The following is a 121896-nucleotide window of genomic DNA, read 5'->3' on the forward strand; positions in this document are numbered from 1 at the left end:
AGAAAAGTTAATCTCCCAAAAATCAAAATTTGACCTAAATTAGTAGAAAAGTTAATTCCTCCCCTGCTCCTCCCCCTATCCTTTTTGCACCCCCCCTTCTTTACCATCACCATCCCTCTCAACAATAATTTCATGTCCTTCCATGTACCATGGGAAAGCAAGCTATATATGGGAAGGCCATTCTGCATGGAGTATTCGTGAGCAGTTGGGCATTTACTCATATTGAAATTTCCACATGAAGCACCATTTATGTGGCCTACATACTACGACTCCTTATTAAGAGTATACCAAATGGTTTATTTATTATCAAACACACACACACACAAAGAAAAGGGTGCACCTAGTAGTGGAAACATCTTTGGCTAGGTCATCCTCGAGCATGGGCAACCATTCAGGAGGACATTGCCTAAGTAACTATTGCTTTGAACCAACATATTGATGACTCTTGTGAGCATATCAACATATTAATGTTAAAATATATGCTACACCTCAAATTGTAAAAAATGATTTAGCGAGTTGTGACAAGGATGACAAGTGGGGAAGTATGTTTTCAAACATCGTACCCATCATTATAACAAAGTGATATTTTGGACAGTGGTAGGTTAGTGCTTCTAGACTCATTTCACAATGACAACAAGTTTCACAATTGACATTGGATTCATATGGGCCCCCATAGAACTTTTGGTGGAAAATCCTATAAATTAGCCCTATCATTAAAGTTAATTTTTCTATTAACATATGGTACAGTTTTCCCCCTTGAAATATCAATCGTATTGACCTAAGTTAAAAGGGCCCCCTTAAAAATGAAAATGAAATCAAGTCAGTACAAAATTAATCCCCGCCTAGAAGTTAATTCCTTCCCTACTGCTCCCCCGCCCTCTTGGCACCTCCCCCTTAATCTCCATCACCCCCTTCTCGGCGTCTTCCCCTTACCATCACCCCACTATCTCTTTCGCCCCCCCCCCCTCTCAATGCCTCTTCTTTCCCCCTTGTTGTCTCCTTGCCCCTCCCAACCCCCCCCTCTTGCCATCAACTGTCCCCTCAGCCTTGTTCATTGCCATCACCTCTGCACTTCCCCCTCCCTCCCATTCAACGGCCTCCTCTCTCCTATGCACCTCTGCTGTCCAAGCCTTTCCCTTCCCCCTCGCGACCTCCCCCTTTCCCTCCCCCTCACTTCCCCTCCCCTTTTCCTTTCCCTCAACTGCCTCTCCCACCATCCCTCTTAGTCCCTTCGTCTTCCCTTTGCCCTACAGACCTCTCCCCTCCTCCTTCTCTCACCTACCTTCCCCCTTCTCCCTCCCTCTCCCTTTTCCTCCCCCTCACGTGCCCCTTCTCCCTGCCGTTTTGCTTCTCCCTTCTCTCTTCTCCTCCTTCTCTCACCTGCCTTCCCCCTTTTCCCTTTTCCTCCCCCTTGCCCTTCTGGTCTTCCCCTATAGCTCTCCCTCCCCATCGTGACATCCTCGCCCTAGCCCATGCCCCCTCTCCCTTCTTACACCCCCCCTCTCATATTCCCCCCCTCTACTAGCGTGCACCTCATCGTGTGTAATGCTCTCCTAACCCAAACTAAGCTAGGTTAGTTTAGGTTAGGTGATTGAGTTATCTTGAGTTAGATAAGTTTGGGTTAGCTAGGTTAGGTTGTATATTAGTTTCAATTAGCCTAGACAAGTTGGGTTGGTTTAGGTTAAATCTTATATGGGTTTCTCAATTCAGCTAAAAGTTTTGTGTATGCTTGATTAGTAGTATTGAAGGTCTAACTAATGTGAGTTTTTAAGTTATGAATTGAATAGGTTTTTTGTCATGGAGTTTTTGCATAGGCTTTGGTGTGATGCTCATTAATGTTTTGGATTGAGAGTTATAGATTTTACAAGAAAATATACCCAATATGTGATCCAACCACAGTATGACCATGATACTAAAGCCAAGGTTTTTCTATTTTTGCATTAGAAAATCCCATGCCAAAAAGCAAATTTGCATTATATTTTGAAAAATCACATTAATTAAGTGTAGCACCCCTTCCTTAAGACATAATTCACCTAGCTAGCCTAACTTAGCCTGATCTCAACTTACTCAAAACCAACCCACCCAAACTAACTAACCCATAATCTAGTTAAACATACCAAGATATAATCAACTTCAAAATGGTATGCAAAAACGTGGAGACTACAATACAACTACAAAATACCATGAGTGTGTCATGGGGTGTCATGGATCAGACTTCATCGTATGAATGTTTCAAAGTTCAGTGAAATTTTGTGCTTACTACGTGATTGATGGATAATTCTATCATGACATCCATCGTGAATGATTTCCTTTTTTTAATTCCACAAAAAATTTCATGTGGATCACATACAAACTACAACTGTAATGAACTTACATCTAGAAAACATATTCCTTTTCCATAATACTAAAACACATTATGTTGTTCGGATATGGGTTTGATATTATCTCATCATTGGATGTTTTTATCAAAGCTATGCTTATATATTAATATTAAATCTTGGCAAAAGTTTATCGAGTCTAGTCTTTTAGTTTCACAATATTAATAGGATACAGTACACTTTCATATATTTTCTTTTGAATTTTGAAGTAAATAATGTAAATCTTGGCAAAACTTTAAATTTTTTTGCATAATGTTTATTTTTATCAGGGCATACAAACTTTCGACACCCATATAAAAGTTTAGCTTCTTAACGAAACTAAGTTAAAAAAATCATCCATGTATCTCGTTTCTTTTTTTTGAAGTCCTTTCTTCTGAAATTTGGTTTATTCTCTATTCTAATTTGTCCAATTCTTTAGCGTCTTTTTATCTAGCCATATGTGCTACATGGTATATATAGCTAACTATCAAGGTTACATGGTTGAGTGTGATTCTTAAAAAGTTGATAACGCTTCAAGGTTGATGAATTGTGTCCTTCCTTTCACTGGGGGATAGTCTTGCATTGGACGATTAATTATTATTTAGTTTTCTTTGGGTTTTTTTCCTATGAGTCCTTGGTTTGGTCTTGTGGATTTTGGTTTTCTAGGATTTTTTCTTTTTTTCAGTCCTTTACTTGTACTATTTATATATAGTTTTATATGTATATCTATCTATCGATCTATAGACTCTCTCTCTCTCTCTCTCTCTCTCTCTCTCTCTCTATATATATATATATATATATATATAGTCTATGTCTCTGTCTATCTATCTCTCTCTCTCTCTTTCTATACATACATACATACATACATACATATATATATGTATGTATGTATGTATGTATATAGAAAGAGAGAGAGAGAGAGAGAGAGAGAGAGAGAGAGAGAGAGAGAGAGAGAGAGAGACATAGACATAGACATAGACATAGAAGACATAGGCATAGATGTTGAGAGAGAAGAAGAAGAGACGATAGACACACCAAATAAACTCCCAAAGACTAATTCATATTGATCACAAGTTACACATATATAGGTGAGACCTAGTTCAAGTTGGAGCAAGCTATATATAGCTCTAACACCCCTACTCAAACAAAGGTCTCCAGCTATAGATGAAAAAACCCTCGGGGAGCACAAGGGAAAAACCAGAGCTCCTATATACAAGTTAATCATAGAGTTAAAATGATGCATTTGTACAGTTATTTACAAGTATGTAATGTTGATCATAAATTGCCAGCAATGCAGATGTGCATCTATATACAAATGTTAAAAGTCACCCATAGGTGTGTTAATCTTTGAAGAGAGAAGCTGCAAGAACTCCAAGTTCTGATCGTAGCACTGTGAAGCATGCCTCACTAAGTCCTTTAGTGAGAATGTCCGCAAGCATCTGAGAAGTGGGACAATGTTCAATAATTATCATCCCTTTTTTCACTTCATGTCTGACATAGATAACGAACAACAATATGCTTGGATTTGTTATGCTGAACATAGTCTTTAGCTAGACTAATGGCACTTTGATTATCACATCTGAGGAGAGTACTGGATGAGGGAAGATGTCCAATATTTGTAAGCAATTGGTGCCGCCAAACCAATTCTCCAGTTGCTAGAGAGGGTTGATGTGAAACCACAACATCATGAGTCGATCGAGTATTTTTGATAGAGCTCACAAGACAAGGAGTGGTCGCAGAGTGAGCATTCATCAAGCTAAACTTTTGAACTGCATCTTGAATGAATTTTGTTTGTCGAAGTAGTAGAATTCCCTTGTGACGATATCGCTAAACTTGAATACCAAGACATGAATGAATGTCACCAAGATCAAGCATATCAAATGCTGAGGATAAAATTTTCTTGACATGTTGCAAGAAACCGATATTGTTGGAAACAAGTATGGTGTCATCAACATAAAGAGAAAGGATGACAAAAACATCACCATCATGTTTGACATATAAATTGGGGTCAGAGAAACAAGAGTTGAAACTTTGAGATGTGAGAAATTGGTCAATTTTTATGTACCAAGAACTAGAAGCTTATTTTAGACCATAAAGAGCATGATGAAGGCAACAAACAAGATGGTCTTGACCAGGAAGTATGAACCCTTTTGGCTGCTCCATATAAATTAATTTCCTCTTTAATATCTACATTGAGAAAAGCAGTTTTCACATCCGTTTGATGAATCTCCAAATCAAATTGAGTAGCAAAAGCCAAGAGTATCTGAATGCTTGTACTATGAGCAATGGGTGAAAATGTATCGTGATAATCAATTCCTATAATTTTTGAGTATCCTTTTGCAACCAGACGAGCTTTAAACTTGTCAAAAGAACCATCGGCTTTGGTTTTGGTTTTATAAACCCACTTACATTTGATGGGAGTATGACTGAGAGGCAGTTCAGTAAGAACCCATGTACCTTTAGAGATTAAAGAATCATATTCAGCTTCCATGGCCTCTTGCCACTGATCCTTTTGTGCTGAAGAGATAGCCTCTGTATAAGTAGTAGGGTCTTCATGAGCAACCATTGCATGATCAATGATGTCAAAGTCATCAACACAATCATGAGGAGAACCATGTTCAAAACTAATAGGCAGATCAACATAAATATGCTGCATGTGAAGCAGTGTGGCTAAGAAGGATCTTATGGCACATGGGAGTGCAAGAGGATGAGGCAACTGTGCTAAGGTGCGACAATCAAAGTTGCATGGCCATTGCTAAAAATCCAGTGTTTCATGCGCGCACAAAACATATAGAGATTTAGTATCAGTATGTGCATGATTTGATCGAGGACGGGATAGTGGAATTGGTCTAGTGTCCAACAGAGCAAAATGGAGCAGATATCTTCACCAAGGCACTTGAGAAGGATCAGCTTCAGGGTCATCTTCAAAGACTCGGCATTGGGCCGAGAAGGTAGTTCACCTACGGGTGGACGTTGAGGGGGGGTGTTAGATATGCTAAATGCCCCACCCTCCTAGTAACCACCAGTGGTCCAAGGTGCTCCACTTGTAAGGTCCCCATATGAGGAGAAGCCATGTGTGAGCCGGGGACACTGGATGGATCCTGACTGAGAGTGCTCTCAACGGAAGAAAGAACGGAAGAAGGAGAGAGAGAGAGAGAGGGAGACAGAGAGCCACACAAGTTTTGGTGGGTGCAGAACCACCCTAATCTTTTTTTTCATTCATTTATATATGTGTTTGAGTATTGTACATAACCGGGGTTAAGGCACAGTGACCTTTAACCCCCACAACCTCCCACTTAAAGGACAATGTGCCTTTAAGAGAGAACAACCAGTGAGCATACTATCCAATGCCCATCAATACACGACAATACTCAAACCGCTGACTAGGCAAACTCTTCGTCAGCATATCTGCAGGGTTATCATCTGTATGAACCTTGACAAGCTCTATGCGCTTGTCCTCAAGTACCTCCCTGATGAAATGGTACCTGACCTCAATGTGTTTGGTCTTTGCATGAAAGACCGGATTCCATGCTAGCTGAATAGCACTCATGGAATCACTATGCAATGTCGGTACACCTGTATGAATCCCCAAATCTCCCACTAGCCGATCAAGCCATATAGCCTCCTTGCAACCCTCTGTGGCTGCAACATACTCAGCCTCTATGGTAGACAAAGCAACGCACTTCTGTGCGCGAGACATCCACGACACTGCACCACCTGCAAAGGTGAACACATAACTAGAAGTGGATCTCCTACTATCCACATGCCCTGCATAGTCTGAATCTGTGTACCCAAGTACACGCATGTCTCCTTTACCAAAGCAAATGCACATCTCCTTGGTACCCTTCATGTACCTCATGATGCACTTAACTGCCTCCCAATGCCTCTTTCCTGGATTAGCCATATACCGGCTAACAACTCCCACTGCAAATGCAATGTCTGGTCTAGTAGCTATCATAGCATACATAAGACTCCCAACTGCTGATGCATAAGGAACCTTGGCCATCATGGCCCTCTCCTCATCTGATTTGGGACTATCTGTATGACTCAGTTTCACATATGGAGGTAATGGAGTACTCACTGCCTTCCCCCCCTCCATATTGAAACGCTGTAATACTTTTGTAACATACTCTTTTTGTGAAAGCCAAAGGAGTTTCCTACTCCGATCACGCGTGATGCGCATACCAAGAATATGACCTGCAAATCCCAAATCCTTCATATCAAAGGCCTCATGCAACTTGGCCTTTAATGCATCTAGCTCATAAGTATTTTTGCTAGCCAATAGCATATCATCCACATATAGTGCCAGGATTATCAGGCTACTATACTTAGCCCTTTTAGTGTAGAGGCAGTGATCAATTTCACTCCTTCTAAAACCCTGGGACCGAATGAAAGCATCAAACTTCTGATACCATTCTCTAGGTGCTTGCTTAAGACCATAGAGACTCTTTTTCAGCTTGCAAACTAAATGCTCTTTGCCCTTTTCTTCAAAGCCTTCCGGCTGCACCATGTAAATGTCCTCATGCAAATCCCCATGCAAGAAAGCTGTCTTGACATCCATTTGCATAAGCTCCATATCCTCTACTGCCACTAGTCCAAGCATGCATCTAAGTGTGGTCATCTTCACAACCGGAGAGAATATCTCATCAAAGTCCACACCCTTCTCTTGCTTGAACCCTTTAGCAACCAAACGGGCCTTGTATCTAGGCACATCATCACCTGTGACCTTCATTTTGTAGACCCATTTACATGGCAATGCTTTCTTTCCATGTGGCAAAGAAACCAAGTCCCAAGTCTTATTCTTCATAAGTGAACTCATCTCTGATTGCATAGCATACTCCCACTTGCGTTGATCCTCATGCATCATAGCCTCTTTGTAGCAAGAAGGCTCCCCGCAATCAGTAAGCATCACATAGTCTACCCCTGGAACAAACCTATCAGGCGGTCTAGACACTCTAGATGATCTTCTCAATGGCATTTCAGCTTGCTGTCCCACTTGCATATCAGCCACATTTGGCTCATCATTTCCACCAATAGATGATCCATCATCTACCCTTGATTGTATACCTGTGGGAGTACTTGGTTGTACCATTTCTTGCACATTTGTTGGTGCATGGACAGCTTGCTGTCTATCAACATATGCAGGTGGATTCACATCCTGGAAAGTGATTCTCCTCATTTCCACATCCCTCATGGGTGCCTTATGCATCTTCTTCTCATTGAAGACCACATCATGGCTGCGTATGATCTTCTTTGCTTCTGGATCCCAGAGACGATAGCCCATCTCTCCACTTTCACCATAACCTAGAAAGATGCATTTCCTAGACTTAGGATCTAGCTTCTTTCGAAGCTCTTTTGGCACATGTGCATATGCCTCACACCCAAATATACGCAAATGAGAGTAAGAGGGCTTCTTGCCACTCCATGCCTCTTCAGGAATACCACCATCCAAACTCTTACTAGGTGATCTATTGATCACATGCACTGCAGTCTTCATTGCCTCAGCCCAAAAACCACTAGAAAGACTTGCATTGCAACCTTTCTTGAATGGTACGATTCATCTTTTCTGCAACTGGATTTTGCTCTAGAGTACGAGGGGATGTGAGCTCCCTCTTAATCCCACGTGTATCACAGAAATGCTGAAAGTCATGAGAGAGATACTCTCCACCATTGTCAGTCCGTAGGCATTTAAGCATTCTACCTGACTGATTCTCAACCAAGGCCAGCCATTTCTGAAATACCTGGAACACATCACTCTTCCGAGCTATAGCATAAGCCCACACTTTCCTAGTTGCATCATCAATGAATGTCACATAGTATTCAGCCCCGCCTAATGACCGTGTAGGCATGGGACCACATACGTCTGAATGCACCAAATCAAGCATTTCAAACTCTTTCTTTCCCCTTCTTTTATGGGCTGATTTAGTTTGCTTCCCATAGAGACAATGCTCACAAAATTCAAAATCAGAGAAACTCAAATGCGGTACATAATCCAAACGGCATAAGAGTTTCATTCCATTTGGCTCATGTGCCCCAACCTGCAATGCCACAAAGAAGTGCTTGGCTGCTCGGTTATTGCAACAACATGATCAAATACCCCTGATACATGTAAGGGATACAAAGTCCCACACTTGGCACCCCTAGCCAAAAGCATAGAGCCCTTCTGAATTTTCCAAATCTGAAAGCCAAAAGTGGTGTGAAAACCAGCATCATCAAGCTGACCCACTGAAATAAGATTCTTGGTCAGCTTAGGCACATGTCTCACATGTTTCAAAACAAATGCAGACCCATTTGCAAAAGAAAACTTTATGTCACCTGCTCCCACTATGTCACATGCATAGTCATTTCCAAGATGCACACAACCTGTCTTTCCACTATCATAAGTGGAGAACCATTCCCTATGGGGAGTAACATGGAATGAAGCACCAGAATCCAAAATCCAATCCTGGGAATATGCATCATCTGAAGTGGTAAGCAACTCTGCAGATAAACTAGACATGAAGAGAACATCATTGTCACTATCACGTGTGACTGCATTGATCTCCTCGATCTTCACTTTTCCTTTGTCCTCCCTTGGACTCTCTTCCTTTTGATTTGCACCCCAATTTGCATTCTTTTTCTTATCCTTTTGCTCTCTTTTCAGCTTGTAGCAATCCTTTTTCATATGGCCCTTCTTGCCACAATGGTAACACTCAATGTTCCGTGCCCTGGATTTGCTGCGAGACTTCCCTCTTTCTTGGGACTTCCTCCTGAACTGTGATCTGCCCCTTTGCACATTTAAGGCTGCATCCTGCTTGTTGCCATCCATAGACTTCCGTCTAATCTCCTCGGCCAACAAGCTACCCACAACATCATCAAATTTCAGTACTCCACCAGGTGCAGAGTTACTGACAGCTGTACGGAAGGTATCCCATGAGGATGGCAATGAACATAAGAGAAATATTGCCTTAGTCTCCGCATCAAAATTCATTTTCTGAGCCTGAAGCTGGCTGAAAATAATATTGAATTCATTCAAGTGAGAAGCAATGGAGACCCCTTCCTTCATCTACAGCTCAAACAACCTCTTCATGAGGTAAACTTTATTAGAGGCAGTTTCCTTCTCATAAGTGGCACATAGTTTCTTCCACAAATCTTCCGTAGTCTGCTCATTTACTACTGTGAAATAAACTGACTCTGCAAGATGAAGTCTAATAGTAGACTTTGCTAATGCATCCAACTCATTCCAATCATCCTCACACATATTTGCAGGCTTAGCTTCAATACCTGCCAAGGGTTTAATCTGCTTCTTTTGAATAAGCACATCTCTTATTTGTTCTTTCCACAAAGAAAAGTTTGTCCCATCAAACTTTTTAATGCTGAAAAAGTCCTTTTCAGACATGGAAGAGGATGCCATAATGCAAATAAAGCAAAATCCCAAATGCTAGTACCTGCAAGAGAGAATCACACCAAATACCAAGCGCACCCAAATGTGTATGCCACAATAGAGTGAAATATCACAAAACTCAAAGCTCAAAGCATCAAAAGATGCATCTGACTCATGTGCATATACTATGCATCCATATGAGCAAATCTGGCCCAAAAGAAAATGCCAATAAGTGCCAAATGACTCAAGCATAAACACTGTCCACTAGCATATGCATCAATTATATCTCATCCAAGAGAGCATAGCACTATCAGTGCATCACCAACAATGTGTCAAAGCTGTCCCTCAGCATAAAATAGCATCCATGTGCAAAGCGTCCATAAAAAATAGCATCCCACAAGGCAATTTGGGCCTATCAGCGCATCCAATAAGGACCGCAATGCATCCAAATGGCCTATAAATCATCCACTGCAACCCAATGCACACCACGAATGAGCGCACACTGCTCAAACTGCAACCAGAGTGATCTGCATAAGGTATGCTCAAGAAATTATAGTCCCACAGTAATGAGCGCTACTGAAAATAGAACCTGAGATGCCTCAAAACATGGGCGCCATTGCATAATCGGACTCAGCAAGAAAATCTGCAAATATCTCTCTTCTGCCAGAACTCCAAAATCCCAACCGATGAATGAGAAATGGGAGTCAACACTTATCCACTGCCATGTGGCATAAATCTAAGGTTTCAAAACCTTAGCATGAAAAATGCATAACAGAGAGACGAAATCGAATACACAGAGATCTATAACTCTGAGAATCCTCCACCGAATCGTGCAAGGACTGATAGGTAGGGGTTTTTGGGCGTCCGGAACGCAATGGGACAGATGGTTTTGGAAACCGTGGTCTCAATCACTGGGTCCAACACACGGACTGAAAAACGTTTTTGGAAGCAGAGCTATCTGTAAACTCCACCAGAGTGCGAATGATGAGCAACATAGAAGTTTTAGGACCTCCTGAGTCCACCGGAACTGACAGATCTGCAAATGGTTGCTCCAAACTTGAGTTCCAACACCCGGGCAAAAAACGCAGGAACTGATACAGTGAGTCAGAAATCCAATGAAATGATCCCAGATTCAAGAATGAAGGTGTTTCCAAGCTCCTGAAGTAATGTGGACACCAAAAGCAAGCAATAGTTGCCTCTACAAGTCAATACGGAGTCTCTGTCATCGAACGGAACAGGGAAAAGCTCAAAAAACGACTTTTTTTTTGAAAGCTCTTAACAGGCTCTCAAAACCACTTCGCAAAGCCAAAGTGACTTTTCCAAAGGTTTCTCCAAGGTCTCTGCACACTCGGATGCAAGTAAAGTCACCCACAAAGCTTCCCACAAAGCTTCTCCTTCCTCCCACAGAGCTGCTGAGCTTCAAAGCATTCAGGCACACTCAGCTAGATCACCCGGGCTCTGATACCAGTTGAGAGTGCTCTCAACGGAAGCAAGAACGGAAGAAGGAGAGAGAGAGAGAGAGGGAGACAGAGAGCCACACAAGTTTTGGTGGGTGCAGAACCACCCTAATCTTTTTTTTCATTCATTTATATATGTGTTTGAGTATTGTACATAACCGGGGTTAAGGCATAGTGACCTTTAACCCCCACACCTGACTTGCATGTCAGATGAGGTCTATCAATGAGATTGTTGATGGTAGAAAGGTGATTGTGTGGGAGCCCCTTATTCTTGCTGGGGGTTCGGGGGCAGGAGCCCCTGAGGCGACAGTATAGGGAATATTCCATGGACGACTAGTCAGTTCCACCGACTACGTTCATCCGACTACTGCCCTCATAGCTATAAAGAGGCGACCTCCCCAATCCATTGTATCATATCAGTTTAGATCAGATCAGATCTTCCACCTAGTAGCTCTTCACCTAGTATTTGTCTAGATTGCCATCTAAGCTCCACTGTGGGAGCGCACGGGTGGACGGAGCCATCATCTGTACTACATCAGTATTGAAGGAAAAGTTTGTTCCTCTCCAGTTTGCTGTGTACTCTCTATTCTTTGTTTAGTTTATGTTCTGCTGCGCCATGTAATTTAACAGTGCACCTATTCCACGAAATCAATTGGTGACCTATCTTCTCAACATAGTCTAGGATCCACTATATGATAATATTGTTACCATCCTTTCTAACAAAAATGAGATTGATTTTGATCAAACATGTATTTCTTTGATTGAGTATGCCCAATGACGCGAGTGTCATAAAGACCCTCATGAAACTATCATGGTAACAATGGATGATGTAGATTCAAAGATAGCTTGTGTTGCTCGCAAATGTCCTTTCTCCAAATATGGACGTGGTGGTCATCCGTATAGAGGTGGTGATTCTTCTCGTCTCAAATATCTTGAGAAACATTGTTCTTATTGTGATAAGCATGGTCATCTTATCTCTTATTGTTGGGCTTGGCAATATGATGAGGAACATGGTGTTACCACTAAGCAACCCTGCTTATCCAAAAATTCTTCTTGTGAATATTGTGGTGGAAATCATCCATCCTTTCGGTGTTACAAGAGGCGTTATGATCGCGAACATAATCAAGCATATCTGCTCAGCAACAGGATGCCCATACACATCAAGAGGCAAATCATATTTGTTCTGATGTCTCTCTAGAGAGGATACTTCATGTTCGAGATGGTTCCACTTTTATTGTTGATTTTGGTGCTACTGGTAATATGACATATCAATCGCCATGGTAACATAATTATCATGTAGGCTTCCTCACATGAAATTGGTTTATCTTGCTGATGACACTACTTGTCAAGCCATGGGTGTTGGTGATTTATTTCTTGGCACTCTTTCTTCAACAAGAGTCTTGCGAGGCATTCTCCATGTTCCAGATCTTCAGAGAAATATTATTCCTATTGCACAACTTGTTGATCTTGGTCTCTTTATTGGCTTTGACCAACAAACGGTGTCGGATTGAAAAATATGGACATACCATAGCAGTTGCTCCTCGGCATGGTAACCTCTTTCATCTTTCCTTAAATGATGATATTGCCAATGTGGTTACAGCCCCTAGTGATATGGACTACAAGTTATGGCATCATCATTTTGTTCATTCAGATTTTGCCAAACTACTTGCTATCAATCGTCATGATCTTGTGGATTATATGAATCTCCCAGCTCGTTCTCACATCGGCCTCCTTGAATATTGTGCTTTTGGCAAGCATCATGAAAACCCTTTCATGTATCTACTTCAACTCGTTCATATGTTCTATTGGATCTTATTCACACTGATATATGTGGACATTTTCCTCCATCTAAGTCTCTCTATAGGTATTATATCACTTTCATTGACGAATTTTCAAGATAAACAACTGTATTTCTCTTGCGACATAAGTCAGAGGCCTTATTAGTATTCAAGCAATATAAAACTGTTGCAACCCCCCTCTTTATACTGGTTTTCGTATCAAGACCCTTCACAGTCACAATGGTGGAGAATATATTTGTAATCTTTTTCATGATTATTGCATTGAGTGTGGTATTCATCATTAATATACCGTTCCATACTCTCCTCAACAAAATGGTGCTACAGAGCATAAGAATCGCTCTTCTCTAATGCTATGCAATGTATGCTCCTTCATTCTAGATTATGTAGAAGATTTTGGGCAAAAGCAATTTTGACAGTCATCTTTGTGCAAAATCATCTTCCTACAACTACACCTTCTGATAAGATACCAATCACACTTGGATAGGGTAGACTCCTTTTGTCTCACATTTTTGAACTTTTGGCTGCATTGCTTATATTCATGTACCAAAAGAGACACGGAAGAAGCTAGATCCTCTTGGCTTGAAGGTCATATTCATTGGATATTCTCCTAATTCTAAAGGTTATAAATTTTATGATCCCTCTTCTAAGAAGGTGATAATCAGTCATGATGCCATATTCAATGGAACAGTTAATGGGAGGAACATGGTCTACCGAGGATACTGAGTCCTTGCTTACTGCCTTTCCTTTTCTATTTGATAATGATTCTACTTCTGATTTCATTACTACTCCTTCATCTGATGGCATCACTACTACTCCATCTGTAGAGCAATGTGTTGACAATATTGATTTGCCTTGTACTCAGCCTCGGTAGAAGACAATGCCACTGTTGGTTGTTTCTTTTTGATCCAAGAGAAGATACATGAACCTAAAGAGAAACAATATCCAAAAACTGATTTCCTGGAATCAACATCTCCAGCCCAATCTGAGTCACAATGACCAGCCAAGGAAGTGCTCGTACCATAGGTGATGCCATAATCAAGAGTGCCCTTCACATACTTGAGCACCCGCATCCCTGTATTCCAATAATTCTCCCGGGGCTTATTGGAGAACCTGCTCAAAACGCCAACAGCAAAACTGATGTTCGGTCTGGTGTTGTACAGATAGATGAGACTGTCGACCAACTTCCTATACCTCCCGATGTCTGCTGGTGGTGAGGCATCCTCCATAGACAACCTCGCATTTACCTCCATAGGTGTAGCTATCTCCTTGCACTCGGACATACCAAATGCCTTCAAGATCTCCCTTGCATATTTTTGCTGAGAGATGAAGATCTTGCCTGGCTCTTGCCAAACTTCAATCCCCAAATAGTAGTGCATCAAGCCTAAGTCTGTCATCTCAAACTCCGTGCTCAACGCCTTTCTAGTCAGTTGAATCATGTCTTCATAGTCACCTATAATAAGGAGATCATCCACATATAGAACAATAATAGCAGTTTTTTTTCACCTTTCCTGTACACATACAAGTTAGCATCTGAGGCACATCTTTTGAAGTTTAATCTATGAAAGAATTTGTCTATCCATTGGTACCATGCTCTTGGGGCCTGTTTCAGCCCATACAGAGCCTTCTTTAGCTTACATACCTTGTTCTCAGAATGGGGGGCCTCATACCCAGGTGGCTAAGCCACGTACACCTTCTCCTTGAGGTCACCATTCAAGAATGCTGATTTAACATCCATTTGATAAACTGGCCACTTTTTATGAGCAGCCACTGATAGTACTGTGCGAATAGTGGTCATTCTGGCAGTTGGAGCAAAAGAACATCCATTTGATAAACTGGCCACTTTTTATGAGCAGCCACTGATAGTACTGTGCGAATAATTCTGGCAGTCGGAGCGAAAGATTCCTGAAAATCAAACCCTTCAACCTGCGAAAATCCTTGTGCAACCAATCTGGCTTTGTACTTTTCCAGAGTCCCATCGGCCTTGTACTTTACCTTCCAAACCCACTTGGTGCCAATAACCTTTCTGTTAGGTGGTCGATCTACCAGCTCCCAAGTTTCATTCTTCATGATGCTATCGTATTCTACTTGCATAGCATTTTTCCGATCTCAGTCTACAAGTGCTTCCTCCAAAGTCACAAGCTCCTTTACTTCTGCAATAATCTTAGCCATCAAGGCCATATTGACTATGTGAGCAGAAGCCCTCCTTTGCTCCTCGATTCTTTGAGACCACCTTGGTCCATCTGCATGCTACTCAACAGACATAGGCATCTGGTTATCATGGTCATAGAGCTGCCTTACCCATCGCGGCAATGGCTTTTCTAGTGGTGTAACAACAGGTTGGTGACTTATACCTTCATCATCTGATATTTCCTCCTCCTTTATAGCGCTTGGGACAGGTCTATAGTGAATTACCTCTTCGGTTGATGATAAAAGCTCTTCTTTGCCTCCACTGCATGTGGCTACTCCCTGAACACCACATCGCGGCTCGCTATGATCTTCTTTGCCTCTTGGTCATACAACTTATAGGCTTTCTTCTCATCACAATAGCCTAAGAAGATACATTTGGTATGTTTCTCTCTTTGTTTGGTACATGCGCATAGCATTCACACCCAAATATTCTGAAGTGGGAGACAGATGGCTTCTTACCGTTGTAAGCCTCATGTGGTGTTTTACCTTTGAGTACCTTTGTATAGTTGTGATTAAGGATGTAAACCGCAATATTGACAGCCTCAGCCCAAAAGTGGTTTGGCAGTCCAGCACCTTTCAACATACACCTCCCCATCTCCACTGTGGTCCGCATTCGGCGTTCAACAATCGAATTTTGTTGAGGTGTATGTGGTGTTGTCATTTGTCGCTTCATCCCTTTGCTCTTGCAAAAATCTCCAAACTCTACAGAAATAAACTCACCACCACCATCCGATCTGATTTTCTTCACTTTTCTCCCTGTTTCATTTTCAACAAGCTGTAGCCATTCTTTAAATTGACTAAAAGCTTGAGCCTTTTCACGAATAAAGTACACCCACATCTTCCTACTATAGTCGTCGACAATCAATAAAAAATAGGAAGATGCCCCCAAGGCCTATGTAGGCATCTTACTGCACAAGTCAACAGGCACCAACTCTAGAGGAGCGTTTACTAAAAGCTTGAGCCTTTTCACAAATAAAGTACACCCACATCTTCCTACTATAGTCGTCGACAATCAATAAAAAATAGGAAGATGCCCCCAAGGCCTATGTAGGCATCTTACTGCACAAGTCAACAGGCACCAACTCTAGAGGAGCGTTTGCTCTATTCTTGCTTTCTTGTGGGAATGCCTTTCTCTATTGCTTGCCCATCATGCAAGCTTCACATGGTTCTTTGATTTCTATGGTTGCAGGTAAGTGAGCAACCATACCTTGCTTCTGCATCTCCTTCAGCACTGCAAATCCGATGTGGCCAAATCTTTCATGCCAAAGTCTGCTTGTGCCCACTCCAGCGGTGGCTGTAAGAGCACTTAGCTCATACAGGTTGTTCCTCCTTACTCTTGTGCCAACAAGATTGACTATCTAGAATTTTTGCTCGTCTTATTGAACCTCATCTCATGGTCAAGGTCAGCTATGGAAGCAACTGATAGCAAATTTCTCTTGATTTGTGGAACATACAGCACATTAGATAGTTTCTTAACATCTCCATTCACAGAAACAAATGAAACCGTACCTGTACCCTCAACAGGGCATTTTGCATTATTACCAACCGTCACGGTGATGGGTTTTTGTAGAGGCTACATGGAACAATATAGACCCTTCTTGCAGGTCATGTGATGGGAGGCACCACTATCCAACACCCATGAATCAGTGGTTGAAGCTTCTTGAACTGAGGAACACTCTTCCTCAATGGCCAGAAATAGAGCGAACTCTACTTCCGCTGTGTTAGTTGTCTCTTTCCCCTTATCTGTCTTCTTCAGGATACCATTCTTTTCATTTGGTTTCTTGACCCAACAATCTGCAATCATATGGGCCTTCTTTTTGCAGTAGAAGCATTCTCCCTTAAACTTCTTCTTGCCACCCTTCTTCTTTTTGTCACCACTAGTAGAGGACTCACCTTTGGTGGAGGAACCACCTTTTCCTTTCGCAGTGGCAGAGAAAGCAGCATCCCCATTGCCGCCTCCATCTCGAGCTTTAAGCCTCAATTCCTCCTCCATAAGTAAAGCACAGAACTCCTCAAATGACAATGGTTAGGGTCTCACCTGAGTGTTAAGTGCTATTACCAATCCATCAAACCTTGGTGGACATATTCGGAGACACTACCGAGCTAGCTCTTCGCTAGTCTTTTGAATCCCAGCACCAGCCATTTGGTCACATAGATTTTTGATTCGGGTTATGAACACCTCCGCTATCTCTCCTTCATTAAACTTCTCTGCTACGAGCTGATTCTCCAAGTTCTTGATCCTTGTCTGATTCTGCATCTCATACTGACTCTTCAATATGTTCCAGGCCACAGTTGCCTTAGATGTATGCTGAATCAAGGTCAAAACACTATCAGTAGTACTTGTAACCAGGGCACACAGAGCATCTATGTTCTTGCGTTTCCAAGCTCATAGAAGGTCGGCATTAGGAGGTATCATACTGCCCGGATTTATGGGTCGGGGGTTCCTTGTGGTTCTGGGTCAGTCCCTGATACTGTCTCTAGAGGCTCATATGAATCCAAAATAGCAGTAATTTTAAACTTCCACAAAGTGTAGTTCGTACCATCTAGCTTGCCTTCAGTGAAGGCTGGTGGGCGAATCCTCAATGCCTGGATTGTTGGTTCATTAGTAGCTGTTGATGCTTCCTGTGGAGCCGCTTCTTGTGGAGCCACTTCCTGTTGCCATCACTTCGTATGCTATTGAAGCCCTTGCCTCTCTTCTATTCTTCAATCCTTAGAGTCGCTGATACCATGTTAAATTACACGGTGCAATGGAACAAAAACTGAACAAAGAATAGAGAGTACACAGCAAATTGGAGAGGAACAAACTTTTCCTTCAATACTGATGTAGTACAGATGATGGCTCCATCCACCCGTGCGCTCCCACAGTGGAGCTTAGATGGCATTCTAGACAGATACTAGGTGAAGAGCTACTAGCTGGAAGATCTGATCTGATCTGAACTGATTTGATGCAATGGATTGGGGAGGTCGCCTCTTTATAGCTTGAGGGCGATAGTCGGATCAACATAGTCGGTGGAGTCAACCAGTCGACCTAGTTGGTGGAGCCGACCAGTCAACCTAGTCGGTGGAACCGACTAGTCATCCATGGAATATTCCCTATACCATTGCCTCAGGGGCGGGAGGCCCCCAAGCCCCAGCAAGAATAAGGGGCTCCCACACAATCACCTTTCTACCATCAACAATCTCATTCATAGACCTCATCTGACATGCAAATTTAGGATCCATCCAGTTTCCCAGGATCACACATGGCTTCTCCTCATATGGGGGCCTTACAACTTGAGCACCTTGGACCATTGGTGGTTACCAGGAGGGTGGGGCATTGAGCATATCTAACATGCACTAGTAGCAGTAAGTTGATTGATGATATTCTTGAACGACTCAATATGAGTTGTCATAGGAGCTCCAAATTTATACGGAGTGCTCAAAAGATTTCAAAGATAAAGAATCTTTGTGACAAATTTCTTCTCAAAAGTAGCAACAAGATATCTCCATATTGCATGAGAGGAAGGAAGGGCAAATACATCCAACATAAGAGAATCATGTAGAGCAGATAAAATATACTGAGACGAGCTGCTTTATCATGAGAACTTCAATCGACAGAGTCAGATTTACATTGCTCAAAGAGAGGGCCCTCGGTCACGAGAGCATGATTTGCATTTGCATCAACAGGTTGGGATGGACAAGCAAGATCACCAAGAACAATATCTGAAAGATTGTCACCTTCGAGTATCAATAACATCTTCACTTTCTAGCCAAAAAAGCCTTGTCCTTGAAACAAAGGAACAAATCGTTGGCCAGAAGGAAAGCCATTGACGATTATAGATGTTGCCATCATGCGTCAAAAAATATGTGTGTGTCAGATCTTGTCACAATGAAGGAGAACACAATTGTCACTCTGACAATATAGAACTCAAGATATGTCAAAAAAACATTAGGGGAGAATTGGGGTCTCCAAAGGGCCCCCAATTAGTGTTTCCTAATTTCAAGGGATTAGTGAGGTATTTGAGGTGTACCAATGGGAGTGCTCCTTTTTGTGGGGCAATGCCATGTTGAGGTGGAGGGTGGGCAGACCTGCAAATAGCCCCTATTGGTGGCTACTCCTCTTACACCGGGGACCACTCAAACCATCCCCCCCCCCCTCAACCCATGCTTGAGCCTTCTCCCATATGCACCTCCCCCAAACAAACCTATAAGTCATTCAAGAGGTGGTGGGCCCTTCTGGGTGAATTTCCCCCCCCTCTCCACTTGTTATAGGCCTGCCCCCTCCTCTTCTCTGGTCCAACTCCATTCTCCCTCCATTTTTCAAACGTGGGAACTCATTTGGCATCTTCTCTGCCCCCTCCTGCTCTGGTCCACTGTGTTTCTCCCTCTCCAGCACCTCCTATAGTAGCTGCTCATTCTCTCTCCATTCCTAGCTACAACACCTCCTACAACAGCAACTGCTCATCCCCCTCTGCACTTTCTTCCTCCATTCCTAGCTACAGTACCTCCTGTAGTGGCTGCTCATGCCCCTCTACTCTTTCTCCCTCCATTCCTAGCTACAACATCTCCTGGAGCAGCTGCTCATCCCCCTCTACTCTTTCTCCCTCCATTCCTAGCTACAGCACCTCTTGGAGCTTCTCTCAACCTTCAGTTGCACCCTCTATACCTTCTCCCTCTCGCTCCCTCTATTGGAGCTGCTCTCTCCCTCCAAGCTGCACTTTCTAGTCCACTATTGCTGTTGTGACCTCTCTACAAGCATGGTGAGAAGACCATACATGTACTCTGTGTCCCACAGTAGCAAAAATGCACTGGGTGAATGGGTGCCTTGCACCTACAGCTTGAATGATTGGATAGTCATGAGAGGATCTACCAAGGGTCCACATAAGCTTTCGAAGAGCAAAAGAGGTGATCTTTTGCATGAATGGAAGGGCAGCATCATGAAGTTCAAGCTTGGGAAGAAAGGATTGCTTGCAAAGGTGCAACACATCTACATGGGGAAGGACATGCGCCTTCCTCCATCAAGCAATCAATCGACAATACCATCGAATTGTAAGTCTGCATTTTGTGTAAGATTTTGAAGTGTAATGAGTCAGCTTGAAATTGTATTTTGAAATAGAACCAGTGTAATGAGTCAGTTTGAAATTGTATTTTGAAATAGCACTTGTGCATAGCAGATGTATTTCCTTCAGACTTTGAGGAGTGGGAACCAGTCGAGTGCTTCTTAGGTAGGTTTATTGCCATTCATGAGGATTTAGGAAGGCAAATGCATGTTGGAGAGAAGTCCTTTGCTTTGAAACAAAGAAATATCTATTGGTATAATGCCAAGTACATTACTCCAAGGACGGCATCAAGCTATGGCCATCTTCAATGCATTGCAACACCACAACTTGAAGACATGGATTGCAACATGGTGGACACAAGAATAATGCAATCATACAAGGAAAAGATTGCAAAGGATGTGGGCATGGCCATGAAGTTTACATTTGGCTCTAAATGGGTAAGGTTGTCTTGGTTTATGCCTCTGCACATTTTTGCTTCTTGTTTTTCATAATATCCAGATGCACAGAACAAAAACCATGTGGTCATGCAAGTGCCTACATGAGAATGCCCTTGAGGAATTGCTTGGGGTGAATTGGGGAAGCAGGTTAGGTGAACAAAATGGTGCTATTTCAATGCCATGTATGTAAGGACAATGTGGTTGTCAAGTACCACATCTCCCACCAAATGTTATATTTTGCTTTCCAATATAGGAGTTGGAAGAAAACAGGTGGCAATTGGCTCCCCCTTGACTCTAACAATGATGATAATATAGGGGTAAGTTTATGAATTGGTTCTCATTTAGGAGATGTCAAGAATGTGACTGTCACATCACAGTGGACTCTCAAGGACGTGTGGGAACACCTATTGGTCATGGAGGATGGCATGTCCGAGTCCTTTCACTTTACCTTAAATGGTGAAAAGGTAGGAAAGCGTGCAGAGAAGCTCATGCATAGTGCCACTTTTATCCCTCCTACAATTTTGAAGATTGTCTAGAAAATGTGGGGTGGAACAATTGTGGATTTTGACATTTTCCAATTAATAGTGGTGCAATTAATTTTGATGTTTTGATTGGTTTTGTTTCATGTCAATGTCAAGTTTTTCCCAAAAAATTTATAATTCTTTTTATTTTTATATTTAGAACATTTGGGTATATATAGGTTATAAAGTTACTTTAGCTTCAAAGTTTCACTATCATAGCCATAGTTCTCCTAGCTACCAAACTACCATGGATTCTGCTAGGTCTACCTTCCACGATTTCATCTCCTGTACTCCATTAATTGATAGAGAGAGGAGTTATTTCTAGTCTTTGATAAGAGCATAGATGTCCTAGGCACCTACTTGGGAGCCCGAGATGATTTTGAAGATCTCATCAAGTACATGCAAGACTACATCGCGAGTTTTGCATATGAACTTGATGAGTCTACAAAAAGATGGGTCCCACTTGATTATTTGAAGTACTTGTTCAAGCGTTTAGATTGCTTTTGAGCCCAGCTCATGCCCCTAGGGTTTAGAGAGGTGGACACTGATGACCTCCTAGCATGTGGAGTCATCAGAAACACAGGAAATAGGTTCCTATCCTGGGAAATGACCTTTATTTTCCTTCTCTAGGAGAGACAAATGGAAGAGGAGGCCTCGACCTCAAGCCCTAATCTTGCCCCTGCCCTTTTCGATCCTCTTATTTCTGTAGATGAGCCCAACATCTACAATGAAGAGCCCATAGATGAAGAAGCTGAGGAGCGGGAAGCTACATTGGCCCTGGAAGTGCTCCAGCGACCTCCTAAACCCCATTCTACTTCTCAAATTCCATCCACCTTGGGCACCACCTCTGTTGACCCCACAACAATGATATGGTTTCTTGCTCCCCTTCTTGTCGATGGAGAACAATACCTCTTTCTCCATGACATAGAGGTTATGTTTGGTCTTCGGGAGGATGAAGCTCTTGGTATCCTGTGTGGATACAAGGTGGACATGACTATGCAAGAACCTGGGTTTTTGGGAGCAGATGATTCAATAGAAGAGGTTCTTGCTTTAACACTGGCCCAAATCAAAGATGCAGAGACATCAATCTACTCCGACCTACCTGATGTTCTAGAAGAAGCCTCCACATCTCACTCCAGACCAGCAGGAGGCCTTTGGATCCATCCTCATTGACAAAGAGGAAGGGATTGAGCATGATGACTCCATAGTGGTAAGAAACTATGAGCTTTGAATTTCTTCTCTCTTGGTATACTTTTGCTTTAATGGAATTCTAATGTAATGTTGGACTGTTGTAGGAGGCATTTGAGGTCGACCTATTCTCATCTCGGCAATGCCTTGTTTGTAGTAGCTTCGGCCGAGATCACTCACTGGCACATTACCTTGGCCAAGCAAAAGGGTGCTTTGTGGTGATCCACAAAAATTTTTCTCCACATGGCACTGATGACCTCTTGAAGTGCAAGGCCTTGTCAAGAGTGATTGGTCATGCTAACATCAATCGCAATGCTGACAAGGTCATTTTGGTGAACCGCCTGGCTACTCTCAATGCCTTTAGAACCAATTTTCAAGGTATGGCATTATGTCCCTGGCCAGCAACGACAATAGCGTTGACTCTCTATCGACTAGGTTTAGAGCTAGGAGTGTATTTGGGAATTCAAAGCCCGATGTTCTCAGTGTTTTAGAGAAGAGAGAAAGACCCTGAAGTCTTATGGTATAGAAATTTTATTTTATATGAATACAGCTATACTTTTTATGCAGTGCCCCATTTTGTGTTCTTTTACAAAATTGATTTTATACTATCATTGTATTTTGTAACTTTAATTGTTGTTGGCATTAATATTTTCATTCACTATTCTATTCAAAAGCATGCAATCAGATAAATATTTGCGCTACATTTTTGAGCAATCCAGTAAGAATCTCACCACGCGGCAGAAGGAAAATGTGTTCGGCATTGCGCAAGGAGCCCAAAAATGGTAAAACCCGATATGGTGCTTGGTCAAACAGGCCCCATATGCGCCATATCGGGTTTTACCATTTTTGGGCTCCCCGCGCGATGCCGAACACATTTGCCTTCTTGGTCAAACAGGCCCCATACGCACCATATCGGGTTTTACCATTTTTGGGCTCCTCGTACGATGCCAAACACATTTGCCTTCTATTGCACGGTGAAAAAACATCATTTGACCACTCAAATTCACACTGAACTTGCATAAACTGATGGAAAGAATCACGTAACATGTATAATAACATGGGAACAGTAATAGAACATAAAGATATCTTTTATTCATTGGCCTCAAAGGGCAGAGATTTACAAAATGATTTAGGTTACACCAAATGAACCTAAACACATCTAGGGCCTAAGGGAGGGATTGGAGCGGATGCGCTTGGCAAGTGCAAGATCCTTGTCCATCACTGTTACTCTTTTGGCATGGATAGCACATAAGTTCGCATCTTCAAAAAGACCTACTGTCATCTACTCCGTTGCCTCCTGAATTGCTCCCATAGCGCCTGAAGTGAAATGCACATCACTCTTGTAATGCTGTGCTATTTCACGTACAACACACTGGAAGGGTGCACAGGGAATGAGATTGTCCACAGTGGTTTGGAACTTGCGGATCTCCTGAAGTGCCTTCATGCCTGATTTTTTGTGCGCCTTAATCTTTGGGGGACCCTGCATTGGCCTTTGGACATGGCTCCATGGCCGCTTGTCCGCTTTGAACTTCTTTCGCCTCTCCTCCCTTGCAACCACGTCTTCAGACTCCTCTTCCTGTGTCTGGTGGGTCATTTGAGGTGGCTTCTCCTACCTAGGGGTTTGCTTTGTCTTGGGTCTCTTCTCCTTTTCACGAGGCTATGAGATAGCAAGCTGAGGCTCTTGCTTAGCTCGTACTAGAGGCTCCTCATATGTGACAATCTCAAGGCACAAAGGGTTGATGATGCTCTTCCATGCGGTCTGCTTGGTTGGAGGATTGGGGCCAAGGTTCATTATATCTGCAAGCCCGCCAAATACTTCCTCTTGTTGTGGCCCCTGTAATCTCTCCATCTCCTCTCTTTGCCTTTCTTACTCCCCTTGTTCATCAAGATGCTCCACGCCAGGACCCCACGGAGGAGGGAGGGGCAGTTGATCAGGATTGACTCGACTATTTTGCCCCTCTTGGGAGACCTCTCTACTTCCACAGTTAGTTGTGTGGAAGGACTGAGAGGACCCCTAATCATGCTTGGATCCTTCACTGTGCTAGGATTCCTCATGGTGTTGAGATCCTTGGGATCCCCCATGAGAGTGGGATGGTGGGGACTCGCATTGCTTGGACTCTTGATGATGAGAACCGCCTTCAGATCTCTGGTGATCATTGCCCTCTTGGCCATTGGGGCTTGCAGTGTGTTCAGAGGCCATGGCATTTTGAGGAGGACAACGGGTAGCATCTAAACAGCATCCAGTGGGTCTAGCAGTTTTTTTAGCTCATGCTATAGAAATGAGGGATTTTAGGGTTTTGAAGTGCTTTATATAGTCTTTTTTAAAGCACTTTAGGGTTTTTCTTTTAAATTAGGGTTTTTTGAGTGCACCCCCTCCCCCCCCAGTGTTTTGTTGCCAGTTCGATAATACTTAATCTTCACCACCCTCCCTCCCAACCCACTCATCCCTCCACCCTACCATGTCGCACATGCAATTCTACAATTTCCAAACAAATTTGTGAATTTTGGAATCTATAATTGACTCAAAATAGTGTTAATTTTATTCATCAAACATTTTACATTTGGGGCTCTCTTAGGACCCAACGCCTCCCCTGTCTAACTCTACGTTGCAACCAAAGCGCAACCCCTTGGCTCCCTATTGAGGACTTCCAAGCAGCACATCTCCTTGCCTTCTTGACATGTTGAACCACTTTTGCGAGACTTGAGATGTCTACCTTATCGCACTTGAGAGTCCTGGCCTCTAAATATCTATAAAACCAATCGAAAATTTCATGTAGTGCATTGCTTCGCACGATACCACCCCCATGCCTTGTATTCTTGAAGTATGCTACCTTTGCTCTGTAGTGTGATTTCTCCATTCCTTGAGTATTCCAAATGGACAGAGGGCCCCATTGCTCCACAAACCATGGTGCATGTGTGTAAAGAATATGCTGTAAAGAAAAACATTGTATTAGAAACATAAACTGACTCAAGTTTAAAGCACAAAATTTCAACCTAAGGAGGATTACCATGTAATGTGTAATATGTGACTCCCCCCATGCTTCTACCATCAATGATATGAATTTTCCCAATGCTGTCCTGAATGTCTCATAATAAAGCTCATCTGTTTGACCTTGTCTAAGCAACTTTATAAATGCATCAAGCTTTGTCCACAGTTTTGCTCTCAAAGTAGCAATTCACGGATGTGAAGCTTGATTTGTTGTGCACTCACACAAATCTTTCTAGTACTCCCAACCTAGGGTGCTTTGAGCCAATGTATGTTTTTCTTTATCAGCATTGTGGTTGGACAAGAACCTCCTTGCCTTTCCTCCACCCATGGACACTTTAGCAGGAAGATTTTGTGTCTTTCCTAATTGTTTCTTATCTTGCTTAAGCTTCACATTACCTCCGTGAAGTCCCATTAGTGAGAGTAGTTCTTCAGCTTTTGCAATGCATTGTGCAGATACTTGCTGCGGCCTCAAATTCCAAGCATAAACTAGATGGAGATAGAGTAACTTATCAAGTATACGCAGTTCAACATGCAAAGTACACACGTGTACCCACTCCAATGGAATTGGTAGAATGGGGTCCCACTTAGGATCCTTTTTGTGATGATCAGGGGCTGCACTTTGGTTGCAAGAAAGGATGCCATTTTCCCATTGCAGGCTTCCCTTTTGCATCTTCTGAGAGTGGGTGCAATACAAGCATGTCTATTTTGCATCTGCACTTATATCACAACCATACAAGCACTTGAGGGTCTTCAAATCACCAGCTAGATGCCATTCAGCTTGAAACATTCCATGCCCATCCACTATTAATGTTTGCCCTGCCTCTTGTCTTTGAATAATTGATGGGATGCCGGTTTTCTCTAAAACCCACTTCAATGTCTCGTGGCACTCCTTTGGGGTCTCAAAGGCTGCAAGCCACCATATGTCCTTCTCAGATTGGACTGAGAAACTCTGCTCAACTTCCTCATCCCCTTGAGCAAAACACAAGGCATCATTCATAATACAAATGCTCACCCTCTCTAGCTTGTGCTCTTTTACCAATTGAGCTTCATCCATTTTTATAACAAATACTAGCTTGCCATGTGTACAATGAAAGAGAAATTCAGTAAAGATATAGAAATCAGAAGAAATAAAGTTGAATGTGAAGAGGGAATTTCTCTTACCTTCTTCTCTCATCCCATAGAATTTGACCATGGCACTCTGCAAATTCTCTACGTTCACGTAAACATTATTGAAAGCATTCATCTCAAATGTTTGGATGCCAAATTTCTTTTTACTCTTCCAAGTCATTGTGCCACTTACACAATGGTATCCTCCAAGCTTTTTTCTAGCACATTGGTTTGTTTCTTGACGTGCAAGCCTTACAAACCATGGTCTTGGCAATGGCATTGTAGATATCTTATACTTTTCCTCCATAGTAGACTTGAAAATTTTAAAAATAGAGTTGTAAGCTTCACGATTTACACCAGCAGCATCACAAGAAAATAAGCGATGAGATACTAAAAGCGCTATATAGCAAAATCAACAAGTAATACTTCCTGTCTTTCTTTGTTAGAGTGAGCATACAATAGCAAGACCATCGTAGCTCTGATACCATGTTGAGAGAGAAGAAGAAGAGATGATAGACACACCAAATAGACTCCCAAAGACTGATTCATATTGATCACAAGCTATACATATATAAGTGAGACTTAGTTCACGTTGGAGCAAGCTATATATAGCTCTAACAATAGATACATACATACATACATGCATGCATGCATACACACATACGTCCGTACGTACGTACATACATACATACATATATACATGCATGCATACATACATACATATCTATGCATGCATACATACATATATAGGTATACATACGTACATATGAATGTATGTATATGTATGTATGCATGCATGTATATATGTATGTATGTAGGTGAGTGTGTGTTTGGCGGTGGATAGAGTCCTAATGCCTTCTTTTCAAAGTTAGCCTTGTTTCGATGTTTTTTTAAAACTAAGGTTGGCTTTAGCTGTATATATTTAGCTATATATAGATATAAAAATATATACTATTATATATATATATATATATAATTTAGATTTATATTTATATGTGGTTGTGAATATATATAGTTAGGTTTCCTTTTTTATAATTTCTTTAATGTTGTAGAAAGATTTTTCTTTATTTTTTGTTCTTGACTCTTAAACTGTTAGCTTAAAATAAATATATATTTCTCTAGGTTATGATCTTTGGAGAATTAACTCTTGTGACTAATATTGATATAGAATATAAGACTAAGAATATGGCCTAATGTTATGGAATTCTTTTAGAAGTTGTGTGTAAATGTGATTGTAATTCAAAAGAATGTTTGTGACAATTGTGCGTGAATGATTTTATGTATGTAGGTAGGACTAGTGTAATGGGTGGCATACATTTATTTGGTGGCTATGCTTCCTCTTGGTCATGAGCACATCCTGACTAATGTTGTGGAATTTTTTTAGAAGTTGTGTGTAAACGTGATTGTAATTCAGTGTATGAATGACTTTATGTCTGTAGGTAGGACTAGTGTAATGGGTGGCAGAAATTTGTTTGGTGGCTGTGAGTCATTGTGCTTCCTCTTGGTTGCGAGCATGTCCTGACTACTTCTTCACTAGTTTTTGTGATTTTTGGCACTGTCTCTTCTACTGCTTTTTCATGGGAAAGATGCTACATGAAGCCGTGCCATTCATTGTTGTGACCTTTTTTATTCCTTTCTTGTGCTTGTATTTCCCCTGGGGTGTCAACTCCCTTTAGTAAGAAAACCTATCAAAGTCTTGAGTATGAGATGAATTTAACAATATGCCATGAGTAGAAATTATTTACATTAACATGGTTGTGTTCTACATTAAAAGAGCTTCAAATATGTCTTTACACCTTAAAATTTTGGGTAACACATGAAAAAGTTACATTAATTTAAAAGGAGATGGGTTTTCATATTTTAGTATATTTTTTGTTTTACCCCCCCCTCATCCAAAAGACCCCCCCCTTGGGCCTCACATATTATGAAAAATATATACAAACTTTTAAAATCTTGCATATTTTTCAAGGTATATACCTTATATTTTGTGGGAGGGGGCACATGAAATTTTCATATTTTTCCCTTGCATATTTGAAAATTTTAAAGGAAATCCATGCATATAATATATGGGACCTTGTCCCCCCATACCTGGATTTTGGACAAGCGTAGTAACATATTACATATTGAGTTGGCACCCTCGGGTATTTCCTTTTGGGTCGGGTAACTAGCTTGATAAACTTAGCACTGTCATTAGGCTTCTAGAGAGTCTAGATCCTTATTTGTCACTCAACGAAGGTCGTTGCTTGTTGCTCGCATATCCTCCACTAGTATCTCTTCTGACCTACTCAAGTTTCTTCTGTCTCATTTGGTTGCCACCTTTGCTCATTCCCTCTGATTGTCTGTGGCAACAACTAACTATATTGCTAGGTTACTTTCTACAAAAAGGGCGATTCATCATTTGGTCTGCCCATGAAAGACCTACTTTGTGGTGCCATCAAGAAGCATGATTTTCAATAGAGCAGCTTACATGCTCTCTCGAGTTAGTTTAGCTCAAAGGTGATTCATAAAGTTTAGGATTGGAGCTTCACTAACTTCAACGTTTTTGGCATCTTAGTGTTCTCCATTCCCCTTCTACTCGACACTATCCTCTCTGTCTCGTTTGAAGTTTGGTTGTAGTCAGTCATAGGCCCACTAATAAAAGTCACTACATATACTGATCGGTGCTTGTAGCTTGGCTTTTTTTGTGGCTTGGCTTTCTATATGCTAGTGTTGTGTCTTCATCTTCTATTGGGTTTACATCTGGTATGTGACCTTTGGGATTTCGAGTTCTCATGCTAGTGGATTATCTCACGTCTTGGTGCTTGAATGTTTGTGATCCTATCTTGCTGGCGACTGAAGCTATCTTCCTTAGTACTGGATGCTAGGAGATCTCTTATTCTATTTGAGGCTTGAGAATTTGTGGTCTAGTTGCTGCTCTAATATCAAGCCTAATGTCTCTCAAGAGTGGCAAAATGGTGGGATCTCGGTCTTAGAATAGAGCTCTATGGCAACTGGCATGGTCTTCATACTCACCTTTTCTTCCTTTGGTGGAGCTGAGCTTGAGTGCATGTTGATGGCATGTTTCTTCTTGGTTGGATGTGCTGTTGTCAAGCTCCTTAGTTTTTTAGATCATATGCTATGGTAGCTCACTTTGCTCTCGCCTCTAGGTGTGGTTGGGACATTATGTGACGAGGTCTCTCATTAACTTGGCATCTCCAAAATTGATAGGATAGTTTGTAATAGTTCTTCAGTGTACTGCCATGCTAAGCGAGTGATTGTTTAGTTAATAGTTATGGAGAGAGAGAGAGAGAGAGAGAGAGAGAGAGAGAGTGCATGGGTTGATGGTTGGCTCTAGGTGTGTGGCTTTATTAGTGGTCATTAGAAGTAAATGACTATGCTGCGTCTTCTTTTAGTTGTTAGGGTTTGGCTTCAAGGGTATTGAGTATCTTGTTGATGCTTTAGTGTAGGGCTATGGTAAGCTTAGCCAATTACTCGCTCGCTAGTTTTGAGTTTATGTAGTATAGTCTCTGTTTTGTTTATAAATTCATGTATTTGCACAGGTACGTTAATGCGGTATGAGTCATATTTTTTGGATCCTTTTTTTCTTCATTTTTTGTTCTTTACTCTCTTAAGCTGTTAGCTTAAAATAAATAAATATCTCTCTAGGTTACGATCTTTGGGGAATTATAGGATTTGACTCTTGTGACTAAGAGTAGAAGACTAAGAATATGGTCTAATATTGTGGAATTTTTTGAGAAGCTGTGTGTAAACATGATTGTAATTCAAAAGAATGTTTGTGGCAATTGTGCATGAATGACTTTATGTCTATAGGTAGGACTAGTGTTATGGATGGCAGAAATTAATTTGGTGGTTGTGGGTCATTATGCTTCCTCTTGGTCATGAGCATGTCCTGACTGCTTCTTCACTGATTTTTTGCAATTTTTGGCACTGTCTCTTCTGTTGCTTTTTCACGGTAAAGATGCTACAAGAATCCATGGCATTCATTGTTGAGATCATTTTTGTTCCTTTGCTGTGCTCATATTTCCTTTCAGGTCAAGTGACTAACTTCAGAAACTTAGCATTGTCATCAAACTTTTGGATCCTTATCTTTTGCTCAATGGTGTTTGCTACTTGTTGCTTGCATATCCTCTACTAACTATAGCTCTTTTGACCTACACAAGCTTCTCTTTCTCATTTGGTCTGCACCTTTGCTCGTTCATCCCATTGGCTATGGTAGTAGTCGTTCTTTGGTGGGTTACTTTCTATGTAGAGAATGGTTCGTCATTTGGCTTGCCCATGAAAGACCTGCTTTGCAGAGACATCAAGAAGCATGATTTTTCTCTATTTGAACAGAGTGGCTTACATGCTCTCTTGGGTTAGTTCAGCTCCAAGGTGATTTATAAAGTTCAAGATCATAGCTTTATTGAGATCTTGAACTTTATTGACTTCAACATTTCTAGCATCTTAGTGTTGTTCCATTCCCCTTCTACTCGGCACTGTCCTCTCTAGCTCAAAAGACCGGTTTGAAGTTGTAGTCATACTATCCGCAGATAAAAGAGACTACATATACTCATTGGTGTTTAAAGCCACTGATACGTTTATTCAAAGTATGCATGGATTTTTTGTGGTTCATCTTGTCTATGTGCTAGCATTGAGTCTTCATCTTCTGTTGGGCTGGTACATGACCTCTGAGTTTTGAGGGCTCGTGTTAGTGCATTATCTCATGTCTTGGTGCTCAAATGTTCACGATCCTACCCTATTGGTGACCGAAGCTATCTTGCTCAGCGCTGGATGCTTTCATCGGAGATCTCTTGTTTTGTTCAAGGCCTGAGCATTTGTGGCCTAGTTAGTGCTCCAATAGTGAGCCTAATGTCTCTGAGATGTCTCTCAAGAGTGGCAGAATGGTGGGATCTGAGTCTCAGAATAGAGCTCTATGATGACTAGCATGGTCTTCATACTCACCTTTTCTTCCTTTGGCAGAGCTAAGCTCGAGCGCATGCTAATAATGGCATGTTTCTTATTGGTTGGATGTGCTGCTGTTAGGCTCCTTAGTTTTTTGGATCGTATGCTGTTGTAGCTTAATTTGTTCTCACCTCCAAGCATGGTTGGGACATTGTGACTAGGTCTCTCATCATCTTGGCATCTCCAAAATTGGCAGGTGATTTTGTAATAGTTATTTAGTGTATCGTCATGCTAAGCAAGTGATTGTTAAGTTATGGAGAGAGTATGTGTGTGCATGGGTCGATGGTTGGCTCTATGTGTGTGGCTTTATTAGTAGTCATTAGAAATAAATGACTATGTGTCTTTTTTTAGTTGTTAGCATAGGCTTCAAGGATATTGAGTATCTCATTGATGCTATAGCATAGGGCTATGATAGGCTGAGCTAGTTACTCGCTCGCTAGTTTCAAGTTCATGTAGTACTCTGTGTGTATGTGTGTAGATAGATAGATAGATTTGGTCTTTCTTAATTATGTTAGATTTCTTTGCCTTGATTTAATAATATGGTTTACGTGTCTTGTTCATAAAAAAGAAATTGATTGTAGCACATACCCATGATTTAACATGAGCAATTACTGGATTGGAAGTTCAATCAATTACTGAGAAAAAGATATGCTATGATATTGGGAAATATGTCTTAACCAATGACGACAGCTCTACACTCTCCAACAACTTCTACTTCAAATTAAACAACAAAATAGCATTGGACAAGGTACTTTTGATGACACATATAAATGGGCATACCCAATAATATTTCATTGCAATATCAAAAACACATGACATGACAAAAATCAAATAGATGTATACTAGACATAACATCATTAATTGTGAATTTTTGTTTTACTTAGTTGTGACATGGATAAAAACTAGGGGGATGTGCTCTAAACCCTCCTTCCCAGCATAACATGCATTGTTCTAAAAAAAATTTATGTTAGATGGTGGCAGGTAATTATCTCTCCTTCAATTAAGGATGACAAATTTCACAAAGTTCAACGAGTATATTGGGGTATTTATACCAGCAGCATTATTTCGATTGATACTTAGATTTTTGGAAATTTTCGTAAAATACAATATTAGAAAAAGAAATTTACCATTCGATTGAAATATTGCATGACAATGTGAAGCATTGTACTATTATACAAAATAATGCTTAGAATTTGATGTGTATTGAATCAATTTGTTGAATTAAAGTTCAACTGATTAGATAATTGGTTTGCATATGTATTGTAAACATACACACCACACACACACAAAGAACAAAAAGAAGGTAAAACATACACAAAGGAGGAGTCACCAAAGTGATCCCTCTCAATCGGTCCCTCATGCTCAACCTCAACAAGAAATGCTCACAAAAGGGAACTCATGGGAACCATTACATGAAATTTGGGAAAAGATCATTTGAGAAAGTTGCCCAAGCGCACCATGTGGTGGGTAAGCCATCCCTAGTTGGGCCGATGTTGATGCATGATAATACAAAATGTCACATGGTATATTGAAGAGGTCCTCTGCAGTAACTTTATGTAGTTTCTACTAGCTCACTGGTTCAATCGGATACCCTAGTCTGATGCCAAAAACCACAATTTTTCCACAAATTTTTTAAGCAATTTTGAAGTCATTGATTGCTTGGGAATAATGATTCGGTAAATAGATGAAATAAAAAACGTTTTTAATCATTTCAAACTAACTACAATAGAAAGAAATCAATTATGCTTCCTTGATAAGATGAGAAAGGTGACTAGGTAGATTAGAAGTGGGGTTTCAAAACAAGTTTCAAAAAATTCCTTCCATCTGTGTGCTTTTTGGCACTACAAACTTCACCACTTAAAGTGGAACAAGTGTACCATTCTACCTTGCATACAAAAGTTAAGTAGCTATACAATAGTATTTTTGTTGTGCGACTTGGATGAAAGTTATGTAATGAAGAATATGATGCATCTGTTTTTGTCAGGCAAGATAGAATATATACTGAAGGAGGCCTATTGAAAGAATAGTCAAAGGGCCTTCCTTAATGGGATGAATGGAATGGGGTTTACATGCTTTGCCTTTGGAATGAGAAATGCCCTGGTTATAATTAGACAAAGGAATTAATCAGTAGATGGTGCTGCACATATATGATTTGAATATATATATAACTGAAAGTGTAGAAAAAAGGAGATAATGAACAATGTATGTCTTGATTACTACAAGTAGTAGATAGGATAAAACACATACAAGCACTATCATTTAGGGATAGCAAAAATCTTTGTTGCTAATGGAGTGCTTGATGCAATGTTGATTATAGCAATTCTTAGCATGGCATCACGATTTGAGAGGGTTGGCCTATTCAGAGACCCCTTCCAGCCCCGTCCCTTGGGTGCCAAGCAGTTTTAACTATGTTCAACAAATCTGTGCATGACACCATCATTGAGTTGGACTACCAAGAATAAAGGAAAACCTAGATTCCATGAAGGTGTTACTCTTACAACTATCCTTTAACGATTGGTGCCGCATTCTAGTACTTGGTAAAGGAAATGTTGAGAAAACTCTCATTAGTGAAGCAACTGGCAGACAATTTGGAACAACTAATGGAAGAAGATGGCACTGCATTATTGACCTTTGCTGAGAAGACCCTGGACACCATGCAGAACTTGTTTATGTGTTCTAGTTTACCTCCTCTAATAGGTCGATTATCCCTAAAAAGTTTGCGCCTGAAATGTCTCTCTGCTTGAATCTTCATCTAGCATTCAACATCATAATTTTTGTGATATGGAAGGATTGTTGAAGGAGGATAAGGAAACAATTTACTCTGACTAGCTAATGACTACTATAGTCACACCAAATAAGAGTTCCACAAGAACTTATACAAATCCCTTCTTCCCCCTGTGGGTTTTTGAAGCTGAATTAAGTGCATATGACAACAAAACATGGGAGCTCCACGATATGAACTTGTTGGCTCCGTTTGCACCAGATACTTGGCTATTTTTTGCAGATCTAATTAGCACATAAAAGAGTATAAAGGCAGAGGAAAAAAGAGTAGCCTAGAGTTTTTAGATTAGCATTATGTATAACTACCCCCTTGCCTCCTTTCCAATGTCTACCTTCACCACCTCAAGATGTACTTCACCAGTAGGAGTGTTCAGAAGATGTAAGAGCAGAATCTCAAAAATTGATAAGAGGGCATCAAAGTACCTTAATTATATCTTCAATGTGGGGTGCCCATATGTGAAATGTATTCTCCTCTTTCAGGCACCATTATTGGTTGACAATGCATCCATAGATTGCATTTGTCTTTTCCTCTCCTTCAGTCCCAAACGTGTTCCCTTCAACTTTTGTACTCGTTCTATCGACTTGTCTCATTCCTTCTCCACATCACATTGAACTTGGCCATAGATAGACCTTTCCAAATCTTGTTTGCTTTCAGCAAGCTTTTGGATTGATTCTTCCAATTCCTGTCGCTCCAAGTCCAGTGCATGTGCTTTGTCATTGAGTTCTTTGTTTTGCAATTGGAGATCTTGCATACTATTATGCATTGCCACAATAGTAATATTTCCCAAATGTGCAAGTTCTTCTGCTTGGGCTCTCTGCACCTTGCTTGCTTGCATAGCCAATGTCTGAGAATGGTTCGATTGCAATAACCGAGCAATCCAACATGTCCATTGCCAACAAACCAAACAACATCATGCACTGTATGAAAAGGAGGACTCTTTTGGGTGGCAGGGTCTAAAGAATATAGGTTTCCATCCACCCAAAGGTCAAGATGCTTCTTCCCTTACAATTGAAGATTGTGGAGCACACTTTGAGGAGTTCCACTATATCCCAAATGGCGTGTGCTTGCATATTCTGCCTCTAGTTGGAGGTTCACATGCTACTTGTTGGATATGTCCTCAAATGGGTGCCATGAGTACTCAAAGAGAGGTATCAGTCATGCATGCTAAAATGTAGGGGAGAGCTAGCAAAGATGGAGCAATGAGAGGAGAGAGTAGCAAGGAAGAGGGAGGAGGAGAAGCAAATGAGGGCAAGAGGAAGAGGAGGAGGAGAGTAGGGCGACAGGTGTAGAAGGGAGGGAAGGAGCTATTGTAGAAGGGAGAAGGAGGGGAGAGATGCTACAGGAGGGAGGAGGAGGGGAGAGATTCTGCAGGAGGGAGGAGCAGAGGAGAGGAAGCCTAGGTGGCTGGCGAAGGAGGGGAGAGGAAGGAGGGAGGAGGAGCCTGAAGGAGGAGGAGGGGAGAGGGAGGAGGGAGGATCGCCCTACTCTCCTCCTCCTCTTCCTCTTGCCCTCATCTGCTTCTCCTCCTCCATCTTCCTTGCTACTCTCTTCCTCTCACTGCTCCATCTTTGCCAGCTCTCCCCTACATTTTAGCTTGCATCACTGATACCTCTCTTTGAGTACTCATGGCACCATTCGAGGACATATCCAACAAGTACCATGCGAACCTACAACTGGAGGCAGAATATGCAAGCACATGCTCTTTGGGATATAGTGGAACTCCTCAAAGTGTGCTCCACAGTCTTCGATTGCAAGGGAAGAAGCATCTTGACCCTTGGGTGGATGGAAACTTGTACCCTTTAGACCCTGCCACCCAAAAGAGTCCTCCTATTCATACAGTGCATGATGTTGTTCGGTTTGTTGGCAAGGGCATGCTGGGTTGCTCGTAGTGCTTAAGCATTTCCAAAGCACTGACAAAATCAAGCTGCCACAAAGCAGTGCCAAAGCATTTTCATAACAATGATTGTTTACATAGAAAGCATTGCCAAAGCACTACCAAACCACTCACAAAAGTAAGTAGTCACAAAGTAGTGCCAAAGCATACTGAAAGCAATGACTATTTACATGGAAAGCAGTTTTAAAAGAGAAAGCAATGGTAAAGCAGTCAGAAAGCATTGCTAAGCATTGACAAGCACATATACAAAGCACTACTAAAGCAATGAGACCCACAAAGCACATGTAGAGTACTTTGCATATTCCATGTAAATCAGTCTAAAAATGCAAAAGCACTGATCAAGCAGTCAAAAAGAACTGCCAAAGCACTACCAAACCACTCACAAGTAGTGCAAAAGCACTACAAAAGTAGTTACAAAGCAGTGCCAAGGCATAGTGAAAGTAATGACTATTTACATGGAAAGCGGTTTTAAAAGAGAAAGCAGTGGTAAAGTAGTAACAAAGCACTGCTAAGCATTGACAAGCACACATACAAAGCACTGCTAAAGTAGTGAGACCCACAAAGCACATGTTGAGTACTTTGCATATTCCATGTAAATCAATCTAAAAATGCAAAGCAGTGACCAAGCAGTCAGAAAGTAGTGCCAAAGCACTACCAAACCACTCACAAGCAGTGCTAAAGCACTGCAAAAGCACTCACAAAAGAAAGCAGTCACAAAGCAATGCCAAAGCAATCTGAAAGAAATGATTGTTTACAGGAAAGCATTTTTAAAAGAGAAAGGAGTGGTAAAGTAGTCACAAAGCACTACTAAGCAGTGACAAGCACACATACAAAGCACTGCTAAAGTAGTGAGACCCACAAAGCACATGTAGAGTACTTTGCATATTCTATATAAACCAGTCTAAAAATGTAAAACAATGACCAAGCAGTCAAAAAGCAGTGCCAAAGCACTACCAAACCACTCACAAGCACTGCAAATGCACTCACAAAAGAAAGCAGTGACAAAGATGTGCCAAACCAATATGAAAGAAATGATTGTTTACAAGAAAGCATTTTTAAAAGAGAAAGCAATGGTAAAGTAGTCACAAAGCACTACTAAGCATTGACAAGCACACATACAAGGCACTCCTAAAGCAATGAGACCCACAAAGCACATGTAGAGTACTTTGCATATTCCATGTAAAGCAGTCTAAAAGTGGCAAAGCAATGACCAAGCAGCCAAAAAGAAGTGCCAAAGCACTACCTAACCACTCACAAGCAATGCTAAAGCACTATAAAAGCACTCACAAAAGCAAGCAGTCACAAAGTAGTGCCAAAGCAATCTGAAAGCAATGACTGTTTATAAGAAAGCAATGGTAAAGCAGTCACAAAGCACTATTAAGCATTGACAAGCACACATACAAAGCAGTGCTAATGCAGTGAGACCCACAAAGCACATCTAGAGTACTTTGCATATTCCATGTAAAGTAGTTTAAAAATGCAAAGCTGCAATGACCAAAGTAGTCAGAAAGCAGTGCCTAAACACTACCAAACCACTCACAAGCAGTGCTAAAGCACTGCAAAGGCACTCACAAAAGCAAGCAGTCACAAAGTAGTGCCAAAGCAATCTAAAAGCAATGACTGTTTACATGGAAAGCGGTTTTTAAAAAGAAAGCAGTGGTAAAGAAGTCAGAAAGCACTACTAAGCATTGACAAGCACACATACAAAGCACTACTAAAGCAAGTTAACGAGTGTCATGGGACACATGTGCAAAATGCCCAATCATAATTACATGGCTAGTGGATATATGTCACAAGCAAGCACCTCTTGAAAAGTGCTAAAATTGTGCTTTTTTAGCACATGCTTTTAAGCACAAAAAGCATACCGACCAAACATGCTACCACCCATTAATATTAACAGTGATAATAGGGATACTACTGTCGGTAATAATAAACATACAAGTGGTAGTAGTAATACTACCTATAGTAATTTTAGCACTACCGCTAGTACTTTTTCGGTTCCAGGTCAACGCCACTAGACAGCACAAAGGCATCTTTACATCTGTGATTGCATGAAATGCATGATCACGACATTTGATCATAGAGAAATTGATGTGATCACGTAAATATGCAATCCCTACTGAGACACTAATTCAAGACCCTTTTGAGAACAATGACATCAATATTCATCAACTTTTTAGCATATCTCAAGACAGCTAAAGCGAAGGGACTTGGGGACAGTGGATGATTCGACAAGGAGATGTGGGAGGTATGTAGCTAAGGAGGAAAGTATAAAATGCTCAAAGCTAAAATGAATGAATGATTGTAGAGTTTTATTCAACATCTTGTTCAACAACTTAAAGCCATCCACATTACTTTTATTTCATTTTGAAAGATGAAAACCAATCATGTAGTGAAAAACACTATACAAAACAGAAACCCAAAGGCCAACCTTGTTTCCAAGCAATAAAATGGATCCAAAGTAGGCTCATAGTCAAGAATCCACATATAAAGCTTAGGCCAACATAGATCTCGAAATAGACATACAAGTTGACAATTTTGTTCTAGTTCGACCATTAGATGATGAATGTGAGAATGTGATGTCTTGGGTTGCAAAGGTATATGATAAGAAACACATTGTATGAAAAAAGAATGGGTGTCAAACAATGAATCTACATCAAAGCAACGACAAACAATCATAGTGTTTTGGAAAGGAAAGGCTAAGAAAGCCATGAAGCATATGAAGCAATATATGGTCAAAGAGAAAATAATGTGTTGCATACAAATAAGAGTTCTTAAGCCAAAGAGGAAGTAGAAGTAGACAATACACATGAACAATAGCAACTTGTATATAGAACCCTTGCACAATATTACAATAAGGCAAAGATGGACATCATTGTACGTGCTATCCTATCTTCTCATGTACATTGCCCCTCCCATGTTTCTTCCAAGATCTTGTACATGTTGCAAAGATATACACTTATGATTGTAACTGTTAGAAAATAGCCTTCCTATTGTAGATGTAATTTGGTTCAAATGCATTCACATGTGAAGTTGAAACCAAACTATCATTGTATCAAATCAATTGAGAATAATCTTCGCAACTAGCTAGCTGATTGACAAAAAAGAAGTGCCTACTTGTCTATTACCTAATGGTTATTTTGAATAACAACCAACACACTTATGTTAGAGAAATGAGAGATATTTAACAAAACAACTAGCTTGTTTTTGAATGTGAGAATATGAGTAAGAAATAGAAACAAGCTAATTCATTCCAAAGTATTGCCTAAAAATAAAAGACATGATATATAACCAACTTGGCACATATACAAATTTTGAAAGGGGAGAGATCAAGCTAGCTATATCTGAGAAGGGTTGCACTAAAAATTAGAGCCGCTTTTGAAAGTTTTTTTCTAAATTTTAATACTAGGGATCATTGATGAAATAAAGACTCCAAATTCTATTATCATGAAATTAAAAGGAAGTAAAAGATCTGTCACTTTATATATAGAGAGAGTTTCTAACATCAAAAATTCTATTATGATCATGTAATTAAAAGGAAGTAAAAAAACTGTCTTATAGCCACGCCACCGCCTATCTAAGACCCAATTTTGCAGAGCTTTCAACAAAATCATCCGCACTAAACAGATATCACTACAGACTCTATAAGACCAGACTCTAGACCAAAACACCAAAACACTCTGCACTGTCTGGGTCGATATGGAATTAGCACCTTCCATATCGACCCACTCACTTCATTTCTTCTTAGCAGCAGCCTTGCTAACCTTTGCACCACTTGTATATTCCTTCTTCTCCACCGCCTTGATTACTCCAACTGCCACAGTTTGCCTCATGTCACGCACAGCAAAACGACCCAAAGGAGGACATTCAGCAAACGTCTCCACAGTCATCGGCTTTGTAGGAATCATCTTTACCAACCCTGCATCACCGTTCTTCAAAAACTTCGGTTCTTTCTCCAGCTCCTTGCCAGATCGCCTGTCAATCTTGGCTGAGATCTCAGCAAACTTAACTGCAATGTGGGACGTGTGGCAATCCAGCACGGGAGCATACCCATTAGCAATCTGCCCAGGGTGATTCATTATAATGACCTGGGAAGTAAAGCTTACAGCCTCCTTTGCAGGATCGTTCTTGGAGTCAGAAGCCACAAAGCCTCGCTTGAGATCCTTCACAGCAACGTTCTTTACATTAAAACCGACGTTATCACCAGGTAGGGCCTCCAAGCGAGCTTCATGATGCATCTCCACAGATTTGACCTCGGTTGTCAGCCCGGTTGGAGAGAAGGCTACCATCATTCCAGGCTTGAGGATGCCCGTTTCCACACGTCCAACAGGTACTGTTCCAATACCTCCAATTTTGTAAACGTCTTGAAGAGGCAGACGAAGCGGCTTATCAGTGGGTCTCTTTGGTTCCTGGATCATGTCCAGCGCTTCGAGCAGTGTTGGTCCCTTGTACCAATCGAGATGAGCAGACCTTTCGACCATGTTCTCGCCTTCGAAGCCAGATATTGGAACAAACGGGATCTTATCAGGATTGTACCCAATCTTCTTGAGGTAGGTGGACACTTCCTTGGTAATTTCATCGTATCGAGCCTTGCAGTACTTTGGTGTCGTCGCATCCATCTGCTCAAAACCAAACTAAAGGTTACTCTGAAAGCTCCTGAATATCAAACAAACGCGATAGGAAAGTAATTGGCATGCAAACGAATTCTCACTTTATTGCAACAGCAGATCATTTGTTTCACTCCCAGAGTGGAGGCCAGTAAGGCATGCTCACGGGTCTGCCCATCCTTAGAGATACCAGCCTCAAAGCCTCCGGTGGAAGAGTCGATAATTAGAACCGCACAATCAGCCTGTGGATTAAAAAACCACTCAGTCATAAATATCACTCAAGATGAAATCCCTGAGACATATGAGATAGCGCAAGACGTACCTGTGATGTTCCGGTAATCATGTTTTTAATGAAATCACGATGACCCGGGGCGTCGATCACAGTGCAATAATACTTCGAAGTCTCGAACTTGAAAAGAGCGATATCAATGGTAATACCGCGCTCACGTTCGGCCTTGAGTTTGTCCAACACCCAGGCATACTTGAAGGACCTTTTATTTATATCAGCTGCTTCCTTCTCATACCTCTCTATGGTACGCTTGTCGGTACCGCCGAGCATGTAGATGAGATGACCAGTGGTAGTCGACTTTCCGGAGTCGACATGACCAATAACGACGATGTTGATATGAGTTTTTTCCTTACCCATGGCTGCAATAGATCACCAATTAGCATCGAGGATAAAAGCCAGCAGGTATATATTACCAATTAGCTTGTTGGAATAAGTTCAGCAAATTGCCCCCTAATTCAAGCAAAAGCAAAAATACAACAAGATCATGCAAGCAAAGATGCAAGATAGACATGAATTTTGGGACAAACAGAAAGAGTAACTTACGCTAACAACTCAAGCCAGCAACCAATGTGACAACTACAACAAAACAGAGCAACCCAGCAGGCAGCAAAGACTCAAGACAAGCACGACATATTAGATGACCACTTGCAGCAAGAGATCGAGCAAAGACACAACTGGAGAAGACAACAATCGAGTAATAACGAGCGCGATGAAAATCGGCGCATCAATTTCGATTATCTACAAGGATTGATCGTCACATACACTAACGGATAAATTGTCAAACCTTGCAGCAACGATTGGCCAACCTGAACGGGAGCTTGACCCGATTTCAAAAGCTATACTACAACGAGACTCAGACACACCAATGTCTGAACGATCAAATTCTGTAGACTCGAGCAGATTAAGCAGTTCAAGCCTTACTTGCCACTAGTGCATGTCTAGCCTGACCTAGGCCGGAGATTCCAATGATAATCAAAATTCAAAGCGAGAGAAGCATTACCTGGAAGATCAACTGACCAAGAACTTAGCTCGGAACACGGACTAGAAACAACAACAGCAGTGCCGAACGAGAAAACAAGCTCACAGGGAAGGCTTTAAATGCCACGAAAAGCACCTCGAAAAGCGCTTTGCTGTTAGAAGTTGACTTCAGACTCAAGTAAAGCCCGTAACTTCCTATTCAAGTAAAGCTCTTACTGAAGTAAAGCCTGTTTTTTAGATTTTTCAATACTAGTGCCGGAGACTAATTATAATTTCCACGCATCCTTTCCGTCACTCATCCTTTCGGTCGTTGATCAGGTGACTACTAACTCCGAATTGATCTTGAATCCTAGCATTTTATCAAATTTATAAAGGAAACAAGATGAATATTATTCAAATGGCCTGCCCAAAGTTGTTTATTGTTAGAGATTAGGGTCCTCAATTGTAGTGTAAACAATGGAGTGGTCACACGAGTACAATTGTAGTGTAAACAATGGAGTGGTCACACGAGTACACGTTTGCGCCTATCATCTGTATTGTTTTGGATGTTGATGTTCAGATATTATCGAGAGGGGGTCGTGAGTGGAGCCATATGTTGTTGTTGGCATGTGTATTATTTGTTTGAAGTTGTATCTTTTCATGAATTCATTTATTTGTAATGTTGTTGGTGTTGTCAATGTTAAAGTCTTCAACTATCTAAATGTTTGTTTGATCATTTATCTTTTTCAGGAAGTCTTCTATTGTTGCCTTGTAAATGCTGATTATTGTGATTGGGTCCTTTGTGATTTTGTGATGTATTGTTAGTAGTGCCTCGATGCCGCTTTTGTTACAGGTTTGAGATTGTAGCAAGGTTGTGTTTGGCTTATAGTATGTTGCAACACCTAGGCCATTGTTAGTACACACCAAGCTAAACCTCAGTATAGATTTTTTAGGTTGTGCTCATGCCTTTTTTGTAGGTAGAGGAATGTGGCTACTAATACACTTTTTGAATAGAGGATGTCTTTTTTGTGGAGTTGAATGATCTTGTGTTAAGTGATTACAAGCTAATGCATGTGTTGTTATCTTTTGAGAAGTCTACTTGTTCAGTTCTCCATGGCAAATCTATTTGCAGTCGGCTAATTTCTTTGATGACATTATCATCAATCTTTATTTGTTTCTTTCTATTTTGTTGAGCAAGAATAGGTTTTTTGGATCTCGTAATCGAGAAATTGTTGTGTGTTCAGGCTGTGCGCTGTCTTAATATTTGATGGATCAAACGTGACAATGTCCATGGATAACCTTTGTGCCTGATGTATTGTCCTTGCTGTAGCCGGCTCGATCGGGAATTGTGTTCTTGTGATTGTGTTTAGGCTGTTTTTGCCCACTTGGGATTCACATGTTATTGACAATATTGTTGTCCAGTTTCGTGGAGTATTGTCATTGTAAAGACAACTGGTTTGAATGCATGTTGTTTTCCATATGATGTCATTCTGAATCCAATCCAAAGCACATCTATGCTCCCTCTACTTTCGAAGCCTTTTAAAATACCATCAGCTCTGTTCACCAACCCATCTTTGGTGTTGAGGTTTCCAAAGCAAATCTCAATTAGCATCCCTTCCTTAACTTCTATCTCCATGTGTAGCCCTACTATTTGCTTTTGGGTCGTTTGGGATCTTGATTATTTTACTGCATGTCTTGTGCTGATGGTTAGTTGCTTTTAGTGTGTATGGTTTAGTTGTCATGGAAGAGATGAGACGTAGAAAATGAGTTTTCTCTTCTTACCTTTAGCTTTTGTATGAGCTCCTAAGACCGTTTCGCTTTGGCGATAAGGTCCTCAAGAGTATTATTACTTCTAGAAGATGGACGTAGAAAATGAAGTTACCTAGAATAACGAGCTCACACTTGCTCTGCTATCATGGACAACTTTCGATACCGCTGCTCACACTTGGCTAATGTCGCAAATGACTCTCGGGCAAGGTCTACACCATTGCAGATAAAAGAATGCAAGCTCAGTGATTGCGGAGGTGTAGAGAATGCTACAAATCAGGTGGAGAAATGGGCATGGGCATCAAGGGTGGAGTAGATCTCACAGTAGAGCTTAAGCTTGGTGATGGTGGACGGGAGATGAGGAGGCACTTTGAAATAAGGTTAAGCAAAGCAGCAAGTACGGATACATGGACAAGGAAAGTAGAATTCGTGGAGAAGATGGAGCATAGAGATGGAGAATGCTGTAGAGACAAGAGGAGTTGGAGCAGGAGATTGATTCTAATCAAGAGAAGGAGATTTCGTGGTGGAGCTGGAGTGTGGCGATTGCGGAGTTGAGGAGGGTGCCAAAAAGAGAGTAGACAATCAACTCCAAGAAGACGATCAACTTGGACGACAAGAACTACTTGCGGCAGCTTGAGCTTTTGAGCCAGATTCATGCAAGGAATGAAGATGCCAGGTTCTAGAGCAAGGAATGAAGATTCATCTCAGCTCTTCAATTTCTTCAATTTTAATCTCTCTCGAGATTCATCTCAGCTCTTCCTAAGTTTCTAAGTTCCTAATCTTCAAGTTCAATCCTCAAGTAGGACACACTGCTGCAATAGACTTTCAAGCCATGTTGTTGGCCGCTCAGTGGAATAGCCGCCGCAGATGATGGAAGCAAACTAGCAGGAAGCAATGGAACATTGTATTCAAAATTTTTGGACTTTTTCTCTTGTTTTGGACTTTTTTCCCAAACCAATCACCTCCACGTAATATTGACCTAGTAGACTCAAAAAAGGGTGTTTTTACAACACTATATATATCTATCTCTGCAAATTATGATCTGTTGAAACAAAGGTGCAGGTATAGTGAGTGGGAAAGTGAACGTGAGGGGCCACATGTGACACACCCCTTAATATGTGGCCACATAGGGCTTGATACTTACATGTCCACCTAATGCTTGAGCCTTCTATTACTAGCTAATTTTTACTTATTTTTTAAATTTATAATTAATTCTTTAATTATTAATTTCTATTCATTTTTATTATTTTCTTAATTATTGATTAATTTTTATTACTAATCCTTTTCTATTACTAAATATTTTTTTTATTAATTATTAAGTTATTCATTTTTATTACTTTTTGTTAATTCTTTAATTATTAATTACTTTTATTACCAACTAGTTTTTTTATTTATTAATAATTAATATCTTAATTTAAGCTTAATTATTAATAGATAGAATTCAAGAGTTATTCATATCAACATAGAGGTGGTGTAAAGATACACCATTTTGGAAAATGATGTATAAGTTCATCGAGAGGGGGCCGCCACATAGGGATTCCCATTTCATCCCTTGCTATCCGAGCAACATTTGCAACCCAAATTGGTCTCCCTTAGTCATCCAACTCTAATTTTGTATTTGAATCTACTGCACAAATGGTAATAAAAAGTCCCTCTTGGATCTCATCGGATGGTACAAGCTCTGGCAACGTCTTATCACCCTTCCTACCACAAAATTTACGAGGCAAATGGCATTGCTCAGCTTCTTCCATATATTCAACTATAGTGGACTCTCTAGCAAATGCAAAATCTTTTCTTGACTCAATTTGTTGCGACGAAAATAGATCTGAGTATTCTATGCTCAGTAAATTTTCTTGCTCTTTTAGATATTTGAGAAGAGACTCATTTGCTGTGATTATCTCCATATTTTTCTCAGACTGCTCTGGGTATTTTTGCATCATACTCCTAACGTGAGAAATGAATGCTTGCAAGCCTTTCATTTCATCCATGTCCAGTGCTTTGTTTTTTGTGAGAACTAATGTAGTCTCCTCCACGGGGATTATTCGTTCTAGTAATGCATATGGCGCACTCCATAAATGATCTATGTCCACTGAGTAGTACTTCCACTGCATCACTGGAGTGTTGTCATGCATGCTAAACCAGAAGTAGTGTGGATTTGTGTGTCCACATAGTGCATCATCTCCTCGTTTTAAATGAGGCTCTATGAATGCTCTCCACTCTACCATCCTCTCCAGGATAGCCACTTTTGAATCTTCCTTTCAAGAACCTCTGATTTTTTTCCCAATTCGATGTTTCATGTCATCCATTGTCAAAACATCTCCGGACTTCAACTCTCTAGAGATAATGCTAAATATTTGATCTATGTCTTTGTGTGTATGGCCGACAAGAAGAAAACTGACTTCCACTTGTTCAAATATTTTCAAACCAACTAGCATAGAGCACAAACCAAAAATGTATCTATTCTTATTTTCTCTCCAGCAATTATCAGACTGTATATGCAAGATGCGAGGTAAACGTCCATGTGCATCTTTGACCTTACATATTGCTTTCGTGATGGATGTTACTACTTGGTTATTATCACGTTCATGCAAGCAATCAATCCATAGATCACAAAAGAGTCAGAATCTATGTACTAATACTCCACACAAGTGTGTTTTAAGTCCACGTTTACCCTCCAATGGAGGTGGCGGGGTGCGTCTAAATATAGGCAAAGTTGTATTCTAATCCATGCCATCAATGGTGATGCACATAGACTTCCTGATATCTGAAATAGCTTCCTCCCTCCAAGAAGCATACACCATTCTAGCATCTTGCACATGACGTAAATGGATTTCTCTCCATCTTATATATTTTCCTCGACGTTTCTTGCATTTACTGTGTGCTCAATGGCATTTTTCAATTCATCACATGTCATGCATTTTGACATTCTTTGCTTTGATGGAGTCTTCACATTGCAAAATTGCCCACACCAAATTTTATAAAAAGTAGCTCTAGAAATTTCGCTCTCTTGTTTGTCTTGTAATGTCTTATTAATAGACTCTAGCACCACCTTCTTTGTCATTCCTAAAGGAAGATGATGTTGGCACATGATACTTCCATCTGGCATTGTTTGTGGAAGATGAGGTTGTGGCAATGCATGGTCTTCAAGGATTTGCTTTAAAGTTGTAGCTACATTCAAGGTGCTTCTTTGTCCTTTTAACTTGCACACATTTCCATGAACTCTATGAATCACCTTATCTTTGACCTCTGCCCATATGCCCCAGTAGGTACCATGTGATAATCCACTTAACAACTGGTATCCTTGGTTACATATGACTAGTCCATTAACCATCAGCATAAACCAAGATTTGCATAGCATTGTCTTTAAGACGTCTTCAGGTTGTCGAAGGAAGCAAGAAAACTCTTGAAGAAGATGATTATGTCTATTTGGCCCTATCTTGCTCCCAATACCTACATGTATAGCCTCACAATCTTCCTTTGTAACTCTTCTAAGGCAAAGTTTCTTGCAGCAAACTTTCATTATAGTTTCTTATATATTCTGTTAGGATAGCATTACATGCCTCTTGGGTTTTGGAATTGGTGCCATGATTCATTGCCTCTTAATGCTTACATACTTTCTTTTTTAGTCTAGCAACTTTCTTTTCCTATTCGACATGACATCATTGTCCATTTCAGACTACATTTCTCCTGCATCTTCATTTGTGAAGTCAAATGTGGAATGGCCTTGAGAACTATTTGTCGATCTGTAACACCTTGGAAATGGTAATATTTTAGACATTGAGTTCATTGAAGCTAATAGTTTGAATCCAAAAGTACGTTGTTGAATCGGCTCCATTTTAATGTGAACATCATGACCAATGTCTAAATCAATCCGTGTCTCACAAATTGCATCTATGTCTTTCAACCTTGTGAGAACTTCATGGCCAATATCATTATTATCATCGATCCTAGTTATTGCCTCGCTTATCCCACAAATGGCATCGATATCCTCTACTCCTGTAAGTGCTTCCGGACCAGTATCACTAAATTTATCATTGACTCTTGTTACTGCATCGCTTGTCCCACAAACAGCATCAATATCCTCTATTCCAATAAGCATTTCATGACCAGTATCACTAACTTTATCATTGGCCCCTATTATTGCATCGCTTATCCCACAAATATCATCAATATCCTCTATCCCCGTAATCACTTCATGACCAGTGTCATTGCTTTCTATTAGCACATTACTTTCAGTTTGGGTGCCCTTTAAATGTCATCTTCTATTATTTTAGTAGTACATTAGAATTGTGTCATCCATTACATTGAAAGATACCTTTTTAAACACATGGGATTTCACGAATGCTACCCCCCACGTGATAGTATTCTGCACCTATAACTGTGATTCACCATCCTTGACACTTTGAATAATTCCTTCACTTGTCAACTTAATAATCTTGATCATGCAAAGTATATTGGCCATCGCTTATCCCACAAATATCATCAATATCCTCTATCCCTATAATCACTTCATGACCAACATCATTGCTTTCTATAAGCACATTACTTTCAATTTGGGTGCCCTTTAAATGTCATCTTCTATTATTTTGGTAGTACATTAGAACTATGTCATCCATTACATTGAAAGATACCTTTTTAAACACATGGGATTTCAAGAATGCTACCCCCCAAGTGATAGTATTCTGCACCTGTAACTGTGCACAATTCACCATCCTTTACACTTTGAATAATTCCTTCACTTGTCAACTTAATAATCTTGATCATGCAAAGTATATTGTGAGCATAGCCCATAAATGTGCCAACTCTTAGTACTTCTCCTAACCAAGACAAAATATCAACCTAGTACTTCTCCTGACCAAGACAAAATATCAACCTTTTCTCCCTCAAGAAAGGTTTGAAATGTAATATCATCATTATGAAGAAGAGACTTTGGGATGATCTCCTGATCCTAAAGCATTTGTTGTGCTTGTATGTCAATAATTTGACATTCTAGTAAGTCACAAGTGTTTCAAAATCTCCTTCCGGATACTTCAAATCCACTTTGAGCTGAATCACCTTAGTGATTATTATCACACACCTTTCCTCACCACAACGTTGAAAGTGACACAAGCTCTTGGGATCAAGACTCTATATTTGCCCAAAGGCAACCACTTCATTTTTTCTATATAATACCACATCTAAACCCTCTTTAAGAGTGAAATCCTCTGTTGGAAACAAAGATCATTTCATTTAGTAATGAAAATAAAAAATATCATTTAATTTCTTTCAAAATAATTAAAGTGTTTAAGATCTAAACCCTAACCCTAAACTTTAAAGACTAAAATAATATATTTAGTTAATATCTATTTATTTGAAAGTATTTAAATTAGGATTTAGATATAATATTTATTAGAGTTAATTAAAATATATTAATATTTTAATATATTATGATATATTAAGATGCAAAGTATATATTGTAATTTTAAAAAAACTTTCATAGAAATTAAGATTTAAATATATTTATTTAGTATTAAATAGGGATATTTATTTTCAAATATATTATGGTTTCATTATATTAGCATATATTAAGATTTAAAACATCCATTTGGAACTCTGGCACTTTGCAGCAGCTATACATGCTCCCACATGGGGACACAGAGAGAGACACAGAGAGAGAGAGGGGGGGGGGATTATATAATCTATTATGTACTATTACGTATATTATATAGATATATACATATGTATTATATATAAATATATATATATATATATTCTTTATATATATTCATATTTAAAATAATACATATATACATATTATATATATATATATATATATATATTACATATATAAAACTTATATATATATATATATATATATAATATACATATATTTAAAAATTGTGTGTGTGTGTGTGTGTGTGTGTACATCAATGAACCATACATTAATTTCAAAGTAGTATAATAAATAATTTATATCAAAAAAATGAGAAAGACAAAGTTTCACTTATATATTTGATGAAAAAGTAACAATTAGAGTAACATATGGAGTAACATAAGAATAGTCTTGTTGAAATATATGAATAGTCATGATGAAGCCACAGTAATTATGTCCTTGCTGACAATTATTTGAGGCAGAAGGAACTATTCCTGTCAACCAACCAGACAATGATCAAAGTTAGAATTTTCATGATCATTGATCCTTCCACACTTGTTATTGTTGTCACAAATAATAGCAAACACACAAATACCTAGGCTAAATAAATTAATTTAAAGGGAAAAGTTGAAACTTTCAAATCTTTTAGGTGTAAATAAATAAATAACAAAACTACAGAATAGGGGGGATGCATGAGGCAAAATAAGAGTTAAGAAGGATCAAAAATTTTAAATAATTCCAAGCTTTTGTCAAGGAGGCACATAAATAGTTAGCTTGCCAGTTGTATGAGATGCAAAAACAAAGATTAAAAAATAGTTCAATAGCATAGGTTTAATACTTTGATTAAAAGGGAGAATTTAACAATTTTTATAAAAAAGGGGGTTTACCTACAAGCAAGGGGTTAATTCACTGCAAAAAATAGGGGGGGTTAATCTAGCCTGCCATAGAGGAGGCAAAACAAGTAGAGAGAGGATTATTTGACTAGCCTTCCGAGGCAAAAATAAAATTAAAAACTAAAAGTAAAATAAAGATTACGAACAAAAACTGACAAGTGAGGAAAAGATTTAAAGAAGTTAGAGAGAGAGAGAATTAATTGCCTAGCCTTCCATAAAGGAGGCAAAATTAAAGATAAATTAAAGATACAAAATAATTTCTAAGCATCTAAGAGATATGTGCTATCATCAAATATTTCCAAAATGTACCATACCAAAGGTGCTTCTAGATCAAAGCTCATTCATTTGTTTTTTGGCTTTTCTTGCCAAATATGGTCTATGCCTAAGTTTAGCTTCATCTGCACGGTCTTTTAGCATTGACAAAAGCTATATAACTAAACTTGAGATTGACATTAATTCTAGCAATTTTTTTGTCCACAGGGGTTATTATGATCGATTCTTCTTGTAAGACAAGACACTTTTTAGTAAAATATATTAAAGGTATTAGAACCAGGAGATATAAATTGGCAAAAATAGAAAAATGCATTAGACCACCAATGCTAGTTAAAAGGTTAGCACATAATTAAGATTTGCATAGTAAGTGGTAGAAATGTAAAGAGATGTATGCCCTAACAAAGAACCAAACTACTAAAGGGTAGTACTAAGTTCAAAGTCCCATCATTATAAGCTAAATGCTAACCACAGTAACAAAAGCATGCTAGTGTGTCCTAGGAGTCAGCTATCGCGCGCATAACCCAACTCGCGCGCATAACCCAACTGCAGCAAATGCCCCCAGATGAGCTCACTAATGCCTAGTAGCATAGAAATAAATCTGAGGGAAAAAATGGGGGGACTAAGAAAAGAACCAAGAACAAGGACCACTAACACCGAATAGCATATCTTGAAACTGAAGCAATTACTTAGGAGAGTACAACTTAATAAGGAAGAAATTGGAAAATACGTAACTAAAGAAATACCTATGAAAATGTAACCATCCATACACACACACACACACACACACACACACACATATATATATACGGATTACTTATCCGGCTTAAAGGTTTACAGGTCATATATCTAGATATGGCTTATAGGTTAAAGTAAACTAAGAGGCAAGGGCATTGAGTAGAAGATTAGGCAAGGGAAGAAGAGCAACCAAGCATCACACTATCAAGCAAACACATGAAATGAGACCTGCTCTAAGAGAAGGGAGAAGAGAAAAAGCCCATGAAGAGTTACATTGAAGGTATAGTACAAGTACACAGCTATACTGAACCAAATCCTAGTAGAGGTTAACGATCAGCAAATAAAGACCAAGCAAGATGATGCAATAAATGCCAACACACAGCTTAGACCAAAAGCACACCAAACACGTACTTATTGCCAATAAGTAGACTATACTATCTAAAGACCATAATAACAACCTAAAAGGGAACTACGACCTATCAGGCACATCATTAATCAAGCAAACGGGACAAACAAGTAGTCGTTAAGACCCACAATTATCTTCAAGCATATGGGAAAGGTGCAGTAACAGCAAGCGATGATAGGGTGCAAGTGAGCAAGAGGGGATATAGTTGTGTCGTAAGATCAGTTCGGGCATGCAAGGAATAGTACAACAACTGAGCATTGGGAGTAAGTGTAGAGCCAAATAAAGATTAGGTCCGGAAAGAAGCCAACAGGAATACATAGCTAGTTGGAGTGAGATGTTGATAACACAAAGAATAAAGAAAAGGTTACTAAAGACCCGTAAGTGTAGCCACAACAAGGTTCCAGTCTGAGGCAGTAACCATGGTCAAGGAGAGCCAAGCTATGGTGGTACTAGCGCTCAGTAGTAGCGAAACAAAGGAGATAGAGAGCTAGTGAGTGAAATGACATGAAGGAACATCTAACCAATACGAGTACCAGCTTATAGAGGATAAAGATGGTGTTATGAACCAAGTGACTAGAAGAGTTTGAGATAAGTAAATGGTAAGCTACGAAAGCCACAGTACCCACGTACAAAACAACGGAATAAAGGCAAGCATGGGATAAGGACCTAAGTCAATGCCATCATAATAGGTTAGCCGTTCAGTGAGCTTCAAGGGAGAAGGGGTAGTGATAGAGCAAAGACAAGGATGAAGCAAAGGTAGAGCAGAGAGGTGGATGAGGTAGCGGCAGCAGAACAAGAAGGAGGCCGTGCAGGAGTTAAATAGGTAGAAGGTGATAGAGTACACATAGGACCTAGTTAACTAAGTAAGCATAAAATAGTATAGGCACCGAAAATTAGGTGAGTACATCGTTATCCATAAATTTAAATTGCGGAATATCTAAGGATAGCATAATATAAAGTACCCATGTTAATTTTGTATTCTTTCTCTAAATTTTGTATTCTTTCTCTAAATGAGCTAGATGGTCAAAAATAAGAGGAGATGTGGTGTACACCATATGTGAATTAATCATTTTGCTTAATTTTGTATTCTTTCTCTAAATGAGCTACATGTTCAAGAAAAAGAGGAGATATAGCATACGCCATATGTTTCACATTACCTTCATTTTGATTTTGGAGGTTTCTCTAGCCTTCCGGACGTTCGCTCTAGGCGGTGCCCACTAACTCGATAGTGAGCAACACATTTCGGACACTCGCTCTAACCTCAAAGCTTCAGAGGACACAAACTAATGTGGAGCAGAAACTATTATACTTGGTGGTGGAGTGTGGAGCAGCAGCAGGATTCAAACTTGGAAGGGTGCATCGGGAGGCTGACGGATGGAATCTAGAAGCAATGGAATGGCAGGGCAGTGAATGCGGAGTAGGGGGGAGATGATGAGAGCAAATCTCAACGAATGTCCAAGGGGAAAAGTGTTGTGACTTCTCGAGTCTGAAGATCAGAATACTAATTCTCAATGCTCTCGCAATTTTGAGATGCTCGAGACTCGGGAGCAAAGTGAAGAAATTTGGAGTACAGAGAGAGAGAGAGAGAGAGAGAGAGAGAGAGAGAGAGAGAGAGAGAGAGAGAGAGAGAGAAATCAGAGGAGGACATCGAGGAACGGAGGGTCCAGGAAGCTCTGGCGGGAATCGAGAGGGCGTGTAGAGCAGTATGCATGCTCGCGGCGAGTGACAAAAGAGAGGTGAGTCTATTAAAATTATTTAATTTAAATTAATTTAAGTTAATCGATTTAAATTAAATAAGTAAATAATTAACTAATTAATAAATTAAATTAATTAACCAATTTATTTAAAGTAATTTATTTGATCTATTTAATTAATTAAATCAAATAAATTTAATCTATTTAAATAAATTAAATTAGTCTATTTAGTTTAAGTTAATAGATTTAAATTTATTTAAGCTACTCTATTTAATTTAAGTTAATCGATTTAAATTAATTTAATCTATTAATTTAAGTTAATCAATTTAAATTAAGTTAATTTATTAAATTAATTTAAGCTAATTTATTTAAATTAGTTAAATTAATGTGTTTAATTTAAATTCATATATTTAATTTAATTTAATCTAGTTAAATTAGTCAAGTTAATTTATTTAATCTAAGTTAATAAATTTATATTAAGTTAATCTACTTAATTTAAATTAATCAATTGAATCTATGTAAATTAAGATTAGTTAATCACTTAAAATTGATTAATATTTTTAAATTAATTAATTAATCATTGTGTGGTAATTTAGAATATATGGTATGTATTGAATTAAATTTATTTAAGATATATAGGTCAATTAATTTGATTTAACTAGTTATATTAATATTAGATTAGTTAGGATAGATAAAATTATAAGTATCTTTAATTTGAATATTATAATATATTAGGATTGGCTAGCATTAGGTCAGAATTAGTATCTACATTAGGATGAAAATATATCTAAATACATCTACTTAGTATATTTATTTCGGGTTTCTCATATGATTAAAATACTTCTATTCTAGTTTCTCATGTGAAATCTTAATCATCTGTGGTGGTTTAATTATTTTAGACACCTATGATCGAATCATTCTTGCCTTGTTGATCAACGAGACTCATCCCAACTCTTGGGATAGAGAGTGCCTTGTTGATGCTATTTTATCGACAAGGAATCCCAACCCTTGGGTTAAAGACTTTCCCTGTACTTCCAAGTTCCCACCACAATGGGGTAGGGGTCATTGCACTAGGCAATGCCCGTGATGGTTCAAATGTTTTGCAAATTACAATCCAATCTTGTTTCCTTGTTGATGAACACCATCCATGAAAGATACCTTACCATGCTTGGTGTTACAAATATTTTAGAGAACCCCCATAGGAGTAAAAGTGATTACACTATGCAATGTCTTCTTACTTTTATCTTAATTTATAAATCTAAATTTCAGTTTTTAGTAATGGTCTTTTATTGATTTTATTCTTTGGTTAAGGAGGGTGTCTTATGTAAAATGTTTTACATTTTATAGAATTTGCAATGGCCGTGCTTGTTCACGAGAAATTCATCGATCATGCTTGGTTTATGATGGAGAAGCCAAAGAGTTGTCACCTTGTTATCACTTCATCAAAAGTGATAAGTCCAAAATTTTCTAGCCAAGCAATTGGAAGTGTTGGAGCTCTCTTCAAGTTGGATTTGTTTCCACATGGGGACTTCATGATAGCCATATGTGATGATAACATGAAGGACCAGTGTGTACTAAAGTTGAGGACAAAATCTAAGAAGTACTTCTTATGAGAAGTGTCAGATTCCACAAAGTATCCATATATAGGTGATGCCTTGAGTTCTCTTAAGGCTATATGAGATGCATTACCAAATATTTAGGATGGTCAAGATGGTGGTACACTTGGATCTTCTCAGGGTTTTATATAACCTTCACCTTTGGTCCCAACTATAGAAGCACAGGTGCAGACTACGATAAGCAAGAAAAAGAAAAAGACACCATCTAAGTAAGACCCTCGTGTGGAAGCCACAGTTGTACCTCGAAGAGGAGAAAAAAGGCCTTGACTTGAAAGATCTAACCACGGGAGAGGTTGGATGATGATGACAGTGATAACGAGGATGAAGAAGCTCAATAAGCCAAGCTTACAGAATCACTACTTGAAGATACTTTTATAAATGTTGATTTACACTCTGATGATGATGAAATGTATATATGGGGATTCTCACCGTATTCGATGCAGACAACACACAATAATCGAGCTACTTTGTTTACCAAATCAAAGAAAGCTGGATGAGAAGTTTGCAAGAAAGTTATATGAGGATGCAAGGTAGGCCAAAATACAATCTCCCAGTAATATCACGCTACGTCCAATGTCATTCAAGAAACTTGCAAGTGATGATCCTATGTTATATGATGTGTCTTTTTGTATGCGTGCAGACTTCTTTACAACATTTCAAGAATTCATATAGATTGACATTGTACATGAAGTGGCACTTTATGAGAGCAGATACAAGGATGATGATGAAAAGAAGTACAAAAGCAAATTTAGAAGATCTTAAGTCTAGAATTCAAAAGCTTGTCTCTCAAGTTTTTTGCTATCAATTCAAGAAAGATAGGTGCAAAGTTTTAAAAGTAGAAAAATCCGCTTTACATTTTGACTTTAGTTGGCTTAAATCGAAAATTTTTGAAATTGATTCAAAGAAAAGAAATAGTGGAGACTGAAGATGTATATTCTTGGCTATTCTTTCTTCTAGACAGCTTGTTCATAACTGTATGTAACTCTTTATTTCAACAAATAATTGGTATCCCCATGGGTACAAAGTGTGCTATCTTCTCAACAAACCTCTATCTTTTCACTTATGAATTTGAATTCATGCAACATCTTATTTCTTTTGGAACTTGTCCCATTTTCCTTCATAAACTTACCCAAGTAAGACGATTTATAAATGATCTATTTGTGCCCCAGATCTCCCGAACTTTCAAGATTTCATGTACAAAGATGCAAATTCTTTTAGAGAAGGAATTTATCCTCGTGAATTTTGTGAATTCAATTGCATAGCTAGTGGAGATCATTGTTCTTTCTTATATCTTAGTATTACTCAATCCTATGTGCAAATTCATTGAAAGGTGTAGATTTGAGCCCATTGATGGTCAACACTTCTATGAGGCATGTAGAATTGCATTTGAGGAGACCAAAAGAGGAAACTTACCATCCAAGGAGTACATGCAAAAGTTTGCAATAGTCATCGCTTATATTTGTTTATTCAAAGATGACTCTAAGTATATATTGGAATCCCTTAAGCTCAATAATGAACCTTTTCAAAAGAAGAAAAACTTAACTCTTTCAGAGATTCTTCTTAAAGCAAGAGAGTTATGGATTGGGTGTAGGAAGCCACTACACTCAAAGGTAAGAGACCCACTGCAGAGTACTTAGGAGAGCAGGCACAATTTGTATAGGTGCTTGACAGCTGTTGTAAATGATGTTTAGCCAAGTCTTCTAGAAGTAACAAGAGCCGTCAATAAATACAAGGATTACACATGCATCGTATTTCATCCTGAAATAATCTTTCAATGTATTGTGGATGTATGCATTGCATTCGAATTTGGTATGATATCCTTTGAGTCACCTGAACACGAGGTAAACAAGAAGCAAAAAGTTATAAAGGTTATGTCAATTATTTGGTGGAGGCCATTGAGATATAGTACTGGACAAAATAGTAAAGGTGGTTTTCCAAAAGTTACTAAATGGAGAATGCTTTTTTGGTAAGAAGAACAAGCAGGGAAGCCTTGAAGAAATAGTCAACCAGGAAGTAAAGGCTAAAGCTGCATATGGAGCATTAAAGTTTTTACTTCAATCAAATGAAGAGTTGGTGGATCAAAAGTATCAGGTGGACAAGCAAAAGGCACGTGCACTAGGAAAAATGGTTGACAAGAACTAGGCCTCGCAATGGATAAAATCATGGGATAAAGATGTAGCACCAACAAAGGATCTTCGAGCTAAGATGCCTATTTGTGTGGAACTAATTTATGCACATATAAAGTCAAATGCCATGAAAAACAAGATGCAACTTCAAGTCCTTAATGTGTCTTTCATGTTCTCCTATGACATTAGTCTATCAAAGGATAATTCAAATTATGTTGTCAAGGGAGTTGATACTGAAAGATTTATGGCCACAATGGGAGTGAACCTTGGGACAATCCATATGCATTTTTCTTTTATGAACTATAGGATCTATCAGTGTCGCGGATTGTACAACTTATACGAACGGTGATACAAGGTCCTATGTCAAGACAACCAAAAGCAACATTTGTCATGTTTATCATGGATGCACAATGGGATGCATTGTTTGCTAGTTTGAAATCTGCATTCAGGGGTGTCATTGGAAAGGTGTTGCATGGTATGGTATTGTGACATGAGCATAGTTATCATGGTGACACTGGCATCCAAATCTTGCAACCCATGATGGTTGCATTTATGCATAGGGGTGATGGTCCATCATTTCAAGTTCCCAAGAAGACTCTGCTCTCTCAATCTCCCCTTCTCTTGATTATCGACATCCAATGTATCCTTCTCTGATAGAAGAGATGGTAGAAGCATATGGATTAAAAGGTTGGAATGTGGCATTGTATGGAATGGGGTTAGCTGCAGAGACTATATTATGAAAAGGAATTGATGTGGTTGTCATTGATTCCCTCCATCGAATTCAATACTTTGATACTTACTTTAGTTGCATGCCCACATTCTATGATAAAGAGGAAGGGAGTTCAGTTCTGGAATCGAGCAAAGAAGTGCAACATGACTCAAGTGAGAAAGTCATGGAAAACATAGAATCTACTACTGAGGATGGTAGCTCGACATCTAGAAAATATGAAACTGATAGCTCTACATTAGAGAGCTCACATCCAGAACTATGCACAAAGAAGAGAATGGATGAGAGATTGCAAAGGACCATTGAGGCTCCATTGGTCATAAAAGAAGACAGCAAGAAGCAAGAAAAACAAATTGTTGCAGTGGAAGGGAAAGGGAAAGCAGTGAAGGCCCAAATGCAAAGCATGAAACCTCAAAAAGAGGTTATTTTGAAGGCAGAGGGAAGTGGACTACTTAAGGATGAAGCACTAGCAAGCAAAGTAGATGTACTGCCAAGTACTGAGGAGATTGCGATTGGCACCTCGTAGCTTCATACATGTTGTGATGTACTACCAAGAAGTGATGATCCTATACTTGAAAGCTCCCAAAATGGTATAGAGCAACTAGAGCCTATACTTGAAAGCACCCAAACTAGTCTAGAGCTACCTATTAGTGAAGACCTTGGTAGTGAACCTCCCGAGATGGCTACCCAAGTCACTATTACACAATCTCAAGAAGTGAAATTTAAAAAAATATATGAGGCCTTGTTGGATCTATAGTGCCATAGAATCAAAAAGAGGAAGTTGAACGTCTACGGAAGAGGAGCTTGAGAAGTGTGAAGAAGGAAAGAATGTGAATTAGAGTGTCTTTCCTATATGTAAATCCTATTTTGAAATAAAGAAGTCTTTTTGCTTTCTCAACGATGTGTATGAATATTTTTTTAACAATTTTTTTAAATTATGTGTATGAATGTTTTTTACAATTTATTTAACACTTTAATAATGAACACCAAGACCAACATGATGTCCATGTTTAAAATTTTATTTTGGGATTTTTTAATATATTTTTGAATAATTTGTTCTTTTATTTTCGTAATGACCAAATGGTGGCAATGTAATTTATTTTAATTTTTCAATGGTGAATATTTTAGCTTATATATTTAAGTTTAATTTTAATTTAAAAAAATAAAAAAGAAAATATCGATTATTTTATTTTAATATTTCAATGGGGATTATTTTAGCTTAATTATTTCAGTTTAATATTTTAATTCCCATGTGTCCAAGGATCAAAATTACTCTATGCAAGTGGGTGTGGAAAGTAGCCTAGCCACAATTTGACAGGACGCTTGTGTGGCTTGATGGTTGGAGCACATCTATGGCTTAGTTAATTCCAATATTTTTGCCACTAATGTAAGATGTCTAGGCATGATTTGGGGTTGAAAACTTTGCAATCCACCATGTCAAGGACCTCAAGCCATAAGAATCATTTTTAATGTCAAGTATCAAAAATTATAATTAGAATAATTTTGCTTGTGGCATTTCAGTGAAATCATGTATGCCATTTCAATGACATTCATTTGTGTGTGGGTGAGCAAGAAGATATATATGGATTTGTGCTATAATCAAAGTAATGACATTTAACCCCACATTTTGTAATGTGCTTTTCTTTTTTGCATTGTCTCCATTCTATATCATAGATTCAGTGTGAGGTAAAAGCAAGGAAGAAAACTCTTCCAAAGAGAGCAAAGTAAAGCACAACACCAGACTCTAAATCACAAAAGAAAAGCAGATCACCACACACTACACATGCTCGTGAGATGAGAAATCCAACTGAACTACTTACTTGTTACAATGCCGTGTGCCAGATCTCGAGCAACAAGGAGTATACCCGCCACAACCTTCACGTGCCTAGACTGCATAGAAGATAGCAAGAGGCGACCTACTAAAGAATTTTAAAGGACTGATGACCTAGTGAAGAAGAGGAGTAGGTGGCTCGGGACCTGATAGGCCAGCATGACAGATGAAAAAGCATAACACAATAGTCTAAGACTAGACTAGGAGAGAGATTTAGTAAGACCAAAAAGAACAGAAAGCCACAACCTTCAATACCTACTAGGAAGACACCGAAAATAGTAGAGTGCACATGAAACATTAAGAAAGGCTTCCTAAAAGAAAAACCCAGAGGGAACCAAGGTGAAAAAGTGAAGGAGATGCCCACAACATGAAGAAGAAGGAGCAATAAGAAAGTCAACAAGCATACATTCGAGAATGCCACCTTTCTTTTATGAACAGGAAAACACCAGGAGAGCCTGAGTAGCTACTTACCAGAAGAAATTATGAGAAACGAGCATGTACACAAGCCGACAAAGCCATTGAGAGGCTCCAAGACCTTACTATAAAATATCACCCCCACCACAACATGCAAAGTGACTAGAATGCCACCTTGTAGGGATGGACTCAACTGCTCAAAGGAAAAGCATGAGCCATCCTAAACAAGGAAAGGAGCACGCAAAGACAAGGGATGGAGCTAGAAGCATCGACATATCGAGATGACTTGGGAGGTGACTTATGAAGGGAGAAGTAGTAGGAGGAAAATTTGAGCATGGCCAAACTGCCAGAAGAGTTGAAACAATGGATGCCCAAAGAGCAGGGAAGATGCAGCATAGAGTAGAGAGAGCCAATCACTAGCCAAAGGACCTTGGACTCTGGAGAGGACGCAGCAAATAACAATCACCACCTACCAGGGTCAAGGGCTAGGGCAGTAGCTCAAAGAAGATGGATCACAAACAACGAGCAATAATGCTACTCTTGAGAAGAAACTACCAGAGAGAAGAGTGCATTCAAGTTCCCATGAGTGATAGCAACTAGCTCACCAGCTCAGAAGAAGACAGCAAAAACGTAGATCCATTAGGCAGTAATAATCAAAGGTTGTAACGAACAACGCATCACTCAGACAAAGGAACGGTCAATGACTACCTAATTAGTGATTCCCAAGAGCATTAAGCACATGTAACTCTAGTAGAGCTACCAAAAATGAAGAGCATAAAGATTCACACTAGAATAAACGTAAAAACCCAGTAAAAAGAAAAAAAGTTAAAGCCAAACACACTAGATGGACTAGGTAACCATGCCCACCTCTTCTAGACCTCCAACAACTTAAGCTAAAAGCTCATGAGAGCAAAGAACAAAAAAGAGAACCATCAAATCATACATTAGCACCTCTTCTAAACACCAAAAACTTAATCAACATGCTTATGAAAGCAAAGAAATCTTGAACAAAAATTTTTTGCCATAGAAAGGAAACCTGTGAAGAAGATCTTAATAGTCTTAGAAATTTAGAACAAATTAAATAGATAACTTGAGAGTATTAAGGCCTCTTAAACAAATGACAGTAAAAGACTTTTGATATTTAATTCGCTATGCATAGTAAAATGGAAAGTGCTTCTAAGATTTGATTTCATGAAAGAGTAGTAGATATGTGTTCCATGTAAATCCTCAATGCTAAGAAATAGGACCTCCAATCAAAAATCACATACCACCAACCAATGAAACGACTTTGTAATCAACATACAAATCACAAATGCCAAGCCCAAATACAAAGACTGGAAAGCACCTAGAAATGAACTTCCCATAAAAAAACTCCATAGTAAAATCAATAATGACCCAGATATGGACTCAACTTTAGAAATCCCAAGACTAACAGTCAACCAACCATACCACCTATCCCATGAGCATATAATGGTAAAGAAAATGGGAAATGACATATGTTTTGTAGTTTTAACTTCATCAAAGTCCACACAAATTGTTTTGTGGAATGCGATAATCATTCACAACAGAAGTCATGTGAAAATTATTCATTGTTCATGTAGTAAGCATCAAAGTTCATTGAACTTTGCAAAAATTCATAGGGTGGAGTCTGCTCCATAACACCCCGTGACACACACTAGGTCATGGTCTTTTGTAGTTGCATTGCAATCTCCACGTTTTTACTTCAGAACCAATCGAGATTGGAGTTGTTGACTTAGCCCGACAACCCCGAGGAAAGCAATAAGAGAAGATGCATTGATTAAGACTACTACAAGAGAGAGTGTTTCTCCAAATGTTCTAACAGATGCACTCTTACCATCACAGAGGAAGTTTTGTCCTGAATCCTCTTGATATATTACTGAAGATGCCTCAAATCGTCCAATTGCTACACCAAAACAATTGCAACTTCATAATGAACATTTACCCTTTCATTAGCCTCTATAATGATCCACACTTTCCAATAGAATATGCATCCTTTGATGGCCTAGCCTCTCCAAAGAAAGACCAAACAAAGACATATACAAACATTTTTGAGGCCATCTATGATACTCTTGTGGCAGCTCTAGCAAGCGCAGGTTTTGAGGTCTTCCTGACACTCATGTTATCCATGTGTGCAATCTTCTTGTACCTAAAGAATGTGGGCGTGGATAACACTTGCGCTATATAGATGCTTTCTTCAAAAAAAATTCACGCCCTTTGTTCATTGATGATATCGAGCTACTTTTACATGAAATAGTTCATGGAGGGATGGATTCTAGTGCACCAAAGTTTGGACGATGATTTCTTGCACAATGCTCCCAACTCGCAAGCTAGCAAGTAGTTATTCAGAACCATTTTGTATTTAGCGCTGTGATGACATCTTGTAGTAGAAGTAGAGTCTCAAAATAGAGCATCTTGTAGCATATAGGGATAGCTTATACAAGATGTTGGAAGAGAGAAACATGGCTTTGGAAAACAATCTTGCAAAAAATTCATGGGCATATCAGGACTTGGAAGCTAAGGAGGTGAATAGGTTATCAATCATGATGCACAATATCACTAGCCTTTATGAAAAAGAGAAACTCATGCAAGAGAGCACAAAAAAATGTTAAGGGTGAGAAGCTGGTTGATACACTGATCATCAATACCATAGATGAGGTGGCCGAAACTAGGAAGTGTGGCAAGTTCCTACTGGTATATATAAAGGAGCTGATTCTATTGCTTGAGAACGAGACCTGTGTGAATGCCATCAGGGCCAAGCATGCAGAGAAGTGTGTTGTGCTGAGAGAAATCTATTAAGGGTGTTCAAGGGTAGAGGTCAAAGGTGATAGTAGGCCATGCGCTGAGGGTATTGAAGCTAGAAGAACCTCAAAGGAAGAAGTGGATAAATATTTGAGGGTACCGGATCCGAATGTGATCTTAGGAGTAGTTGCAATCGACAAATATTGAATATTCAGATAAAGATTCCACAATCCGCACTCACGGTCCATCAAATCTCTCTTCACTACCCAGTCAGATGTAGAGAGAATTGCTGAAGGTGTGTCATGATTAGCCAACTAATTTGCTTGTATGTATTTGAGCATGCCTCCATCTAGTTACAATCCTTTTGGAGAGAAAGGAGAATTTTCTTCACTCTTTTGCCATTCTTTCAAAACTTTCCACTCTCGAGATCCGTCTACATGTCTTGCCCTTCACTTTCAACATCAAGTCTCTATACATGAGCTGCTAACCACTAGATCTAAGATTTTTGAGCAAGTCTAAGACAAAAGGGATATTTTAGCTACAAGGCTTACGAGGTTTCTACTATTGCTGGTGTCCACACAACCTTCATGCGGAGCATGAATTTAAGGTTGCTATGCTAAAAGCCTCTTTGTCTCTATCCTTGTCTTGTAGATTGTTAGCTTGGAGTATCATCTCTTAAGATAGTGAGGTGGCGGCGCATCATGTGAGTATACCCTATTCCTCTTCGTTATCGTTTGACTATAACCATTTTCTTACAATCAACGCTCTTAGTTTTTCTAACTTGTTTCATTCTTAGGGAGGCACGTTTGACCTACCTGGAGATCTCGACGAAAAGACGGGATCTGAGGAAGAAGCGGCTAGGTACGCAGAAGAGGAGGGCAAGGGATCAAGTGCACATAGAAAGACCGAGGGTGAGGGATCGGGCGCACATAGACTAGAGATCGAGGGTGAGGAGGACGAGGAGGAGCAATAGTAGGATAGGACATTTGATGGTTCAATATTTTGGCACTTCTGCCATTTTGTAGTGGCGGATTTGCCATTTTGGAGCTCAGCATACTTTGCTATTTTGTAGTGCATTAGCACATTAGCACATTACTTCAGGGGATTTTCCATTTTGTATCATATTGCCATTACTTTGTAGACTTTCATTGCAAAATTGTAATGCACGCCTCCGCATTTGTAAGATTTAATCATGATTTTAATGGAAAAAATAAATATGTGGGGCAGGATGGGACTGAAACAAGCCCCATCCTGCCCCACATAATTTTTTCAAAGCTTTTGTAAAAACATCGGTATATGCCGATGCCTGTATTGACACTGCAGTGTTGATATATACTAACGCCTACATCGATGCCCATACTGACACTGTCAGGCATACTTTACTGACGGTGACACCGACAGAATTTTTGACACTTTCCACTCATTTTTAAAAAAAATTATTTGTAATTAGCGTCGGTATTGGTGTTGGAAAGAGGCCCTGTCTTGTAGTGGGTCATAATCAGAGTCAAACATCGATAAAATCACCACGAGCGACTGCTAATACTTTCTTTGCTTGATCTTTTTCTACAAACAAACTAGAACCATCAAGTTGAGAAAGGCAACTCTTCCAATCTTCACGTGTCCAAAGTACCAAAGAAACTTGATGAAAGGGCCAAACATTTCACACCTTAATATGCATGTTCCACACCCTAAGTCCATCATAATATCACATTTCAATAGTACAAGGGATTTCTTGTGATTTACATTTGATATATCGTTGTTTGAATATGCATAGATTTCCCATTGTCACATGACTTGAAATTAAATATTATTAAGAACATGCTAAACAATGCAAATACAATGACATCAATATTGTTGGTGGAAATTGACATCCGCACCAGGCCCAAGCTCAAATTTTTAATGGGCATCACCTTCCAAGGTATATCACCTATTTCGCCTAACATTCCTTAGAATATGGTTCCTTAAAACTTTGAGATTTCCATGTGAATGCCAAAGGTACTATAAGAACCAATGTAACTCTAAGTGATGCTAAACCTTTCTTTCTTGGCTGCCTCTACAAAAGAGACTTTCAGCTTGTTCTTTTGCTTCCTCTTTGCCAAAAGGTGCAAACTCTCACCTGTAGCATCTTGTGTCTAAAACATGGACCTACTAATATGGAAAATCACACATTCCAATATGAGGCCAGATGACTGCAAATAGTTCAATGTTTGTTCGAGGGTATATTGACCTCTGCGAAAGAAGCAATAACCGACTGCTTTCAACATGCTAAGCAACGAGTATCACCAGAGATAGCAAGCTCTACAGAAAAGGAATTTCATGATCTTCCTAGAAATTTGTATGCTTCAAACATACCTAGAGCTTCTGCAATGGGTACCTTTTCACCCTCTGCTGGAAACTCCTATTCTAGACCTCCAATTACAACACAAAGATGGTGGAGGTGATCCTTTCCCAATTGATGTGCACTCCTTCTCTCTCCTTCTCCTTAAACCATTTCTTGGTTCCAATTTTGAACGGCCTTCTATACTCCTCATTGTCTGGAGGCCTTCCAATCACACAGATTCATTCAATTGCATTATTCATTCTTGTAGGATACACATGTATATGCATATATGTACACATATGTATATAAAGCTATACCAACAAAAGCATCTAAATATGCACAACACATATGAAACATTTACACGTACACTAATATATGTGTACATGAATAAACTTATATGTTGCATGTACATAGATGCATACATATATGTATACCCACAAAACTATCTATAATTCATCCTCATCGAGATACATTTTAAGTAAGTTTGTGATTTTTTTAGATTTTGGTGGTGCTAGGGCTGGTTGTGGTGGGGATCTTGGAGAGAAGAAAAACTAAGAGTTTGGAGATGGTTCAACTACCATTGTCTACAATGGCTTTGGAGTCCGATGGTCCTCTTGGTAAAGATGCAGTGAAGGTGTGGATTAGTGATTACATTATTCGAGGATGAAGGGGAGTTTGAGGTGGTTAGGCAATTCTTGTCCTCTTTGGGGCAACCTCCAAAGCAACGGAACTCAACACATGCTTGGAGTGTGGATCTCTGTGTTGTGGATCTTCCTATAGGGACAGGGTTGTCTTCCTAGTCAAATGATATTCCCCCATGGAACATTCTTGCAAAAGATTAGATCACATACTCCATCGGTGTCTCTGCAGATGTAGTTGATGACTATGGTTGGGTGTTAATCATGTGCTCTCCTATGGCTATTTCCATGGTGGAGTGAGTTGCCATGCGGGTGAGATTAGAGGTGTGCATGAGATGGATGGTTGATATTGGTGATGCCTATTGTTATGCACAAGCGGGAAATCTTCAAATGAAGGTATTCCTATTGGCTTCAAACAACATGATTATGGTTATATGATGTTGATTATTTGGTTTTGTTAAATAAGTAGGGATGCCCTTTTGCAAGTTACAGCTTTTCATGTCATGGCATTGCAAGGTGTTGGCCACAAGGCATGTACATATGCCCATGCAGCAAATGTGTGTTCTCCAAGTTACGATTGAGTCTTAGTGACTACGTGCTTTTTCATTACTTGTTGCCATCGACTAGATCGAGTGAAAAAGGAAGGCAAAGAGACATGGCGTGTGGGGCTTGAGAAAAGCTCGTCTTTTTTGTTATGCTTTATGGAGTTTATGTGTCCTAGAGGGGGTGTTGTTATGGAGTTTGGAGTGGATATCGGGCCATGCATGAGAGCAGCACTCAAGTCTGGGTGTGCTTGTTTGTCTATGGACAATGACCCACTTATATGTGAGAAGTGCTTGCCACCTTACCTTGTGCAAGATGCCAAGAGGATGGAGGTGAGAAAGATGATATCAAAATTGTTTGCATCTTAGTGCTCTTTGTTTCTAAACATTTGTTTTTTGTATAGGGACTTATGCCTGGTAACAGATCTATTAGAGTGGACACAAATGATGATGTTGTTGACTTGGCATTCCATGATCCTTTGGACTAGTGAGTAGGCTTTTGTATTCTTTGCTTTAAGCTCCACAAATCACCCCAAGGTAAGATTTTTTAGTATATTGAAAATAGCACTCTTCCTTGTTATGTAGAGGACATGGCTGCCCACATGGAGCAGACTCCAATCTTTGATTCCACTTCCAATCTACTGGGGCAAAGGCAACAACCATTTCGGTCAATTTTGGTAGATGACATGGCTGAGGAGAGCCATGACATGTAGGCGTTCACTAGTTTAGTCTACATGTGAAACCTATACTTGTTTTGGTTTAAGAACATTATATCTTGGGTTTTTATATGATTTTAAGTGGGTCATGATATTTTCCATCTCATATTTGATAATATGGCTCAACAGAGCAACATCTAGGGATCTACCTTGCTATGGACATTGTTTGCTTGTGCTATATGGTGGTATGATATGGACACACTAAGTTTGTTTTAGTTTTTTTTCCACTCCATTTGGTGTAGGGGACATGAGATAATGATATGGACATGCAGTTGCATTACTTTTGTGGTTAGATGTACTAGTCATGGTGCACATAATTCACATGATATTTTATTATGTTGGATGTGCTTTGGACATAGTTTGCTTGTGCTATATGTTAGCATGATATGGACAATCTTTTGCCATATATATCAGTCATGGTAAACATGAGAACATGATATGGACATGTAGTTCTTGGATTTCTTTTTGTCATATATATGAGTCATGGTGTACATAGTTCATTCATGATGTCTTATTGTGAACATGCATAGTTCGTATATATGAGTCATGGTGTACATAGTTCATTTGTGGTACATGATGTCTTATTGTGAACATGCTAAGTTTTATGTAATATAATGTATGATTTTACAACATGCTATATATGCATAAGTTCTATGCTAAGTTTTTTGCACATAGACTATGTTTTTGACAACATAGTCTATGTTACTATTTGGATTCCTCTATGACTTACATGCAACTTTAGAATGAAAATCAATCAACATTAAAGGGCAAAGGAGTTGATGCCTCCTCAATGAACACAACACGTATTAGTTTTATTGAATGCAAACCGCTACTAATGAGAAATAAATAACTTTGTATTACAACTAAGTCTCAAAACAATAGTAAAGATAGATATGTTTTGAGTATGCTAATTACATATATTGTGCAAAAGACCGATATAACGGAATATACCTAAAGGCATAGGCTATGTGTAAAGAGAACTTAGAGATTAGAGATCTCTAGTTAGGGTTGTCTATATAACATTCTCTTATGGTAGCTGTCTCCTCCTTTGAGTATGGGAATTGCATATAGTGTACAAAAGACTGATATAATGGAATGTCCCTAAAGGCATAGGCTATATGTAAAGAAAACTTAATAGAGATTAGGGATATCTAGTTAGGATTGTCTATATAACATTGTCTTATGGTAGCTATCTCGTCCTACTCTTCCTTCCTACATACATCCTCCCATTTCTCTCAACATTGTATCATAAGTTATGTTCTATCTTTTAGTTTGATGTTTTCCAAGCCATAGTTGCTTGTTGAGTGCTTCCAGATTTATTGTATCTTCTAGATCTCATTCTCTTAAAGATTTTCTAAGATTTTGGTATCTATAAATCTTGAATCAGAGTCTTGGAGCTCAAGTTATGTCAGTTTGAAGGTTGAGTCTTCTTTACTATAGGAAAGTGAGTCCTTTTTGTAGTCCTTTTGGTCTATCAGTGTTGGTTTATACAGCTCCCTATCAGTTCTCTCAAAAGACGAGCAGTTTCCCTCTTTGAGTTGTAAGAGGACATGGAGTTCTTGCATCCACTAGTCCTACCATTCATTAGTTGATTTGCATTGCTTGTTCCCATATTACTTCATTGGCACATCTAGTGCATCGATCATTCCCTAATCGAATCACCAAAAATGTTAACTATGAATCATAGCTAACGTATGAATTCATTTGCTTGGACATGCATTCACAAAGGCAAATTATCCTTCTTAGATAACTTAATAAAGCATTCGTAGGAGTCAAAACACAAACAATGTGCTATGGAATGGATGAGTGTAATGTGTTATATGGATGCAAATGGAACATGGAATGGAAAGATAAAATCTATTGCTCACAAACTGTGCATGTTGTATGGAGAAATGGCATGTTGTATAACTAACATCCCAACTCTTTATCACACTAGTAATAAGATGGCCCCTTCTATGGCTTCCATTCCTCATTTTATACTCCTACTTTAGCAATGCTGATGACAATGCTTGATGGGTAATATAGCTAAGCATTTACATCTTATGGTGTGAAAATTCAGTACTGCCATGATTTAAACCATATTTTTTCTAACATAGTGACTCCACTATTCGACTTGGCATGCGGCTTCCTTACTTGAGTTTAATCTAAAGGATTTACAACTTGGCAAATTTATTACCTTGTGCCACTTAAAGGACTTCACTTGAACCTTTGCTTCATTGTAGCCCTTCATTCTTTGGATTGCTTTGTTGAGGCCTTTCATGCACCAATCCATTTTGTTAAGGCCTTTCATTCAAGGGATTCAACAAAGATATAAACAGAGGAGAGAAGAATGGGTGGCAAGATTGGATGACCAAGCTCAGAGAAGCTAGATGTGAATGAAGAGGATAATCAAACCTAAGAAAGATATAGGAAAATAGTTTGAAACCAATTATGATGCCAAGGATAGGAGTCAAAGAATACCAAAGAGCCAAGACCTTAGCTTCTAAGAGAAGAATTGGGAAGAAAATTCCATTGAACTCATGAGGGTGAGAGATAAATTCAAGCTCAACATCACATACCACAAGGACAGATTTGTTCAAAATCCCACCACTAAGTCCATGAATGAATCCAACAACAATGAGAGGGCCAAAGATAAAGATCAAATTCCAAAGACACATGCAATGAGAGCATGAGAATCCTCATTCCCACTTTGAAAAGTTTGTGAATGCTAGGGATATTGCAATGCAATACAAATGAAGAGTACTTGATGTACTTCCCCACCATAGTCAGAGATAAAGCCATTGAGTGGTTTAACCAATATCAAGATGTTCATTTCATAATATGGATACAATTGAGGGGAGCCATCTTGAAGAGGTTTCAACATGAGTTTAGAAAAGAGGATGTGATATTGAAACTCAATGGAATCAAGCAAAAATCCAAAGAATTGGTGTACCAATTTATGACATGACCAATCAATTGACCAATGCTCAAGATGAAATGGCATCATGTTGGTGGTTGCTAAGTAGCCTCACCAATGGTATAGAGCTACACAACATGTATATTAAAAATTTGACAAGAATGTATTAAATTGCTTCACAAGGAAATTGCAATCAAGAAGGGGGTCATCATTGAGCCCCCAAAAAAAGAAAAAGCTATCTTCCATGATGTGGACCGTGGAGAAGAAGATGATGATGTGATTGTGAAAAAAGACACCAAGATAGAAAAAAGGAGCTGAAAAAGCTTCTAACTTGAGAAATGGGAATATGAGGGACTCCAAAAATAGTAGTATAGTGCCACGTGTGCAAAGTGGATGGCCATATAGCGAATGAGTATTATTCATCATGACAATATTGAAATATGTGCAATCATTTTAGGCACACGAGTGAAGAATGCTAGTTCAATGAAAGCAAGAGGACCATAGAGGTCTTGTAAGCAGAAATGGAGGGTAGAAAGCCATATTAAGGAACAAACCAAAGAACACCAATATAACATATTTCTGCTACGCGAAGGAAGTTCACTACTAGAGCAATTGTAGATTGTGGAAGAGGCAACTTGACATGCTGTAAGAGCATGTGACCAAGATGATCATGCATAAATTGTAAGAGAGGTGTTGTAGAAGTAGAAATGAATCTCTTCACAAGGTTAGAAGAGAAATAGGACCAAAAAATCAATAAAAGACAAGCAAACTAAGGATTTGATAGAAAGAAGAAAAGAAGATGGTGAAGGAAATTAGCCAAGCACTAAAGCAAAAGGAGCCTCTTGTAGAGCTAAGAGAACCAAAATGCACTCAACACACTCATATAATAAATGGGAGCATGAAGGAGCCAACGTCCATCTAGGTGAAGAAACAAAAAGCTTGCAAGCAATGATGAGGTGGAAGGCATTCCAGTAGAGCATAATATAATCAATATAGGCTGGGAGAAATTATAGGAATTGAATGTAATGATTTCCCTAAGTCAATTACCTGCTCCCCATTACATAAAGTTCTTTTGAATTCCCCCAACCAGCAAGCCACCCATGACAGACATGTTGATCACCATAGTGGAAGTGATTGAAATAGAGATCTAGGATAAAGAAGTGCCCTTGATCATTGTGAAGGTTCAAAACCACAAGGTGGAAAGAGTCCTTGTTGATGGAGGATCTAGCATCAAAAATATCTCAAAAGAGGTCCAATAGTGGCTCAAGTTGAATGACTTGAAGTTTTCAAGGTTTGTATGGTTGATTCGTGATATGTGATATCAAAAGGAATGCTCCAAATATCTCCTTGTCTCCAAATTCGTCATGTTCCTTCTCCTAAGTTTACCCTACAAAAAATAATTAGTGCTGACCCTTGTCCTACTACCATGATCATGATGAACGCTTTGTAACTTTAGGAAAGTATGCCTAGCACTAATCTAGCAATTTGAGGCAATATTGATTTTTGACCAATTGCCAAAGCCATCCTCTTGGTCGAAGTTGACCTAATAGAGCCCTATATCCTAGATGAAATAGCAATGAGAGTGTGTATAATCTTTACTAAAGAGACAAGGTATGAGTTGGGTGGATCTCGAGAGTCCTAATTCTCGTAAAAGACTTGAGGCCAAGTAAGTGAGAGCCAAGACACAAAACCCACACAATGAAGAAAGGGGGTGAGGGAAATTTGCACAGCAAACAACAATCCCATTCCCATTCCCAAAGGAACTACTAAAAAGACTCAATAGCTCAAGAATACCAAAGACAAGAGGGATCACCTTCAAAAGCACTCCCCAATGGTACTCCAAAAGTACTTCTCCACTCATTTGTTAAAATCCCTCCATTTATAGAAAGCTAGAAAAAAGAGGGTGACGTTTTCACGAAGATTCAGAGATTTTTTTGAATGAGACTCTATTGTTCACTCATGGAGCTTTGAAATATCTCCAACCTTTAGCAGCAACCTAAAATTTTGATGGCATTACTTATTGTCAAAAAAGGGAAGATATTTTGAATGGCTATTTGCTACAATCCACTATTACTTATTGAAGAAACTTTATGGCGACCACGACAAAAGGACAACGACATGAAGTACCAAGATGGACATCCTTTGGATGAGGCTCTACAAAGTAGCAAAACAACACTACTCAACAAATCCACAACTTTGACTCGCTCCAAGTGCACATCAAAAACCACATCAGAATCTAGGGATCTAACCAACTTACCTCCAAACTACATTGCATACCAAGTGTCACCTCCCCCTTAGCTCATGCTCCACTGAATTAAGTTCAGATCTATGCAACTAGTCAGAGGAAAGACAAAGCTAGTATGTAGATTGTTGAAGTTGACACAAACTTTGTATAGAGTTCTTCTCTACATACCTCAAAAAATATGCACGTGAAGAATGTCTTGAATAGATGCACTTATAAAACAATTATTCCTTTATTGCCAAAGTGATGGAAATTGATGAGCCAACAACTTATCAAGAAGCCACACAACATCTAGAATGGCAAGCAGCCATGGATGAAAAATATCCAGCCATCATGAACTCTTGAAGAGTTGCCCGATGACAACCACAATATTGGACACAAGTGGGTCTACAAAGTTAAGATTAGTTCAAATGGTACAAAGCCCAAATTGTTACCAAATGACACTCAGAAGAGTATGAACTAGTTATGATGAGACATTTGGACCCATTGCCAAAATGACAATGGTAAGAATAGTGGTTTCCATAGCCATATAATTTAATTCACCCTTCTATCAAATGGTGTGATGCTACAATAAATACAGCTTCAAAAACTATATGGTTCAAAGGCTCTTGTCTCAATCAAACTTGTGTGATGGGAATCCAACTCCCATATATTCAAACAACATGAGGAGCATTTACTTACTAGGGACCATATTTCTCATGCTTGCACCAAAGATATTGAAGTGTATCATCACTTCATTCATGAAGAGATACTTTCTAAAGAAGTTGAGTTGGTTTATTGCCCCACCATTGAGCTTGACAAGTTTTCCTACTTCCAAAATTGATTCAACACACCTACCAAAATGTCTTGCATCTTACAAGGGGAAGTAACGGATATGTTGCTCCAAGGTTTTCTAGTTTTGTTCTAGTTCATTGTAGCCATGCCCATAGCATCATCAAAGCCTAAAAGTTTTTGTTCTTGACACAATTTTTTTCTTTTGTGCTCCACCTCATCTTGCAAGTGTAATTTTAAGGCGGGGTGGGGTTTTGAGGATGAAATTTTCATTTAGTATACAAAGTAATTTTATGAAGGGAAGTGTCCCTAAATATACAGGATGTGTGTGAAGGGAACTTGGAGATTCGAGCTCTCCTAGCTATATAACATTATAACCCTAGGCATGTCCAATAAGGAAAATGTATATTGTGTATAGAGATCTTGGACTTGTGGTGTCTATCTCCTCCTCCTCCTCCTCCTCCTCTCTTCCAACCTAGTTTTGTCAATAAATTGTACATTTAAAGATTCTCTTCTCATGGAGCTATAATAATAGAATTCCAAGATAAAGACCGGGGCAAAGCGGTAGAAAGGAATGAGAGTTGTCTTCAAATTTTTGGCAAGCATAACCTTATATTTGTGATATCCAAGGAACGGGAAAGGAAGTGCTGGAAATTGAAACAACAATTGAGTTAACAATTCCTAGTGGTGGGATTAAGGCTGTTTACACACTGAGAGGCGCCCACCATTGGGCAGCCATTTGAACCAACAGGATGCAAGTTTTTCCACAATGGGTGGGCACCTTATTACACACACATTGCCCATGACCAAACCTTCCAGTCCTACGTGGATTCCAAGTCATGTGCTCTCCAAGGGGTAGCCAAGCTTGGCTCCCCAGAGATGGGCACCCTTCAAATCTGCCAATCACCACAGTTTTCAAGGTCCTGCATATTTTTTTTAAAATTACAAAACCTCGGTGTGTAAAGGGGTGGGCATTGAATTTTTTGATGGGCAACTGGTGTGTAACCGGAGTGCGCACATTCCAAATTGCCGTGCCAACAATTTGGGTTATACTGGAGTGTAAAGACCCTAACTCTCACATTGCTTGATGAATGGCAAGAAGTTTCCTACTCATTTGGACAAACTCCCCTCGAGGTACCTGCCCCTTTCTTTGTAGCTACTTGTTGGTTGCATGTAGGCTTATCAGTTGCTTCTTCCATATTTGTGCTATTATGTGGTTGTATCCAGGGTCGGACAGACAAAACCTGTACCACATCGACGTATCTAAAGGCTTGAATCCCAATGTCATATTGCTTTATTTCACCTTGTATTCTCTGCTTTGTAATATCTTTCTAAAATACAATGCTGTCTAGGCATTTCATGTTAGTTTTATTGCACTGTACCTTTTTCCTTTCCAATTATCACTCTCACACCTGTTTAATCTTTCAAAACAGAGATTATACGATGTTCTTGAAGCCTGGCCTTAAGAACACGATGAGCGACAAGGACTTCCTAAAATCAACTTCGATCGACTCCTCAGATGAAGAAACTCCAGCATCTTCAGAACTTTTAGGAATTTCTGAAAGAGCTGCTAAAATTCCCTGCGGATTAGAGAACACATCATCTGACATTAGTGAACTTGATGTAAGCTTCCGTGTTCCAAACCTTTGCAGATTATCATATCTCCGGTTTGAAGAAACTTCTTTATAGTTAGAATTGCATTTAATCGTGAGTTGGAAAGCTTGTTTTGAAACGTGAATCTAAACGAACTTTGGAACATGATTTTAACATTCATTGAAAATATTTTAGAAGTTGAAACTGCTGCTATCTCCAGATTTTCAGACCTGATTTCAGCACTTTGAAGGGATCATCATCATCATCCTTACACCCTTGTCTTTGCAAAGATCCTCAACCTTGGTATCAAGCCATCGTTTATCCGTATCATGCATAATGTGGGTGCTCACTAGCAAAGCCTGGTGAGGGACGTGTGCAGGTATGCATGAGAGGCTGGACATCCTGACAATTGGGTTGAGAAGAAGACATGCTTTTGAGCTTACACGGTGTTAGTGACATAGAGGGAGCATAGGCATACGCAATTGATAGGAAGAAACGCAAAGGAGGCCTCCTTAAAGGCGTCTGCACAGTCCATTCCTCTTATCTTTCTCATTGGATTTTCTAATGCCCAGTCCCTTTTGCCTATGACTTCAGAAAAGGGGTAGCCTTCTTCATGCAAGCAGTATCTACTATCACCATCAATTTGAACCAAATAAATGGAGCCATCCTGCAATAAACACAATCATCAAGAGCACGTCAGACAAAAGAGGGAAAAAGAAGAGGAGCTGTTGAAGTACCTGTTGAAGGGCTGAAGCTGAGGCTAAGGGCACAATCAGCAGCGCCATGAGAAGACGTAGCAGGTGCGAGGTTACACAATGCAGCTGCACGTTTTACTACAGCCAACGGTCCCAGACACAGAAAGAGTTAGAGCGAAGGTTCACACACTCTTAGCTTCCTCCTCTTGGAGGCAGTTGGAGGAGTTTCTTCTTTTGGTTTTGCATCTCCAACCTGACTTTGAGTCATCACACGGTGAACAGGTATTGGAGTCTGCAAGTTTCCTGGCCCAAGAGCTGAAGTGTTGGAGGAATCTTGGCATTCCTTCCATGTAATCCATAAGCTGTATATTATTTCGAGCAGAACATTGTATTTCATTTCAAACTCCTTTTTAGCTGCATTTAATGTGTCCTCCTGATTGTCCATTATTTGTATGCATATGGCCAAGCATTCTTTCATCTTGGTGCTGGAGTCCTGTACCTCTTTAACCTTGTCATCGGAGGGGAAGGGAAGGGGAGCTTCTTGAAAACTTCTTCCAAGGTCTTCATGCCCCCCCCCCCCCCCTTTGGCACTTGTTGCCATCCCTGCAATCCCAAATATAGAGTCCCCAAAATGTGCAAAATATATCCAAAACGATGAGGTACCTTGCTGTTTCTTAAAGTTTTGCATGCCAATGCTAAGATCAGCCACAACAATCCACAATTTCCGTCTGATTCCATCCAAATTCATTGATGGAATATTATCATGTCTCTATTCTTCTTCCTTTTGAATTTCTTTTTGTTGTGGGTTGCTTTGCCAATCAATGAAGGTACATGCGATGAAAAGCCCCTTTCTCTTCTTTGTCTATTCTTTGGAGCTTGCTTTTCTGTCGATCATCTATTGGCTGCCTTAGATGCCTACATAGTTGAAGCAATTACAACTGGTGGATAGTCTACCATAACAATCACCATCCGGTCTTCTTCCTTTTGAATTTCCTTTTGTTGTGGGTTGCTTTGCTGATCAATGAAGGTGGATGCAATGAAAAGCCCCATCGTTTTCTCTTCTTTTTCTATTCTTTGGAGCTTGTTTTTCAGTCGATCCTCTTCATTGGCTGCCGTAGATGCCTACATAGTTGATGCACTTACAACTGGCGGATAGTCTACCATAACAATCACTACCCAATCGTTAACCTTGGTTGCCTATAGTTGAAGCACTTACAACTGGCGGATAGTCTACCGTAAGAATCACCACCCAATCGTTAACCCATCTGAGAGATTCATCAATCAGGGAGGCCGAGGTGTTTCAAGTTGAAGACAAATCCCAATGTGGGCTATATCGTTGCCTATATAGTTGAAGCACTTACAACTGGCGGATAGCCTTAGTTGCCTACATAGTTGAAGCACTAACAATTGGTGGATAGTCTACCTAGATGAGTTTGGGAATGTTCCTGGATTCATCTAGGTATATACAATTGGTGGATAGTCTACTGTAACAATCACCACCCCGTTGTAACCCATCTGAGAGATTCGTCAATTAGGGAGTGAGGCGTTTCAAGTTGAAGACGAGCCCGAATGTGGGCTGACAAAGAATGAACGAATGGGGGAGTGACGGTGAATGGGCAGGGGCAGAGAGCTCCAAGCAAGAAAGCCTAGGATAGAGGCACTAGCAGGCTGGAAAGACGCCAGTGACAGCAATAGACATGCACGACAGATGACCAATGGTAGACACACACAGCAGATTGGACGGACAAAACTATGACCATCCCCGTCAAGGGGGGGGGAGAGAGAGAGAAAGAGAGTGCACACTGAACCTCTGATGTGATATTTAGCCAGAATGTATGTGGAAAGAGTGAGCCCAAAGGAGGGTACAAGCATTGCAAATTCCAGCCACATACCTAGAACAATTAGCAAGGTGTGGCAAGGATCAAGACCATCACCAAGCCCATTGATGGAAGCAAAGAGGACGGGGAGGGCATGCCAAGGTTTTACCAGGGTATTACAAAAACTAAGATCATCAGTAATGGATGGAAGCAGATAGTGTCAAGGTTGAGAGTAGCGTTACAATACAGAATAGGGGGAGTCATTAAAGAGAGAGGAAAAGAGAGAAGGTAGAGGTTGGGAGAGGAGGAGACACAATCTGCAACGTGGTGCTCTTCAAGTTCCCCTATTACCCACTCGCAAGGTCTTAGCATGAAGCTATATAATGATGTTGTGAAAGAAGTACATATAAAGGTTTTGAATGCCAAAACATGAGAATGACCTTTCTTTTACAAAATTCAAAGGAGGATCCTAGATAGCTCTCACGACTAATCTTAGGTGGTGAGTGGTCCCAGGATGCTACCCACACTTGGATCAATAGGGATTGATTGCATTCCCCCTTCTGCTAAGGTTCATACACTGTCCCACACACTATATTTAGACTTAGAGATTGAGGGATAGGGGTTGATTCATTTTCCCCTCGACTTTCTTCCACTTAGTGTCAAAGACAGGGTCTTGGGAATGGAAAGGATTCACATGATATGGATGGTAGACTCCTTTCATCTTGAGATACAAATTAGATTGAGAATGCAAGAAGGGTCGGAAAGGATGAGACAAGGGAGAAGGCTCTAATTGTCAAGTTCAAGGATGCATTTGTGTGACAACAAATCTTAACAAAATGAGCGAGCTTGAGAGCACTCGGGCCTTCATTAATGAATACCTCACACATGCAAATAGTGACACTTAGCCTTGGTATGGCCTTGTAGGCTAGTTAGGACACTCTGTCCTAGTACACTTGGGACATTTTAGTCCGAAGTTGACTTTGGTTGGCCATCTCTTGTACTTTCTCATTATCCATTTGCAAGTACACTTTAATTCCTTCAGCTTGTCCCCTCCTTGCATTCCAGCTTCCTTCCATTGCTCCCCCCACATCCAATAGTGGTATCAGAGCAGTGTTCTACCTTCCTACCTACTCTCCTTGTGCTCCTATTCAGCTCGGCGCAGCTTCCAGCCAGCATTTTGACCTGTTTCTCAGCTCGTTTTTGAACTTGACCTGCATTCCAGCCTGCTCCAGATCTTCAGCCAGCATTTGCACTGACTGTTCTTGGTTCATTGACTGCTGGGACGCTTTGGACAGATTTGTACTTACTTTTGGAGCTGTAAAACACTCGTTTTTTTGCTGATTTCATCGCCAAAGCTTGCTGAAAATTTGTTTGGACAGGCATAAACACCTGCTGCATAATCGCGACCTATTTCTTCTCCGTATGGCATGTCCGTACAACTGTACAGATTTAGGCCAGAATTGTGATTTTTTGCTCCCTACTCTGTCTGTACTGTTACACATCCATCTGTGCCAGTTTCTGCCAGTTTTGCTCCGTTTCAGTTGGTTTTCTCTGCTGTAGGCTCTAGTTTTTCTGTTTGGAGCTTGCATTTGCAAGGTAGTCAACTGAATTGACTTTGGGACTATCAGATCTGGCACAAAATTTGGGGCTTCTGGTACATTTGCAGTCTATTGCAGTGATATTTGGCATTGGGAGCATTTGCCCTCTTTTTGACTCAGGTATTTACGAAAATTTTGGGTCTTTTCTTTGAAATTATGGCTTTTGCCTAATTTCTTGCACATTTGGTTCAAATTATTGCGTGGACAGATTTTGCCCTCTTTTCCCAAAATTTTGGGTCACATTTGGGGCTTTTAAGTTTTGGCACTCTTGTTGTGCATTGGTCCCAGTGCGTTGGGCATGTTACTTTTAGGTATATTTAAGCAGATTTGAGTAGACATTTGTCTTTGAATTTGACGTTGGTCAGAGTTTTGGTGGACAGACATTTGCAGATTTGCAGTTCGTCTACTTGCAGGCAGATTTGTCTCATCCCATGTTCTCTCATCAAGAGACACGGGGGAGGTCACCTACATTGGGAGACAAATCCTCACCCTATGTGGTTGCTTTTTGTGCTGTAAATATGCAATGGCACATCATTTTTCAAAGACACATGAGGTTATACATGCAACACCCCTCACGGATCAAGCGTAATTGACTAAGTGATAATAAGCCAAGGTGCAACACTACATTGAATTACCTCAAGAATGAGGAGATTCTGGAGTCCAACTACAAGGCAATATCATTGGGCCTCAAAGGAACAAAGTCCGCTGCATAAAAACATAAAAATACTGCACAGCCTAGACTGAGAATGGATTATAAAAAGCTCACATCGATGACCATAAAATAGAAACAGAAGTATCACGATGTCAAATGCCTTCTACATGCCAAACAATGCCTAGATGCATAACAGAAATACTGCATAACACAGCCCATGAATTCCTTAAGGGGAGGAGCAAAGGCATGCCTTGCAACCACTAGTACAACCAGGAATGCAATAGAATGGCAACTTAACAGGACTGTGCCAATCCACAAAGGAAGGGATAATAAGGTGGCAAAAAACTATAGAACCATCATGGTGAGTAGTCTAATGGCCCAATTATATGGAACTATCCTTGAGCAAAAAATCAGCTAATGGGTGAGGCACAAGGAAGCGCACCATCTCAGGCAGGATTCCATCCCCAGCACTCGACAGTGGATCATCTAGTCGCCATAAGAGCGGCAACAGAGGGAGCAAAGAACAAGAAAGGGGCTGTCTATTGTTGCTTTTTGTAGACTTCAAGAAAGCCTTCTCGACACAGTACCAAGAAAAAAATTATGGGAGACTAGAAAGGCTCCAAGGTCCCTTTGGAACTCAGAGAAACCACATACCAATTATATGAGAAGGTACAGGCCGGGCTAGCACAGCCACTGTTAGATGGATCCTGTTCTAGGGAAAATGCCATCATAAGCAATGATATATAGGGTTCAAGCCAGGTTGTCCCCTGTCGTGGACTCTCTTCAGTCTCTTCATAGATGAACTGGAAGATTGGATGAGAACATACATTAGAGAAGGTATTCAAGTTGCAAGGTATGCCTTCCTAGTGCTCATCTACTCGGATTATGTAGTGTAGGCCATCTTCTGGTGGTTCTAGTGATGCCCTATAGGCCATGGTATGTGCCTTGTAGGCATAAATATAGGCACTTATAGTGTTAGTGCCTTTTACGCCACATAGGACACTTAGTCCTATGTAACACCTAGGACACTTAGTCCTAGGTCTAGGTACAAGTACTTTGTACTCTTATCCTAGTTGACGTGACGGCAGACTCTATCGACTCTTTGTACCGTGCTCTCTCTCTCTTTTGCCTATTGATCTTACAGTGGTATCAGAGCCAGGCTTGACTCGTCTTCTCCTGCACCTGGACTCACATAAGCTCCCTTCAACTTCATTGTCCCTTCATCCGTACAGTTGTACGGTATGGACAACCGTACCTACAGCCTGCTCCGTACTTACTTAGCCGTACAGCCGTACAGCCCGTACTCTACCTGCACATAGGGCGACCGTACTGTGCCAGCTTTGTACTCCGTTCTGTACTGTGCCGTACATCTCTCCGTACAGACGTGCTGAAGGTCTAGTGCATGTTCCGTACTGCATTCAGTACTTGCGTCGCCGTACATCATACTGTGTGGTACCCTTACCTTGTACTTGCTTTTGTACATTGGATTTCGTACTTTTCATCCAGCATACTTGCATTGCCGTACAGTCGTACCTGAACTCCATATAGGCACAGCACATGTTCAGTACCTACTTCCGTACAGGCATCGTACCTGATTCCGTACATTCACCGTACAATGCTCCGTACAACGTACCATATATGTACAACGTAACAAATCCGTACAGCTTGTATCTGCTCCAGGTATTCCGTACAGTTTCACACGTGTGAAACTGTTGCCAGAATCCGTACTAGCTGGCATTGGCTGTGAATCCGGACATTGGCAGTTTTTGGGGCTTTCAGTTCTTTTCACCTTCTTTGGTTGCAATTTCTTGCAAGAACATTGGGACTTTGGGATTTGGGGCTGCAATCTCTTGTTTGTTTGTAGTACTTTTGGGTCAGATTGCAGGACATTGAGTCACTTTTGCAGGACATTGAGTCAGATTCTCACACATTGGGTCACATTTCCAAAATCTCAGCAAAATTTGGGGCTTTTCTGCATTCGCCCTCTTTTTGGCCTATTTGCCCTCATTAAATTTGGGGCTTTTGCCAGATTTTCTGTTTTTGCAGTGAACATTGCCTGCCACAGTCACATTTGGGTCAGATCTGCGTTTGCCCTTTGATTTGGGTTGGAAATTTGTAGATATTTGCTGTCATTTTTGGACAGCCAGCTCTTTGCAGTGATAGCCTTGAGGCTTTTGGGTTTTCAGGTCTCTTTCAGGGTATCACATTCGCTATGGCTGCGAACAATCAAGATCTATTTGGCGTTCTTCGTGAAGATGATAAGTTGGATGGCACCAACTATCCGATGTGGTCTTATCTCATGAAACATATTCTTGTTGCAAAGCATTTGTGGAATATTGTTTCTGGGGTTGATATGAGGCCAGCCAATGCTACAGTGGTTGCCTCTACTGCTGGTCCCTCTGTAGGGGGTACTCCTCCTGATGCCTCATCTTCTAGCACTCCTGCTGCTGCTCTTCCAACTCAGGAACAGTCAAGATGGGATGCAAGAGATGCAAATGCACATTCATGTATTGCCTTATCATGCAAGAGAATCATTATTCCACACATTCGGTCTTGCAGAGCAGCAAAGGATGCTTGGGACAAGTTGGCTTCTCTCTATCAGATTCGCAATGAGGCACGTGTTGCATATTTGAGAAGGCAATTGCAGGAAGTCAGTATGAATGAAGTGATTCTATGGATGCATACCTGACAAAGGTCAAGGACCTCATGGAACAACTTGCCAACATTGATGAGGTGGTGCCAACTTCACAACTTGTCAGTACCACATTGAATGGACTGCCAGATACATATCAAGGGTTTGCTACAACCCTTCGATTAGTGGCCATGGGTAATCCAGACCACTATTCTTTTGATCAGCTAGTTACTTTGCTTTTGCAGGAAGAGCAAAGTAGAGCTAATAGACAAGCCATTATTCCTGATCATGCACTTGCTTCACGGCAGACAGGAAGAGGCAAGGCTTCCAAGCCTATGGGTAAGCCAAAATCTGCGCATAGTAGCTGCAATTCCTCCCATGCATCTAAAAATACAGCAGATAAGTCAAAGAAGAAAATATGCAACTATTGTCGCAAGCCTGGACATGACATTTTAGAATGCAGGAAGCGGATTGCTTCAGAGAAAAAGAAAGTAGGATTGACAGTTAATGCCTCACATGCTATTGAATCCCATGAGCCAGCAGATGCTTCACATGCACATGCTCTTCAGGATGATTGGGCATGGGCTGTCCATTGCTCATTTGATCCCTCCAAAGCTGATGCATTCTTTACTGCTAATGATGCTCAGTCCTGGTACTTTGATAGTGGTGCTTCCAAGCATGTCACATCTTGCAGACAGTTGTTTCATTCTTTAGCTGATGCACCTCGAGGGGGAGCTGCCACATGTGCTAATAATGCTTCATATGCTGTAAAAGGAATTGGAGATGTGCAGCTCACATCCATTTCAAGCCATCCTGTCACTCTGACAAATGTTCTTTTTGTGCTTGGAATTGAAGTCTTTCAATTTCAGCAATTGCCACTTCAGGTTTCAGAGTTATTTTTGATGGCTACAGATGCCTAATTTATGATCTTCGTGATGACAATGCCATAGTTCTCACTGGCACTTTGCAAAAGGGGCTTTATCACCTTGATCACCACTCAGCTGCACTTTCTATTGAAGCATTTGCAATTTCAGATTCACAGCTTGCTGAAACTCATCTTTGGCATGAGAGAATGGGTCATCTCAATTATAGAGCTCTTGCAAAGCTACATTCACAGCAGATGGCAAATGATGTACCTCAAACTCACACAGTTTCCAAACATGTGTGTGAGGGTTGTCTTTTGGGTAAGATGCATCGATTTCCTTTTCAACAGAACTCACTCTTTATGTCCGCGGGAGTGGATTTGATTTTTTAGTGCAATGTGGATGATATGCTCATCACGGGCCCAGATACTCAGCAAATTGCAGCTTTCAAGGCTGATTTGCAGCAGGTTTTTGAAATGTCAGACATGGGACAGCTCCACTATTATTTGGGCATTCAGTTTACTCATGTTGAGGGGGGTATCATGATGTCTCAGTCCAAGTATATTGGACAGCTCCTTGATTGTTTTCAGTTTGAGGATTGCAAGCCAATCTCTACTCCAGTGGACCCTGGCTTCAAATTCTCAGCTCATGATGGGAGCCCACCATGTGATCTCACTCTTTATCAGCAAGCTGTTGGATGCCTTATTTATTTATGTCACACCAGACCTGACTTATAGTATGCAGTATCTTAGCTTAGCAGATTCATGCACATGCCCAGTTCACAGCATTGGTAGGCAGTGAAGAGAGTCTTCAGATATCTCAGAGGCACTCAGGATTTAGCCCTCTTCTATGGTGATCAGGGTTCACTTACCATGCATGCTTACACGGATAGTGACTGGGCAGGATGTTCCGACACCAGAGTGTCACATACCGGCAATTGTTTTTTGCTTGGCAATTCATGTATCTCTTGGCTTAGCAAGAAGCAACCAACAGTTGCCACATCTAGCTGTGAGGCTGAGTACAGGGCAGCTTTCACCGCTACAGTAAGTGTGTTTGGCTTCGACAGTTACTTACAGATCTTGGTATACGCCAGACATCCTCCACTATGGTTTACACTGATAGCAGAGTGCTTTGGCCATTGCGCGTAACCCAGTGTTTCATGCACGTACCAAGCATATTGAAGCTCACTATCATTATGTTCGGGAGCGGTTGTCAGCAGGAGACATAGAGTTGTCCTATCTTCCCATAGAGGACAACATAGCAGATATGTTTACAAAGGCACTTCCTCGTCCCAAGTTCGAAGTCTTCCGACAGGCTTTACACTTGGTTCCCTTTGTTACATGATCTGACATCCCTTGTACATTCATAGGTGGCTATATACTTTTGGATGAACAAGGTATTCTGAGACGTTTCTAGAATATTTCAGCCCATCCCATGGAGGGGGGTTTGTAGGCCATCTTCTGGTGGTTCTAGTGATGCCCGATAGGCCATGGTATGTGCCTTGTAGGCATAAATATAGGCACTTATAGTGTTAGTGCCTTTTAGGCCACATAGGACACTTAGTCATATGTAACACCTAGGACACTTAGTCCTAGGTCTAGGTACAAGTACTTTGTACTCTTTCTTTTTCACTATCCTAGTTGACGTGACGGTAGACTCTATCGACTCTTTGTACCTTGCTCTCTCTCTCTTTTGCCTATTGATCCTACATGTAGTATTCTTTGCAAAAGATAAAAGGAACATGCAAACTCACTTGGATGCATTGGGTAATTTCTGCAAACAATCAAGCATTCAAGTCAACATTGCGAAAACCAAAGTAATGGTGATTGGGACTCGAAATAAACAAGTGGACTTTACATTCGAAGGACAGCCTTTGGACATAGTCACCACATACAAATACCCAGGCTGGAATTTGTAGATAATATACAAGTGGAATGCATGCGTGGAAAGAAGAATCCTGGAGGTTTGACAGTTCTTTACAGCTTTCAAACTATGGAATTGGGAAATGAGAAAGTTTTTATACACTATGCTTGTGCAAACAATGATCCTCTATGGATGCCTAGCTTGGGCACCTGGGCTCTCTAGAGCATATTGGAAAAGAATAGAAATAGTGCATAAATGCTTTCTCATAGGAGAATTGGGGGTCAAGGCACAAATGACCTATCCCATACTACTGGCTGAGACTGGTATGGTACAATTGGAGGGAGAAGCATTATGCCAATACATGGGGTACCTCAACAAGCTTGGGAAGATGAATGCACATCGGATACCACATAAAGCAATGGAGGCTGCAAAGACCACTGGCTAGTGCAGAGACGAGGAGAAATGGATGGAGCTATGAGGCATAAAGGCTGCGGATATACCAGAAGACTCAAGTGAAATCAGAGAATTAGTAACACAGAAAATGCTACAAAAATTATGGCTGGACATGGGAACAAAAATGTAGTTTTACAAGCAGCAAATCAATCCAATGGACAGTTATGAAATGCAGAATTATCTTGGGGACGATATATGATTGTTCAAAAGGCATTTAATCTGCAAAATAAACACATGATCTAGTGGTGGAGAGGGGCAGGTGGGCAAGACCCAAGATCCAGAGAGGAAAGAATCTGCAAAATCTGCCCCATAGGGGAGGTAGAAGATGAGCAGCTCATGCTCCTAAAATGCTAAACCTATGCATACATTAGAGAAAAAAATAGTGACAGCAGGGGTAACCTGAAAAATCTGCTGGAACAGCCAGGCCAAAAGCTTGGAAGCTACCTAAAGGAAGTCTTGGAGCACCACAGCAAAGTCTTACGGTTAGCACAAGTTTGTAAAGGTTTCTTTTCATTGGATGTAAAAGATCTCTATCAGTTAATAGTGGTCACCAATCCCATACCTAAAGGGTATCAATATACTTTACTACAATCATATTATATCATCTCTCTCTCTCTCTCTCTCTCTCTCTCATTCCTCCACACAGTTTGGGCCTTACCCCATTGGAGACTATAGAGGCTGGCACTAGAGTCATCTAGACGAGACTAGCAGAGAGCGGAGTAGATACAGTATAGTATGCACATATATGAACATGGCTTGCTAGCCATGGTATCCAGATGGACCGGCTTCCCCCCTTTCAGTACAACATGGATGCACCACCCGAGTTGATCCCACGAGATGAGATTAACCGTATCATACGGTTAGACCTCCTCCAACTCCATACGTCTCGGACTTGGGGGGGACCAGAAGTTCCCAACCAAGATCCAGTTTTATCATGACCACTTCTTGAGAGTATCAGAGTATGAATTCATCATCAGGCTCCAGTATCTCGAGGACAGAAGAGTCTCGCATGCACTGAGGATTGCCATTGGACAGCTGCAAGTTTTGTCCCACCACCTGAGGATTGAGGCAAGGAGAGCTGCAGGCATACCCAAGCAGCAACGCGGATCTGCAGGTTATGCATAGTGGGGGAGGTCGAGACAGAGGAGCATCATCTTTGTTTGTCCAGTCTACTATGAGATTTGGGGATGGTACCACTACCTCTTTCAAGAGGGGCACGCCTTTGATTCACTCTCATGATTGATCCACTTTCATGACTAGGTTTGCATTGGGCTTTATCTGATTGAGAGGCGACGACACAAAGAGACAATATTGCGAGAGATCAGAGAGCAACATGAGGTGACCATCCCAGAGGACACTAAGGTCAATTGAGCACAGGGACGTGTCACAAACTTTTACGCATCTGTGTCAGATCCAGTGCATAGTGAGGTGGAGAAGCTAGGTGAGATGAGGGTAGTATGGATCAATAGAGAGAGCTGACAATGGCATTGCCAAGCGAGGGACACAGAGACCACATGCGACATGAAGAGTGACCAGAGCACACACAATCGAGGTGTGGCCTATCTCAGCTCTCCTTAGCGGGGACCGCTACAGGCGAGGCATCACTCTTGATCTAGTCCCCCGGATCTAAGGTTTCGACCAAGAAGGGTTGACTTTAGTCAACCAACGCATTTTGACTCTAGTCAGAAAGATTAGATTATGATTATGGTATTTGGACTGTTGGTCGAAGTCCTTAATCATAGTCAAAGAGGATATTGACCTTGGTCAACCAAAGAATTAATGTGTGTGCCTTGTTTTGCATGGTGGAGATCCCATAGTACACAAAGTACCCCAAGGCAGGGTGACTTACAAGTACCTTGTCAAGTTCAAGAATTATTTGGCATATGAAGACATGATATAACATAAAGAAAATAATATTACAAGTCTAAAAATATATAAACATATATTGTGTGTGTGTGTGTGTATCTCTTAGGGGACCGAGGTGGGGAGGTTTTTTAAAAAACTCACAAGTGTTAGTATAATTGAGAGAATGAAAGTGTGTGTGTGTGTGTGTGTGTGTGTGGGGGGGGGGGGTGGGTGGGTGGGTAGGATTGCTGCATGTTCGGGCTACGTGCTCCTATGTGCACTTTTGTAGTGTCTTCTATGGATTTTTTTGTCATGGGTCTATGCATCGGGTTTGTGCTATGTATTCCAAGGGTTATGCGAGTGCATTATGTTGGTGTGCAACCCGTGTGTGGTTGTGTGTTTTGTCTCTATCATTCATGTGTTGCACGAGGGCATGCTATCAATGTGTGCTATGGCTATGTGATGTGTTTATGGTGCATGTGTTGTGTGTGGTGTCTTAAAGTTTGTTTTGCATGTGTTGCGTGTGGTGTAATTGTTGCATGCATTGTGTGTACACATGTGTTTTGGATCTTTACAAGGAGGCTTTTTCAGTTGAGGTCAACGGATTAGAAGTCGAGGGGATGTCACCATGTTGTAAATATCCTAAGTAAATAATAAAGTTAACCTTTTATTTGACTATGGTAAAAGAGTTCTTTTATTTGGTCAATGCATTGACTCCGGTTAGAGAGACCTGATTTCGACAAAGAAGGGTTGAGTTTTAGTCAACCAAAGCATTTTGACTCTAGTCAGAAAGATAAGATTACGATTATGGTATTTTGATTGCTGGTCAAAGTCCTTAATCATGGTCAAAGAGGGTTGACCTTGGTCAACCAAAGAATTAATGTGTGCATTGTTTTGCATGGTGGGGTTCGGTCAAAGAAATTGACTTTGGTTAACTAGAGCAAGTTTGCTTTTCTTTGTTTTGCATTGGTTAGTGAGCACCGTGGGGACACCCACGAGGAGACTAGCAGAGAGCGGAGTAGATACAGTATAGTATGCACATATATGAACATGGCTTGCTAGCCATGGTAGCCAGATGGACCGGCTTCCCCCCTTTCAGTACAACATGGATGCACCACCCGAGTTGATCCCACGAGATGAGATTAACCGTATCATACAGTTAGACCTCCTCCAACTCATACGTCTCGGACTTGGGGGGGACCAGAAGTTCCCCACCAAGATCCAGTTTTATCATGACCACTTCTTGAGAGTATCAGAGTATGGAATCATCATCAGGCTCTAGTATCTCGAGGACAGAAGAGTCTCCCATGCACTGAGGATTGCCATTGGACAGCTGCAAGTCTCGTCCCCCCAGTTGAGGATTGAGGCAAGGAGAGCTGCAGGCATACCCAAGCAGCAACGCGGATCTGCAGGTTATGCATAGCGGGGGAGGTCGAGACAGAGGAGCATCATCTTTGTTTTCCAGTCTACTATGAGATCTGGGGATGGTACCACTACCTCTTCCAAGAGGGGCATGCCTTTGGTTCACTCTCATGATTGATCCACTTTCATGACTAGGTTTGCATTGGGCTTTATCTGATTGAGAGGCGACGACACAAAGAGACAATATTGCGAGAGATCAGAGAGCAACAGGAGGTGACGATCCCAGAGGACACTAAGGTCAATTGAGCTCAGGGACGTGTCACAAACTTTTATGCATCTGTGTCAGATCCAGTGCATAGTGAGGTGTAGAGCTAGGTGAGATGAGGGCAGTATGGATCAACAGAGAGAGCTGACAATGGCGTTGCCAAGCGAGGGACACAGAGACCCCATGCGACATGAAGAGTGACCAGAGCACACACAATCGAGGTGTGGCCTATCTCAGCTCTCCTTAGCGGGGACCGCTAGAGGCGAGGCGTCACTCTTGATCTAGCCCACCGGATCTAAGGTTTCGACCAAGAAGGGTTGACTTTAGTCAACCAAAGCATTTTGACTCTAGTCAGAAAGATTAGATTATGATTATGGTATTTGGACTGTTGGTCGAAGTCCTTAATCATAGTCAAAGAGGATATTGACCTTGGTCAACCAAAGAATTAATGTGTGTGCCTTGTTTTGCATGGTGGAGATCCCATAGTACACAAAGTACCCCAAGGCAGGGTGACTTACAAGTACCTTGTCAAGTTCAAGAATTATTTGGCATATGAAGACATGATATAACATAAAGAAAATAATATTACAAGTCTAAAAATATATAAACATATATTGTGTGTGTGTGTGTGTATCTCTTAGGGAGGCGAGGTGGGGAGGTTTTTTAAAAAACTCACAAGTGTTAGTATAATTGAGAGAATGAAAGTGTGTGTGTGTGGGGGGGGGGGGGGGGGGGTAGGATTGCTGCATGTTCGGGCTACGTGCTCCCATGTGCACTTTTGTAGTGTCTTCTATGGATTTTTTTGTCATAAGTCTATGCATCGGGTTTGTGCTATGTATTCCAAGGGTTATGCGAGTGCATCATGTTGGTGTGCAACCCGTGTGTGGTTGTGTGTTTTGTCTCTATCATTCATGTGTTGCATGAGGGCATGCTATCAATGTGTGCTATGGCTATGTGATGTGTTTATGGTGCATGTGTTGTGTGTGGTGTCTTAAAGTTTGTTTTGCATGTGTTGCGTGTGGTGTAATTGTTGCATGCATTGTGTGTACACATGTGTTTTGGATCTTTACGAGGCTTTTTCAGTTGAGGTCAACGGATTAGAAGTCGAGGGGATGTTACCATGCTGTAAATATCCTCAGGTCAACGGATTAGAAGTCGAGGGGATGTTACCATGTTGTAAATATCCTAAGTAAATAATAAAGTTAACCTTTTATTTGACTATGGTAAAAGAGTTCTTTTATTTGGTCAATGTATTGACTCCGGTTAAAGAGACTTGATTTCGACAAAGAAGGGTTGAGTTTTAGTCAACCAAAGCATTTTGACTCTAGTCAGAAAGATAAGATTACGATTATGGTATTTTGATTGCTGGTCAAAGTCCTTAATCATGGTCAAAGAGGGTTGACCTTGGTCAACCAAAGAATTAATGTGTGTGCATTGTTTTGCATGGTGGGGTTCGGTCAAAGAAATTGACTTTGGTTAACTAGAGCAAGTTTGCTTTTCTTTGTTTTACATTGGTTAGTGAGCACTGTGGGGACACCCATGAGGAACTAGGACTAGTCCAAGAACTAGAATGTATGCATTAGCTAACCTGTAATGGGTTACAAGTTGGATATTGTTTGTACCTTGGAGAGTGCTAAATTTTCCACTTTTTAAGTGGAAAAATGTAAGATTAGTGGCGCCTAACTTTAAAAGAGGACCCACGGGAGCAAAAGCAAGTTGCAGTGCAACTTTATAGAGAAAGCTAGGTTGGCCCAAAAAGCTTCAGTTTTACAGAAAGCAAGCGTTAGCTTTTAGACAGCATATGCTTTTTGGCTGCCTGCCCCAGTCTATAAATTCAGAGCCTTTGTGCTCTCTTGAGAAGTGATTTATATTCAGCTCTTGCTCCCTTGTGAGCCATCTTGTACAAACACGTTTTCTATTGCAATAAGGACCTCAGGGGGGGACCAGCCCTGTGGTCCCTAGTGCTGCATTTTATCTCCCTTCTCTCCTTCCCCACTTCCTTCCTTAATTGTGATGAAGCATTTCGTTGGATCGCTGCCTACACTCCTCACTTCTACCAATACCACCTGATTTCTTGGAGTCCCACGTGCTGCCCACAGCACGTGGAGCTTTCTCTTCCATCACATGTATCCTAGAGCCAGTTTGGTACGTGGAGCTTTCTCTTCCATCACATGTATCCTAGAGCCAGTTTGGCACGTGGGTTTGAGACTCTCAATTGATGTGTTGATTATTTATTGTGAATTTCAAAGGCCTCACGAGGTATAGAGTCAAATGCCTTCCGGAAGTCTACAAATCAGCAATATACTCTCTGTTTCTGGAATCTGGCCTCCACTAGATGGCTCTTAAGGTGAACATGTGGTCTTGCGTGAGCCATCCCATTTGAAACCTGCATATCCCGTCGGTACAAGCCTGTGCTGTTGGCATGCTCGCTAATGCGTATCTTGAGAACTAATCCATATACCTTGGCCATCAGATGGTCAACCATGATAGTCCGGTAGTTGTTTGCATCCATGGGATTCCATGCCTTGTGAATGATCGTGTTTGTGGTTCAAGAGGTTGTGAGGCTTGTGCATAAAGCTTCATTGAATAACTTGGCTAGGATTGGAGCAAGTAACCTCCCACCGGTGGGTTAGGAGTTTCACTTGGAGACCCATCTAATCCTTGGTCTTTCCATTTTGGAGATTCTTGATTGCTTTTTTTAGATGGGCTATGATGAAGATCATGGATATGGTGGGGCAAGGGATGACCTCTACGTTGGTTAAGGACATCTTAGAGTGTATCCAGGCAAGCTTTTCAAAGGGTGGGATCCTTGATTGGATATGGTGATCTCTTCTCCAATAGCTTCATCCAAAACTCTTTGAGATTACTGTTGTGAATGGGGTCAGGCCAATGATGCCCTGCCACTGCTCACTCTTTGGTATTTCGAGCTGATTTTTCAACTGGTTGCTTGCATCACCATGCGTGAAAACGAATTTGAACAGTCCAAGCCTCCAAAGAAGGAAGAAAACAAAAACTTGGAAGGAGAATGGCATGGGAAGAGAACAGCAGCAAGAGGGCGGTTGGCATGGAGCTATGTGGAAGAGTGCTTGTCTAGAGTCATGGAACAACATGTGGGCAAACCCGGTGATCTGATGAGGAGTACCGAGTCCTCAAATCCTGGTCACATCTGGTTCTTGGATGTTGCACAATTGACAAGCTCCCATGTCATGGATCTCCTCGATTTGTGTGCAATTAGATATGAGAAGATGTGCAGAAGGACAAAGGAATTTCTTGATGAGAGATAGATGCCTCGTCAACCATATTGCTCTTTCTTAGTGGACTTCAGTGAAGAATAGGAGATCTCTTGAAAGTGGATGATCAAGAATAGAAAAGTATTTTCTAGTTCTTTGCTAAAAGTTAAATGGTCTGTATGACAAGAATGTGCAATTTATCTTCTATCTGACATTCTTCTCCCTCTTGAGAGTGTTAGCAAAGAAACCACAGCATATGGGTTCAACGATATCAGAGGGCAAGGCTTGGCATAGGAATCTGTGAGGAATATAGGAATCTGTGAGGAATACCGTGGCCAAGCTTTCATCTGCGAGAGGCTCGTGATGAGAGTTAACATAACATGATTGAAAATACAAAGAGGATGGCAATTGCCAGTCCTTGGTTATGAGATGTGAATAGCTCGCTACCTCCTTCCTTGGATGTATTCTAACATTCTACTCATTTGTTATCATCTTATTACTGCTTATATTTTATTGCATGTGTATCTCCTTGTGCCCTAACTGTAAAATACTGCCTAGAATTGTGTTTACAATCAATGTAAAATTTCCTTATTTCCTCGATATCATATCTACATCGAAACCAAAAACAGTCTTCCGAGCGCACCAGATACGCTACGTGAATACTGTAGACTGGTACGGAGGAAGAAACGTTCGTCGGAACGAGGAGCTACTGAACATTTTGTTTAGTAACAACTCTAAGAACTTCTAGCGGAGATTTTTAGAAGGACGGTCCCCTCCGCCACTCACTGACACTCAGATCTGGTTTGATTATGCACGCACACTTTATGACATCCAAATCAGCCAGTCCCTAACCTCTCACACATGCCTCGTCCCACATCCTACACCCTCTTTACTAGAGGAGGGGTAAAGGATGCTGTAATGAAACTTCATAATGGCCAAGCGAAGGATCATGAGGGGCTATGCACTGAGTTTATTGCATATGGGATTGACCTCCTAGCCCCGATCTTAGATTTTTAATGAAGCTGTTTGTTTGGGATTTCCACACACTTGGACCATTAACACCATCTCACCCATCCACAAGGCAGGGGATCCCATGAGCCCGGAGAACTACAAGACCATTATGATTGGACATGTCATGTCTAAGATTTATGCATCTGTACTTGACTCCGAGGTTAGCAGACTTGCAGAGTGTCGAGGACTTAGAGTAGCAGGACAGGCTGGATTCCGGTGTGACCATGGAACCATGGACCACATTCTCACGCTCAGATGTATCATCGAGGAGGCGAGATCACGGAAGCAGAGGGTTTATTGTTGCTTTGTGGATTTTCGCAAGGCATTTGACACGGTTCCGAGAGCGCGCCTCATACGGCACCTACATGACTTGGGTTATGACGAGGAGATCATTTGGGCTGTCATGGCACTTTACGAGAGAGTTTCAGGCAGAATTCGGGCAGGGTTTGGGTGGACAGACGAGATTATGAGCACCATCGGGGTCAAACAAGGGTGTCCTTTGTTACCTACCTTGTTTGGCCTCTACATTGACGAGCTTGAGACAGTGATGCAGACACAAGGGGGTGTAGGTTGCTCTCTTGCGGGCATGTTGATCCAGATTTTGCTCTATGCAGATGACGTGGCTCTCTTGTCTTCCTCAGCAGAGGGGCTTCAGAGACACCTAGACGCACTATAGTCCTTTTGTGAGTCTCATGATTTGAAGGTCAACTTGGGTAAGACCAAGGTCATGATCTTCAATACATCTCGAGCCATCATGCACCAGGAGCAATTCACATTTGCGAGGCCATCTGTTGAGATAGTTTCATCATACACTTATCTTGGGGTTATCTTCTCCGGACCCAGCTTCACTATGAGACCCGCAATGCAAGCACGCTTGAGTAGAGGGTATGCTTCATTGGCCAGACTAGAGAGGCAGTGCTTCCGCTCGCACTTTCAGGATCCACGCACCAAGTGGTTGCTTTTTGACTCCTTGGTTCGCCCAGCGGGGATGTATGGCAGCCCCTTGTTGGGGGTCAAACTTGTCGGATACAAAGTGGACCCGTGTGCAGCGGCTACAAGTTCTCATGTTATCACGGATGATTCGTGGTAAGTTATCCGTTTCTCACCAGATCATTCAGGCTGAGTTTGGGTCACCCCCTTTACAGCTAGATGTTGCATTTCATGTCATCACGTATCTGTACCGAATTAGGGAATATGGGGATTATACATCGGGGCATAGCAGGCTACCATGGATAGCTCTATCCTCTTCTATGGCACTTGCAATAGGAGGAGACTAGAGGTGCTGGTATGCACGTATAGAGAGATGGTTTGAGCGATTGGGGCTCCACATGGAAAGACTACCTCCCTTCCAGTACAGCATGGATGCTCCGTTTTCTCCTCTCTTATTACACGAGGTCAACCAGGTTATCCGTGAGGATCTACTAGAGCTACACACATTTCGGACCTGGTTGGGACCGAGTGAACTCCCAGTGAAGCTTAGCTTCTACAGAGATCACTTCTTACATATCACAGCGGAGGGTTTCATTGACCCACCAGGATACACGCAGATTCACCTACCCCACTCGCTGAGGATCTCTCTTGGGCAGTTCGGGGTCTCTTCACACAGACTTCGCGTCGAGAGCGGCAGAGCAGAGCGACTACCCAGGGAGAGGCGCATATGCACACTATGTGACATGCAGGAGGTTGAGATAGAGGAGCATTTCATCTTCAGGTGTCTTGTATACTATGAGATCCGAGGGCGTTTCCATTGCCTCTTTAGGGATAGTTATGGGATTTTGGCATGTTTCCTCTCCTACCCAGACCAACGGTGTTTGGCAGGTTTCATTCATGAGGCACTTAGACACCGTGAGGATACTCTGAGCACGGAGACAGGAGTAGACTTCTTCCTCGGCTGATCCCTCTCAGAGCTCTATCATGGAGTTCTTTCAGCTAGATCACATGGACCCCCACGAGACGAGGCCTCGACATGACCGTGACCCGGAGCCTATAACCCGACAGCTCAGATAGAGGGTCGACACATAGATCACACTTGGGGACATCGCCTCCTTGTTTAGAGTTGGAGCCCAACCGACGGGGGTCACAATAGCCCTGGTCAGACGCAGAGCTACGACCAGGAGACGTGCCAGGACCGCATCTCTAAGTGGCAGACAACACTCTATTGCCGACTCCATGCCTCCACTGCCTCATCCATCCTGATATCTTGCTGCTGCCGATGATGATGATGATATTGATGACGATGCTGAGATTGATATACAGTCGACCATCGACATGACTATTGTGTACTTAGGACTTAGTAGTGCCATTCTGCATTTTTGCATTTTGCATTGGTATGGACACTCGTTTAGTAGCTCCACTACCACAGCTTGTTGTATCAGGATTTTCACAGTCTCATAGATCCATCAGTGTTCCGAAGACTTTAATAAACTTTCTTTCTCTCTTTCTTTCTCACATAATTCTATGATTAACTGCAATGTGTGGTGCTCGAATATTGGTACTAGTGCTTTCAGAATGACTCTTGCAGTAGTGGAGGGGCTTTGATATCTTAATCTCTTGAAAAATGACCCTGAGTAAGTCCTCTTGTTCCACATAAGGTTACCGTAAAATTCAGCAACCTTTTCCATGCTTACTTTAAATTGTCAGTATTTTGAAGAGAAGTTCGTTTTGAAGATAAATATGCACGGATAGAGTGATCTTTGTTAGCCCTGCTGTTCTTTGTGAAGGACTGAGAGTGAGTTTTAAATGCTAGATTTCTATTTTTCTTATTGGTTTGAATTCTTGTACTTCAGTTTAGATCGCAATCCTGTTACCTGGCTTAGTGTAGAGTATCCTCTTGTAACCTCACTAAAAGATACATAAATAAAATTTAGGTGCAATTTTGTGTAGCTATATATGCACATAAAAGTGTGATCTACCCACTGTGGCAGCTAACAGTTCTAACAAGCATCACCTCACTGTTGAAGGGATTCTTGAGAGATGTCAAATGAAAAGCTTATTTTTTTATTCCACTACTTAAGCTGGATATGCTTTTCTAGTTCTTGTTTCTAGACGATGCGTCATGTACCCGTGTATTTTCCTCCTTGCAGTTGACTGTTCTATTTAGACTGGTGGTAAACAAATCTGTTAATATTTTGAAAATGCTAAGACTTTGGATTTTGAAAACAGGTAACTGAGGAGATAAAGGGTTTGTTTCAATTTATAGGATGTTACAAACCTCGAGAGGTGGAAATAGGAACACTATTAAGGCCATTCATTCCAGACTACATACCAGCAGTCGGTGCTGTGGATGAGTTCATTAAAGTGCCTCGTCCTGATGGTCTACCAGACTACCTTGGACTAAAGGTGAGATTCTTCTTAATCATTTGGCCAGGAGTTTATTATGCATTAAACTAAATTTCATCTTTGCACACTAACTACAGTATCCCTATGCTTCTGACAAGTATAAATCTGATACCCATTGAGATCTAATTAATTGGGATTTTCAGTTTTCTTGTGTTTTAAGATTCTTTATCTGATCGCTCTATGTAAAGCAAACTCACAGATTCTTTTATGCTGCTTAGATTAGATATAGATATGGAAGTCCCATTACCAATGCATTTGGGTGAGTCTTTCGAGTTATTGACTTGAAGAGGGAAATTGTACGTACTGGATTCTCTGCACTTAAATGATGATCTGACTGCAGATCCATGGCTTCTTTTCTTACATACATCTAGAATGAAAATCCTAGATCATACAGTCTTCTTCCAACAGAGCTTGGGTGTCATCAACATATTTCCCTTTTCTGTCCTGCAGGTTTTAGATGAAAGTGGTCCCTACCAAAGTGATCCAGGTGTGATATCTCTACAGCTCAGGGCTGCAACAATGCAATCCAGTCATCACCCTGTTGAGGTCAATAATGCTCTGTAAATTGATGTGTATGTAAGTGTTGTCTGTGTACTGGAAGCCAGCAGCAACAGGACTATTGCAATGTATGAGCTCAAAATAATCAACAAAGTTAAATAATTAATGTGACTAATTTGGTTTTAGATATGTTTCGTATCCTTGTTTGAAAGTTGTTTGTGTATTCTTCAGGTTGCAACTCTAGAAGATCCTGAAAATAATCCCAGGAAGATAGATGCCTGGATTGAAAGCATGAAGGATCTGCATCGAACAAAACTGCCATCATCAGTCACCTATTCAAAGCCAATGCCAGACATAGAGAAACTCACAGAGGTAAATTTTTTATTGGGTACAGCATAGGTGGTACTAAGATTGGCTAGTCGGTACTACAACTAGCTAGCTTGTACTATAACTAGCTAGTCGATATTAGGTAGCCGTTATAACTAGCTAACCGATATTATAAGTAGCTCACCAGTACTAACTAGCTGCCATTTTTTTTGGAGAGTAAATGCTTTTACAAATGAGCAATCCATGTGGCACTAAATGTCGGAGAATCAAAGGGAGAGAAACGGGCTCTCAACCAGCCTGTTTTCAGAGAACCCAGCTCACATTCCATTGAATACCTAGCTCTCTGAATACATTAAGACACATGCAGGCCAACCCTTGCAAAAATGTGCATCCTCCACCTTCTATTTGCTGTGGAGCCAGACCACCTCTAGGCCACATTGAATGCTTCTCATTGATAGGAATGGACATCTTATGGAACATGCATCCACACAGGCTATTTGTAGAATTTGCAAGTAATCTGGCTCCCATATGGTTTCCTCACACTTTTGTGTGTTTTCTATCTATATAATAAGGTTTGTGCATTTCCCCTGAATGGTGGAACACCCAGTGATTTGTCAATGTTGACATGGGTCAATGCCAGGATTGGCCTCATTTCCTGTTTATTGCATAATGAGAGTAGTATCTTTGCTGATTTTTTTATAACTAAATGAATTTTAGTTTGTTTAGTGTATAAGTAGGCTGGATATACAGTGTTAATCTTTAATGGCTGCAGATAACTCATTCTTCACAGAAGTCTTTAAATGCGTAGTTTGGTACATTCTTGCCTGCAATGACATTTTAGTTGACAATATGTGTTTGTCAACCATGTCTGCAATAAATTAATTATATCCATGGCCAAGTTTTCTCAGGAGTGCCCAATAGAAGTAGATAGAGATCATGTGGAAATACAACTTCCAAATACACTGGATGTAGATTTGGCAACATCCGTGGACATGTGTTGCTCATTCCTCGGTATCCCTGTGTAAGCATAGAAATATCTCAATACAAAGAAAGTTTTAACTTTGAGCAGTTTTAAAATAATGCTCAAGAACAATAGGACGTTCAGATACATACATGTATGATGTTACTGAGCATTTTGCAGATAGATCGTTTCCATTGATTTGCCATGAAGTATAGCCATAAAGAGCTTTGCCTTATATATATTGATCCATTGGACAGGTACAAAAGCCGCGTGGAATCTTTGCACTGTATGTTCACTCTTTTCCTAGAGCTGAAGAAGAACACCAGGTTTTGAGAGTAATATTGGTCCTCCAGAAGGATGAAAATGGGCATGCTTTGTCATGTTTTATATCCTTTCCTACGATATATTGTAAGGACAGTTATTTTCCAATTAAAAGATCACAAGGGACTTGGAGCAAACCACACGCCTGTTTACTATGTAAAGTATAGATGCATAAATCTACACACGGATGTGCATGCATCTCTCCATGAGTGAGTGAACACTATGCATGAGTATGGGCGTGCACACACACATACACATGCACGCACATATACATAAATGTACGTACTATGGGCATACACCCAAATATACATGCGAAGATGACTATATTTGTCAGTAGTGCATGTATGTATACACGTCTAGTACACATATGAAGACATACACCTCCACTATAAACACACATGATGCATAATTTCTCCATTACACTAGATTTAGTTGATAATACTCAAAATATAGAATAGATGATATATATATGGAGTTGGAATTGGAGATGGAGATGGAGATGGAGATGGAGATGGAGATGGAGATGGAGAGAGAGCTTTGGAATCACCACAATATTGGACTTCTGAATAGAAAGGAGCTGGAGATGGAGATGGAGATGGAGATGGAGATGGAGATGGAGATGGAGATGGAGATGGAGTTGGAGGTAGAGAGAGAGCTTTGGAATCACCACAATATTGGACTTCTGAATAGAAAGAAAGAGGGATTTGAGTTTGAAGGTTGTAGACTTATATGTAAAGATGAAAACAAAGATTAGAGCAAAGTTTCTTTGAATTTTAAAGCCTTTTTGAAGAAGTAAATGCATGGATTATTTGATTAAAAGCCTCTTTAGACCAGTAGAAATGCAAGAGAACTAAAAAAGTGATAAGCATAAATAAGTTAATGAATGCAACATTTCTTCAATATATAAAACTAGGGCATTTAGGTGATTTGCAACTTGATATAAGCATTGGCCTGTAAGCCTAAAGCAACTAATGATTGCTAAGATCAAAGAACTTGCATGTATACTAATTAATATTTCAAAAAGTGAGGACAAATATCTCAAATCGAATAGGTTTTTACAAAGGCCTTGAAATATAAGATGTGGGTTTACCAATTCATGAACAAGCTAAATATGTCTAAAGGATGATTGGTGATTCCTATATTGAAACTAAAGTAAAAATGAAGTAGTGCATGAGGAGGTTGGCACAATTGGTCTCCATCACTTTTTTTGAGTCACATATACTATTGATGTGGATTGTGGAAGAATTCTTTATAAGCTTCTACAGAAGCGCATCAAGTAAAATCTTGGGTTGCATGTACACAAGTATTGATAGGCATGTAGGTTGCTCTCTCTTGCCTTGACCCCCTAGGCATTGGAGATATGATAATATTGGCCCATATATTTAAATTTATTATGTTGAAGAGGCCATGCGTCGAATGTAGGTTGTGTGCATGCAAGTTGCCTTGCCACTTAGCATGCTTCTCTTGCCTTGCAAAGGGGCTTCAAGGTATTTGAGATGGGCATATTAGTCCATCTGTGTGGTCATCTTATTGTGTGGATGATCCATTTCCTTGTGCTAGCACAATATCATCAGAGTGCTTGCTTTAGGTCCTTGGACACAATTTTTTTCCATTCAATACTAGGCCCAAATTGGGGTGGAGGCTAATGCCCACAATACATAGAGCACATTTTTTAAGCTAGCGACCAGAAAGGTGTGAAATAAGTGGAGTGATGAGGGACATAGGAGAATCTCTTAAGTTAGAGGGGATTTTTGTACTCAAACCAAGGAGGAGTGATAAATAGATAAATGTTTGATTCTTTAGCGAATGAATGATAAATGCACTAATCCAAAGAGATTGGAATAGAGGGTAGCAAAGTGGAAGTGAAATACACAACAAAGACTAGACTTTAAAGTCATTCGACTCTAATAAGGAACAAAAGCTAGATTTGGGGCCATGATTCCTTGTCCCAGATGGGAGGTGAGCTTCTCACTACCTCCAAAGAATTTAAATGAATCAACGAAAGAAAGCTACTTGAACTCATCAAATGTGAGGGAACCTTTTGAGTACTTAAATTACAAATGAATGAGAAGGTATTCACTAGAGGTGTGGTGAGCCTTGTTTCTCAAAATTTTGGGGCTGCAACATTTTAGAGAAATCTTATTTCTTGATGTTGTTGATTTTACACAAGGTAATATGGAGTAGATCTAGAGTTGTGATTGGGATGCCTTGGATGCCACATTGCTTAAGAGGACACATTTTACCTCTTCATGACCTATGTATACAAGAAGGGTGTGTGGAAGTTGGTTAGATCCAAGATTTTGGTTGTCTCCTTTGACTATGCTTACCTAATGCTATGAGGTCCTTCTCATAAATTTGATGGCCATTGGAATATGTTTAAGAGCACCCATCTAAACACATGGCCTCATTGTAGTTCTATGCTTTTCAATGTTGAATTGCTAGATACTTGGCACCTTATTTGGCATTGGTGGAATGTAGGAAAGGAAGGACACTCTAGCGTAAGTGATGCCCATTCAATAGAAACCTATACACCTCACATTGCACCAACACATGGATCTTGTGGCTTGCCATATGCAAAATTTTGCATGCAGGTTTTTTCTACAAGATGGCATCAAGTGAAAGTTTGGCTGGCTAAGCTTGGTGCTATGTTAACAACGGCTCAATGCAAGCTAGTCATTGAGAGCAATTGCTAGAGCTTGGAGGGCATAGTAAATAGAATTGATAGGTTGCAAAATTTGAAGACCAAGGCTATAGAGGTCACAAGGAGCTTGCTAGAAGTAGATTCCCAAAACAATGAGCTTATTAGTATCATGAAACGGGAATCTAATGCATTGCTTTAGGTTGAATCGTACGTTGAAAATCTTATGACACAAGTTGGGTTGCAAGATCTTCATTTGTCAATGATGTTAGCGCATCACCAATGGAACAGTGGGATACAATATGGGCTTGCATAAAAGTAGAGTCCTACAACTTGACAAGAAAACCCTCATGATTAAGAGTTGGGAGGAAAAGTATCGGATGGATGAGGACTGAGTCGAGCAAGTTGAGGAAGGAGGCATTGCAATCTTGAAAGGAAAGGTGTATTTAAACCAAACTAAGAATTACAAAAGAAGTATGTTATAGTACACATATTCTTACCACCCATGCCTCAATGCCCTCTTGAGGTGTGAAGCACCTTTGGTCCACATATGTGCACTTGCCGCCTTCTACTAATCATCCCACTTGTCTAGATTGTCTCTAAGCTCTAGCTTGGCCCTCTTCCAATCTAGCTTATCTACATGCAATGGCTTTGACATACCCGCCCTTAGCGCATCTAATCTGCAATGTTTGAGTACATTGCCCATGCGTCTAAGCATTTAGTGAGTATCGAACTCATATTCCGGTGGGTTGGGGTACTCTTACTTGAGCCTGTCTATGACTTTAGATTGTATATGTTTGAAATGCAACCATAAGAATATATAACTTTTTAGTATAATACAGACAACAAGATCTTTATAGATGAGTGTGAGTAAGAGAGAGAGAGAGAGAGAGAGAGAGAGAGAGAGAGAGAGAGAGAGAGAGAGAGAGAGAGAGAGATTATTAGAGTGTACTGAAGACGGATGGGTTTGTGAGACTGATAGAAACCTGATACAATGAGCCAAAAGGGTAGAGCTACTAAATGAGCATCCTAACCCATGCTAGAAAACTGTGTAGGACATAGTCAATGTCATCATCATCAATATCACCATAATCATAGTCCTCATTAACATCATCAACATCCTAACAAATACAGTCTAACTCAGTACAACACACACACACACACACACCCCCATAGATGTCAAAGTAGGTTCGGTGGTGTGTGTGTGTGTGTGTGAGGGAGGGAGAGAGAGAGAGAGAGAGAGAGAGAGAGAGAGAGAGAGAGAGAGAAGAAGAAGAAGAAGAATATATTATCGTCCTCTGAAGACCAAAAATTGGCCTATGGGACCTGAAACAATACAAAACCTTACATACATAAAGACTCCTCCCTCAAAGGGGAGGGTAATAAGAGAAACTACCTTTATGTCTAGGTGAGTTTCTATGCTTGAAAAGCTTAGATACAAATGTTCCTAAAGCTGAGGGTGATGCCTTATGTAGCAAATCAGCCAGTCTGGTATGTCCCTCAAGAAGAGAGCTAAACTTTTTCCTAATGTGTGCATAGTAAGGGCATATCATTACCATGTGTTCTTCTGTTTTTGGCATACCGTGGTCACATAATTGGCATATTCTGCTCTCTCTTGGCATGTCTTTCCATCCTCCTATTTCAATTTGCAGCTGGTGTGATCGGGTGCGAAGTGAAGCAAAAGCCCTCCGCTTATGCATTCCCATAGGTGTGCAAATGTACTGCTGCATGGCTGACTCCTCTACCGTATAAGTGGGCCAATATTGCGGGTTGATAAATGTGCAGTAGTACTCGAACTTATCTCTATTTTTAGCTGTTTGCCATTTCTTGTGTAGTGCATTCAGCAGGTCACGATGAAAAGCATCTTCATCTACCTCCTTTGGTGAGTAGTTCAAGTACTCCTCTACCTCCCACTTCCTGAACCGATTTCTTAGATCTAGTGCACATCCAGATGCCAAAATCTTATGCTTGTTTGTCTTTTGGGGCTTTTGACTTTCTCCCCATGCCCTCTTTAGCAGCCTTTCAGCATCCATGCCTTTGACCTTTGTAATGTATCTGAGTACCTTCTTTAAAGCATGTAACTCTATGGGTAAGCATCCTGTCTCTAGAAGTAGCAGAGAGTAGGGTGTAGTAGCCTTGATGCCAAGGTGTCTCCTAATAAAAGATTTTTGCATTTTTTCCAAATCATTCCATTTCGAGGATGATATACTCCCACCCCACACCTCTACTCCATAGAGCACTGTCTGTATCACATATGCCCCAAAAATCATGTTTCGTACATGCCATCTTCTTGTATTGCTATTACTACAGTCATTTTCAAATTGGTAATACTTTCCCCATCTTGCATCAAGTCTCCATTGCACACAGCTGCTCCATTTATTATTGGCTGGAATTTCAATGCCTAGGTATTTGAATGAGTGCACTGTATCAATTGGTTGACCCATGTATGAGATTGAGGGGGGGTTGCCAATTGACCCATGTATGAGATTGAAGGGGGGGTTGCTTGGCTATATAGTTTTGACTGTCATGAGTTTAGTTTTGGTAACATTAACAGCCAGCCCACTTTCCGAACAGAATATGCCGCAAGAGAGAGAGAGAGAGAGAGAGAGAGAGAGAGAGAGAGAGAGTGGAGAATAAAACTCCATTACTACACAATAGATGATGGCAATCGCTTCCTAGCCATGCGGTTTAGTAAAGAAGCTTCAATGGCATGCTAGACACAATAGACGACGTAGGCTATATGCCAAGCAAAGACATGGGCTATGCGGGTGATCATTATATAGGACTTTTTGGTACTCACAGTTGGTAGATGAACTTAGGCCGGTGACAAACTAAACCCCTACTCCTTATTAGGGAACCCATATCATGATGGGTCCCACCCTAGACCTGCTCGATACCTCTTCGGGATCTATACAGTGTCTAAACTAGGACCTACCACTGACCAAGCATCCGTGCTACTCAATGCCTTCCTCATAAAGGGGGCTTACAAAGTAGAGATAATTGGTAGCCTCGTGGAGCATTAATTTCTAACTAGGTAAAACATTAGGGGCAACTTTTAGGCCAATGGAAAATTTAGAGGCTTCTCAAGTTGGCTGAGCGAATATTTAGAGCTTCAAGTTTGATAAACTCACCCAGAAATACACATGGGCTCATATTTAGAGCCTCAAATTTGCAAAGCTAATGTTTGTAAAGGTCAAGAACATGAGTCAATGTCCCATTTTGAAAAGGCTAGCCTACATTACCTGTTGGGAGGATTGCTAGGTTCCTGAAGAAGGGGAGATGCATTGAGCACGAGTTTGTGTCCCATTCTAAAAGGCTAGCCTGCATTACCTATTGGGAGGATTTCTAGGGTTCCATGTAGTCAGATCATACAAAACTGGACAAACAAGGGTGTATGTGTTTGAAAGCAACCTCAAAATTGAAGATTCACGTAATTTTGCAACATAAAACTTTAGATCTCATTGTCCTCATTGTATAGTGCTAGTAAAAGGCTATATTATCTCATTCTCCATGAATGTTGTGGTCCTAACCCCCCTCTGGTAATATGTGAATATTAGAGGGGCTAAGAGGCCCTTGGCACACGCAGGTGACAAGTGGAATATTGGGGATAAATCCCATATGCAAGAGTGTAATGAAGGCTCCTTGGTATACCTGAGGTAAATGGGTAGACCCTCCTTCAGTCTCGCCGCCTTTTGCTAGGGGCTGAAGGAGGTTAAGTGTGGCTAGGCGGCAAGGGCATGGGACCCCCTCATAGTCGGTGCAACTAATGGTAGGTTGCCATGTGGCTACACCTGTAGATTTTCTACATGGTATCAGAGGAGGCAATCATCCTACAAACTATGGCGGTGACATGTGGCAACGACAATGGCGATGACAACTGTTCGTGAAAGCCGTACACACGCACAATTCTTTGGCAGCTACACATCTGGGAGGTGATGACCCTTGTGTGTTGTGTGTATTCTCCATGCTGTGAAGATTGGCACGAGAATTGATGGCCTACGTCAGTGAACAGTGCAGTCGTTTGATTGGCGACCTAAGCTCTTAGTGGGCAACTGCATGATTGGTGCGGGCCCTGAGAGTAGGTGGGCAACATTGTTGTGACTGGCAGTTCTATATCGTGGGGTTAGGTCCATGGGGGGGTGTTGGAAATATAGGCCTTGGTGTGTGGTCCTAACCCCCCTCATGGTGGCACCTTGGTAATATGTGAATATTAGAGGGGCTAAGAGGCCCTTAGCACACGCAAGTGACACATGGAATATTGGCAAGAAATCCCATATGCAAGAGTGTAATGAAGGTTCCTTGATATATATGAGATAAATGGGTAGAAAATCCTTCAGTCCTGCTTGCCTTTTGCTTGGGGATGAAGGAGGTTAAGCGTGGCTAGGAGGCAGGGGCATGGGACCGCCGGCGTTGGACTCGGCACAACCAATGGTAGGCTACTTGCAATTTTCTACAAAACTATCATGGATCTATAGTCACAATTGAGAGCTTTGAAGACATGAACTCACGCTTGAGGAAAGAGTGCATGGATCAGAGAGCAATGTTTGGATGGGGTATAGGTAGAGGACACTATGGTCTATATATGTTGCCATCCATCGAACTAGCCTTTTTCAATGGAGGCGCTTCCACAGGGGTAGTGTTAACGGTCTTTTATGTCCTTTTTATCAAATAGCTTTTTGATGTGTCTATCAAATTTTATACTACAACTTGTGGGAATAAATTTCACTTGATAAACCCTAAACCATCTTACATCTAGTGTACGTCATTGCCAGAATATCCCTTATGGCTTGAAAAATATCAACTATTGTTTGCAAGTCACAAGGTTAGCTCTAGCGATAATGTGTACAACTGTGAAGAAGGATTTTATGATTTATTTGATATTGCAAAACCTGCTTCATTACAAAATCTATCCCTTTAATCGTTAAATTCAATTTTTTTTTGAAAAATCAAATTCTAAATTCTCAACTTTCAAAACAAATGAACCAAAAATGGCAAAAAATAAATTCCGTTTGTTTGTTTTTTGGACCAAAAAAGTTATGTTGTATTATATTGATATCTAAAAATTTATTCTATAATACCTTCCTCCTCAAATAGAGGGAAACTAGCAAAAGCAATGTAGCTTAAGTGCCTTAATTAGGAGCATAAGTAGCAGGTAGAGAGAAAGAGAGAGAGAGAGAGAGAGAGAGAGAGAGATGTCAATTCATTAGGATTAAAAATAAATTGTTTCAGAGACTTGGACAATTCATAATATACATGTGTCTAAGTTAATGCCCTAAATAAATGATCCCACAAAACAAAAAGTGCAGATCACATATAAATGAGCTATGAATCTAAATTCAAAACATGATAAAAATTGCATGTATAATGGAATTTCCACTCACAACTAGGCCAAAAAAGGCATTTTTGAATTCTAGCCAATACTATTGACGTGTAACATATGAGGACTATGATTACGTTCAATAGTTGTAATGTAAGCCAATGGGGTCCTAGCCTGGTGGTTAAAGCGAGTGGGTGTGTGTGAGTGTGCATGAGTTCAACCCTTGGCTAAGCCCTAGCGGCATTGTAATACAATAGTTGTAATGCAAGTCCTTGATTTTAAAGTATAGACATACACCTTGATCAATTTGAGAATTTATTGCATGGTTTGAAGCTATAATAACTTTGAGTTTTGGGTGACAAAGATGAATCATAGTAGTCCTCAACCCTTAGTACAAAGCTAAGTCTTTTTGGTCATGTATATATAGCTTATAGAAACCTAATTATGATGCTAATGGAGTGTGCTAGCATGCTTGAGGATGACTTATTAAAAACTAAATTCTGAACACTACAATCTACCATAATTCATTTTCACTAGACTCCTCATGCCTAGTGTGTAGGCTATGGGCATTGAGAGCATGAGATATTAATAGATATTACAAGGGCTTTGGCAACAAGTATAGCAAACTTCGGGAAATATTCATGTGGTTTAGAGAAGTAGAGGGAGTGGGCATTAAATCTCATATGTAGAGTTGTTTGCATTCCTTTTTGGGCATTGAAAAGCTTAAGCCTCTTGAGTTACTGTGATTGTAGAGAATACAATGGATATGATATATTACCAAGGGCACACCACATAATAATTATGGTGATCACCAAAGGCAGACAAGAATGGGCCTAAATTAGTGGTACATCGACTCCACCTTCCTAGCTAATGGGATCACAAATTGCATGTGGTATCATTCCTTCTCCAATGCTTTATATATCGACCCCTTCATGGGTTCATTCCACTTTCGTGGAGCATAGTGTATACTCTTGTACAATATCCTTATGTCTTGCTCACACATCTCTCTCTCTCTCTCTCTCTCTCTCTCTCAATAAATTTAACATGGTATTAGAGCCAAAAGTGGCTTGAGCATTTTGCATTTAGCTTGCACTCTACATTGTTTGCTTTTACATAGCCAAATTTAGGGTTGTAGTTATCTATTTAGTATTAAGCCATAGTTCTAGGTCTTTTCCATCAGCTCAACAAGATTTTTGTTGTCGTTTATTCATCCATCTATTCAACATTTTCAATATGCCTTCACTAGACTCATGTTATGCTCTAAAGGACTAATCCAAGCTCCATATGTTTCTTATTCATACTGAACATATTGTTGCTCCATTACTTTGAATTTTTTGGCATTATTCGTCGTGATTACATTACAAGGAGCTCCATCTTCTTCAAGCCTTGTTCTTCGTATTCTTGGCATTTGCTTTAAAGGCACATCTTGGCATAGGTCTGAAGATAGCCTTATCCTCTCTAACCAGTGCCAACAACTCTGAACCTAAATCTCAGTGCTTGGATTTGAGCATCCAAATTATAACATCCAGAGTTTGTCCTTCTAATAGTCCAACATTCAATTGCGAGGTCAATAATCCAAATCCCTTCGGGTTTGTTTCCTGGATCCTTCCTAACTTCAGCATCTTCAAAGACATCATTGAACCAAGATCCCAAGTTCATTAAGAAAGCATTCAAATCTTGCTTTCACATCGACTCACTTAGGCCTCAATCTAAACATCATCACTCTCAAATATTGATTTACACATTAGTATTTAAACTCCGGTAGCATGTCTAATTTTTAGAGTCTATTCTCAAGCTTCTTGACGTGGTTATCCAAATCCTTGACCATATATTTCATTTTAGATATGTTTCATTCTAGGTTTCAACATCGCTCCTAGATACACTATTTGGACACTCTTTTTGGAGTCTATTTTTTGGGGGGAAAATTTTAGATCTCTTTTGGGATCACTTTTTGGATTTTTGGGATCTTCCTTTTAGACCTTTTCATATCACTTTTTGAATTTCTAACATAGTCCCAATGTTTGACTTTTTTGGATCTTCTTTTCATACACTTTTTGGATTTTTTATTATAGTCTCAATGTTCAACTCCTTATTCCACACATCTTTGCTAGACCTTTTTCATTCCTAATTCCAATTTCTAGACTTTATTCATGGATTCTTATTTCCATTCCTAGATGTTTTCGCTTTGGTTTGAGATGCTCTACTCGGTCTCAAGTATCACTTTTGGCAAGCCAGGATCTTAGGGTCTCTATTTTTGGATCTTAGGCTCATGACATCTCAAGTTTCTCTCTTTGGTTCCAAAACATATGGATTCTCCATTTTGAACCTTTTGGGCCAAGCAATCCATGTAGCTTCTTCTAGGGTTTTTGCACAAGTTTTCCAACTTTGAAATACATTTTTGGCTTAGTTCATGATTGTGCAGTGGCATCTTTAACATATCCAGCACACTATCTTCAATAATCTTCATTAACATGCTTTGACACCTCCTTTGCTTTACTTTAAATTAATTTGAATACCTTCTCTAAACCATGGTACTGGCAATGTTTGCTACAAGGTTCGGTATTTGTTATTCAATTTGTTTCATGTTTTAGCTCCAAAACTGAATTTTTAGCTCCAAAACTAAGCAATTCCTACTTAGCTTTAAAGGCACCTCCTAGCACAATGGCTTTCCAATTTAGGGGTTGTTCCTACAATTATATGGATCATCTTCCAAACTTTTATGCTCTGAGGGCAAGCAACAAACAAGTGGAAAACATCCTCTTTTACCCCTAAGCATTTCCTGTGATTACCATCCCCTTTTCCAATGGCCAATCCTCTAGCATTAGTCCACACTGCCAAATGTAGAATTAGCCAAACCAAAGTAGACATGTTTTTCAGCATAGCCTTAGACCATATTTTGTAGAATTCGACTTTCAATTGTTCTCTATTGTCCAAGAGTTTCCATCTAGAATTTAAAACTTTGAATAGCTCCGCAATAGTAGATGAGAGTGTGGGTATGACAAAAACATGAGTGCTACCTATCCAACCGAACTCCATCTTGTAGACAAGGTAAGTGCCGTCCAGAAATTGATTTGACAGTGGAAACTCCCTCCTACCTTTTAGGCCAAGACCTCTACCTCCTGTTCTCTTTGCTCCATAGTTGTCCCCAACACTGTAGACCTTTCTTAAAGAGAAGACTGACTTTGACAAAATTGAAGTCACATGACACCTAGATGGAATCAAGGGCCACGAAAGCCCCCTTTCTTGAGAACACACTTTGACACTTTAACTCCTCAAAAGATTTCCACAATGATTGCCATGGTGGCCTGCCCTTGGTGCTACAAGACTTAAGGTTGCAAAGGGTTGAGAGGATTGGATACCTCTTCTATTTAGGGGCTCTTATATGCCTATTTTGATTCATATTTCTTAGAAGTAGCTAGGCGTAATCACAATCAGGATTGAGAATGTTTTTGATAATCCAGAATGATGGCAGTTTCTTAGCAGCATGTCCACAACTCCTAGATGTTACGAGCATTGGGATGATACCACTATAACAAGAATCGCTCACGAAACCTGCAAATCATCGAAAACTATATATAAAATAATGCACAATCTTTCAAAACTCACAAATGAAAAAGATAACAAGTGCACTTCCCCCATAGGAATGGTGCTTGTCTCCCACTTCTTGCGTATTTGATTGATTCAATAATTTCGAGCAACAATTGTTACAAGCTCATGTACACCTCCTCCATGCATGAACTGGAGATAAGCCACACATACACCTTCCAAAATAGCTTGCCTTTTCTAGAAATAGAGTTTTCTTTTTCCACTTTAGCTAATATGCTTAGACTAAGCCTCTAATGTTTCAAAAATTAAAATATATACATGAGCATTTGTAATTTCAAAAACTAGGCTTTCTACAGTAAGCCTTGTTTATTCCCTGCATCACTGGTTGTGCCTTATGCGTACAAAAATATGGCGAATCATGCTCGCCGCCAATAGCCATTGCTCGATGCTCGATTAATTACTCTTTCCCTGAATTCCCTTTCATCAAAGTTTATAACCTCAAACCTGCATAAGGGAATCATTTTTAAAATTCAATTCATGGCTACATCAACCCCTAGCCTCAGCTTTTTTTCACTAAAACTGGTAGCTAGCAAGCTTCGCCTTTCACCTCCATAACCTACATAGATAAGAACATACATGTTAGGAGCTTATATACATACAAACAAGGATGTCTACACAAGGCTAGTTGAATTGCAATCTTTACCTTTTTGCTTGCGAAGGGCTTCGTAGACAGCCTTGCTGAAGCATGTCTCTTTTTTTTTTCAGCTCCTGCCCTCACTTCTGCAAACAGCCATTCCACTTTACCTTTCTTCCATTTCAAAACGTTCTTCCCAATGCATATGCAAAGGATGCTCTTGAAAAATTGCAAACTCCCCATTGTGTTCCATTTCATCCTATCTGAGGTTGGAAAGTTGAACATCTGGACAGTACAAGTAGAGTGAAGACCTGTTATGTCAAGGATTGCAAGCTGATAGTGCAATCTCTCTCTCTCTCTCTCTATATATATATATATATATATATATACATATATGGTGAAATCTAGTTGTCATTATATTACAAAAGTCAGTCCCATAGAGAGGGACAACCAATTACAAAAGAAAGAAAATCTCAATATATGACAAGTACACACACACACACACACCTACCTCGCTCCAGATGTAGAGATCCCCAACAACATAGGTCCCATCTACATAATGTGCACTCCGATCTAGCATGTAACTCTTCAGGTCAACTTCCCGCATGCCAAAGATTACTTGGGTCATGGTTAGAGTGTTCCATCATCATAGATCCCCAAGATCTCCCCTTCAATCTATTTTAGTTCAGAATGGACTCGAAACCCTCCATAGGCCCACTCTAGTGTTGACCAGCCTTGAAAGGCTATAGGCTTTCGCCTAACTTTCTTCAAATTTGTTAAAGCTTCGGAGACGGCATAGGAACCTCCTTGCCAGCCACCCCCTGGACCTTGGGTCCAAACCTGAAAGTAACAAGAGATACCATTAGAATCCCATATTTAATATTACAAACAATTGTCATAAAAAATGTCCAGACTATTTAGTAGGTTCGGATTTCCCAAGCATTCATGTGTAGCCAGGTTTATTGGTTACAAGCAGTTTTCTGAGGATGTGTAGTTCAAAAATTGTGAGGTGTGTTAACGAGGTACAAGACTCCACAAAAATATGAATAGAGCTTTCTGACTTAAATAGAGAATTTGTCTTCTAAATATCATTTCGGAATGAAATCACATCTCAATCACATGGACACCTCATGAATCCTTTAGTATTAATAGAGATCCATTGTAGAATTTAACAATGCAATACAAAATACATCATTACTAGATTAGAAATAAGAAATAGATTCGCTGCTATATTTTATAAATATTCCGTATCGGAATGATTACAGAGAATCCACAAAACTCCTACGTATAGAATATTGATTCTTCCTCTCTCACAACTAAAAAGGACACACCTTAATCTAGTGCCTCTCAATATGAGGCAAAGTGAAATACTCCTAGGAATACGTGAGAAATGAGGTGAATTTAGTATTCAGTAGCAGAGACAATGTCACAATTGTCACCGCGGGTTTGCATGGACATCCAAAAGCCTGCCACAAAAATTAAAAGACTCAAATTTTGATTACCTCATAGTTGTGCTTCAATGTAAATTTCAAATTTCAATCTTGCTGTGGTTTTAATACTTTCCTCTCAAGTTGAGCAGTGGATAGTCTATTCCTTTTCTTGGTGTGTATAAGGAAGAATACACTCCAGTTCCTCTCACATGCACTAGATGAGAAGTCCTCTCTAATGACAAGATGCCTCAAGGAAGGAGTGCTCTTCTCATACTTGTCCCACTATGAAACAGGCCTCAACTAGACCTTATGGATGCATGCACGAGCTGTACCATCTCCCCAAAGGAGTTTATGAATGTGAGGAGTTCATCTTCCATAAAGTTCTACAGACTCGCATCAGGGTATGCTCTCTCTAGAAATTGGTCCATCCTTGTGAGAGCTCCTCATCATCACTTTGGCCCTCCCTTCATAGAGGGCGCAAAATATGGGCCACTGCATGGATTGGCCTATGAAAGTTATTCCATCTAGTCTCCCATATGTCCATGATCTTTCTTAGCCTGCCATAACAGTTTCGAAATTCTAAGTAAAAGAAAGTTTCAGGTAATACAAATTTGAATTGGAATGGCATTTGAGCATTTAAAAGATGAAGCTTTTTTACTTGGATGTACCTATCTCTCTGCAACCAAGTGCAACCTTCCATTGCCTCTCCAACCTTCTCCATGAAGTCATACACCAATCCTATAGTGGAACCCTCTTTGTTGGTGAGGCGAAGGGTGGGTTTTACAATGCCAATGATTTCCTTAACTGCATTCCATCAAATATGCTGTCCTCAAACTCCCTTGCCTTCGTTTCCTAGGCTTATCCCATCCTATCCATTCCTCACTCACAACCATGCATCACGAATTGGCCTTCACTTTACCAAGCATGCCGAGATGATGAAAAAAGAGGCAAAGCGAGGTGTAGAGGACTTCGGAATCTCCAATGTGCTGTGCTTCCTTTGCAATTTTTTGAGTGTCTGGCCAAGTGATGATAAACATGACATCCACATAAAGAACAAAAATCAGAAATTCTGATTCACTGTTTCGGACATAAAGAGTGGCCTCTGTAGGGCTATTTTTTTTTCATGAAAAAGACTTCTATTAAGTATGAAAGAAACTCGTGTGAGCAAGCTCGAAGCGAAAATACATCATGCTGGCATGAGGACTGAGGTGACCTCAACCTGGCCAATCCCTTTCATGGGATAAGATGCATTGTTGGCACATGTCAATGTGCCACCATGTGGAGTAGCCCCCAAAGACAGAAAGAGGGATCTGCAGGAAGTAATGTGCTTAGAAGCACCACTGTCAAAGTACCAATCTAACTCAGAATCTGAGACACACAAGGCTATAGCATGCTTCTCTAGAAAGTAATGGCATGTCACAATAAATTCCCACTCGTCATCATGAGAAATGTTTGTTGCCTCATGAGCACGTTCAGGGGCAGCAGAGCATTTGTGATAGCAAGACTTGTTTGCTATTTTTTCTTCTCTGAAGCTATGCACTTGCGACATTTAGAGATGTCATGACCTGGCTTCCTACAATAATTACAGCACTTGCTATTTTTTCTCTTCTAGGCATGTAGAAAAGGGGATAGGGGCAGATTAGACAAAGGGGAAAGGCACTCCACACTGACTGTGCCCCACTGACAGTGACAGTGCATCAACACCAGCCCCAGCAAATGTTAAAAAAGCCTCAAGGCATAAGAACTGCAATACATTGTCCCTCTGGCACCTTTCCAAGCACACCCTCTATGGTTGGGTGTCTAGTTACAGCTTGTATGGCCTAGAGAGAGCCTCGAAGCAAACATAAGTAATAACAACTTCAAAAAGGACAAATGAATTCTGAAAGGGAAGTCAGAAGAATGTACCCGCTATCCATGGAAGGGGGGCAAGATCTATCCTTGCACCTATCCTCTATCCAGGCCCCTAGGGGTGCAAAAATGGCTTCCAATCAAGGGGAATGAGAGAGAATATGAGAGATGAAGATTCTGGGAACCGAGAAGAGGAATAACAGCAAGGCTAGTCTATCCATATGGAGCCCCAATTGCTCAAACCATCTCTCTGTACGTGCATACCAGCACCTCTGGTCTCCTCCTGCTACAAGTGCCATAGAAGAGGATAGAGCTATCCATGGTAGCTTGCTATGCCCCGAGGTATAATCCCCATATTCCTTAACTCGGTACAGATATGTGATGATCTGAAATGCAGCATCTAGCTATAAAGGGGGTGACCCAAACTCAGCCTGAATGATTTGGTGAGGAATGGATGACTTACCACGAATCACCCGTGATAACATGAGAACCTGTAGCCGCTCCACACGGGCCCACTCTGTATCTGACAAGTCTGGCCCCCAACAAGGGCTGCCGTACATCCCTGTTGGGCGAACCAAGGAGTCAAAAAGCAACCCCTTGGTGTGTGGATCCTGAAAGTGCAAGCAGAAGCACTACCTCTCTAGTCTGGCCAATGAAGCATACCCTCTACTCAAGCATGCTTGCATCGCGGGTCTCATAGTGAAGCTGGGTCCGGAGAAGATAACCCCAAGATAAGTGTATAATGAAACTATCTCAACAGATGATCCTGCAAATGTAAACTGCTCCTGACGCATGATGGCTCGAGATGTATTGAAGATCATGACCTTGGTTTTACCCAAGTTGACCTTCAAATCATGAGACTCACAAAAGGACTGTAGTGCATCTAGGTGTCTCTGAAGTCCCTCTACGGAGGAAGACAAGAGAGCCACATCATCTGCGTAGAGCAAAATCTGGATCACCGTGCCTAGAAGAGAGCAACCTACACCCCCTTGTGTCTGCATCACTGTCTCAAGCTCGTCAATGTAGAGGCCAAACAAGGTAGGCGATAAAGGACACCCTTGTTTGACCTTGATGGTGCTCATGATCTCGTCTGTCCACCCAGATCCTACCCGAACTCTGCCTGAAACTCTCTCGTAAAGTGCCATGACAGCCAAAATGACCTCCTGGTCATAACCCAAGTCTTGTAAGCACCGTATGAGGCGGGCTCTTAGAACCATGTCAAATGCCTTGCGAAAATCCACAAAGCAACAATAAACCCTCTACTTCCATGATCTCGCCTCCTCGATGATACATCCTGAGCGTGAGAATGTGGTCCATGGTTCCATGATCATGTCGGAATCTAGCCTGACCTACTGCTCTGAGTCCTCAACACTCTGCAAGTCTGCTAACCTCGGAGTCAAGTACTGATGCATAAATCTTGGACATGACATGTCCAATCATGTAGTTCTGTGAGCTCATGGGATCCCCTGCCTTGTGGATGGGTGAGACAGTGTTAATGGCCCAAGTGTGTGGAAATCCCAAACAAACAGCTTCATTAAAAAGCTTTGCTAAGATCGGGGCTAGGAGGTTAATCCCATATAGAATGAACTTAGTGCATCGCCCCTCATGATCCTTCGCTTGGCCATTATGAAGTTTCATTACGGGATGCTTTACCCCTCCTCTAGTGAAGAGGGTGCAGGATGTGGGATGAGGCATGTGTGAGAGGTTAGGGATTGGCTGATTTGGGATGTCATAAAGTGTGTGTGCATAATCAAACCAGATTTGAGTGTCAGTGAGTGGCAGAGGGGACCGTCCTTCTAGAAATCTCCGCCAAAAGTCCTTAGAGTTACTAAACAAAATGTTCAATGGCTTCTTCTCATTCCGACGAACGAAGTCTAGTTTCTTTCTCCGTATCAATCCACGATATTCGCGTAGTGTATTTGGTGCGCTTGGAAGACTGTTTTTGGTTTGGAATCTGAGTTGACGGCGTAAAGCCTTACACTCATCATCGTACCAACTATTACAGGGTACGGTTCCAGGGGGTGGGCGGGTGGAGCGGGTGGTGTGGGGGAAAGCATGAATGGCAGCGTCATGTAGTGAGCAAGTGACAAGGGCAGCACGATCCTCTAAAAGGGATATGAAGTCAATATAAGCGAGAAGTATGTACAGATGGCCAGAGTGAGAAGGCGAGTGATCCCGATCAAAGCGTATATCGTGGTAGGTGGAGTAAGCACTGAGTGGGGTGGAAGGTGCTGTGCGAAGGGAGGTGGAGATGCTAAAGAAAAGGTATCTATGATCAGTCCCTGGGGGGAGAGGTGCTACAATAAAGTCAGTAATGCGAGATGTGAAGACAGGGGATCCCATGATGTAATCAACAACACTGGAGCCACCTAAAGCATGTGAAACCACCTAAAGCGGGCCATCTATCAAGACCATTATAGATAATGAGATCATGTATCCTACCGAGGTCTAACAAGGCCTGCCCATAAGATGAGAATGGACCTCGCCTGTCAGTAGAAACTCGTAGCATACCTGCCTCCTCAAGGTCAATATATGGCAGTAGAGTGGAATTATCTCTAAAGTCAAGAAGTGGTACCTGATAGGTCCTTGTTTTCGTGTTGAAGTCCCCCACTAGGAGGACTTCTCCACGGCTAGAGAAGTCAACGATGGATTGATAAAGGGTAGCAAATGGGGATGTCTCATCATCACCTCGGATATCTCTGGCAAAGTGGGAGGTCTTAGGGGGGAAGTAGCAAACTACGACAAATAGATCCCGGCTGTCCATGTGTCGAATCTGGATCCGAATCCGGATCCAAAGAAATATGGAATGTGTATCTCTCTGCTCTACTGAAATGGTCTCCCGAAGTGTGGATCTGAAAATGAACCTTAAACTCCTCTTGTATCCCTCGTCTCATCTCTGTAGGCAAACTCCCATGTATATCCGCTGACCACTAGAAGAGGGCGCTTCGGACTCTGATGTGTCTTTGTATAAAAGACTATGTCATGGCCTGTATAGGATTCCAAGAAGTTCCCTGGTTTTGACCATAAGGTACCATTACAGTTCCAAATGGTGCAACACAGAGTCTCAGATATTTGAGTCTGATAGACCTACTTCCCTAAGTAGGGGAGGGGACGGGGGCCTGGAAGTCGTTCCTCTCATACGACTACCCACTTCCCCTCCTTTCGGGCCTGATCCCACTGCTACAGCAAAGAGCGCCTCTCCTCAACCTGTAGAGGTGTGAGGTCCTCATCCATAGAGATCGTTGGCTGATCTCAAAGGACTGACCTGCGTCGTAGAGCTGAAAGTCGTGCCTGAGTGTCATGGAACCGTATGATCAGGGGTTGCTCTCGGTTGGGATCTCTCCCCACCCGCCATGCCCTCTCTATCCTCAGAGAGAGAGAGAGAGAGAGAGAGAGAGAGAGAGAGAGAGAGAGAGAGAGAGAGAGAGAGAGAGAGAGAAAGAGGCGTGGAAAATCCGTACAATGAAGGGAATACCTCAAACATTAAATGTAGGGGAGGATGGAGAGAAAGCTGCATGGGTTTATGCCATGTGGCACATTTGCCCCCCCTTCATTAAAGTCCTAACGCACTATACCAATGACATACTTAAAAAATCTAACCCCCCTCAATGACACATTGGTTTCCTTTGAGCCCAACATTTAGACCCCTCTTGACCTTGCCTTGGCCTAGCACTTGGGCCTAGTGGGTGCACATAGGCATTGGATGCATTTCCTAAGGACTTCTAGGAATTACCAGTTCCCCTAAGCTAGTCCCCCAAGCCAAAAGTAGTCACAGTTACAAAATTCACGTCCCCATGACATACCCTCCTCTTGAAACAACAACCTATCCAGTTTACTGCTGCTAACACATACAACAAATAAATAACTATGAAAAAGGCATGAATAGCCCATACCAGATATACATAATCTGTATTATACAACCAGCAATGATGATATGGTCTAGGAGAGTGCATGATTCCATCCATATATCAATGCATCATGTGTGTGGAGTGAGTACTACACTAATCGTAGAGGTCCCATGGAGGAAATACTATTAGTAATTAGTACCTTAGGTGAGACCTGCAATGTCACCACCCAACCTCTAGATACGTGAGCCTGTCCATCCTGAAGGGGTGGAGGTGCTAACCCCCTCTTGAGCATCAAGCTATTCTCCAGACTGGTGCTGTGCTCTACTGAGCCTGAATGAGCCTCAACTGCAGTCAGCTCAAGATGAAATGCTTTAAGGTGGAGCTGCAATACCCAAGGTGAATCTGATAGTTCACCTGCCTCCATCCAGTTGGCATCTAGTGCTGAATAGTTTTGAAACTTAAATAGATACCTTCTAGAAACTCTACCTCTGACTTTCCTTTCACGATGTGCCAAGATCTGTTCTGGTTCCAAGATCTCATCAAGTTCCTCCACTTTAGGCTGTTTCTCATCAAGCATCTCTTCAGATACATCTCCCTGGAAAGGTTTTAACAAACTCACACGAAAGCATTGTGAATTGTGGTAGCTTTAGCCTATAAGCTACATCATTTATCTTTTGCAAGACTTGAAACGGTCCATAGTATCGCATTTTCAATTTGGTGTACACATTATCCTTGCCTTTCACTCCCGGGTATGAAAGGCATACTCAATTCTGTGATCTCTCTGGCAAAAAAAGGAACCATCCGGGCACTGGATCATAACATGGTCCATCGTGAGGTTAGGATTCTTACATTGGACCCTAACTCTAGGTACCCAATCAGCCTTGGTTGCCTCTGCTGCAGTCAATGGCAACCCAGGGAGGGGTGGGATCTTAGCAACCGTGCCAAAATGCTCCCCAATAACAGAAAGAAGTCAATGGTAAACCTGGGGAAGCCCAGGAAATCTGATGAAGAGTGAAAAGATTTCCTTATCTGCCTCCACTGGGTCGAAACCAATATCAAAGGCGTCAAAGAAGATCTTCCTGTGTCCCAGGTGTAAAAACTCAGCTTTGAGCACACTGCTCGCAGCCTCTGGAGTGTCAAAAACAACCTGAAAAAACCTCTTCCCAGAAGACAAACATCTAACAATCACGTAGTGAGGTCTAGGGGGAGAGCTGCAAGCATCCAGTCTCTGGCTTGGGATCTAGAAGGGTGAGACCGGAAGATGCATGCTAGCAACGTGGTAGAGCATTCAATCTCTACATCCTTCTTGAGCTGCTACAACTCGTCTTTAGAAAAAGTAATAGTTTTCGCAGCCGGTGGAGGTGGAGTAGGATTGGCTGATGAAATATCCATTCCCAATCGAGGTGAGGAGGCCGACTTTGACATTTTTGGGGCTCCTTCCACTCCAAAAAATGCTGCGGGAGAAGGAAGAGGGGGAAGATAGGAAGAAGGAAAAAAAAGGCGGGGGTAGGGAGTGGGGTAGAAGGAGGGCTGAGGCAGAAGCGGGGGGAGGGAGTAGGGTAGAGTGAGCGGGGGAGCGAGGAAGGGGAAGCGGGGTGAAAGGGGAGGGGGCAGCTGAGCGGGAGAGGGAAGGAGGTAGAGGAGAGGGAAGTAGAGACGAGGGGGTAGAGGCGGGGGTAGGGAGCGGGTAGAGGGGAGGGGTGTAGAGGTAGGGGGAAGGGTAGAGGTGAGGGAGGGGTAGAGGCAGAGGGAAGGGGTAGAGGCAGGGGAGGGTGTAGAGGCGGGGGGAAGGGGTAGAGGCAGAAGAAGGGTAGGGGGAGGGAGGAGGCGGGGGGAAGGGTAGAGGCAGGGGAGAGGGGAGCAGGGTAGAGGGAGCGGGGGAGAGGTAGAGGCAGAGGCAAGGGTAGAGGCGAGGTAGAGGGAGCAGGGGAGTAGGGAAGAGGGAGCGAGGGAGCAGGGTAGAGGAGGAGCGGCCTGTGAGGGGTAGAGGAGGAGCGGACTGAGAGGGGTAGAGGGAGTGGGGTAGAGGGGGAGCAGGGAACGAGGGAGCAGGGCAAGGAGGAGCGGGCTGAGAGGGGAGGGGGCGGGCTGAGAGGGAGAGGAGGGGAGGGGGTAGCGGGCTGAGAGGTGAGGGGGCGGGCTGAGAGGGAGAGAAGGGGGAGGAGGGGAGAGGCTGAGGGAAGGGGAGGGGGAGCAGCTGAGGCAGAGGGAGGGGGCTGAGGGAGGGGCTGATGGAGAGGGGTTAGCAAGGGAGCGGGGAGGAACAGCAGCTCACTCCCACGTCTTTGAAGTTGTGTCCTCCTAAATCTATGGAAGAAACATCCCCCACCCTCATTTTTTCTCATTTTCCCTCCTCCTTGTTGGTGCATACTCTACTGTAGCCTCTCCTTCTACATTATCTGCCTCTGCAGCTCCTCCCCCATGCAGTGCAGCAGCAACTCCTTCCTCTGCAGCAACCTTTGTGCAAAAATAGCTCCTCATGCTTTTGCAGCACAACATCAGCCCCTTCTACTCCTTCCTCTGCAACAGCTCCTCCTGCATCATCCCCCCTTCAGCTTCTCTCCACAACAACATTCCTCTTGCTGCAACGCTTTCTCCTACAGCTTCCTCTCTACATAGCCATGTTGGTACAACTCCTGTAGTTCCTTCTTCCCATAGCCTTGCAACAGCCTTTTTCCCATGGAGTGTTGGGGCGAGGAGCAATGAAATTTACAAATGGATAATGAGAAAGTACAAGCGGTGGCCAATGTAGGTCCCAAAGTCAACCACAAGCGTTGACCAATGCAGTCAACCTAAGGGTTGACTGATCCTAACTAGCCTACAAGGCCATATCTGGTCTAAGTGCTAACAAACCCTGCTGCATGGTTTGGTTGAAGTATCTTGGATATACCTAGAAACTATATCATAGTTGCACATATTCATCCAAGATGGATATAGCAACCTATGGTAGTCAGGAAGATCAAGATCACATGATAAAATGCATGGTAGAGCATTTGTGAAACGACGATTGATGGAGTTTTAAAAAACTATGGCACACCCCTAACTCGGCCATGAGCCGATGATGTTCACAAGGGCAAAGAGGTGCAGGGATGGGTGGCCTCTTTTGGACCAGTGTGGAATTGATGAGTACCTTTGGATTAAAGAGGAAAGCAAATATACCAAATTTGCACAAGAATTGAAAATGAAATTAAGTTTATATATATATGAATCGGTATTTGAAATTTTTATTTTCAACTTATTATAGATGTAGGCCACGCTATGAGCTATTCATAGGTGTCATCCATTCCTTAGTATGTGCCTTGTAGCCCTAGATATAGGCAGTTAGGAAATATGGTATAGTTAGTACATGTTCATTACACAAGTACGGTTTCTCTCCATTGCTCCCATCTCCATTTGCTTCATTGCTTTTAGAGCAACTCAGGGTTACACCCCTCAACCATTTCTAGCCACCCCGATCCCTACAGTGTTTTAACTTTCTGTCTCAAAGGTAGCCTCAACCAAAAAATATCAGGTTGAGATCTAATATAGATACTCATAACTTCAGCCAAAGAATAGAAGCATTCACTCCTTTGCATAGTCCTTTCACTCTAGTAGGTTGCTTCAACCCTCCACTCCCCTTTATCCCTTTTTCAAAGCTCAACCTCCACTCCTTCAGCCCTCTCTTTCAACCCTCTCTATCAGCCCTCTTTCATCCCTTCTTCAGCCTCCTCTTTCAGCCCTCTCTTCCATGCTATGTTTACGCACTATATCTCTTTCACATATGTATTATGCACTATGTTTTAAGATACAAGTAGAATGTAGGCTGTAACATTCCAAATGTGTATGTGCTCAGCTCAAAACCCCATTTTCTGACTCCTCTCGAGTGCAAACCCCTGCCTCTGATGCTCCTCATTCCACCTCCATTGATAGAGGCAAGAGGGTGGTCCCTCTGTAACCCTACTGCCCTCGAGCTTAGGCACTCTTCGTACTCCTCGGCCAGGCTTGATTCATAGGAACTCATTCTCTGTACTGGTAGATTTGGCGAACATCATTGAGGAGTTTGTTCCCTCTACCTTTGGGAATGTTGTCTTGGGAATCCTATCGACAAGGTATTCCCCTCCGCAGGTGTAGGGGTTCTTTCTCTAGTGGACTTTCCTCCCCTCAATAGGAGGGATACTACTCAGGAGAGATTTGTTTCAGCTACCAGGTCAGGTAAGGTATTTTATCCAACTATATTGCACCGATGAGGATCATTAGCTAAAACATACAGGGCTTAGGAGGTGTGCCACATCGTCATCGTAGGCAACTAATTTGAAATCAGCTACATCCAAGTGTTACTGGGGATGCTATTGATATTCTTTTTTTCAGGAGCACAAACTAGATGCTAGAGATTGTGCGAAGTCAGACAAACTTCTTTC

The 121896-nt window shown here is 40.8% G+C and overlaps 2 protein-coding genes across 2 annotated transcripts; one reads left to right on the forward strand and one right to left on the reverse strand.

The window, feature by feature from the left end:
- Positions 1–39748: 39748 nt before the first annotated feature.
- On the reverse strand, positions 39749–42001 carry LOC147901980 (elongation factor 1-alpha-like). The gene is made up of 4 exons (XM_087374534.1): positions 41958–42001; positions 40991–41316; positions 40773–40910; positions 39749–40680 (listed from the first exon to the last, which is right to left on the reverse strand). Exons 2-4 carry the CDS (start codon positions 41312–41314, stop codon positions 39796–39798), a joined length of 1347 nt encoding a protein of 448 aa, XP_087230660.1. The 5' UTR covers positions 41315–41316; positions 41958–42001; the 3' UTR covers positions 39749–39795.
- Positions 42002–74021: 32020 nt separating this feature from the next.
- LOC147901981 (uncharacterized) lies at positions 74022–98549 on the forward strand. Its single transcript, XM_087375022.1, has 6 exons — positions 74022–74047; positions 74347–74536; positions 95955–96131; positions 96582–96677; positions 96861–97001; positions 98175–98549. The coding sequence occupies exons 2-6, from the start codon at positions 74357–74359 to the stop codon at positions 98403–98405; spliced, it is 825 nt and encodes a 274-aa protein (XP_087231148.1). The 5' UTR covers positions 74022–74047; positions 74347–74356; the 3' UTR covers positions 98406–98549.
- The last annotated feature ends 23347 nt before the right edge of the window (positions 98550–121896 follow it).

This window comes from Dipteris shenzhenensis, chromosome 5, assembly GCF_047967505.1.
Source record: "Dipteris shenzhenensis isolate YYH24624 ecotype China chromosome 5, Dip_SZ_1.0, whole genome shotgun sequence".
NCBI classification, from domain to species: domain Eukaryota; kingdom Viridiplantae; phylum Streptophyta; class Polypodiopsida; order Gleicheniales; family Dipteridaceae; genus Dipteris; species Dipteris shenzhenensis.

Bases quoted from the DNA above. Each gene is read 5' to 3' on its own strand.
- LOC147901980 (XM_087374534.1), bottom strand. From the start codon at position 41,314: ATGGGTAAGGAAAAAACTCATATCAACATCGTCGTTATTGGTCATGTC. The intron at 40,911-40,990 runs GTACGTCTTGCG...TTTAATCCACAG, and splicing joins TGATTACCGGAACATCACAG to GCTGATTGTGCGGTTCTAAT. The intron at 40,681-40,772 runs GTGAGAATTCGT...GGTTTTGAGCAG, and splicing joins TGATCTGCTGTTGCAATAAA to ATGGATGCGACGACACCAAA.
- LOC147901981 (XM_087375022.1), top strand. From the start codon at position 74,357: ATGTTCTTGAAGCCTGGCCTTAAGAACACGATGAGCGACAAGGACTTC. The intron at 74,537-95,954 runs GTAAGCTTCCGT...TTTTGAAAACAG, and splicing joins CTGACATTAGTGAACTTGAT to GTAACTGAGGAGATAAAGGG. The intron at 96,132-96,581 runs GTGAGATTCTTC...TCTGTCCTGCAG, and splicing joins CAGACTACCTTGGACTAAAG to GTTTTAGATGAAAGTGGTCC.